Source organism: Hippichthys cyanospilos, chromosome 16 (assembly GCF_059441005.1).
Source record: "Hippichthys cyanospilos isolate Australia breed blue-spotted pipefish chromosome 16, RoL_Hcya_1.0, whole genome shotgun sequence".
Classification (NCBI taxonomy): Eukaryota; Metazoa; Chordata; class Actinopteri; order Syngnathiformes; family Syngnathidae; genus Hippichthys; species Hippichthys cyanospilos.
The window spans coordinates 13902762-14019016 of NC_142384.1; the positions used below are offsets into that span (position 1 = coordinate 13902762).

The 116255-nt window shown below is 40.0% G+C and overlaps 5 protein-coding genes and 1 long non-coding RNA gene across 9 annotated transcripts; 2 read left to right on the top strand and 4 right to left on the bottom strand.

Annotated features, from left to right (window-relative positions):
• Window positions 1-603: 603 nt before the first annotated feature.
• LOC148410746 (protein shisa-8) lies at window positions 604-60410 on the bottom strand. The gene is made up of 5 exons (XM_088436308.1): window positions 59413-60410; window positions 57381-58007; window positions 36477-36592; window positions 10205-10321; window positions 604-7028 (listed from the first exon to the last, which is right to left on the bottom strand). Exons 1-5 carry the CDS (start codon window positions 59418-59420, stop codon window positions 6526-6528), a joined length of 1371 nt encoding a protein of 456 aa, XP_088292434.1. The 5' UTR covers window positions 59421-60410; the 3' UTR covers window positions 604-6525.
• On the top strand, window positions 18789-96197 carry LOC148410747 (uncharacterized). Its single transcript, XR_015868109.1, has 4 exons — window positions 18789-18931; window positions 91234-91387; window positions 94574-94763; window positions 96090-96197. It is a non-coding gene; the product is annotated as an uncharacterized LOC148410747 (long non-coding RNA).
• ccdc97 (coiled-coil domain containing 97) lies at window positions 88472-91101 on the top strand. Its single transcript, XM_088436312.1, is given in 8 exon segments — window positions 88472-88712; window positions 88714-88836; window positions 88949-89122; window positions 89237-89396; window positions 89554-89642; window positions 89815-90007; window positions 90135-90258; window positions 90496-91101. Coding segments are annotated over 8 exon segments (1029 nt in total). The 5' UTR covers window positions 88472-88667; the 3' UTR covers window positions 90617-91101.
• Window positions 90071-93457, bottom strand: LOC148410749 (uncharacterized). The gene is made up of 3 exons (XM_088436309.1): window positions 92881-93457; window positions 92067-92344; window positions 90071-91999 (listed from the first exon to the last, which is right to left on the bottom strand). Exons 1-3 carry the CDS (start codon window positions 93113-93115, stop codon window positions 91220-91222), a joined length of 1293 nt encoding a protein of 430 aa, XP_088292435.1. The 5' UTR covers window positions 93116-93457; the 3' UTR covers window positions 90071-91219.
• On the bottom strand, window positions 93549-100026 carry sp100.1 (SP110 nuclear body protein, tandem duplicate 1). 4 transcript variants are annotated; one of them, XM_088436305.1, is made up of 15 exons: window positions 99500-100023; window positions 98435-98609; window positions 97797-98150; window positions 97591-97707; window positions 97375-97508; window positions 96607-96651; window positions 96485-96527; window positions 96245-96400; window positions 96041-96177; window positions 95844-95912; window positions 95604-95731; window positions 94670-94787; window positions 94523-94597; window positions 94286-94429; window positions 93549-94242 (listed from the first exon to the last, which is right to left on the bottom strand). In XM_088436305.1, the coding sequence occupies exons 1-15, from the start codon at window positions 99632-99634 to the stop codon at window positions 94147-94149; spliced, it is 1926 nt and encodes a 641-aa protein (XP_088292431.1). In that variant the 5' UTR covers window positions 99635-100023; the 3' UTR covers window positions 93549-94146. The 4 variants fall into 4 exon arrangements, with proteins under 4 accessions (XP_088292431.1, XP_088292433.1, XP_088292429.1 ...); XM_088436307.1 differs by having other exon boundaries at window positions 93549-94221; window positions 99500-100017; XM_088436303.1 differs by having other exon boundaries at window positions 94523-94787; window positions 99500-100026.
• A 294-nt stretch (window positions 100027-100320) lies between these two features.
• LOC148410751 (extracellular serine/threonine protein kinase FAM20C-like) lies at window positions 100321-105944 on the bottom strand. The gene is made up of 11 exons (XM_088436311.1): window positions 105626-105944; window positions 104250-104428; window positions 103355-103433; window positions 103193-103285; window positions 102820-102935; window positions 102668-102725; window positions 102545-102595; window positions 101770-101879; window positions 101528-101609; window positions 101268-101327; window positions 100321-101166 (listed from the first exon to the last, which is right to left on the bottom strand). The coding sequence occupies exons 1-11, from the start codon at window positions 105805-105807 to the stop codon at window positions 100923-100925; spliced, it is 1254 nt and encodes a 417-aa protein (XP_088292437.1). The 5' UTR covers window positions 105808-105944; the 3' UTR covers window positions 100321-100922.
• Window positions 105945-116255: the final 10311 nt, after the last annotated feature.

The window sequence follows — 116255 nt, forward strand, 5'->3', positions numbered from 1 at the left end:
AGGGAGAGGGAGAGAGAGAGAGAGGGAGAGAGAGAGAGAGAGAGAGATCGAGAGAGCAGGAAGGAGGCAAAACAAACCTATGGGAGTGCAATGTTTCTGTGTGTTTTATACATTTATTTCAAACCTTCATCCTTAAATTATATCGCTTTCTCTATCTGTTTCTGTGATATATGTCTTTGGTCACTTGACATAAAATTGATGTCAATTCTCAGCAGCTGCCATGACGATATTACCTTGAAGATTAATTGCAGTTTAGTAACCGTGAGCTGGAAGGAAAAGATGTGAATTACTTCCCTGGAAACTTTGGATTTATTGCACTATAGAAATGTTCACCAATTCAGATTTTCTTTTCCAGTTTGATACTAAATGATATTGGTATTGGAGATAACAATCTGATACATATGTCAGTATTCCAAAATAAAAATAGTGTGTTTTAAAACGGCCTCATAAAGATACGAGAAGTCAGAGTATTTTTTTCTTTAACTCAGGAGTGCTATATACTGAATTAGGTTACCTGAATAAATACTTACAGTTCTATTTAAAATGTCAACATCACTGTAAACAATTTTACAATAAAAAAAAAAAAGAGAGCAACAATAAACGTTGGCTGTATTTCACAAAGATTTATTCAAACAGGACACATAGGCTGACGCCATTTTAATCGTCGAAGTATTTTGTATGCATGAAAATTCATTGAATATCCCTTCATCCTTTTAAAAAAAACTCCAAAGAAATTTGACTTGAGTTACAGCGTGTGACATCAAATTACTCAGTCTGCTTTAATATCTATAAAAAGCCCTTATATACTGTAAGCTGAGTACTTAACACATTTCACAGCAGACAAGTGGTACAGCATACAGACTGTATATACACAGTTAGTACATAGCAATCAAAGGCAACCTACTGCTGCCCGGTATAGTTTCTCATGAAATAATGCATGATTTCGTGGTGTTTTTTTCATTTTTTTTTTTCTTTTTTGCAAATACACATCTGAATCCTGCCCCCACTTTTCAACTAATGTGTTGGCAAAGCACTTTGATACAATGCAATATGTTCTCACAATTAAATGAGGACCCGTGGACCATACAATGTTAAAAGATCACAAGCTTGAAACATATGACATCCTCGCTTCAGAAGCAAACGCGAGCATGGGTTGGGGGAGGGATGAAGATCGTGCAGCCATGAGTCTAAAATCTGGAAGCACTTCTAACTTTCATTGGTCAGATGAACATTTATATATATATATTTATATATATTTCTCCTGTTATTATTTCAATTCTTGAAAAAAAAAGCACGATACAAAACCAAACAACAAAAACAGACAGAAATCAAAAAGAAGCTATAGAAACATACACAGTAATCTATATATTGCTAGGGATCATGGAACCCAAGTATGTCTACCAGGTTGCATTCATGAAAACCTGTTGTAGGATACTTGATTTTTTCTTTTTTTTTTCTTTTGGAGAGATTTACAGCCAGTTAGCGCCAAGCTAAGTCAGCGTAGCCATAGTTTGTCAGTTACAGGGAGAAATTACACACTATACTGATGATCCAAAAATGTCTCGGCCTTCACGTTTTGGATGTGGAAGCATCAGTTAGATGTACTCACTTTTCTCCCATTCAAGGCTTTAGGTCCTTTTGGGCGCCACAACATAGAAGATATCATTTGTATTGCACCTCTCTTGAGCAAGTGTTTACTTTGTCTTGTGACTGGCCTTTATAGTGCTTGGCCAGCATTTTTTTTTTTTTTCCAAAGTCCATCCAACATTGAAGAAGAAGAAAAAACATGCTGCGATGCATCCCGGATCCAAGTTGGAAATAGAAAACCTTTTTTTTTTTACCAGCACATCACATTTCCGACGAGTTTTTCCATAGGAGCGCAAGCAAGGATGAAAAACACGTTTGAATCCGCAGTTCATGGCGTCTCCTCTTGACAGCAAAAAATGTCCTCGAGAGCTCGTTCAAATCCTTAGTGGTAAACAGAGGGGCTAATTTCAAATGCCACTTTTTTAGCTCCTGCGTCGCAACTTCAGAGGTCAGTGCTTGCTTGTAAGACCTTGATACAAATGCAAAAAAATGCTCTATGCATTGATGGGTGTTTGAGTAGAGGGAGAGAAGCAGGAAAATCAGCCATGTCGCCTTTCACCAACCAGCTGAACTATATCAGTGTGCGGACAGTCGGGCACTTATTGCTTCCCTGACACATATTGCTTGTTTACTTAATGCCATTGCATGTTTTTTCAAAACCTCTAATGCGCAGGTGTCAAACTCAAGGCCCTGGGGCCAGATCCGGGCCGCCGCATCATTTTATGTGACCCGCAAAATACTGATTTGACTTTTAAGTTTTTGGTGTAAATTGCAAACTTGCAAATTGTCTCCTTCTTTCTCGCCTTACTTCCTACCTTTTTTCTCTCCGTCACTGCTTGCTTCCTTCTCTCCCTTCTTCAATTGTTCTCCCTTTCCTCGCTTCCTTTCTTCCCCTTCCTTCATTCCTTCACATTCCTTTCTCCTTTATTTCTTCCTTCATCCCTCCCCTCTTACTTTGATTTCCACCCTTCCTTTCTTCACATTTCTTTCTTCCTTCTTTCTCTTCTTTTTCTCCTTTCTTGCTTCCTAACGTTTTTTCTCCTTTTCTCTCATACCTTCCTTACCTTCTTCATTCCCTCCCTCCTTTGTTCCTTCACCCCCCCTCTCATTTTCCTTTCCACCCTTCATTCCTTCCTTCATTTCTTTGTTCCATTTTCTTCTTTTTCTACTTCATTCCTTCCTTGCTTCCTTTCTAACCTTTTTTTCTTATTTTCTCTCATACTTTCCTTCACTTCTTCCTAACCCCCCCTTCTTTCTTTCTTTCTTTCTTTCTTTCTTTCTTTCTTTCTTTCTTTCTTTCTTTCTTTCTTTCTTTCTTTCTTTCTTTCCTTCCTTCCTTCCTTCCTTCCTTCCTTCCTTCCTTCCTTCCTTCCTTCCTTCCTTCCAAACTTTTAAAAAATTGGGAGGAAAAAAAACAACAAACCCTTTTTTGTTCCCAATCTCTCATATTTAACCAACGTCTGATCTCAAAACTTAGGTAAGTATGTAAGGGAACCCCCCACCCCTAAAATGTATTTGACTTCATGGTCATAGGCCCTCTGACAGAAACTAGAACTACAATGTCGCCCAGGTCAAAAATGGGTTTGACACCTCTGCTCCAATGCATTCCTGAGGGGCTCAGGACAGACCCCCACAGAATATTTTCCCATAAAGTGACCCACTAAAAGTGGGAATAAGTCAGGGAGAAGGGGAGGTCGCGATAAAGGAACCTGCAGGATGGCGCATTACATCGTGCGCGTCGCTGGCACGAGCGTAAGCGCAAATGTGTTTGATGCGCATCCCATTGATGCTTTTGTATTCATGATCCCCATTCTCAGCTGATCCCTTATTACAAAAGCATGCCAGCAGCACCGAGCGCCACTCCAACAGCTTGCCTAACAGCTTTTTCACATCTTCGAGTGGTACAGTGGAGAAGTCGTCGCTGCTTCGCAAGCGGGGCATTATATTGCTAATTTATTCCCTCGCATTAAAGTTTAACTATGCCACTTCCCTTTTTCCCCACTCACCGGTGAACATTCGCGGCTCCTTAATACAGAGATGCAAATTGGAGAATGCGGGTGACTGATTTTGGTAGCCAAGGATGCACACTAGAAATATGTTGTTGTTCCACAAAATGAGTTCTATTCAATTGACATGATTCATTTCTTTTGAGTCCCATCGTTTTGTTTTACATAGATTGCGTCATATATCTTTTTTTTTTTTTTTGGCCAGCAAGCCAATTGTTTGATCCATGCATATGTCAATCACACTTTTGTCATAGTGATTTATACGATATTTATCCATCAATCCATGATCATGCTCACGTAGTTGACCGCAGATGCCTTCAATGACCATCCACACAGTTCGAGATCTCAAATGTCAATAGGTATAGTCATTCAATGGACTAAACAGAAGCGATGAGTCTGTGAGCACACTGTCAAAGTAGGTAGAAACATTTGAATAATTATTAGATAATCAGAGCAGTATGTCAAGTCAAGATGCAGGGGATACAATTTTGACTACACTGGCACGATACCAGGTCGAAGCAAAAAAAAGTTGGATAGTGAGAGCATTGACTAGTTTAGGACTGTTCAACTGCAACAATGCATCCATTTTAAATTTGGAATAAATGATAGCTTTTCATTTCTCTTAATTTCAATCAATACCATTACCTACTTTCATTTAGGCTTGACACAATTATTGAAGGCAATTACTTACAAATTCTGCGTTAATTGATTTTTTTTTCCAGTGCATTTCAGTGATCCGTTTGTTGTTTTTTTTTTCTTTTAATAATGATCAGCTCCGAAATCCTAATTGTGTAAAGCCCAACATTTACATATGCTGTATGTTAGTTTTCCCCTCATTGCAGTGATTTGCTTCCCTTCTAAACTCTCTGGAGGGAGATTAGCATTAGCTAGGTGCAGGCGACTGCTGCAAGAAGGTTCCGACGGTCTTTGAGAAGGCTGCAAGGCAGCGGAGAGTGAACAGGTGCTAAATTGCGTGTGACCCTGCTAAATGATCCCGTTCGATTAGGTTCCAATGTGAGGTACTAGCATGCGCCAGGAATACGAGATGCTCTGCGGCGTGGTTGTTGTCCTGATGAAAATAAATGAAGGGGAGTTCAATTAATAAGTCAGCCGGTTGTGTGCAGTTCTCTGGGACTGTGGAACAAGAGGCCGAGGACAGCTTTGGTTAAAATAGTTGTACGCCACTAAAGTGCATTTAGGAACAGCCATACTATTAAAGCATGCATCACTGCTCTCTTCCGACATGGACGCTGCGACGCACTCATGATTTTCTCATTAGCGTTGATGAAGAGGCCTCTCCACGTGTGCCTGTTGCCCCCAAACACAATTAGGTGGCTCTTGAAAGATGTGCGTGGTTTATATGCGTGGTGTTATTTAAACGGTGCAATACCTCAGGGTAAGTGATAAATTGAAGGTTATGCGTTTGGGCTTGCTACACATGCATCATAATTGATTATAAGTTTAAAACCCAAATGCACTCTTTTTGTACTCTGTCCTTTTATTTTTTTTCAAAGTGGAAAGAAGTAAATCACATTATGTGATGGATGTGCTTGTTATTGTTCCGTTTTTCCAGCATTGGGCTTCAAATAAACGCTTTTTTTTTAACCCCCGGGGGGAAATTTTGACCCGACTCGGGCTTTTTGATGTGTGATGAAACACCAGGAGGCTAAAATCTTGCATAGATTGACAAAACATGATGATTTTCAATATTCCATGCTGCTGTCCCTTCTAAATGCTTGCAAATGGGAGGTTGGGAGGTACGCTCAATAGGAAAACAAAAATTGAAAATCTTTGTCAATTCGGCCGTGTGTGAATAAGTTAAAAAGCGTTAGACATCAGTAGCCAACTCCTCAGCGTCAAAAAGCACCATAAATACTAAAAAAAAATCAACAACGCTTAATAATTACTTTTGAAAAGTCAGTCATCACCCCTGCATCTATTATATTTGCCGAAACTATCTCGTTATATAGCCTGCGTGTTCGAAGTTCTTTATTAGCAATGCGGTAGTTTGACCGGTTTCCATTTTGCATGCGATTAATGTTTCTCCAATGGAAACAGATAATAAGCGCGCACCACGAAAAATCCTCATGCTGGCGTGAATATTCCAACTGAAATTTTTTCGATGTAAAAGAGGCAAAGGACTTGTAACTTTTTCGCGCTTTTCCGCCGTTGCGCAACATTCCTGGAGCACGATTAGCACTCACGAGAACACAAGGGAGGATGACCCGAATTAGCATCTGCCGCAACAAAGCTTTCTTATTCACGCGCAGTTTCCGAGTCCGTGCGATGAAAGGAGAATATTACGCATTTGTGCCTGCTTTGGGGAGGGAGGCCACCGTGGTCGCTGATGCCCCGTAATTTTCGACAAGCGTGTACTCTGCGCCGCCGTCGTGGTTCACATCCCTCTCATGCTCTTATTTGCCCCTGGAATAAGGCAAATAACCCTCACCCCTCTCTCTGGTATGAATTGCCAGGCTGATCTCTCAACCCCCCCTGGGCTGGAGGGTGGTGGCAACTGACAACTTGATGGCATTGTCTCCGCTGATGGGAAGCTACAGTCTCGGGGGCAAAACACTGCCCCGGCAGATTCTGATAGGACGGAAATGGGTAGACCGCTCGCAGGCCTTCGTGTGGGATTTCGGGTGAGATGGAATCGGTTTGAGCGCAATGCCAACACACTGTGAGTCCGATCGGTTCCCGCCGCCGCCGCCGCAATCTTCTCGGCTCGTCCGCTGTTTCGATCCAGCGATCCCGCGAAGCGCACCCGGCCAGTTATTGTTATTCTTATCAACAATGATACGGAAAAGGCGGTAAAAAAAATTCTTATCATACACGATATTTGCCCGCCCCTCCTAAAGTTAGGCGGTGGATATTAAAGATATCAGAGCACATCTTTGAAAGTGTAATTTTTTTTTTTGGGACGTCGTCGCGTTCACACGGTGACCTCTGTCTTGCTGTTGGTGGGGAGTCCCTTGTGCTTGGGGTGCATGTGCGGCGAGTGGCCGTAGCCCAGCGGCTGGGAGAAGAGCTCGGGCAGCGTCTCGATGCTGAACTGCCGTTTGTTGGAGTAGGCTTGGCGCCGGCTGTTGGGCTGATGGTGCAGCGGTTGGTGATGCTGCTGCTGGACGGTGTGGTGATGCTGCGGGCCCTGAAGGACCATGTGCGACGCGGCCGGGCGCTGGACGTGGCTCTTGCTGGGGTCCCAGACTTTGAAAGCCGAGCCCGACGTGAGCGGGTGGGTGTTGGTTTTGGATATCTTGGGCTTGGGGATCTGGGAGGCGTTGATGGTGATGGCCAACGGTGCGTGGATGTCCGGCGGTGGGAGGAAGGACTTTTCCTTGGGGTGGAAGTTGATCGGCTGGAAAGTCGGAGGAGACTGGCGGTGGGTGTAATCTACCATCGGGTAGCTCTTGTAGTAGTCTCGAGGCGTTGTATCTGGATTGAGGGAAGAAATAAGTCAAGACGGAAACGCTACTTCGGTACAATCGATAAAATCGATAACGGTCAGTTCATTCTCAGCGTTTAAGGCTGTGTTTCAAAATTCGATTTTGCAAATCCACCTTCAATCAAGAGAAATCACTCCAAAAACATGCATAGCAGATGTATTGGACATACTAAATTGTCCTTAAGTTCGGTTTGGTGCGTGAACGTTTGTTGGTTTCTGTGGGCCCTGGAATTGGCTGGCAACCAGTTCAGGGTGTCCCCCACCTACTACGTGAAGCCAGCTGGGATAGGCACCAGCAAGTCTGCGCGACCCTGTGAGGATAAGTGGCTCTAGAAAATGGATGGATGGATGAATGAAAATCTTGAATGTTTATTAGTAATGTAACTGTTTTATAATTAATAGTGATGTTGTGATTTTACCATTTTGGAGAGTAATAGAAAAAAAATGCTAGTAAATTTGCAGTTGCTGTTTTAAAGGTATATAACTATATTCCATTTTTTTATTGGTCCGGCCCACTTGGGAATAGAGTTTTCTCCATAAGACCCGTAAGCTAAAACGAGTTTGACACCTCGGTTCTAAGCAGAAAAAAAACCCCAAGTGCATCAAAGCGCCTGGGGGAAAAAGATGCAAATTCTTATTTATCACAATTACACTTCACAAGGAAAAAACAAATCATTTTCTCTGTGGTCATCCATGTCCCACAAAGAGTGCTATTTGAGAAACAATGGTTTAAGACAAAAATGTTATTCCAAATGCGAGCTTTTCCTATCTAGTGGCTAATTTGTGCAAGCACACGTTTGAGTGTGACATAAACAAGCCGGATTACAACAGGTGTGCTTGTTAGGAAAGGAGTTTGTCACCTGTGTCTGCAGGTTTTGTTTTGTTTGATCTAAGAAAACTTTATTTGTATTAATAATAACTATTACTTTTACTGGAAAGAAATTGCCACCGAGACTCATCGAAAGTCAACTAAAAGTAAGTCATAACATATCTTTTATGTCTTTGGGAGCACCTTGGCATACTGTCCTTAAAGTGTTAAATTTTGATTTTGTTGAGTTTAAGTGTTGGAGAGGAAATCAAGACTGTAATGATGATCATTCTCAACATATAGTTTTTCTGTCATTTGAGCAAATGAAGTCAACACAAAGCCCATGAAAGCAGCATGCTGTTTTTACCCCTGAGAATACGAGTGCTGCATCTCACTCATTTAACCCATTCTGACCATAAATGATTAGGAAAGATATAAACAACTTCACAGTGAAACTGGCAAAAAAAAAAAAAATGATGAGAAGCAAGATGATGAGGGAGTGTTGCACAAAACTGTAGGGAATGAAAGTAGAACGGGTTCAGCGTGTCATGTCGGATTAGCTGGAGCTCCCGGAGAAGAACGCGACTCTGCTGTTCGGTCATCACCACTGCGGCCCTCTCACTCACAACAAACACACACATACACACGCGCACACTAGCCTTGAGACACCATCAACCTTGTTTTCCCCTTTTATGAATAATTTCCTTCCTCAAGAAAAAGAAGCTGTTTTGAAAAGGTATAATATTTCAGGTTCCTTAAAGGGATACTTCTTTTGCTTTGTCAGCTCTTAAAAGTTTATATTTTGTCTATTAATTTGATAACTGTCATCATGGTTTTGAGTTCATTTGTTTAGCCATTTTCAGCAGTAAAATATTGTAATTGTTATATAATTAATTGTGCCTGAATTATTTGTCACTTGCTGTCAATTTAAAATGACATTGTGCTCAAGTAATGACCAATCACAGCTCAGCCTGTGAACATCACATGACCAACAGGTGAGCCCTGATTGGTTGTTACTGGAGGCTTAAGACCAGGTTATGTCGTTTAATGTCGATAGCAAATATGTTTAAGGAGGTATTAATTGGACATGAAAAATAATTGTTAATTACAGTATAGATTTATTTTAACATTTTACTGCTAAAGTGCTAAATAAGTCGACTATCCCTTCAAAAAGTTTTCTTACCAGCTGTCAGAGCTTAGCAAACGATCAATCACAACTCACTTTTTTTCTGGGTTTGGTCATGTGACGTGTGCAAGCCATTGCTCATTTTATAGCCAAATCATGGTTCATCCTACGTATTAAATACCTCCAACAACTTCAAGAATTTTCAGTATTTTCCTCTCACTCTTTTGTAGGAATCAAATGATAGATCTGTAGATTCTGCATGTCTACATATATGACTATGACCACCCATGTTTGCGTTATGCGAACTTTTGGAATATGTTGCGTTAATGTCTGTCAGACAAGCCAGAGGGAGAGTTGCAGGACTTAACATAGCCGCCTCACCCTGCCGCTGTCCAGACTGCTGTTACTCACCATTAGTAGCTCGCTTGGGCATGCATGCATACTTGTGTTGCAGTGACACAAACACTATGTAACCATTTTTTTCTCATCTTTCTATTTTTTTTATAGTATATGGAGTTTGGCATTGCTGTTGCCTTTCTTTCACAGGCTCCCATTTCTATTTAGAGAAAGGTCAGCTGTCAATAACTGTCAGCGTTCTATTGGCTGAGTTCGAGACAGATGAGTAACGCATCCATAAATATGTGCTGATTCCAGTTATAATCAATACTGGACTTCTCCGGTTTCATAATGCTAATGGACTATTAATGCAGTTCAATGTTATGTGTAACCATATTCTAAATTTGAAAAAGGATAACAACTACAGCTGATATAAGAAGTCTGCAACTCCCCATTTAAATGCCAGGATAAAACCAAGCCAAATAGATAAAAATACCGTATCCACCATTAGTATGACCCATATCCTGTACAACTTTGGGTGAAAAGTCATTTTTTCCCCTTCTTTCATGTACAGTATACTGTACCACAGCGGTTTTCAATGCTTTAATTCAAAGGAGTCACTGTAACGCCCATTTAGCAAAAGGTTGCCCCATGTTCCAATTAATTTGCTCTTAGTTTGAAAATATACCGTTTCAGTGTTAAAAAGCCATGAATTAGATTTGTTTATCTTCAGAAAATCTGTTAATCTCACATACCCCTCACGGGTACCCATGGCCCCATTTGAGAACCATTGCAGTACTGTATGTAATGTACATCTGCATTGATACATTTTTCAAATCTCAGCATTTTATGTGTACAAATGTTTTCTCCACAGACGTATTGCGTGGAGTACTTACCTACACCTTTGAGCGAGGAGTACTTATTGAAACCGATTCCCAGGTTGTTATGAGGGTGAGACAAGGCCATGGCTGGACCCAAAGGAGACAGGGCTGCATTATTCAGATGGTTATGATCTAAAAGCAAGAGCAAGGGAGAGAAAAATGTCTGCATTACAATTTTGCACCAAATGGAAAAATAACTACAGGAGGTTAATGTAGCATTGCTTTGAGTTCTGAATCTTGCAGACCTTGTACACCATATTCCGATGCTGCTTGCAGATCTTTTGTCAGCGCGCACCTAATGATCATCTGAGGCTCAATGGCCATTTGTGTAAGCCTCATTGCATATTTCATCTTGAAAGTTTTAAAAAATGCCACCTCAAGATGTGCAAATTACCATGGGCGTATTATAACACATAAGGACAAGTAAAATGCTGTCAGAACCACATTTTTGAAAAGCTATCCTGCAGTGCTACTCACAAAAATATGTGAAATTCACAGAAATAAACATTGACCCCTTGCACTCGTGCATATTATAGTGATTTTATAGGTGATTAATTCTAAGTAACAAAAGGCGGAACTCTTTCTCTTACTGTTGCAATGTAATGAAACATAATGTGACAGTGATATGGGCATGTGCTTTGCATTTTACCCATTCTGGCCTTTTGAACTTTGCTGCTAATGATCACTGTAGCTGTTTCACAGCCACAGCAGGCAGCTGTTCCCGCCAATAAAGCTCTCATAAAGTCCCTGCGTGCTACCTGCACAGCGCCAAACGCTCGGCAAACAAATGTAGGGACTGTTTGGTGAACATTATGGAGCGGATAATAGCCAAAAAGCAATGGAGGGAGACCAGAACTGAACTTAAATGAGCTTAAATGTTGTACATGTGGATGTACTGTGGATATGACAACAACAGACAATCACCATAACCGTGACGTAATGAAATGGTGTAATCATTGGTCAGTTTGAGTGAAAAAGTCGATTCCGAAAGATTGATGCCCGTCTTGACTTAGATCATATTATGGACGTATTTTTTCTTGTCTTTACTGTAACTTGGCAACATCAGAAACAGAACAACACGTGACGTTACACACTGTAAGCTTTTGTGCAGGGGAGATACAAATGAGTGCTCCCGGGCTGAATTTAATTGTCTTTGACTTTGGTGCACTTGAAGGTGATGGCAGCAATTTGTCACAGGATCTACACTTTGAAACTGCAGTTGGTTGCTTGCATATTATTAGCATTTTATTTTTTCTTACTTCAAAAGAACAGTTACTGTGGTTCCTGGATTAAGCTAGCATTGTACATGTTTGATTCGGGGCGGCATGGCTCGATGGTAGAGTGGTGGTCTCCGGGCCGTGGGTTCGATCCCCGACCATCAAGACCATGTTTAAGTGTCCTTGAGCAAGACACCGAACCCCCAGTTGCTCCCGATGCTGCGTCATCAGTAGTTAAATGTCTAATTAGTGTAAAGTGCTTTGAGTACCTAAGGTAGAAAAGCGCTATATAAGCGAAAGTCCATTTACCATTTTGTTTGACTCGACTTCTCCTTTTTTCAAAACTATCCCAAGCTGTTTGGCTCATCCAAACTAAACATCTAGCCCACCCCTGCACAGGTTTAAACCTCCTGCCAAACTTGCACTAACCTAACCTAACGTTTTTAACCCTTAATGTCGCTAATAAATGATTTGTTGAGTCACATGATGTGCTTTCCGGTCGTGCAATGTTCTTGATGGAAGTTCTTCAAGTGTAAACCTGCGTTTTATTCTCCGTGAACATTTTAGTGGCGATCGGAATAGTCCGACCTCAGGGGCAAACAACCTTGGAAGTTCCACTATATTCTCTGCATTTACAGACTCATAAACCTAACACCTGTGACCACCACATTGCATTAGAGTCATATCAGTGGGAATCCAGAGGAAAGGAAATGGGACAGGGCGCGATGTAGGGAGAGTATCACAGACTGAGCGATGTGACACCAACACTGACTGATTGAATTGGAAACACATCTTCACTTCCCCGTGTAATTGATATGCAGTGATGACACGCTGTGTGCGGCGTGCTGAGAGGAGAGGCACAACTGTGTGATGTAATTTTCTCTGTGCGTAGCCGCATGCGGCGACCGCTTGTTGTCTGGCTGGTGCCACCTGCACTTCCAAAATAGACATTTATGACCCAGAAATCAACTACGCCGAAGACACAAAAACAGTCTACGTGTCTGCAATAATCCTTCTTCGGCTGTTTTTTTTTTTTCTTTAATGACCTTGATAGAAGGATGAGCTTCGCTGTCTAAGTGTCCTACATTCTCAAGCATTCTTAGAGTTGAGCCAGTAGTGGAAATAATAGAACAGACAGGGAGAGAAAGATGAACAGAATCAGAGCTAGCCAGAGATAGACTGCGGAGGGGAAAAAAAAAATCAACTAATTGATGGAAAGATCCTTGGCAAGTCTCCAGTTTGACCACAGGGCTGTTCCCGGCCACCAGAGAGCTCCCACAGTGTGGCGCAGCCATGTTCGGGTCCTTTTCACTTTTCTGGCTCTAGTTCCGCCTCTTTTCTCTTTTATTTTTTATACATCTGTTGAATTATTTCACTACAACTAGTTTTGCAGCAGTGCACTTTACTAAAGTCGAGCTAAAAGCTCGAAAGGAGGAGCTAATGATTTGACTCCTATGAGCATATCCAGTGTAAAATCATTTGAGGTATGCATTATGACAAGCTGTTTTTCAAGCATATATCCTTAAACTTTTGATTTTTTTTTTCTGTATGTTCATGAGTTAGAGGGGAAATATAGCATTCATCTGACAATCATCCTATCAAAATCAACAAATGATGTGAAGTTGCAGAAAATATATCTATGGAATTTAGTATGGACTCCTTTATGTTCAAGTACCACTATTTAATCATTTTAAGTGGTAGTCCGCAATGTGATATATCCCACAGCTAACTAGAAACAAAAAAAAAGGCCCACTTTGTATAATAACCATTCTAACTACTGTGATCATAAAATTGTTGAAAAAATGTAATGAAAACCACAATTCAATTGGTTTGAAAGGATTTCTGAGGACCAGGTTGCCACAACACCTCAGTGAGGCTTGGCCAGGGGTGTCATGCAGCCATTTTTTCATTAAATACAATCGAGATAATTTAGATTAATATTTAGATTAATTAAAATGTAAATATAAAGGAAGCTCAAACAGTCGGGTGTCTGGTTTTTTGGCAATTTATCGTCTATAGAAAAAGGGAGATCTAACTTCTTGCCAAACTGAATTTAGTCCTTTACAGTTTCAAGCAAGATAATAGCATTTTATGTTAATTTTCTCAGAATATGACATTTTCAGCCTATTTTACATTTTGTGTGCTTTCATGTGTAGTTCCGGATGCTTCCCTTCTGCTTTGTCAGTGTGGTACCATTTTAGAAATCATGTTGGACGAGAGAAAGCAAGAGAGAGAGAGAGAGAACATGTTTCCTGTGTTTTATATTCTTGCATACATTTCCTCCAATGCCCCATTTTTTTGCTGCGTGTGTGTTTGAGAGTGTGTGCCTTGTTGCTTTGTTTTTGATGTACTGTAGTATTGGGGGTGAGTTGGGGCTCCAAGGAGAAAAACTCATACGTATTCAAATTTATGTCTATTACAAGAGGCAGAGAAGCAAATGAGGACTTAATCAGTGTACACAGAAACAGGGAAAAGAGACCATTTTGGGTCATGCTTGATAGATTTTCATTTTTTTTCCATTTCCATCAGACATTGTGAAAGACTGTCCATCAAGCTACTTCAGGAGGAATTCACACATTTCAAATGCATGCGCTTCAACCCGTGTGTGTGTGTGTGTGTGTGTGTGTGTGTGCGCGTGCGTGTGCAGGCCAGCAGGGCCAAGCATCAAAGTAAAGAACTGTATTCTGAAGAAAGATGCATGCATGTAGGGGTGAACAGCGTGGGTGGCATCAGGATGGAAGGCGCGACCTGCGCTGTTTAATTCATTAGGAATGAAAAAACCAGCCGTGCTCTCCTTGCGATGATAAAAAGATAAGTGACTTTCATTATATAGGTTGAACACATTCAGGTAAGAATTTGGGAATTTTAAGGCACATTTTACGCTGTAGAAACAAAGGAGAATAAACTAAATTGTATACAAAATAGTATTGAGTCATGGCTTAAGTAACTGGTATGCAAGTGTTAAAAGAAGTTAAATACTATTGATAGTAATGTTCCAGCCATAAAGAAGAAAAGAAATCCTACACACTGATGGAAATTTTGCCAATGGATGCGGGCTAACAGATCTGTGAGTAGGAGGGCCGAGCCACGTGGCCTGACAAATGTAATCATTGTCAATCCTTTTCTTTCCTTTTAAATGCGGCGCATTAGTCTTTGCATGATGGAAGCACATCTGGGAGGTTGCGCCCCACAGCTGTTTGTTTGTGTCCCCCCTCATAGCTGTGACGACTAGTAGGATGACTAAAACTAAACAAAAAAAAAACTGTACGGACATGAGAAAGTTAAGCGTGGAGAGTCTCTGTCACAGTGTCTGAAAACTGAATGTTTCGCTCACGTACCCAATCACAGCTAAGTGCAATTTAAAATGTGCAATATGCCTGCCATGCATGTAGGTTTTTGTTGAAAGATCGGATGTACCACGTCGTAGTTGAAACAATTGATTTAATCCAGACAGAGAAGTGGGAAGTACACAAGATCTCAGATCGCAGTAGTGGCCCTGTTTCTCGTTCCACATCCAGTTTTTAATGCAGGTGTGGGATGTTGAATGTTAAAACTGCAGTTTGTGCGCAAAAAACTAAAAGGACTCGAAATACTGCGCAATGTTTGTGACACAGGCTTGCCTTTTGGCAAATGTGCCATTTAAATTAATAAAGCATTAAAGCGAGGATTGTCATAGTGCATAATTTGAGAGTTAATATAACCCCTCGTGGAGCAAACGCATTCCTGTGAGAAGTCCGCAGGCCCTTGTCCTTGCCTGCATCCTCCTTTCCTCTTTCCATATTTTTGCTAATGCCTCACCTTGAATCACCTTCTTCTGTGTCAGCGTTCATGTTGCCGTGTGATGAGACCCTCTTTGGTCTCTTCTTCCTTTCCAGGGCACCTGCTTTTTACTTTACTCTAACTTTATGGATGATGCGGACCATCTGTTGTCTTGTATGAATTAACTTTGGTGCGAGTGCATCCTCACCCATTCTTTGTATTCTTGATCGCTTTTTCTCTGGAAAAAGTCTTTCATTTTCCGATTGAGATTTTGGGGTCTGCATTTTGATTCAATATTCATTTTTAAGAATGATTTTCAATTCAAAATTCAGGAAAACTTGAAATTTCCCATACTGCCCAAAATATCTTTGCATACCCCCATTTGACGTATAGGGTAAGTTAGGCTTAATTGTTGTTAGGGCTTTGAGGGATCCTTGTAAGGTGCTTGTAAAGGATGCTGAGACCTAAAATGTTGAGGAGCCCTAGTAAAGATGCTGACTCATGGCACGCTACTGACTTAATGAGTTTAACTCGTTAGTTACAAAGGTCACCTCACAACAACCAGGCTCCGGGTTTCAACCTCCTGGCCAGTTTCCATGTTCCCAAAACCTTCTGCTTTTATTGCTGGGGTTCCCCATGGATGCTCCGGCTTCCTCCCACAGACATGCACATTAGGTTAATTGGACTTTGTTGCTTGCAGATGTTATCGTGATCCGTGATCTGTCCTGGGTGTACCTCCACCTCTGACCCACTGTCAACTGGGATAGACTGTAGCGCTATGCAACCATGCAGCACAGAAAATGGATGGAAGGAAGGATTAATGGCCTATTTGAATAATGAATCAAGCGCCAAAATGTATGCAAAATGTAATGGAAATGAATATGCACTTCCTTTTCCTGAGAGATTATGAAAGCCTCAGACATGCAATCAAGCCTTTTGGTGGTACCAGATGTAGGCAGATGACAGCCATGAGCTATATCTAAAAATATAAACAAAACAAAAAAGAAACTATCACCAGCACTAAGCAATTTTTGTTTTTAATCCTTGCGACAAGCCACCCAAACTGGTAGCATATCCAGTTTAACAAACTTGTTTTTGCTGTTGTATTTTGTGTAACTTTTTTTTTTTGTCTGAGGAAGTTGACTGAATGTTAGTTAAAAGTTCTTTAGGGGCAAACAAATTAGAGAGTCCTGCTGCGATGCAATATTTCTCCCGTGTTTATGCTCAGGCAACATTGCCTCAAGTGAAAGACGGAGGAACTTGCGTAATTTAAAAGCTGAACTTGGGACCTGTAGAAACCTGAGTTTACCTTTCACAATGATGCATTACTTATTCACCCTGTCTTTTTCTTGCCTTGCTCCTGGATAAGAACTATAATTCCGTTATTATGACTACATCCTCCTATTCATGCTTTTGTCCCATTTGCACAGTTTGAATGCGTCAAATTGAGCTAATAGTCAATTTGGTCTGCCTATTCCAATAGTTTTCCCTCCTTTGCTTCATTCCTTCACTGTGAGCACACAGTATAAAGTAACTGAGGGCTTGAAACCCCATTACAGAGGGCAATAACTTTGGCTTCTTGTCCAGTCAGCAGTTTGCATATTCCAACGGTCCACAATTCAGCTACATAAGGAGTGAAAAGAGGGGCAATCAACTCAAGGCCGCATGGGGTAAGCAGGTGGAACATGGCATAGGCTTTTTGTTAAAGTCTTGTATTGTGTGGCCCAGTGAAAAATGTGAATATGATGGAACATAATCACAGTAAACTGCTTAAAAAAAATAAACTGCTTGCTCTTAATATTTTTTTTCTTTTTTTTGCTTTGGCTATATTTAGGTAGTGACTTATGGATTCACGTTTATTTAAATGTAAATACAGTCGTCTTTCTGGGCATTATTTTAAATATTGGGAAGTTAAGTAAGTTGTGAGTCGATACAGTTGCATAGTGTCATAGATGTGGATTGTTCCAATTTTCACGTTCAGGCAACCTAGAACATTTATTAAACTACACACATAAAGGAAGACAATGGGCTTGGTCTTTTTACTCGCAAGGAGAGTGGACAGAGATGTGTATCCTCACAGATGTCCTACTGGTCTAAATACTCTTCCTGTCTACCCCTCTTTTATTCATTTAGGTTGGCCCTAATTACAAAGCCATTGCGGCCCTGAAGGGTTAGGGGAGACATATGGCAACAACATAACAATCAGTTTGTGATAGTGGAGGATGTAGGTACGAGTCCATGTTGCAATCTTCTTTCCTAGGAACATCAACACCAACCGCATGCTGTTCCACCATTTGGTCAGGTCGCAGCGCCTACTTTTTCAGCTGCAGGAGAAATATCAATTTCTACCAAATATACACGTTGCAAAAAACAAATAACCAAATAACTTATATATATATATATATAATTACTCTAACACCGACACGATTTTATGCAGTGTGTGAATTAATTCTTGATCGTTATTTCCTCTGAGCTTTGAGCGTGACAGGCATCTAAATTCCTTCAAGTCTCTTTCAAATGTATTAGTGTCATTAATTCTCTCAGAATATTTTTTTCTAGATGATCTACCATAATTTGCAATATTTTAAAGCATGTAGATATTCTTGTAATGTTATGCGAGTGTCAGATGTACCGTCTGTGCGAGTGTGTCTGTGCAGCGTTGTATAATCATTTCCAGCTCCCCATAACAGCTGCAGAAATTTGGTGTGGAGGGGGGAGAAAAAACCCGTTATGCAACAAGACTCTATTTAGTTCCAAAATTCATAAGCCTCATTTGCCCCAATTAATTTGTCAGCAAGTACAATGGCTTCAGATTTCTGATTAGCAAGGCATCCGTCACTTCAATCTGCAAAACAATTATGCGTTTTATCTCTAAAATTGCTTACAGATTCACCAATGCCCTTTTTCACCTGAACGGAAATTCTGGGATGAAACATTTCCCCTATAGACACCTGTGTACCCAACTGCCCCTCTACCTTTGGAGCTAATGAATTGATAATAACCAATGATGATGCATCTGTGCTCGAAAGTCACACTATAGCGGCAATTCCCCCAGTGCTGGTGAAGTGATGAATTATTGAGCTAATCTGAGCTTTGAACGTGTCCTTTCATCACAAGGGCCAAGCAGACCCTGGAGCTTTTCACATTACACTCACATATATCAATCCCACTCAATGGCTTCATCCCTTAAGCTTGAGGTTTCCTCAAGTCCAGCTTGTTGAGCATCTACTCTCCTTCAGATGACTTTTTTTTTTTTTTCCTTTTTACTGTGACGAATTTTGGTTCGGATCCACATATTTATAGCATAATGTGATCTATCATATTTTACACTACACTGAGCAGGTTGGAATATTTGCCGTTGATGCATTATAGATGTGCTGACTCTGTGAGTCCGTATAGATTTTAAATGTCTTTTTAAAGTGAACTGGTGGGAATTGGTAGAGCTCTCGATTGTCATCTTCTATTATACATACAGTATACATTGAATGGTATGCAGTGGCACATGAGTAAAATGATCTCCCATTTGATGTGTTAGAAAGCACCGTGTTGCTGGAAAACCAACCAAGGTGACAGAAAACATGGCTAACAATCATGTATGTTTTCTTGCACTTGCAGATGGTAACCTTGCACTGCTGGAGCTGTGCGGAAATCTCCATCTCTGGAAAACAATGGCCAACGTAGGAGTTACCTTTGAGAGGTGAAGGGACCTCATGCAGCTGAGAAGATTCAGGACCAATTTGGAATCGGATACATTTCTACTTGACCAGTAAGTTCATGACAGCTTTTTGAGAATTTTCAATTACAAATAAGTCTTGCTACCAATGTAGCAGCTATAGCTAACCTTGGCTTGTTTATAGTGCCAATGCTAGTTTAGTTTTGCTAACGCTGCTATTTTGTAGAAGCTTGATGTTTTCTTTGAATCATGCTGGTATGTTATTAAAGGAGCATTGCTTAGTGAAGTGCAGCTGAATTAAAATCTGGCCAGCAGTTTTAACACAAGAACATTTCCCTTTTAATAAATGCTTCTTTAATAAAACTGAAACGCTGTGATTAGTCATCCAAGACCAATCAAGTGTTTCATTAGTGAGTTCATTGATGATGACATGGGCAATGTGTAAACTTTTTTTATTGCCACCCATCACGCTTTTTATCGTGGGAAGTCTTTTATATGCATGTCCTTATTTTGGTCACTTAATAACTCACACACACACTTTTTGCAAAATTAAGCAACAAGCAGGGACCTATATATGAATCCCTTCAGACAAGACAAAAGGTTATTTCATTTCCCATAAAAAAATGGCAGAAAGGACCTTTTGATCCAGCCAATGGATTGCAATAAAGAAGCTATTAGGTGAAAAATAGAGCAATGACTAAGGATAAGGGTCACACGGAGACAAAAAGTGAAAAATGTGAATAGATGTGCATGTTATAGGCTTTGACTTACACAATTACCTTTCTTCAGTGTCTGAAGAGTTTTGATGTGGGGGGCAGTCTCGTAGAATGTAATTTGATCTGTAATGCTCAATGACAGCGGCGCAATACAGTGCGTGTGTGTGAGAGAGAGAGAGAGAGTTGTGAAGTGATCTACTATTAGTGGGATGCTCCACGTACACTAGATAGCTTCTTAAGAAGTCAACTAACACACTGAGATACAAACTCACATCAAAGAGCCATTGTGTCACGTTTGGAGTGTCCTCTATTGCGGAGGCGAGGCATTTGTAACTTTCTCAACCACCCAGACTTGCCTTGAGTGTGTGTCTGAGTAGAAATGATCTCATCCATATTCTTGGGATGAACCGCAGTGGCTCAGCTGGCTGACTTTACGAAGGCCCATAAACCCCACCGCGGTCTCCCATAACAACACTTGGCACCACTGAGCGTGAATATTAAATGCGGGCGTCGTCGGGGAAAATACCCATTCACGCTCTGGAAATTAAACATTAGACAATTAATAATAGTAATGGCTGTTTTTTTTTTTATCAGCCTGTTACTGCTAAATCAGGTGAAATGCTGTTTACTTGTAAACATTTGCAATGGGACTTGTAACGGGATGAAAAAAAACCGTGTTGCAGGATGAAGGTTGACCTTCAATTTTCTGACAGAAATTGAATGTCACGTTTGCCAAAACAATCGGATATGACTCATTAGTAGCGCGGAATTATATGGCCCCACCGATTTTTTTATTCTTTGGCAGATAACAATTTTTGACAGAAAAAATATACAGATTACCATTGTTCTCTCAAGCTTTTTTCATTTCTGATATGATAACAATGTTACAGCCTATGTGCTGCCTTATTACTTACAATGACATTCAAACAAAAAAAAACAATAGTCAAACACAGTGCTTAGTGTCAAATTATATGATCACACGATCACACCAATATCAATATTGGATCGGGACATCCTGATTACCAATGAATCGGCTGATTAATTTTCATAAATTGGAAAAAATAGTGTTTTTTTTTTTTCCTCCGACTGCATTTTCATTTTATAGGTGTCAATGATATGCTGATTTTTTTATTATTGTGCTAAACACTTGGTCACCACACAAGAATCAGTCATTCACAAAAACACCCACTCATCCTCTTTACCTCTGTCCCCTTTTTTGGATCAAGAGCTCCGCTTCATGTTTTCAAGTATAAATCTCCTGCCGGCGTGCCCACCCACCATGTCTAACAGAGATTTATGCTTGACACACACACACTGTGTGGGCGAGATATGTTTGACCTTCAAATCATCTCCCAGCCCCTGCTACCACCTTCCAGCCCCCATATTTGTGCTTCCGTCTTGTGACGGATACCTTATTAACACGCTCGTCTGTTTTAGTGCCGCAAAGGCCATCTAGGAATTTGGACTTAGCGCTTGGATGCGTTACCTCGGATTTCACATTGACTGCGGCGTAGCTCGAGAGGGAATGGGCAAAAGGGAGGAAGCTCAAAAAGGAGATGGCGGGAGGTTTTTGAGAGGAATGGTGCCGAAATAACAATAACGTGAAAGGCAGCAGATGGCTTAGAAAGAAGAATGTGACAGGAGGGTGAGAGAAATTGACAAAATATTGTGAACGTTTCAGCTGCTGCCTTAGAAGCACCTGCTCTCTTTGTCATGTTTGCCCTCGTCACTTTTTCCTTCAGCTCTCGTTAAAACAACTCACATCATGTAGCATCTTGTTGTCTAATACGCTACCTATAAATAAATGTCCACATGCATATATATGTTGATGCCAATCGATTTTTCGTCCTCTATTATCCTTTTCTCCCTCCTACCGGAAGGTGGTCTGCGAATTCTGTCACAATGCGGCCCTTACAAAACAGAGAAGGATGAAAATGAGATGACGTCTGGCAAGATAATTACATGTCCCCTGTCTTCATTCACTATCATTTTTCCAAAAATAATTCAGCTATCTAAAATATGTATTACTCTCATTTTGAAGAATTCAAACAGCAGTTCATACCTTGCTAATAATATTACACTGTATTAACCCTTTTCTTTGGAATGTGGAGTTCAACCTAATTTATGTTGAATTCTGTTTATATTGTTCCTTAAAACGAGAGTGGAATTTTTCTTTTACACCCCCAGTAAGAAAAAAAAACACTTTGCGCTCACCCAGCTTTTAATCAAGCTATAAATGGTATCATTTTTCTATAAAATCTGAAAATACGGACTACATATCTGTATACGATTGCAGAAATAAGCATCTCCAAACAAAGACTACCGTTACTATCATTGATTTGTACTCTTTAGCAGAATATATCAAATTTGCCCAATATAAAAAGAAAAATAAATGAGCGCCACTGCTACCTACTGTAATTGATGTGCAATTACACTTAATACGGCAAGCATGTTGCATTAAACTCACCCCATATGGACTCATATATTAATTCGATGATATTTTTAAAACATTTTAAAGTGGTATTCAACCAAAAAAAAAAAAAAAAAAAAATCTTTACCACTGTATATGTTCAATGACTCCTCACAATTCTAACATGGCATTCTCTTTAGAATTGTATTTGTGCCACATGAATTAACTCACTATGTTTCCACAATTCAGCAGTATAATGTATAAAAAGTGCAATTGTAATCAATCGGGAATAGTCATTTACTAAATTTCCTTTAAAGAAAATAAGGAAATGATTTGTATTGCTATCCCAACAACTCAATTTGTCTTGGGACAAATAACTCATTGTGAGGTCATTCGATAATATGAAGCGTTACCTTAGGAGTACAAATTGTAAAATGTAATCATCATAAAAGATAGCCCTTGTGTAATTATTCACATTTATGATGGCAGCTTTCTCTAGCGACTTTGAACATTAGGAACAAGAAGGACTGGCGCGCTTGCTAATAAATCACTGAATGACACTTGCAGCTTTGGGGGACGCATAAAGAGAGAGATGAGCCATTATTTAAGGGATCAGCTGCACCTGTGCCGCTCCTTATTTAACATGTCAAAATTTCCTGTCCAACACCAGGGCGCCAATACTTAGACTTGTAGATGAGGCATTATTGGAAACCTGCAATTTGTCAACCTTTAAACTCGGTTCCAAACAATGTTGCCATTGTTTTCCAGCACGTATCTTTTTGAAACCCCATTTTCTGTACGTTTCTTTTGTAGTGTAGTTTTTTTTCCCTTTTCATACTAATTTGTCATCTGAAAAAATGAAACTCACAACTCCGTTTTTGACCATAAACAAACAAGATGGCGGATGACGGAAGTACATGCTTGCCATGTGAGGAGTAAGCCGTGAAATGTTAAGTCATTTCCAGTCAGCAGCAAGTGGCAAAATGGCCGTCACTGAGATGAAATCATTATTATTAAAAATATCATGTTCAGTGGGGCGGCACAGAACGTACTGCAAAGTATTATTGTAAACACATTTTTTACTTGACCTCCCCTTCAAACTTTCGTCAAATACAACCTGAATCATGTCTCACTTCAACATTTTGCAACCTTTATAGGCAATCTTTTACAGTACCTTTTTTGTGCCTGCCTCGAGATTCACAAGAAAATGACCTCGTGACACGCACGCAAGCAATGTACGCATGCACACTGTGTGAAAGACGTCAGCGCTTTCTCCATGCTTGACATTTCTGTAGCTCTGCAGCCAGCACATGGAAGCTGTCCAGTGACATTTCGCTCTCTCTCTCTCTCTCTCTCTCTCTCTCTCTCTCTCTCTCTCTCTCTCTCTCTCTCTCTCTCTCTTTCTTGCTCTGTGTCTGTCTGTCTCTCTCTCGCTGTTAAACCAATTAAACAAATTTCTCTCCCGACAGACGTCTTCCATGCAGTGTGCCCGTGTCATCCTTCTCACTTTCACTTTCGTGTTTCACTTCATTTCCCACAAAGCTTCTCACCTCATTGTCACCCCCTTGCCTCCATCTGTCTTACTCACACACCTTACATGCCCAAACATATGCCTGTAAGTGCATAATCATGCACACTTCACACATCTAACTCCTTATTTTTAGCATTCCAATTCTCATTCTTTTCCCCTATCCCTTCCACGGCTTCGTTTCTGCCCATCTTTTGTTCCTTCACGCATCCACCTGTGTCCTCAGAGATGGAGCCACCACAGCTAGTGACTGGCTGTGATTGAAAATCTTGTTTAGCAAGTGTTTCATTGGGCGCCTCTGTTAGTCCTTGTCCCATTTTTTTCTTGCCTCCCTTCTTACTCTATTCTCTCGGGCATCAAGTTCCTGCGCGTTGGCCGATGCTGGCCTCTCTTTGATCCCCCATAATGCATTGTGATGGCTGTGTCAGCACTCGCACTGATCTCGCAGAAACTCTCCAAGAAACAAGCAAAGATCAATAGAGCGGTGTCACCAGAGAAAAGGGCTCCACTCTCTGCTCTGTCTGTGTGATTATTGCCTTCTTTTAGCATTTATCTTTTCTCTTGTCATCTCATTCTTAAGAATCACACCCTTGTTCCCGTTACGTTTTCAAAGCCCTCCATGCCTCAGAGTGCTGCCTTATCCTCTGCACATTATTTTCTTTACTATTTACATTCACTAGCTGCTACTACAGAAGTCCCCGATGCACATAAAACATGGTCCTATTATATAAGGGAACATATTAAACTTGACATTTTAATTGCATGGATACAAATATTTGGGTCTCTGTGCGTCCCCAGCTTTCAGGTGTGAAATTAAACAACCAAGTGCTGTAAATCTTTAGTGAGCTACTTTTCTTTTTAATATATATATTTATGATCTTCCTGGGCATAGAAAATGTAACTAGCCTCCTTTAGAGTGGAATTCACCACCTAAAACTACTATAGAGACTATCATAGAAAGTAATCACAGCATTATCCTTGAAAAGATTGTATTAGATTCTATACATTTATCAGATGCTTGACACAGGAAGCAGTCATGTGGCTCAGACCATCAAAATTCATATTTTTCTGTCCATAAAAGAAAATGTCAAGTTCTCTGTGTGATTTTTGTTTTACCATGGCAACAGCGTTGGATGGGTAACTTTGTAATTGAGCTACTAACTCTTTCAGTGCCATGGACGAGAATTCTTGTCTTATAGTAACATAGTGATTACAACAATACAGAAATCAGTCTCATCAGCATACATAAGGACCTCACAGCCTAGGCACACAGACATTAAGTCATTTAAATAAAAACTAAACAGAATTAGACCTAGGATTGAACCCTGTGGAATACCTGTGACAATACCTGTCACGAACTCTAAATTCAATGTACAACAGCTACTGTATTCACATTTACGGCCTTGAGTTTGATTTTTATTTTACACGCTTGATCATCTCAAGCTCGCGCGACAGCGGAACACATGATATTCTCCCAAGAGCTTTCAAACGGCAAATCTGATTGGATCCAGGGGGTCTGCATCCCACTGCGCTTACGATTTACTACTATGGAAATGAAAGACAATTAGTCACTCTGTCTGCCTCAAAGTCTTGGCTCCCCGCGCCGACCCACATCCCAGTCCCCGCCGTGCGTAGGTCTTGCATTTTGCGTACAGTTCAACGCGGGTGTATTAAAAAGCAGCCTGGCGGTCGGTGCTCTCGAAAGCCCGTGGCTGTCACACAGCACATCGGCTGTCATAACAGACCTGACTCCCCCATCTGAGGTTCACGCATGGCCGAGTGTGATTAGGTTAAACACGCTCGCTGAGATGATTTGATGTGATGTCGCGTTGGACGTGTGCCTGACAGATACGGAATCGAGAGGGAGCGGTTGTAGGTTTGCGTCACGTGCGTCCATACGGTGCGTACGTGCGTGAGGATTGTGGTTTCTTGTTCCACAACCACAAAATGAGGTTCACCTGCAAAGGAATATTTAAGCCTGCAAATATTTTCTCAACCATATCATCAACTAGCAAGTGGTTTATTCTCGATCCTTGCGCTTAAACGCTTTCTCAATGTTTAGGGCAATTGAGATGTTTCTTCATAAGCCAGCCTGAAATCATATTTCAGTTTACATTTAATGTTTTGAGAGGCGAAGACCGGGGAACGTTGCCTGTAAGAGCCCGAATGAGGCCAGACATGATTAATTTTTAGAAGTTGAGTTTACATACAGTTCATGTTTAGAAGACAACAAAAATACAGACAGTCAAATGTGATGGTTCCATACTGAGGTTGCCGACGTCAGTGCTGAGCATATCAGTTTCAGATTGCCTTTCCCAAACACAAGGAGACAAGGTTATTAAAGGCATATGGTGGCGTGTTGTGTTATTGGCATTTCTAGTGAGCTCATTTAATCATGAGCTGGGAAAAGCTGGCACCGTTGTTGTTCCTAATACCATTTACTCACCAGTAAGTGGTCGATGCTTCACGGCACCTCGACTAAGCCAAATAATATATGACTGAAAACAAATTGAAATGTCATTCACTGATATGAGGATAAAATTCAAGTGTTTTTTTGTTCTAGTGTACCTATAAAGACTTTTTTAAAAAGCTGCCTATTCTTGCCATATTCTTTTCTTTTTTTTTTTCTAACCCTTTACCAATAAATGGTCAGAAATATTGACACAAAATTTAGGGCCAACACTATAATACCGAAAACATATTTTTCAAACATAGAAGAAAACAATGAAATCACTTTTCGGACTCCTCCATAATTTAAAATACTTTGCCATTAGCGTGTTTTTTCTCCGTTCATTTTAGCCTAGGGAAATGGAGGCACAGTATAATCCTTAAGCTATTTTTTCTTTACTTGTAAAAGCACTTTTTATTGGAATTCCCCTTAATGTGCTTGTCTTCCCTCTTCATCATCCCGCTTTCCTGCAAGTCAGCAAATGCGCCACCCTTGGTCTGACGCATTAAGCAGAAAGTCGTTGAGTCTTCAATGAGCGGGGTTATGGCTCATTATGGCTTGATAATGATGCCAAAATGGAGAACGATCCCGCCCTTGCCTTCCCTAACATTCCCACTATCAGTAGGCCTACAGCAGCTGAGGATAATCCTGGCATTTTAATGTATCGCCACATGCTGCACCACTCGGCAGCTCATATCGGTGTCCGCACAATACTCCCCCCTTTAAATGCTGTCTCGGCCTTGACACGGATCACCTGCCTGCACTTGCAGCATGGCAGGGACATCATTCAGGATTACCTACTACTGAAATGCTCTCACATACTCTCCCAAAATGCTCTCTCACCTACAACTAAAATCTTCTTACACGTTATGCTTGTTTAATATCCTGAAATGGGCTCTTTCAGTAGTGTGCACAAGAACATTTGTAATGAATATGAGAGTGTTTCAGTAAGATCTTTTACGTGTACTGAAGAACTGTACAGAAGTGTGCATTAGAGCCTTTCAGTGGTGCTTGAATTAAAATATTTTAGTAATATGAGAGACTATTAATATTATTATTTTAGTGCTTCAGTTGCATTTATGAGACTGAGAGTATTTCATTTGTGAATAGGACAGTGTTTCACTAGCGTATTTGAGAGTGATTCAGTAGACTATGTGAGAGAATTTCATTAGTGTGTCCGAGCAAAATTTCCAAAATTTCTATTGGATGACAGCATTACAGTAGAAAGGGTAAGTTTTTAAATAATGTGCATGAGCCTTTTAGTAGTTAGTAAAACAGCATTTCAGTAGTGTGCAAGTAGAACCCATTTGAAATAAGCCCCTTTTTTTAACAGACATGAAATCACTGAACACGAAGAATATTCTGAGTCATTCTGTGCCTCCCTGAATGAACTGTGAGGCCAAATCCATTGCAGTGCAAAACCAAGTGCGACTACTGCACTAGACAATGTAAAGCCTTTGTGTGTATAAGTGATTAAGTAGATTGTCTAATAGTGTGTCAATAGTGTGTCCAAGCATTTCAGTATAGTGTGAGTGGGTGAAACAATAGCAGTGTATGTATCTTAAAGCCTTTCTGTATATGTATGAGAGGATTGTCCAAGTGTTTGAGATAATCTTGAATCTGTGTCTCCCTTGCAACCTTTCACACTGGAGCTAAGCGCTGCTGCATGCATGTCACTCATTCATCAAGGTCAAACGTGCAGGAATATATAAATCTTCATATGATGGTGGACCTCAGGACTGACACTAGTGTAGGAGGTGAGATACACCAAATTCTCCTATAGCACGCGCAGTATAAGACGAGGCGCAGACAAACACGATATATGAGGACAGCTGATGGCAAATGTGTCCCCTATGCTGTCATTTGTCTTTATTGAGCTTCAATTGTCCACTTTATATCATGGCTGTTAGAGGGGGTACGTGTGCAGGAGGCGGGAGACGGCTCTGTCTATGATGGATGATGGGTGGGGTGGTAGATTGGGGTTCTGGTGTCCTTGACATGAGTGAGGAAAATAGTTAATCCGTGCTCTAACATTCACACACACACACACTACAACGTATTTTCACTCCACATCCAACACGTCGAACACTGCGGATTTTTAAACTGCAACGCTGCAGGTAACATTCATTTTTATTTCACTGTTTGTCTTATCTGTTACCCTCTGACAAAACCCAAATTTAGAATTTGTTTGTATGTGGCAACATGAGCGTTGCTCGTTTGATCCACCCACCATCCAACTTGCAAACTTTATCTCATATACGTAAAGAATATAAATGAGACTAATGAATGGAAAATGGTGACAGAAATGACAGCGTGCCTTTGCTTGCGTCTCATTGTGTTCTCATGAGATTTCAAAAGTAGATCATACAAAAAGTTAATCACGACAGGGAAATGTAATTCTTGTAAAAGCGGGGTAAATTGGACTTATCTCAATTTTTGTGACTGGTTCAAGTCTGGTATAAATCTGTGTCGATAATTTTGCAGTGTTCAAGCCAGAACATTTGTCCAAAAGGGTGGTTTGCGCATTTGTGGGTGTGGAAAATAACTGACTTAATTCATCTGCAATCATAGTCTCCCCTCAATCTCTTTAAATGAGGTTGACAATCTTGCGCACAAATGAAAATCCGGATAGGACGCTGCATTTCCACATGCCTGGTCTACAAAAATAGAATCCATTGTCTTTTGGCTTTACTGCTGTACGCCATGAGGTTATTGCTTGGAGGTGCTGTCCCAATAACTATAGAAGTTGTCTTTGAAGTCCCTTTCACTCGGAGCGAGTCATCAGATCCATTCATTGTAGCTGTGTGATCATTTCTGGCTTACCTAAGTGTTCGGTCAGAGTGGGGGGATCAGACAGCTCGGTCTCCGTCAGATGATTAACGAAAGAGGAAAGGAGAGTTCGGAGCGACGAGGACATAGCCATGCCAGAAAAAGAGCAGACCATGCCCGCGAGGAAGAAACTAAAGTACAGGAATGATGAAGGCCTGTTAATGAGAGGGAGTCGAGAGGGCAAAGAAAATAAAGCCAGTGATGCAGTGGGGATCACAATTGTCATTTACTCCTTATTTAGCCATTATTATATCCCCATTGGATTATGTGCTACACAGCTATCGCAACTCATCTCACATTAAGCTGTTGCAAAAAACAAAACAAAAAACAAACAAACAAAAAAAGGCCAGGAAAGCCATTGTTGAGACTTAGGTCACACGTTGTGACCAATAAATTCATGAATCTAGGTAATTCCAACTCAATAAACTAAATAAATACAAAATGGGAGTAATTTCTTTCTGCAGCTACTGGGTAAGGCTAGCTTGCGCCACAACAGCACAGACTTCACGCACAGTGTCATATTTAAGTCCGTGAGCAGCAAACTCAACAAGCTAGTGCGGATTGTCTCCTCCACGCTGACAAATGATTGATTCGTACACTAAACGTTGATTTGAAAAATAAAAATAATGAATTAATCGCTATATCTGTCAGGCAAATGACAATATTTTTTCTAAAAATTGTTCAGCCCCAGTAGTGAGCGTTTACATGTAAATATCCTGCAGGTATTCACAATTCTACATGGCCTTTTGTGTCTTCCACAATGCTGCTCGGTATACTACGTTGCAGCAGAGCTTGTCAGATCGAAAATCATTCCTATCTGTAACTTTCTCCATCACTTTAATAGCTCTGGCTCCGCTGTTTATCCTCAGCACATGCAAATGATCCCCTCGATCTGCAGTGCGCTACTTAAAAATGCATGCAAACGCGTGGAAGTTGCAGATTTCTACATTTCTGTGCCATTAACACCGAAGCACCCTTAAGCTGTCAGCATTGGCCAAAACACACTTTCACGGTGGCTTCTAGTTGTTTATAGTCACATAAATGGTAGTAACACCCTCTCATTCTCTGTTTCTAAATAAAAGCATTGTAAGAAGCCATCAAGCTAAATTGCCGACCCGGTGCAAGATCACACCGGCTTTCGTGCTTGATTGGACTTCACGCTCGCAAACATACGTACAGAAATCATTCCCGACATATCCGAGCTGGGTTTGACTGTCATCCCTCTGTGACTCAAGCTGTCTCTGCGGTGGGGTGTCATTGACAAGCTCACAGAGGATATAATTGGCACTGGCCCCATGTGGCACTCTGATGACACTCCATGGTATTCAAGGGCGCACAGATGTAAACAAACACACTGATGCTTTAACACACAACAGCCCCCTACGTCTTTTCACTTAACGGCAGCGCTGCGGGATCCCATGATACACATTTTCTGTTCACGCTCATTGCTGGCTCACTCCTGGTCCATTGACGGAGATGCATGCTCATCTGCTTCTTTGCTCATGGTCCATCTTTAACCTTTTAACTTCCTCTCATATCTGGGATTGCATGCAAATTGTGCTCACGCAAATCATGCATGACCGCTGAAACGACAACGGCAAGTGCGCGATCTACATTTTACAGTGGGACTTTTGTCTCCTTAAAACCCCGGTGTGTAATGTTTTTATCGTTATTAGGAAAAAAAAAACACTGGAGATTTCAATAAGATGTTCATAAATGTGTTGGATGACATCAAGAATTTTTAAACATAATTACATTACATGGGGAGCCCCACTCAGATGGAGGCCGTTGGGTTTCTTTTTGCTACGGAAAGCAAAGGAGTAGAACTTCGTAATTCCTTCATAAGTGGTGGTTGGGGGGGTAAACACCTCTTTTCCGTTGTCCAAGACTCAATTCATTCACGAATGTCAAATCGCTATAAAATTCCCATTATTTCTTTGATTTGTTATTAAAGAAAAAAAAATGTTGTTTAATTGGTAAATCATAGTTCAGCAGTCATCCCTGCTCAAATACAATTTTCTCTTTTTGCAAAGAACGTAAATACCTCACTGTCACTCACATAAGATTTGAAACTTTGTGAAATTTAACAGTTCAGTCCAAGACTGACACTTCTCTGATTTCAATATGATTTTTTGTTTGTTTGTTTGTTTTCTCTTCCGCTTTTGCATAATTGCCGTACACCCAGGGGGTAGATCACTCAAATGCAACTGTGCTGCAATGAGCACTTTGTAAACTCAGCGCTCTGCAAAAATCACCACAGGGGTGTTCAAACCCGAGCTAAAAATGAACCCAAATTAGTTTATTCTCATTTTTCATGGATAGCATTTTTTAATAGTTACATAAATTGGCAATGGATTTTGTCATTTAGCAGCGTTTAATCCATTTTACAGTGTTGTTTAATTATGGTAAAGCTGTAGCTGTGTACTGCATTTTCACAAGTTCGCTGTCCATGGTGCTGAAATCATTACATTTTTCACTTACAATTTGCTCATAAAATGTATTTCCTGAAATATGTGCTCAGCCATGAGAGTTAGTACTTTTTTTAACTTCCAATTGCTTCTTTGTCATTTAAGTAATCTCACCTTCTCACTTCCACTTACTCCGACTCACTTTACTATTCTACCCGTACTTTGTAGCAACTTTTTCTCCAATTTTCCCTGCCCTAACAATCATTTGATGCAAAGGCACTCTTTGACCTCTCGCAAAGGTTGTTTTTCATCAGTAAAAGAAGTGCGTGCGCTTTTTAACATCCGACTGTGATGTGTTCAGGTGATGCAAGCTTAGGTGCGGTTTGTTTGTAAGTATGCATGCGACCATCTGCCAATGGACTGTGAGTATGGGGCAGCGTAAAAATGTGAGAGCAGGTGTGTGTGTGCGTGTGTGTGGAAGAGGGTGGCTATCCCGGGGGCAGCTCTCCCCACTCGAGGAGAGTGGGGCAGCAGCTGACCAGCTGTCCCCCTTGCAGCTAGCAGCATGTCGGCTCTTCCATCTACTCTCTCTTTGCTTGTCTCTCTTCACCTCTCCTGCTTGACCCTCCTCTTTAAAACTCATTTTGCTAGCTTCATCATCCCCGTCTTGTTTCCCCAACTGTAACATCACATGACCTATTTCTTTCCCTACTTTAGTCCCCCCCCCCCCCCCCCCCCCCGCTCCGTTCTCTCGCACAAACATTCCTCAAATTTTACATCCTGCAGGTTTCATCCCTTCCTTCATCTTTTAAGCAGTATCAAAAATATCTCAGCCTCAAAATGAGCTCGGGAGAGAGAGGGGAAATGGATGCTTAGAGGATTTGGGTCCGGTCTTAAAACTTGAGGAAATAAAACATGTTTGTCTGTGTTCATCGGTGTCCTGTGAGCATGAAAGCACCTTAAAAGATATTTTCTGCGTCAAGGCTGATTGCGATGAGGATGACTTAATACATTTTTATCTAATTTATTTAATTTTATTTTTAACTACGCTTGACTTGGCACAACAGTTTATACTGCGAAGTGCTACCAGTGACCCAGCATACCAGTTTTTTGAGATTTAAGATTGATCCAATTTGGCCTTTTATGCAACAGTAATTTCTACACAAATGGAGAAGCAACAAAGATAGACAGGTAATATGACTATCCAAATCCTTTTTGATAACAACCCATGTAGCATCCACGCAGGACTGGTATGAAAAATGACCCCCATGCATACAGTATGTATGTCCGCATTTAATACTCAAAAAACAGTTGGGTTAAATATAAACCATTTATGGTTCTTAAAAGGAGAAGCACATGGTTAAAATTGTTTCCTTGCATTCAGTAAATCTCAGAACTGTATATTTACACAGTCAAATATTATAGGGCTCTTATCATTTTAAAAACAACAAAAATAGGGGTGTACGGCACTGGTATCGCTTGATAGCATTTCTATTCATTTCAATGGGGTAAGATGGTTTGTGATGTGATTGTTTTCAATAATGTTCATGGTCAATATATTCGGACCCAAAATGTTTTGCTTTGAGGTATGCTCAAATTATGAAAGACAGTATCAGTGATGGAAGAAGTAACTGCTGGTTGCTGTAAATTAAATTTTATTGCTCAAACTACGCCCATATCTGACCACAAGTGTATCATTTCATCTCTAATTTACAATATTCCTATTTCACAGTTCATGGAGAAATACCAGTCTTTTATCTTCGGGTAAATTGGTAATCATAATGATAATAACAAAACATTTTACTTAATGGTGCCTTTCTTCACACTCAAGGTCAAAAAGACGGGCACATTTAAATCAGGTGGAATAAATGCTTTGAAATAATTGTGTTTTCAATCCAGATTTGAAGAGGAGGAAATAATAGTCACCTATCTCAAATGCTGGCCTCCAACATAAAAACGGACTGTTTGGTCCCTCTCTATCCTTCTCATCCCCCACCTCTTTAGCCTGGAGGATTTAAATTAGTTTAATTAAGAGGTAATTATGCATAGACAGCTGACACAGCATGATCTTGAAGACTTCATCTCCCTCCCCTCGCTGTCATCGCTGTGTACTTTCACTGCTGCTGCCAACAAGCTTCCATTCGAAACAGTTAGAAAAAACATTAAAAAAGTAGAACATATAGAGCTCTTAACTAACCTACTTTGAAGTTTGTGAGGAGGAGAGAAGTAATGCTTAAAATTTGCAAGCAGAAAGAGGTTCATAAATCCTGAAACGATAAACACAATCTGTGCAATATGAGTGTTTCTAGTGGTATAATTATCCGCGTACATCTTCTTGACCCTTTGAATAAACAAACAAAACAATACTCCAGCTATGCTGTTCTAATTGGAAAATGCACAGTGCTAAACTTTTTTTTTTTCCCCACCAGATAATGATGTTATGGAAGTAAAGTACTCCAACAAATTGGTGTGAGAAGGCAGGGCTGACTAAAGAGGGTAGAATTTAATAGCAAGGAAAGAAAGAAAGGAGGCGCAAGATAGAAGAGTGCTAATAAGCACAGCATGGGGTGAAAATGAGGCCAAAATGTGTTTATAGCCATGGTGAAAAGATGAAAGTGAACTTAGTCTTTTTTTCCTATTATCTGCGTGCAAGAGTCAACATTGCATGTGTGCTCCTGATCATGTGAAGAAGGAAAATAAAAGGGCAATAAATCATAGATGAACAAACGTATACAGGTTCTGTGTGAATCATTTTCTGTGCATCGATATTTGATTACGTAACTATCTTTTATGCGATGACGCACTAGCTTTGGGTTTGTAGCGCATTTTGTAGCATTACTTGCCTTTGGGTTTGTAGCGCATTTTGTAGCGTTACTTGCCTGCCGAGCAACAAATAATTCATATTCTAATTCGTTTGATATGAGGGCAGATGTGACGCAGCGGGGACCTTTTGTCCTTTAAATAAACATGCCACCAGACATCCCAAATGCGTCCCCAGGAAATAATACTTCATTTCGGTGTCTGCGTGCGTATTATCAAAGAGGAAAAAACAGATGGGTCACCCAGCATTCACTCTGTGGGTTGGGAGCTAAGATGCGGCTAATTACTTCTTGATTAAATACAACCTGTCTTGTGAGAGTGGAATGACGAATCAAACGGAAACTACACACAGGGATGACACCTGTTGGCGCCTCGTGTCAAAATAATGCGGGAAGTTTAACGTCAAAAAGTAGGTGGCTCGGTCGACATAACGTGCATGTATTAGTGGTGACTTCAATGCTTGGTGGCCACCAAGCCACGTGGCCGCGTTTCAAGAATCTGCCGTCAGGCAATGCTGGTTAATGATGAAAATGATAAATCTCCGACTCAGGCATCTTGGTTGGAGGAAGATTTTATTTTATGCTTTCATACTGCTGATATTAACGCAGGCTCGCTCACGAGGTCAAGATGGCGAGAGACCACACGGCTCCTTGTTCTTGTCTGAAAAACCTCCTTTACTACTCAAATTACATGTCTTAGTCCACCTCCAAAAAGTTTTCTTTTCAATCAGAGAATTCCCTGATTGTTCTCAACTCTCAGCATTGTCCCGGCCCCAGCAGATAAATAGGGCCTGCAGGAGGCATGAAGATGTCAGAGTGCCTGTGAAAAGTTTTAACTACCCTGATTGGGGCCCTTTTAACACAATTTTTTGGCTTAAAGGGAGAAAAGGTTTAGTTTCGCCGTTTAATTTCTGAATTTTTGAGTTTTTAAAGGTCAAGTCTAGTCATTTTTCTTTGCAATATGTTCTATGCTGTCCCATTAGTTTAAAGACGGCATTCTGATTAACCGCCATTGATTGATAAAGACGTCATTGATTTGTGGATTTTACTGTTTAATTCATATTCCACAAAATGAATGCTAAATTGCTGAATGCTGAGTTCCTTAGATTACTGGGGGTGCCCAAAACATATTGTTAAGAAAATTTACATTTGACTTCCTCTTTTATAACTCATGTCATTAAAGACAATATACACTGTCATTGCAGTACTAATCCTAATAATTTGGTCAATGAGATGGCAATTGGGTTGTAATCATACTTTTAGCTTTTATTCTGGCCAACAGGCAATTCCATCAATGTCCATCTTTGTTCTTTTGACTCAGATCCTTTTGACAGTATATGGCTCAGTGCACACAGGCTGAGCATTACGCTCTTTACTGCAGCGATTGATTTTTAACAACTATCAAGCCTTCTCAAAGGTGTCTTGTTACTATTTTCACTCGTTATTGAACCGCCCACCAAAAAAAAAAAAACATCCAGAGGTTTAAATATGGATGAAAACTGCAGGCTTTCTTTCACAGAATGAGGTACGAGGCGGATTTTCACATTTCTCACATTTGAGTGTTCACAATCATTTAAAGTAGCGGTTCTCACCCTTGTTGGAGGTACTAAACCTCATCATTTTCTTATGCGCATTCGCCAACCTTTTTTTTTTTTTTCAAATTCAAGTCATGTCATTTAGATGTCATTCTACTGGTACACAAAATGTGCTAGACGGAAGGGCCAAGCAATGTAGCGTGATTATCTGCAGTCAAGCCAAGTGTTGGATGAGTCTTGAGCTATGGGATGGAGGCTTCGCCGAACCCCCGAGACGGACTCACCGAACCCCTAGGGTGTGATCACACCCACTTTAAGAACTCCAGGTTTACAGATTTTGTGTTTTTTGCTACTTTCACACCTTTGACTCAGTTCATATTGCATGAAAATAACAGTGGGAACAAATAGTTGCTGCTTTCTCCCTAAATGTGGACATGCTTAAAATAGCCAGAAAACAAGCCTAAAACCACTACTGAATCTTTTGAGGGAATATTTTTTTAGTGCACTCAAGGAGTCCAATCAGCACACGTACTTTTTTACAAGACTTTTCACACAAGTCCCTGTACTTAAGTAGAGCGTTTGAGTGCTTTTCCCACCACTTTTTTTCTGGCACCTCTCCAGGTAGTAAGTCTTTCGGCTTTCCCATCCACTTTGCGTCATAACAGCAAACAAATGGAGATTGTACACTGTCCTTAACTTGATAATAGATGACACAAGCATTACTGCTTTGTCTGCTCATTTCCCATCACTTCCAGTTCTCTCATTCTGCTCTTCTACGCCCTTGTTATTTTTTATTAGGAGTCACCCAAAAAGTCACACAAACTAAAGGAATGTTAATCTTATGTCATTACATTGCTCTGTGTCATTCTCCTCATTTTTGACACCAAACTAAATAGTAAGTCTGTCTTGTCAGTTTGAGGGTGAGCGTTAGTGTGAGGACTGACCGTTGTTGGAGCGTAACGCCCTGGCCGAGATTCCATTTGTCCCTATAGGGTGGTGAATTCCGGTTCCATCCACAACTCCTGCCTCGCCTGGCTGCTTCAGCAGCTCTGTCAAAGTCCTAAGGAAGAAAAGAGCAGCAACATTACATAAAGCAAACAGGAAAACAACAGGAAGTGACAATCAGTGTAAATGCTAAAAATCCTAGCACAGAGAGCCCGAGGCTAAAAGGCAGGATACATAGTAGACATCATTAGGAAATTTTCTATATCATCTGCCCAGCGTTCATCTCCATAAAACCTACAGACTCTCACAGAACTCTCTTTTGAGTTATCGTCAAAAAGCTGAACTCAAAGATAAAAGGGAATTTGTCTCTGGATGTTTGCCAACGGGAGTGTTGAAACAGAGAGTTTCCCTCGCCGTCTTTAGTTGTTAGAGCCTTTGAACAAGTTCAGATGCGGATGCCTCAAAAGTAAAACATTTGGTAAGAAAACTCTCTAACCTGCACCAGCAGATAAAAGCTGTTTTGTAACAGGCAGCTCTATTGTAATGAATGTGAATGTTTCATTTGTTATGCCCTCTATCTTGCAGTAGTGTTTTCTAAATAATCAGAACTTAATTCACCTGCGTACTGAGTTTTGATCTATAGCCTTCAAAACTAAAATTAAACGATATTACATTTGCAATGCATTAGCAGGAAACAGTTTGTAATATAAAAAATGCAGACTGCTTAAAAAAATAGCAATACTGCCTGGTGAGTGTGTTGTTAGAATAATTGCCTATATGTTATCCCATATTTGTCATGCAATCAGTATGTTTTGGAATCTAAACTGCATTCCTCAGGATCATAAACCAATTGTTTACATTGTTGCCAAATGTCTCCCCCAACCCTTCAGGGGAGCACAAAAGCTGAAGGTTCCCATCCACTCTCCTCGTGAGAAAACGTTTGTTGTCTTCCCTCTGCTTTGTTGCTTATTAAATGTTCTGGGTTGCCTGAACCTAACACGTTACCTTTTAATCGTGTGCTCACTTGCTGGTGTTTTAGGCTCACACCATTCAGTCATCAATACTGTAGTTTTATCCATCCATCCATCCATCCATCATTACTGTAGTTTTATCTATCCATCCATCCATCCATCCATCCATTATCCAGTTATTTTGCTCTTTTACTGTACAGTATTAGAATGCATACAGTCTGAAGATTTTAATTTAGGCCAGCAAAAGCCCCAAATCTCCTTAGCTCACTTAGATTTTGCACAACCTTGTTAAAATCCAACATAAAAAAGTTCATTCCCTGAAAGGATGCCTGTAGTTAGAGCACTAAACATAAAGCATGAGTAACCGCGGCAGCTAAATGCTGTCATAACGGTGCGACCTCTAATAGGTAGACTCTCTCTCACGCCATGATGCCATATCTGCATGTTATGCCCCACACGCACACCTGCGGCTTGCAATGCCTACTTGTGCAGAGCATTGCAAAAGCAGGGTCCAGTAAATACAACTTTTATCCCTAACTTTTCTCAAACACATACACTATTGTAACTAGTGCTATAACATGCCAACATAGACTGATTATCCGTCACAAAATGCAATTACATATGAAATCATTTCATTCAAGTGCATGATCAATACACTTTTAATGATATTTCCCTCTTGACATTAAAACATGCAGGGGCCTACACAGGCTTGTGTCATAGGTTATATTTTCTTGTCAGTAGTGTCTCTTTGCTACATCGTAGTTTACTTTGAAGCTGCATGATACTATCTCAGGTTTTTCATTTGTGATCATAATTTAATCTACAGCAATTTAACCTTGCTTATTGGGCGATATTTCTTGTTATTTTTCCGGTCAAGAAATATACTCTGCACCGCTTCACTCAGACTTTTCTGAAACTCAAAAAGTGCCGTTCGGTTATTCAGAGTGCTCAATTTTGAATGAATGATATTCTTACTGGTTTCCAGATTATGTTCAGGAAAACACAATCCACAGTTGGACAGAAAAAAACATATGCCTAACATATTTTAGTTGTTCACATCCAAACAAATGTGTATAATTCAAACATTCTAAAGTTACTATACTATACTAAGTTACAGTCCAATATATGTATCCAAAAAGTGCAACAGAGGAAGTACAAACCTTTTTTTTGAAATTACTTTCACACACTTTTCCCAAATCAATAATCAACACAGCTTTTGCAAGCACACCATTTTTTGTATAGATACTGCCACTAGGTTAAAAATGACTTGCTATTAGGCTAGCAAAATGTATGATAATTAAATCAAAAAGATCCGTGGCTACTCCGGGTCTGTACACAACAACCGGCTATAATTTGTGACCCTCGCGACAGATTAATGTTTTTGTGTTTGGATAGTGAATATGAGCAAACTACCATGTTTGTTGTTGTTGTATTTCTTCGTTGTAAATGAGGGTAGTGAGTGACAACTCCTACAAGGACAAATGGCGAGATTGAAGAGAGCAGCCATGAAGAACATAATGTAGCCGTGCTCCGGCTGTCATCTCGCTTGCCCTTACATTAACTCGTCGCTAGCCAATTCTCTTTCGTCTCGTTAATATCTGTCCACTTCCATTGTGTTCCTTCATCTGTCTTCCACTCTTTCCCTCAGCTCTCATTTTCCATGGTAATAAAGGGAGTTATATGCTACTCCCCCCCCCCCCTCCCATTCCCTGCGTTTGAAGCCCCTTCAGGATGCTTAAAAATGCTTGTTGTTCTCTATCTATGTCCCAAGGAAGATATTCTCTTTCCTCCCCTAATCTCGTCTGTCTTATTGTCTCAGCGTCCCATTTCCAAAAACTGCCTCCCCCACCACCCACCCCACCCTTTCGTCTTGTTGTTGCCCATGCTTCATTTTCATTGCCGGTGCATCACTCCCACACCGTTCCAGACTTTATTTTATTTTTTTTTTTTATCTTTTCATCTGATTCTGACATTCTCAACTGTCCCAGCAGTGTCTGGACTGTCACTCAGTTTTTTTCAGGAATGTTTTTTAGTCATGTTCTTCCTGCCTCTTCGATGTTTTAAATACATTTCTCTTGACTGTTCTTATATGTAATTTATGTCATTATTTGGGTGTGCAAAAGTTCATTAGCTTAGACCACTTGCTTTAATCACCAATGTTGTGAACCAGGTAGGCCCTAAGAACCATATGAGTGTGTACATTCTGCAGGCCTACATACAGTTCTATATATATTTACATATTAAATACTATTTACATATTTACTGGAGCTTCTAATTATTGAAAGAAAAACAAAAACATTCTTGCTGTCCACATAAATGGATATATTGTTAATTAACCTATAACATGAACTTTTTGAAGTCGACAAAAAAACAAAGAAAAATAAAAGTAAATGGAAATCAAACAATTACTTTATTATACACCCTAAACATGGCTAAGTGGTTAAAACTGTACTTTGGGTATGTTTTCCTCTTGCTGCAAATTTGTATGCCAAATGTTACTTGCGTTATAGCAGGTTAGAGGTCATTGTCACCTCATATCCTTGAGATGGATGGATATTGGCAATTTAAATGATGTGCAGTATTTTAAACACAAGTGTTTTTGACACTTTGTCATAATTCATTTGATTGATTGTCTCTTGCTGCGGCTACTACCACTCAGTCTTTCTGTCCATAATGCGCTATATTGAACAATCTTCTATGGCTGCTGCTGAGTTTTCTTCATGATTGCAATGACCTATTTTTTTCTTCTTCATAACTGACAAAGAAAAAGCATTCATGGTGGCCCTATTCAGAATAAAACATGGACCAAAGAGCCTTGGTTATTTCAACACTTTAAATCCAAGAAGGACACCAGAACCCAAACTGCACTGCTACTACAGTTGATATGATAGTAAGTTGCACTTGAATGAGTCTAACATGATAAACCAAAACAATTGAATTAAATGTCAGAGCACCAAACAACACATCACCCACAATATTTGTGTGCCATACTTCCCGAGGGCAGTGTAGTGGCCCAACTAAACACTTAACGTGCTTGTTGGTGTTATGACGTGACCAAAAAACGTGCATGATTTATTCAGTCCCCCTCATTGCCCTCTCTGTTTTGAGAGTGGAAGGCAAACACACTTTAGCTTGTAAATCGCAAATCAGGGTGGGTGAAGGAGTCAAGCGCTGTGAAAACAAACAGCTGCAGTGGCGCAAGTTGCGCATGATCACAAGATTGTGATGCCTCGGTGCTTGTTGTGTAACTAAATATGCTCCCCTCTTCCGCGGACGATGATAAAAATAAAGTGAGAAAACCACCCCCAAGTCATTGAATAAGGCATTCACTATTATACAAAACACACACATCAGTTCCTGGGGGGCGTATAATATAATGCAGTATTTTGGAGCTGAATCACTCCTCGCTGTCACAGCAGGTTAGCGTGGCGTAAACACCACCCACAGATCATTCCAAGGGCCGCTAACCCAAAATGGACGGAAACATGGAGGCAGATCCACCGTTATGTCGGTTATATACACATCAGTGGACACCAAGGTCCAACACAGTCTGTTGCAAGGAAAAAAAAATACTAGTACTACATGCAATGAAACCAAAATACTATCAGTCACTCATAATGATCATACAAACATAAAAAAAGTGAATCAGTTTATTTCAAAGCACATTTAAAACCAAATGCAATATTTTCATACAAGAATGAAATGCTTTAATTTGTCTCATGTGTAGATTGGCTGTGAAGAACTCGACTAAGACGAGTTAGAATAGATGGACGTTTACTCAGAATATTTGGAAGCATTAGATGAGGAAGCATGAAGTCACTGGCACATTACGCTACACTTGATTCTGACTATGCATTAGTTGAAAAAATTAGTCTAAAGCCATAATTTAAAGCCACATTTTTCTGATTTGATTTTTGTAAAGTAAAAATCTGGACCTTCTAAAAACATACTCTTGTGCTCCACCATAACACATGAAAACAAATGAAAAAAAAAAAAATTCCCGTCTCATAAAATATGTAATTTTTTATTTTTAAAAATACATTACCAGCTTTTTTTTTTTTTTTTTGCACCATTGCAACATTTTAAGTATACCATGACTTTACATCTACAAGGGCCATTATGATGGGGAATATTATGGTATTCATACTGTCCCAATTCTGCCATTTTCTTATCAAGTTGTGTATTATAGACTCTTATTTTCTCCCTTGGTCAATCAAAACCTCCAGTTTTCTTTTAATTGCCATAATTTTGAGTCAATAGAGTATTCAGTGTGTGTTTCTTTGCGATATGAATGAGTGTATTCTCGCGTCACCAAAGCTGCTTGGAAAATCTATAATGCGTTTAATGTGGATTTCTGTCTGTTAAGCTTTCTTTTTCAAGCATTACATCGTGAATCAATTGGAGCTGCTGTTCATATTTGCAAACACTATGCAACCTTTATAATATAGACCAAGGCACCTGTTTAGTCATGTGATCAGAAGGAAACCCACAATCACATGTTTATTCAAGCAAAAACTGCAGACACAAGGTCCATTTGCCAAAAGTAGGTGAAAGGAGCACTCATCGTTTCAGAGAGTGTAACACTGGTCCGTGAGGGCAAACGACCATTTTTACACACACAGCAGACACAGTTGTGCCATGGCTGCCAGATAGTGCTCCCTTGTAGGCTTGGTACAGAGCCTGGATCTGTCTCCCACCCTGCTGTATTCCTATTAGAGCTGACAGCTGCCAAATAATGTCCCTTGGCATGGCTGAGTGGCCGCCATGCCAGGGCCTGTTTGTGCTCATGCGCTGTCTTTGAGCCACTTTCATGACACACTACAAGAGATTCCAAAACATCGCCTCCCTTTGGGAATCCAGCGTTGACCTGAAATTCAATGCAAACCTTCACCTGATAATAGTTGGACACGCATTGACAAAAAAAAAAAAAAAAAATGTCAATTAAATGTTAGTCAAATTTATTGTGGTGATCTTATACAGTAATTATATTAAAGGTAACCTACATCCTAATCCAATTTATTGCTATCAACACTGCACATTTATGAATTAATAAATCTGACTTTTCTGTTGAATTTAACCCATTTTTTCTTTCTATGGTTGTGGAAAAAATGACAAAGAGAAGCCAGCATGCTGCAGGCCCAGTCAACCAGTTTGCTGGCAGGCTTTCAGTGCTGAGAAGGCAGTGTTGGTAAAGATGATGTCACAGAAAATACCATATGTCACATTCTGAGTCACTGCCCCAACTCATTATTTTTAGGACTCGGTACTATTTTAGAAGCAACAAAAAGCACTCGCAAGATTCATTTTGCTCAAGGGATTTGTTCTCAAACATGCAGCGGCGTGACGCACAAGCAGCCCACGCATGAATTTGCCTGCATGTACACACAAACGCAACTAGACACGCCACACACACGTAGACATTTGACGACAAGAAATCAATCGTATTCCTAGGTATATGGCGTTATTCGTGATTAGCATTAAGACTCGAAATCCATCCATCCATCCATCCATTTTCTAGAGCCGCTTATCCTCACAAGGGTCGTAGGCTTGCTGGTGCCTATCCCAGCTGGCTTCGGGCAGTAGGCGGAACTGAACTGTTTGCCAGCCAAACACAGGCCACACAAAGACAAACAACCATTCACACTCACAATCACACCTAAGGATAATTTAGAGCATCCAATAAATCTGCCATGCATGTTTTTGAAGATGTGGGAGGAAACCGGAGCGCCGCGAGGAAACCCGCACGGCACGGGGAGAACATGCAAACTCCACACAGGAAGGCAGGATGACAAAAGTAACTGTACAATGACCTTGTATGTTATTTGTCTTCAATCTGAGTCGCTACATTAGCATCTTTGTTGTTATCGTTAGCTGTGGCTGCTGTTGCAGCTGGATGCTTTGGATTTATTTGGTAGGCTAAACTTTTTGTTACTGCGATTGTACTTTGTACTGCCCTATCGTAATTGTGCCCTCAATCGTTCAGGTGTCCAAACAAAACGCGTGACTTCAAGTTGAACTTTCGATCTTAAACATCCATATAGCTCGTGCCTTTAAAATGTCAAAACATGTTTATGTGCACCGATCAATCATCTTTTTCAGTCATGACATTTAACAACTATAACGTTTGGAAACAAATCCTCACCTTGCAAAGAAGGGGGGAAAAAAAAGACCACTTACCACCCGTGAGGTCAACGTCTCAACCATCCATCGTTCTGACATTGACTTTTGAAAAGCTCAATTCTCCCTTTCATTCAGTTTATGAACGCGCACGCTTGGCCCTCATACACAGGCTGTACATGCCATGTAAAATGTGTCAAAGTCAGGGCCGCGGTGATGAATTTTAGCCCTGCATCACCCTTCCATTGGCTCAGCGTGGTAGTCGCTGGATCATGAAATGCCCAGTTAAGTGACCTTGGATGACAACCCCAGGCACGGATGCGTGAGACCCGCATGAGTTATTCACCCGAGGCATACTTTTTAAATAAAGGTGAGACGCAGAGAAAAGGATGCACGTGACATCGGAGCATTATTATTCTGTTGATTTTCGTCCGCTTGAAAAAAGACGCGTGGCAGTCTCCCAGACGCCTTCTATTTGCGGTTGAGGGGACGCTGCCGGTTAGCCAGCAACGTGAACTAAAAATGAACTTACAAGCAGCTTAGCTTGTATTCCCTGTTCGATTCCTGCTTTGAAACAATATATGTCACTTTTTTGGCATCGGCATCTTCAACAAATCCCGTATTGCTCATACCGCCCTGTCGTCGCAGTAAAAAAAAGACATCAGATGCAATGTGGTGAAACTGAGAGTAACCTCGCAAAGCAGAGCAGTCAAAATGACTCAGCAGCCAACCTGCGTTTAACTCGTAGCACACATTCACACGTGCGCACATATTGCCTTCACGCTGTATTTATCTCAAAGTTCTGCAAAGGTGTGAGCCAGATAACGATAAATAGAAATTTGTCGCAGGGTATGCGCGCGCACTCGCACTGCAAGGAGTATCAAGTGCGGTGTAATATAGTAATGGATCAACAGGCCTTGCCAAAGTCTGAAAAATAAATGAACACATCACTCACTTGCACCCCCACATGTACACTAACTCTTGTCCACCACCGCTCACATGACTAAGTGAGTAGTAGTGATCTATCAAGCTGTCCATTCAGGTGCACCCAACCGCATGCATTTTTTGCTTTTCTTCCATCTCTTCTCTTGGACCGACGTTTTAACTTCCACGCTTGAGCTCGTATTGCAATGTATAATTTGCAGTGCGACTCCTTCATTCTTTGTTTGAGGAATTCAGTTTTTAGGTCAGGGAAAGCCGACTCGCAAATTGTTTTTGGTTTTCTGTCAGGATCAGGGCTCACAATGGTCCAATCGTTTGGAGACACTCTTGGATATTTTTACTGAGCATTTTGGGTCGCGTATTTTCCGCACTATAAGGCGCACCTAAAAGCCTTAATTTTTTGAAAAAGCTGATGGTGTGCCCTATAATCAGGTGCGCCTTATATATGGATCAATATTGAGATTGGTAGAATGAAGTGATAAAGTAAGCTTTACCTGTTTCTTTTGCGTGCTTACAGTTGAACAAGATTTGTCATATTGACTGAGTTATCATGCTCTTGAGAGTTTAGAGTTATTGAGTTATTATTTTTATTACTTTGAGTGTTACTATATTGTGATTGAAAACGTTTTAAAATTTCATTAATTGAGGGTGAGCCTTATAGTGTAGAAAATACGGTAATTTTCCTGTTAGTTGGACACATGACACGCAACTGAGAGATTTCTCACGCTGGAACACTTTGCGCTCCAGAATGCCTCAAAATTTGGAAAACACCTTCAAATTGAAATGGTCTCAAACAGGCCAGAGTAAGTAATCACGACAGTTGCTGGAAATCCTGCTGGGCTCTTTGTAGCCTACTTTTGTCATTTTTATTATTATTGTTTGCATTTAATTTCAATAAGAGCGAACTTCTTTTGCCTTTTTGGTCATCTGAGTCTTGAGTTATAGTTTACCTCAAAAGGACCTGACTTGAGTACTTAAATATTGTCATCGCTTTAAAAGTCAATTACAGTATCACCACTATGTCTTCCCCCTCGATTGTGACTGAATAGAGTTTTGTAAAAACATATTTTTTTAATAATGAGGCTTCAGGATAAAGTTCTTTCAGAAATATGTTTAATATTTAGCTGGGCACATATCAGAGCAAGCGCTAATCGAGTAGAAGTGGAAAAAGGGTGGGGACTTTGTTAGATTAATGAAGTGAAAGAATAAAAGTGCACCCGCTGAGTTCTCTTCTTTGATTAAATGCCAATTTTAAACAATCTTTTTTTCCCCGTCCGTTTATCTCGTTCCCTTTATTTCAACACATTTCTGCCTCGCGCTTCTTTCCATCTCACCACTGCTGTCCGCCTTGTTCTCTTTTTAATTGTGCTCCAACTCTGATCTCGCCATTCCTCATTTTCACACAGACTTTGTCCCTCTCTCCCTCCTCTCTGATGGTCTCACTTCTTTGTGTCTTGTTTTCTCCTCCTCGTGGCTCTCTCTCCTCTTTGTGTGTCGCTATCGCCGGCTCCCCCGTTACGTGTGCTGTTTAGCTGCGCTTAGCTTCACCTGTCAGCTCGGATCAGAGCTGTGGAGCAGCGGCATGACAAACTGCCCTCTGATTCACTCAAATATACACACACTTGTAGCATCTTCACCCCATCCTGGGTGTGTGACTTTGGAAGCATAGATGTACTTTTACCATGAACTTTAATATGGCGCGCACAATCAAAAATAGTTCATACTTTGAGTGGTGTTGGCGCAGCCATCTTGGGAGTCCAGCGTGGCATATTAAAGTGAATTAAAGGACTTTGATTAGCCATGATTGAAGTGAGCTGTGATCACTCCCACCGCGGCGCATCCCTCCAACTCGCAGATCCAATGGCTTGTGGTCTTTTTACACTGGTCTTGAAAGTAGAGCTCCCTATATTGAAGTTAAAAAAAAACAAAACAAAAACGAAGGCCCCAAAATGCCCCCTAATCAAAAAACCTGACCAGAGTTCATCTTTTACCCAGAAATGTCATCCTTGTTTTGTTTTGTTTTTCCCCACATGATAACTTTGACCTCCACATTGTGTGAACTTTGTCATAATTGAATTTGGAAGTTCAACTGTATGGTTTTTCAAAACAAAAATGAAGATTTTAACAAGGTTTTCATATTTTCTTTCTTTGCATCCCACATATCAGTATTAGCCCACTCATTATGGCTATATAAATCTTTGATGACTATAGATGGCAATTTTTTTTTCTCTGCAGGCAGTATATGAGTTAACACTTAACTAATTAAAACACCATCTTTTAATCGGCCATCTTTTCTCATCCACTTTCCTCATTATCTTCCATTGTCTCTCATGTGTTGTTTGATGTCAATTACACAGGCCTATGATCTCTGCTTTTATGCCATCTTTGAAGAAATGTGAGCCTCAAGTGCCAGTGTGTAATTTTAAAGCTTCTCACTTGACTGTCGCACTTCACTTTGGCCAAATTCACGTTCCTTATTGGTCAAATGGCATTTGCGTAAATTGGGCGCGCTAATGTTGTCCATTTCAGAGCCGACTGAAATGACGCATTGCTTTTGGCCTGCTCTTTAAACATCTTTCACGTGCTGCTGACGTAAACAAAGCTTTCCCATCCCTCGCTGGAAAAATAAGACGGACATGCATCAAGACAACGAAATAGGATCCAAGCAATGTTCCTATGGCTGTCAGCGAGGGGAAAACCCCATAAATCCATTTAATGGCTGCAGCTTGGCTGGATGGAAGCTCGTCACGTAAAGGGACACTGGGAGCTGGGGGTAACTAGTGAGAGACAGATGGTGGCACAAAGAGATTTAGAGGCAACGTGAACAGTAAACCACAGCACATGATGCACAGAGTGCTCTTGCGAATGTCTAAATAATGCTGTAACATGTTCCGTGTGAGCAGAGATGTAAAACGTACGCATGCGCGCACACAAGACTGACTCAATCGGGTAAGTACTTGAATGAATCTTACTTGAATTCCATCGGCAGAGATATGTATCTTAAGAAGTGCACTAGTATTTCAAAATCAACAGGAAGTGAACAGGAAGTTCCCCAAATATCAACAGGAAGTGACTTGAAAGTGCCCCAAAATGAACAGGAAGTGCCGCTGAAATGCCCCAAGTCATCACTAGTGTACTTTAATATCGCGTTGTAGTGAAGTGCAGTTTTATCAAGTTTGAGTCACGAAAGTCCAAAACCAGGTAAAGCCACATCATATCCAGATGATATGAGAGTAAACATCCGGACAGAAAAATACTATTTCTACTAGTTTGACGTGGTGTCTTATGTATCCACATTTTTCTTCTTGTAGAATCTGCAGTTTCTCCCTGTTTTTTTCATTCACTTTTTTCGTCCACAAAATCTTTCATAACACAAAGTCACATTTTTGGTTATCATAGAGCCCAAGTGCGGAGCTACAAGGCGGTCATGGCTGCTCCTTGTCCTTCTACGACCACACTTTTAGCCATAGCTCCGCAAAGCAGATATTTTTAATGCTATTTTTCTGCCATTTTTACATGCATTCAGTATTCCTCAACCACTTGATACATACCATATATATTAACTCCATATTTACTTTCACCCTTTCGTTTTCTTCGCCCCTCATCCTCACTAGCGCCTTGAGCGTGCTGGACTCCATCCCAGCTGTCTTCGGGCACAAGGCAGGGCATACATAGACTCACCAACATTCCTACACCCGGTAACCCATCACTGATGTTGGGACACCCTGGCTCCCCCCATTAAAACATTTGTGACCGCCCCCATCCAGAAACAGTGCAGTCTCATTCTTCAGTTCATCAGTATTGTTCATGGGTTCAGAAGGCGGTATTAAAAGGTTGTGCTGCCCCCCCCCCCAACCACCACACACACACAAATACACACAACTCCTAATTGAAAGCAGTTAACATCTGTTAGAACATCCACTGCCTTTGAGCCACAAATGTGTGTTCAGCATATAGAGAGGGCGGCGGAAGATTTATCACGCTCATTTGTGCAAAGAGAGGCAGGAGCAGTAGTATGTGGTTAGAATGTAAATGAAAAGGATTGAACAAACAGGTGAACGGACAACAGAGGAATGCCACTCAGGGGATTGCGGACCTCCATCAAGGTTAATGTAAGGGGAGAAAAGTGTAGTATCTTTGTGCAGATGCAGTATCTGGGGTGCAGATGACCCCAGTGAAAATTATTTGTTTTTGGCATGTGAAATGTCATAAAATAAGGATTGGCTTTCTTTTTTTTAAATTTCAGGCACTTTGATGCACTTGTTTTTTTCTGCTTTAGACTAAGCTGTAACCTGTATACAGTAAATGCTGCAAAAAAGTAGTTAGCAGTCGTTGAAAGTTGGTTTTATATAGCTTTTCCTTTTGTCAGTGTTTAAAAGAATACAGTTTTTATAAATAATAATCTTATTTATGGATGGCGCGACAAGTTGGGGGGTGCACAATATTTTCTTTTTTCTTGGGGGGGGCTTTGCAAAATATAATTGAGAAGCATTGAGCTAGAGTTTCTCTCAACTCCCCAGTTTCTCCTTTTCACCCTTGCTTTGCTGCCGTTTTCTTTCACAATTATAGCTCATCAAAAGGTTTGATTTACTGGCACAAGCCACCTGTCTATACGTAAAAAAAAAAAAATACACCTTTAACAATGTGGATGTCAATGCCTTGAATTCTTGGCGCCCTGTATTTTCAGAGTCCCCATATGTTGTCCCTATTCCCTTGTTTTTCATGGCGCCTTTCTATGAGCGTTTTCGTCTCCGGTTCTTTTTCAAGCCAGCTGTCTGGCCTATTTCCTTCCATCTATCTTTTAACAGCCGAGTCGGATTGAAAAGGCTGGATTTATTGGTTATGGCGGGGACTGGTAGTTTGCTTGTTCTTGAAGTTGACATGGATTAATTTATACAAGTGGCTTTTTTTCCTTTCACGTGAATTATTAATTTAATAATTATTGGATTCATTCATTCAGGAAAACTGCAATTCTTATATGGCATGTCTCAGACCGGTGAAGCAGCTGTCTGGGTGAAGAATGAGGGCGTGAAAATGGGAAGCAAGGTGATGGATTGCAAAAGAGATGGGTGGCGAGAAGGAGGCGTGGATAGACAAGCAAAGTTGAATTTTGACCATCATGGCTGCCTTGAAATGGGGACTCTCGCTTGTCCTGTCCTTTTTCTATTGTCGCCGTGTTATTTCACGGTAGCCCACGGGGGAAAGTCATCGTTCTCATTCTATCTCAAGGCCTAGCCATCTGAATCTCTTTGCCGCTCTCATTATTCAGTTTGTCTTTTTCTTGCCTTGCTTCTTTTTTCTTTCTGCCAGTTTGAGACTTGACATTGAAGTATTGACTTCATTAGAATGCAAAAAACAGACTATTGCTCCACATTTGGAGTTTTTCCTTGGTTCATAGACTAGCATTGCAGTCTTAAAACTGTTTTGGATATTACCTTTGTAAAGAAAAAACAGACATTTGGATTAAATATGGTGGCCATGCTGCTTTGCCTGTGCAATATTGTATAAATTGTCATTGATCTTCAGCTACACCAACTTTGACAAATACTGCGTATTACCTCAGTTGCTCTTGCCAGTAAATCTGAATTTGGCAGCAAACATGCTGTAGCTGCCACTGTCATCTGCAAAAACTAAGTAGGGAGAAGAAAATGGGACAAAGTCGCAGCGAGAGTGCAGAAATGATCAAAAAGGCAACTAGGGTGGAATGAGAGCAATGGTTGCACATGAAGGAGGATAAGAAAAAAAAGAGAACAATGTAAGTTTCCTACGCTCTTTTATTTTCACTCTGTTACGGCAAAATAATTTGAGCTTGCACTTAAGTTTTTTTCAAATTTTGGCGCAAAGGAACAAGTACACAATTAACAGGAAATGAAGGATGCAAATAGACAAATGTCAAAGATGAATTGTTTCATTTGGTTAAGTGTTAATACAGGAAAAAATAACTTTTTTTTTAGGTCGCTCCAAAAAAATCAAATGTAAAGGGTATGGAAAAACTGATTAGGATTGAACCAGAGCCAATTAAGAAAAGCACTAATAATACCGCAATGTGGTTTTCAACTCAAAACACACTTAAAATAACGATGAGTAAGAACCTTGACATTTAGCGAGACGAAATCGCTCATTTTTCTCATTACAGGAGGCTGTTGTCATCAGGGTATGTGTCATCATTCAGCGTTTTTGAAGCTCAGTTTAAAAAAAAAAATGGCAAGGAAAGTTGTTTTGTTGTTAAGCTTTTTTAACTCTGCCAACTTGATAGCAATCACGATTAGCATTAGCATCCTAGTAATGACCATGTTCTACAAACACTATCATTTAGTTCACTCATATATATTGTTAAATGTACTGTACATTACACATAGTGTGCTTAAAATGACTCACAGATGATGCTTAAAGAATATTCCAAGAATAAACTTTTAGCTATTATTTGGTTAATAATTTCCTTTTCTTCTAGATTGGATGTAGTGACAGATTGTATTTGTTGATTTTGGGATGCTCCGTGTGCTAATATTGTCGTAATGAAAGCTCGCTAACTACTGAATTAGAAAGTGATTTTAAGCACACACATATCACCTAGTGACTAGGTGGTGCACTAAGACAAGCTATGGAGCCGTATGTCAAGACGATCTTTGCATACGTGCTTCTTTTGTTTTGTATCCCTTTTATCTATTGCCACCATTGTAACTCTGTGTACATCTGCAAAACGTTTTCTATAGGACTGTTGTAAATGAAATATACGACAATATGTATTCGTTTTTTAATGATCGTTTTCAACATTCTTCGACACCAGTGGAGCACTCCACTCTCCACTTATGAGGTTACTATAAAATCTAGTGTTTGGTTTCCAGTTAGATGCATTGATAGACTGGAAGCTATATGGCACATAGGCGGTCATAATGCTTGCCACTGTGCATGCTCCAGCAAGCAGCTCCATGTAAGCCGTTGATTTTCTGTCAGTGTGACTTGTAGCCAGTGTCAATCTCTTCAGGAACAAGACCATTATCAGGATCACTGGAGTGCAAATGGAACCCACGTGAGATGCCCCGTTCCTAAAGTTGACCCGGACACGTATCGTACGTCCAAGTCGTCCTTGTTTACTCGTAAACCTCTCGCAGACTTGCACTGTTTGTGAACGTTGAAAAACAAAACGGGCAATACAATGCTAACATGTGAACAGCAGATCGATTTCCCTAGGAAGATATTTTTCACATATATTGTGGTGGCAATAGAGCATATAAATCCAGATTCAATTTCAGCAGTTTTACACATGCTGCTTTGCATTTTTATTTAACTTGAAGTAAGGGAGCTGCACGCCGTAACGCTAGATGTCATTGCTGCAGTCCATAAAAGCAACACATTTACGCTTTATAATTTAGTTTTCACAATGCACATGAGTAATATGACCACGTGGACCATATAAATACTGTACTATCCTTTTGTAGTGCTATATGAGCATATGACCATCTGTCATGAACACGGAGCCAAAGGTTGGAAACATGCAATGCTTTTCACATGAGACCTTACTGCAGTGCTTCTCAAATAGTGCTGTGAGGTAATGATACGTGAGATGATGCCCGGGGGGGGGGGGGGGGGGTTGTTTTTGTCATGTGATGTGTGATTGCAATTAAAAAAAATAATAATTTTCATCCTTTTTTTCCAGACACTTTGATGCACTTGGTTATTTTTTTCAGTTTTAGACTAAGCTGCATCCCGTTTAAGCAGTTGTTGAAATTTATATTGCTTCTTTCTATTGTTTATGTTAAAAAAGATACAGGTTTAGATACTCTTATACAATTTTTATAGATAACAATCTTTATAGTTAGTGCGTTGAGTGGAGGGACGAAAAGTTTTCTCTTTCTTGTGGGGGCTTGACAAAACATAATGGAGAAATATAAAAGGAGACAAGGACTAAATGATGATTGTGACAAAATGCAAGTGGGGTTTGACTGAGTTACTGATATAATGAGGAAGAGGAGATAATAAAAGAAATACTCATTCTTTCTTTTTTTAAGTTAGCCCGCCATGTTTATTGTCCTCTGTTTTGCTTCTACTTTTCCCATTTGAGTGGCAGTTAAGGGAACCGATGTGACATGTTTTTTTATGCTGCTCTTTTTAAGAAGAAAATTACAATGGGAATTGTATTTTATTATTTTTTTAGAAGTGTGCTTTCATCATTTACGAAACATCTGGGAAAATGGAATGAAATTTTAATCCAGAAATTTTTATAAACTAATTATTCAATGAAAGCATCGCTCAGACTGATTTAGTCAGCACATCCTGACAATAGTTTGTCCCTGGCGTGGATGTGTTTTGAAGATAGCGAGGAAGTAAGGGGACTAAAGAACATAACACAATGAAAATAATCATTGTTATCATCCGCTCCCAAATCCCTGCAGGAGGATGAAATTATTATGAAACCTTCATTATATTAAGACTGTTCAAATCTATTTTCTCAACTGTTGCACCATCAAAGAATCTTTTGGAACTCAGAGACTTTTGCACACAGGGAAATTAATTGAACAAGTTGTTTTTCTGCAATAACACCAACTTGTTTTGATCCGTTGATTGTCTTTTTATTTTACACGCTCGCTTTCACTGCCTCCTTACATATTTAAGATCGGAAATCATTGCACGTTAAAAGTATTTCAGAATCCCATCTAGTTCCACGAACTTTGAAAAACAAACATGTTTTCAAGCAGTACTGCTCGGCCTGCGCTCTGAGACTGGAGCTGCGGCTGTAACCGTTTGAGAAAAGCGGCGCTGTGCGAGCGCTCATCGCTTTTCTGTAAACACCTGTCACAGGCGATGATGAAAAGTGCCACTGCGGCTGAACAATAAAGGAAATAGAAAGCAGTGAGGATGAAATACAATACGGTAAAGCAATAGAATGGCCCATGGAAATGGCGCTTTGGATCCCCCTGCGACTCATTCAATTGGTTGTGCCCTTGAACGCAAAGCTCTTCTGGGGACTAACTTATGATGAGATGAGTAATGCTATTAAAAAGAAGGAGAGGGACGTTACGCTACTGCTTGTGTTTGTGTGTGAGCCAATGTGCAGAAAATACCAAGAGATTCAACATCGGTCACAAACAAAGAACAATAGCACGGCTGTTTATAAATAATGACCTGTGCAATTATTATTATGATGCATGGACAGGAATTCATCTGGTAGTTGTTAGGAGTGACAGATTAACAAGTGAATTGCGATCAATTAATTAGAGTGATTGTTAAATTGTTAGGTTTTTTTAATCGTAGTAATAAGTTTATCTTTTTTTTATGCTAATTAGATGCATTTCCAAGCTTGGAGCTTCTTGTGATTGAATTGTTGTGGGTTGGAAAACAGTCGCACCCTGAGGTGGACACTGATTGGCTGTCATTGTTTTGGTATAACCTGATAGGCTCTTGAGAACACCTTTTGATAAACACTCTGTCTCAAATTAAGTTTTAGGATTTTATTTCTGAGAAAAAATAGCTTATAAAATGTGCAATAGTAAGGGGTTATCATTTCATCTGCCTTGAGAAGGATAAAGGTCTGCAAAATGTCAAAAAACGGTCTAAAAAATATAATCCTAGCACATATCCCACCAAGTGGCGAACGTTGCCGTTGAAGGTAAGCAGTTGTTTATCTCAACAGTGTGTTCGAGGTCGCCAACATTTGCCAAAATGTCGCCAAAGGTTGACAGATGTTCCTCTGTACTATTCTAATCACAAGAAAAATTTGAACACATGCTATCCAACTATAAACGCTGGCGAGTGTCAGTGAAGATAGGAGCTCCAGTGTTCACCAAAAATGTCAGCAGAGATTGCTATTAAGTTGCCAAACATCTGCAGACTATTTTTTTCTGCTCTTGTCCCAAGGCGATTTTGAATTGTCTTCAAAATGTTATAAGAAAAGTACAGGCAAATGTCTGGTGACAATTTGTCGAACGCTGGCGACCTTGAATGTACCCTTGAGATCAAAAGAGCTGCCATATTTGCAGACACTTGCCGACCTTCGCCTCTCAGTGGGATAGCGGCTTTAGTTGGAAAACATGTCATTGCTCTTTTTCCCCTATTTCCATTCAAGGATGTGGAATTTTAAACGACAAAAGCGCACATAAAATTAAACACAAACGTGCTTCTCTTGAGTAGCAAGTGATGTGGAGCCCATCAGTCAAATTATTGTTTTTTTTTGTTTGTTTGTTTTTTCTATGGCAAAGTGTTTGACTCCCAATTATTCAAACAAGTATTTCAAGAGTTTTTAGTTAACTAGGTGAAATATATTCGGTATATTACTTCCCTCAGCTGAATCATGTATCAAAGAATTCAATTTATTTTTAATGCTGCTTTGCAGCAGTGTCAGGCATGCCAAGAGACACGACGATGAGCAAAACAAAAACAACCTCTTGGGAGATGAGCATTGGCGCATTGGAGGGGGCACACTGGGAGTGATGCACAGCTGTAATGATAAGTTTGTGTGCATGCGCATACAATATGTGTGTGTGTGTGTGTTTGTGTTGTGATGTACCTCAGTGTTTTGAGCTGTACATCATTGCACCACTGGCTGTTGTGATTGCCTGACCCAAGGTTTCAGCCGCATTACCACCTTAACAGCTTTGTGGCTGGATTTATTTTGTCTACTGCATGCACGTGGTGCACACACACACATTTTTGTACAATGCAACACACTTCTGGAACTCAACTGGAGGGGGTGCGTAACAATCAATGGTAGAGAGTGAGTTTGGACATGTGATTGGCAGGCAAAAATGAGGTAATCTTTTATACCGGGTGACATTGGATGTCAAGTCTAACATTTACAAGGGTTGTGAGGGTGAATCTGGACCTGGACCTGAGACTGAGTTCTGCTAGGGTACTCCCAAAAAATGCTAGTGTCTAGTACAGAAAACGAGTCGATTTTGCTTTTTAATTCATAGTCCACAAGCGCAATATTAATCAGAATGCCCTGTTTAGACTACTGGAGATGCATATGACGTTATTGTGACGTCATTTTTTGTGCTGATTTCCCCATTCATTTTCACAAATCTTAACCATGGCTTTTCAGGTGTGCCTTATGTATGGATGGTAGCATTTCTATTGGTCATCTTTAAATCAATTTCTTGTTATTTACTCTCACGTGTTCTGAAAATATGGTAGTTTACAGCTGACATAGCAGAAATATAATCTTAGTAGGTCTAAATCTAGGAATGAAATTTCACTTTATAACCCAATGCATCAGATCTAGGATTACATATTATCAGAAATACAATCATGATAGGTCTAAATCTAGGATTGAAATTTTGCCTTATAACCCAATACACCTAATGTGGAGACCTCCAAAAATAGACCTGCTCATTGAGACTGCACCTGCACCTTATGGTCCCAGACATACAGTAATTTTCCTATATCTAAGTGCAGTGTTATTTATCAAACTCTGCTTAGTATTACAGTCCTATACCCTAAAGTCGAATACTGTTAATCTTTGAGGAATAAAACTTCTGTTGTAATTAATGAGCTCTTAGGACTACTGCGCTACTGTTTTTTAACGTTGGTCATAATGGTTGTAGATGGTGTGCAAAATAATTTTTGCGTGGTCCTTAGTGTGAAAAATCGGCACCGCTGATTGAGTACGTCCAGCAAATGAATATGATTTTTAATTCAAGTTTTACATTCAAAATGGAGCTGTGTTGCACGCGCTTTTACAAACTATTCCCTTAACGTGCAAATTACAGATTTGATTATTTTCAGGATGACTTTCATCAATGTAGTGCAATTGGGGATTATGGCGTTAACTGCGGAGGTGGAGTTTATTTTGACAGGATACTGAAATTAAGAATAATCATCTGAGTAATTGCTTCATTTAAGAAGTTCACATATCCGAGGATAGCATGTGCCAAGAGCTGCCAGCTTTCATCAAGTTATGGGTGTCACAAAGCCGGATTAATGAGCGCTGGTGTCCAGTAGCGCTCTCTCTCCATTAGAACCCACACCACCGTCTTACTCATCCACAGAGAAGCCTGAGAAATCTGCTCATGACGACATTTTAAAGGCACCCCCATGGTGCAATTCTTAACAGCCAATCGGATGGCTGGTCACACCCAACACACTGACACACACTCTGTGTCTCTCCCTTGTCCTCGCTGTTCTGTGCGCTAGAATTAACCGTTGGCTTCTTTCCAGTCACATCCAGTCAATATTCCAGCCATCCAAAAACCACCCGCTCTCTTCGGATCGTTCACTGGAGGCCAAACATTGGCAGAGTCACAGTTGTGTCACAGCAATCGATCCGGCATCAATGTGAAATAGCTATACCGCTAGTTTGCAAGCAAAACAGAAAACACAACACGACTCCATATGCGCGTATTGTCAAATTACCAACGAAGACAAAGAAGGGTAATGATGCAACTTAAAATCAGTGCTTATGCAACACTGTGGTGTAGCATAGAGGCAATTCGTAGAAGCAGAGGATTGGGGGGGGTTGCTTAGCTCTCAGCAGGGCAAGATGAATTTAACAGTCTTGTGCATTTCGACGATATTTCACTCGCCCATTTTTGAGAACCATCATTTTTCAATTTTTGGTTAAGGGCACCCAATAAGATAGGTTTACAATAGCACCTTAGCTTTAATAAAAATTCTGTAAACACCTCACATATTTCCTAGCTGGGAAACAAGCATCAGCCAACTCCAACCTAACATAAACAATGTGCTACCATTAAATCCCGAAACAATTGGACTTGTAATGATAATAGTGCTGGTGAGGTTTTATTTTATTATTCTTTATTAACGTGTTGTCTGAAGCCGTCTTCTAAAAAGTCAGTCGCCTAACGTTGCACGTCACTAAATGAATATTATTGCGATGTAGGGATTATCAGAGTACCGGTCTCCTTTTCTGGGTCCTACCTGGAATTGGTCATGTCCGTTTGTCCACCTCGACTCTTCTCCAGACCCAACTTGGTGAAAATCCCGATGAGCACCATGATGGCCACCACACCACAGATAATATACACAATCATGTGGGTTTGATCGCGGTCTGGTTCCTGGTGGCCCTCTGTGACGGGCGCCGCCGGTCGCCCCGTGTTCGCCCAGACGGGCGTGTCATAGTTCGAACAGGAAGTCTGATCCAAACTTTGGATTTTGAATTGGCAGCAGAAGCGGTAGAAGCAGGAGCCACAACAAAAGCTATAGATCCCGGCGTTGCAATTGAACGGTGGGTCCCACTGTCCCATGACGTCGTAGTAGCCCCAGCAACGATTCGCGCCGCCTGGCGTTTTATCTTCTGTGCCCGCGCTCGGCGTTGCCAGGGCAGCCTCCGGGACCACTGAGGGCTCAGTTGTGAGGTTAATCGGAGGAGCCTGGGCTGAAACCAGACCCGAAGGCTGATGGTTTAGCCCGCCAAGAGAGGTCAAACCTAGAAGAATGGCTGCTGAGAAGCTGACCAGCATTGGTTGCAAGTAGGCAGACATCTTCGGTCCTTGGTCTTGATGCCTCAGCGATGATGTGTCATTGATAGACCCAACATAAAAGAACCTTTGGAAAAACAAATACGTTGTTAAAAATCCATCACACAATCATCTTTGTCACTGTACGACGGGGTACGGTTAGCACGTTGAATCAAAAACGTTCTTTATAGATTGGCCCGCACGCATCGCTTTTTTTGATACTCACAGGAGACTAATTGACACCAAGTGAGTGAAAGAAATCAATTTCCCATCTTTGTGTGCTCTTGCGTAGGGTCAATGAGTCCCTTGCGAATATGCATTCTAATGCTCAAAATTTATCGTTTACGCCTGAACTTATGGGTCTTACACCTCGAGTGTGATGCTTCCATCGATGCATTCTCGTAAGAGCGCTCCTATTTCAAAAGGTATAGGATATTGACATTTTTAAAACATCTGTCCGACCATACATTTTATTGACTTGGTACGTTTCCTGCTTTAACATGTAACTATTAAAAGTGTATTTAATAGTATTTAAAGTGAGATGTGTTCCAATTCAATTAAATTCAGTGTTTTATTTTTACACTTGTCAGTCATCAGTGTTTTAATGTTGAATTAAACATTTGCTGCCAATTTAGTAAAAGTTTGATGTCAATTCACCCTAGGACGAATTACCAAATATTATTTTACCTACAAGGCATAATTAAAATTCTTCAGATTCAGTCTGTCTTTCAACCAAGTGCGCCTTATGTCTAAATGCTGGCTTTTGGGTTCATATTTGTTTCAAATTCCTTCCAGTTTGGGTTCACAGTCTGGTCTGAAAATATTGTACTGTACATCTGTGTACAAATTATTAAAAAAACTCTAAAAAGGGCTTAATTAAAGCTAGAACTGTAATTGAATGTTTGACTTATTTTCTCTACTGCTTTGTTTGGTTTTTAACGTGCAATAATAAGCCTTCCAAAAGTGGAAATACAGCCATCTAGATCATATATGTCACATGTATCGGAGGATTTTGTTAGGTGTAAAATGCAGGTACTTAAAAAAATCCACACAGTTTGCACTACAGGCCAACTTCAAAATAAAAACAGCAAATAACATAAGGACACCAATACAATAGCCTTATTAGGCTTTTATTTTGAAGTTGTTCCAAGCATCAGCTTTTGCACAGCAATTTAGGTTGACCAGTCCTCACGACTGCTTTATCCCAAATTACTACCGTGTTAGATAGCTACCACAATCAACACACCACCAGGAAAAAAAAAAGAAGCTAAAATTCCAAGAAACCCCCCATCGGTTATGCTGTCATTGTACGACAAGTGATAAGGCGCAAGCCTTTGCTAGCTGCTAACGTGAGGAGACACACGGTGTGTTCAATGGCAGTTGTACACTTCCAAACTCAGACAAAAAAAAAATCCTTGTTTGGTCTAGGGAGGATAAATCTAGGTCTCTGTCCCTGAAATATAACAAGGTTAAACTGTAGCCGCCTTACTTACATGCACATGTATGTTTGTAGGTGATTGGTCCAAAACAGCGGAAATGCCACCTTTCACAAAGCCATTTGGTAAGCAGAAGTTGGAAATAAATCCAAATCGGATGTCTCGTAGTGGATCCAGTTTAGAAATGTTCGTTGGCCGCAAATAAACAAGATCGTAGCATTTCCTTGAATCACTTTGCCACTTTGTTCAGTCAAATAACAATCTGTCAAAGTGTCAGAAGAAGAAATGGGGGATTCTTCTAAGGCTCACAAACAGTCCCAAGCTCCCATCTTGGAGGAGTTCTCAATCCTGAGACATGACGGTATTCCTGAGTGGGTAACACATCTGATGAGCGGCGCCAAATCACTTTTGATGTCCCAGGGAACTCAGCGGAGTGTGTCGTTTCCCACAGGAGTTGTCGGACTCCTCCGATCCCCTCGCTTAACTTGTGCCTTTCATTTTTCCGCCGTCGATGTCGGCGCACAAAGGTTGCGCTTCGATTTTAGAGCCTGGCATCTTTCCCCCGTTTTCAATTGTCGTCCTGTTCTCAGTCAATGAGCCAACAGGTAAACGCAGCTGTTCTTTAAAAGAAAACTCTGGGCACTCATCCAGTTGTAATCCTCGGATGGCGAATGTCCAGAAGCGCCGCTCCTTTTGCACGTGCAGTGTCTTTTCCTCTCACGCATCCACACACACACTTACGCGGATACACACACTCACCCACAGCTCCAATTCCCTTGCTGCTCTCTTTTTGTCAGCAGCTTGCAGTCAGCACACAGGGAGTCCAGTGGCTTTTTACACCCAGTTCTCTGTTACTTGACCCCTCACCCCTCCGCCCACCCCGAAAGCCCTCGATCTGTAACAGAGTCTGGGCACCAGCTGGGTATTGTCTATTTAGCCTTGTCCTACTTGAGGAGCGAAGGGCGGCGAGGGGCGGGGGGGAGAATCGGGATGGTGTTGTGATGTTGGATCTCAACGTCTTAGTGATGCTGCACGAGAAGCTGGATTTATGGAAGAATCCCACATCGTGGATTATTGTTTGTAAATTCTTCTCGCAACCCTTAATTCGAAGCGCTCGCTCCTGTCCCACGCCCGCAAAATCTACCTGATCGGTTTCCGAGCCGGACTTTTGTTGTGGAGGACTAAACTAGCATGAGGTCGAGAGACTTGATCTCTTTGCACTTTAAGGTTATCACTTGTTCAGGTTTGGCCAAAATCAATTTGCTCAGTTTGTTTTTGGAGGCGAGTGGAGATGCGACAGCCCAAATAGCGACAGCAGCAGCAGCGTGCCACCATCGGCACATCAAAACATGTCCTGTTTTCAAAGGAAGCCTCTTGGACTGCAGCAGATGCTCTTTTGTTCTTGTTGGGGATGGTTCAGGTGCAAGTTGCTCAAATTTTCCATTCACATTATGAACAACTGAGCACCAAAAAAAAAAAAAAAAAGACCCGACAGAACCTCAAGCCATCAATATGCAACAGTTTGGGGAAAAATGTTGCATATGAGATTGTTGCTCAATTTTCTCCTTGTCCAGTTGCAGCTTCTTTGAAAACAGGCATAATTTGATATATATGTATAGGAATTTTATATATATATCATATGTATGTGTTTTCACTGTGGAATGCTCCAAACAAAAGTGGGAAGAGACATGAAAGCCCGGAAGCAACAAAATGATTTCTCTTTTTCTGTCACTCCGTTTCCCTTTGCAGATCTGCGTCGATGTATATTCCTTTTTTTAACCCCGCGTCGTTCCCGTCTCGCCGCTGCGTCCCGTCCGTATCCCGTAACTTGCCGATACATCCGCTGCCGTTCTCTTCTGTTCTCTGACAGGACTGGATGACAATATCTCAAACACCCCTCCCTCTTCCGTTCACTCCTCCCTCTCCCGCTCAAATCCTCCCTCACCCACTTGCTTTCTCTCTTTCTCTCTCTCTCTCTTACACACACGCGCATACTTTTGCTAGCAAATGAGCGCAAGGTCTTTCTTGCTGACTCTCCTCCTCTGCTTCCTGCTATGTATCACTACTACATTTGCCTCAAGATTGCCCCACATTTTTTGGGCTATCAAAATACCTTGTCCTCGTTTGCTCTCATTCCTTCTTTTTACTCTAATGTCCCCTCCCTTTTCCGAGGCGCCTTCAGAAATATGAATGAGTGGCCCAGGGTGCACTTAAAATCTTGGGGTGGTACAGCTAAACTAGCCATAATTTCAGGACATCATTATACCGTTGTACTAAAATGGCCAGTAGAAATGTATCAGAAAGACTCAGAGGGACAATGTGTAATATTTCGGCATTTATTCATTTTAAAACCCACTACAAATTTCAATAATGTATAAATGTGTTCTTTCAAATCTACATTTTTTTTTATATACATAATCGTAGGTATTGTAATCACTATTTAGATTACATGGGGAGCGCCGCTCAGATGGTTGCCATCATGTTTTGTTTTTTGTTTTTTTCGCTACGGGAAGCGAAGGAGGAAAACTTTATGAAGGTAATTCAAATCACAAGCTAATCTATGACCTCTGTGCTGTGTGGCGAATGCGCTAACCAGTCTTTGAGCTTGCTCCCCCTCTGTAACAATAGAAACACAAAATCAACAATATAATTCTCCTAAAGTGCCAGAATACTTACGTTTAATGTGAACAAAACAACTACTGGGGAAAAGTACTAAAATCTACACCAGCCATCGGGCGGCCAATTGGGTGGCTGGAAAATTTATAGGGGTTGCCATGGCCACCCCTCGGTGGCGCCCCTGATGTGTTTCAACAGTGTCAATGTGCACATTTCTCTTCGGCTCCTTGCTTACCACAACATCATCATCATCTCTGAACAACTATGAAGGCTTAATCATTGTATTATCTTAACTTGTGCCACTTTCACAAAACACTGGCACATGCATGCGTGATGCACGCTTGATATGCACGTTTGCGTGTGCTTAATTACTGTTCTATAATACCTTAGCACACCCATCCCTCCATATGTGTGGCGCACGTGTTTTGCTGCAGTCTATCGGGAATGATTTAGGGAGCGAGATTACAAGGATGGAAGGCGGGGGGGGGGAAGAAGGCAGGCTGAGGAGGATGGCAGCGCGCCTGCCAAAGGGAGTGCGAGAGAAGGCGGAAGAGGTAAAGAAGTGAGGAATTATCGCCAGGGAGGGAGGAGGGATTAGAAACATGGGAATAGGAAGTGACAGAGGGAGAGTGGGAAGGATGTGGCGAGTGATATATGGGGAGGGCGTGAGGGCAGGTTGTGGAAAAAAAGAGAAAAGGTCTCTCAAGGGAACGTGACATATGTGGCCTATAGAGAAAGAGAGACAAATAGTCAGCATATAGTGTATTTCCCTGGACGTTCTCGAAGGGAGGAAGATGGGAAAAGATGAAAAGGCGGATGACATTTAAATAAAGGAATCCACCAGATTTCCTCAAAACGAGTATATTGCTATGACCTTGACTGTAAGAAGAATATGAATTAAAATACTGTTTTAGTAATGAATGCTTAAAAGATTCTTGTCGAAACAAAAGGCATTCCACGACCCTCGTTCCTTTACGGAAACCATATAATAGGCAGGATACTCTTTCCGAAGTAAAAAATAAAGGCTGCACTGATCAAAGGAAATATTTGTTAGTTGATTGATTATTTTTTTGTATACATATTCCTTTGCATTGGTTTGACATGTTAAAATAGGTCATTTATATGAGTGATGGTGAATAAAAATAAGACGACTCTGCACTTAAATACATATCAGAATTAGTAATTGATTTGAATCCATTGCAAAATTGTTTTTGAGTTGTCTTTTATAAAAGTGATTTTCAACCTTTTTTCAGGGATGCACCCCCTGTGAAATATGTTTTCAGCCAAGTACCCCTTAATCAGAACAAAGCAATTTTTGGTTAAAAATTTGCCATCAATGTCTGATTTATTATAATATAGAACCTTTTAAACTTCATTTATACAGTATTGGTCCACAAAAAATAATCAACATAAAGTGTTCCCTTTTGGATCATAGAAGAGATCTGTTATCAAAATGAAATAACTTATGTATTAACATTTATCCACAAAAATATCAATATAAAGTGTCCTCAAAAATAAATAAATGAAAATAAATATTTTTCCACAGACAAAAACATTTAACTTAAAACGTCCTTTTTGGGGATCATAGACAAGATCTGTTCACAAAAATAAATAATTAAAATAAATTTAAAGTAATGAAATTGAATAACTTACTGGACATACAATGTGTTTTAGGAACCTATATTTTCCTGAGAATTTTAATAAATTTACTAATTATTTTCAAAGCATTTTTGCATGTTTGTTTGTTTTATTTAAAATCTCGCATGCCCCTAGAGTTCCCCCAGGGATAGCCCTACCCCCATTTGAGAACAACTGTTTATACGATTATCACTAATTCACCATAAGTGTCCCCCAGCTGACAAAGGCCAGTGAAAAATCATTTGCGGTGTTCAACTTGTGAAGATACACTGTGCTTATCTTTTTAACCCTCTGACACGAATGCATTTGTGCTGCTCTCCCAAGTACTCCCAGTTTGTTTGTGCTTGCTGGGCGCGCTTTAATTCCAGGCTTCTCAGCCTAAACTGCTTTCAAATCTTCTCGCAACGTGAGTCTGGAGTCATGTCTTAAAATAAGCACGTTACAAATGTGCAGCTTCACACAAATGCAAATGCGAACACTCATGACGCCACACTGTGCGATGCGCCGCAAATCAGCTAATCCGTTTCCGCCATGCAGCCAATTTGAGCATGACATTAAAGTGCCCTCTGTTAAAATTTGAGGCATGTCATTCCTTTAGGATCAAATTTGCTGATAGAGGATTGGCCCGCTATCAAATACTCCATCATCTGTACAGGACAATGCGTGCGAGTTTTATAACGGGAACGGTTGAGGGTGAAAGGTGCTGAAGGAGAGCCTAATGGGGAGGAAGGAGGGATGAAGTGGGTGAAGAGGCGGATGGATGGAAAGACCGTCCCGGGGGGAGGAGGGATGAACAGTAGCGAGACCCAACGGAATATGTGTCTGCATGCCTGTGGTGCAACACACGCTACATTCCAAATCCCTCTTGCTGTCCTTTCCTTTTCATTCACTCACCCCTGCAAGGTAATTTACTGCTCAGATTGATTTCCATGTATACGCACACCAAGCACTTCATTAGATATACTGCGCAAGCTAATGAGATTCAATACGAGAGTCGTATCAAAAATTCTGCTGTTCCAATCATAATTTTTACTTGAATTCAACCTTTATATAACCAGAGGTCTTATTGCAGATCTTTTGAAAGGGACAACTAGCCAATTAGAAGCATGAAACACTGGGTGTGTGAAATTTAAACCTTGGAGGCATGATCCGGCCCGCCGCATCATTTTGGGTGGCCTGTACATACCTCAATTAAAAACTACCGTATTTTTTGGACTATAAGCCGCGACTTTTTCATCATGATTTGAGCCCTGCGGCTTATACACAGAGTGCGGCTTAACTGCCGGTCAAGCAAATGTGTGTTCAGGGAGTCAGTTTATGGAACAATTAGTCAATCAATCAATTTTTATTTGTATAGCCCTGAATCACGAAAGTCTCAAAGGCCTTCAAAGATGAAAAGAGGTCATGTCGGGAATTCTTTCGAGACATCTTTTCAGTGTAAGGTACACGACAGCATCCGCTGTCAAAGCTCCCAAAACACAATCTAGATTTCAGAATATATTTCTTGGTTAAATTTGGACCGTAACCATGCATTTAACCAACACAACCCAGTTTTCAACAACTTTTTCCGGACTAAATCAAGTCTAAGACAAAGGGACCAGAAACAACCCAAAATCCAGTTTGCAGTAGAGATGCGGTGCTCGGTGGGAAGTTGCCAATCTCGCCTCTTCAACGTGTCATCCTCCCACCTTGCGTTGCTGTGTGGCAGTCAAAGGGGAATTTTATCAAAAAGTAATACCACTGTATGGTTAACACTATACACTTTATAATAATATAGTTAACACTATAAAACGACCAAATCGATTGACCTCCTTTCATCAAAGTTGTATTTTTTTTTTTTGCTGCAGTAGCGGACATGTTTGTCCAGGAATTCTCAACTTCAGCGTAGGTGCTTCCAGGTGCACATCAGTCACACCACATCACTCACTAACTCCAATATTTCCCTGGAAGCCAAACTTTCTCATCATCTCTGCTTCCTCTTCAAAGCCCTTCTCCTCTTTATACCTTGACTTGATTCTTTGCCCAGTCCCCCAATTTCTCAACTCATTTCCCCATCCGCTCATATAAATGTCGGCTAAATTTGAGTGTTTGCCACACCACCCCGCGACACGCCTGTCACCCCCGCTCTGTTTTCACTCGAGGGAGCCCAAGCATTTCCTTGCTCCGTGTCACTCCCTTTTGCTCGCTTAGTTGCTCATCATTCCTGTACTCTCTGACTGTCACTCACAGTAGATTAGTTCATGGTAAAGACGAGTACGGGGAGGAGAGGATGGAGTCGGGGATCTCACATAAGGCCACAAGAGGACATTTGGTACAAGGGGAAAGTCTCATCGCGGGCAAGTGATGCAGACGAACGTACATCAAAAGAATGAAGGAAAACGCAGCCGAGAAAGAAATGGGAATACTTCAAAGTGGCATAAAGGTTGGATGACATCTGCACATGTGTCTGAGTCCTTTTTTTTTTTTTTACTCTTACATTATAACAATGACTTTGTCCTTGTCAGCGGAGACTTAACATTTAATGGGGGGGTCAGTCACAATCCAATAATAAACCCTTCAGACTTTCACTTTGATCCTTGTTGCATTTTCCTACGATTCTCGCCAGGAATGTTTTGTTGAACGGGGACTACTTGGTACCTGTTTTTATGGACTGTTGTGCAACTTGTTTTTATAAAAAAAATGTAGCTGCAATTGTCAGAAAAGCTGCAGTTTAGTGGAATGCCATGTCTGCCGCACACATGGGTTTTAGATTGGAAATTCCACCAGATAGGGGGTCCTTACTTGTGAAATTTTATTGTATTATTCTGAGTTTAATCCACAACTTGTTTTTACTTGGACAATACACCAAAGAGTTCAGTTTCCTGTCCTTGCCATATTTCAATTTGAGTAGCTTATTAAAATTACAGGCATTGTTCAAAACGCCTCCTTGTATGATTTCCATTATGAGCAAATCAATCATAATCACTATTTTGATATTTTCGCAGTTGTTCCTTTTAACTGTTTTAGCGCCAAGCATTATCGGAAAAAGCAGCCTATAGAGGGCCAGTACATTCAGCATTTTCACTCATCTTTCAAGGCCGACAGAATATTGTGTGCTATGTCTATGTAAACATGGGTGGAATCATAAGAAAGACTGATTTCCATTCCTTACATTACAAGTATGTAATGTATGTGTCGTATGTATAGCAACACTGCCATCCAATGGTCACAGTTATCACTACACTATCACTAGATACACACTAGTCAAGGGTGTCAGCTACCCTCCATTAAAAAGTTTCTTTCAAGTAATTATTTTTATTACTATTTTAAGAGACGAGAATTTTCGTCCATAGCATTGAAAAAGGTGGCACCAGTTTGGCAGGCCAACAGATACCTAATAGGAGCAAATAACAATCAATGATTCATTCTTTTACTCTAAAGGGTTTGTTGCAAATTGTCAAAGTTGCTCATTAATATGCTTGAGCCCCGCACTTTCAAATGTTTAGAAGGCGACACCTGCAAAATTCCAACGTGCTTTGAGGCTGTTATTTTATACTACATTTATTATATTTTGTTCAACATTTCCAGCACAGGCAAACGTTCGTTATCCAGAACGAACCACGACAAGATCAAAAGAGACGCTACGTTGGCCCACACTTGCCAAGGTTCGCCTCTCAGTGCGATAGTGACTTTAGATGAGAACAAAACAAACATCAAGGGTAATACACATGGATGATATGAGACGGTTTCGGTTAGTGTACATCTTTTTTGATGACAAAATATTTTTTAATAGCTTGTCAGCATACTTATGCTAAATCTTCCGTGGCTGTATTCTTTCCTCCGCATTAGCATTGTGAAAAATGGTTTTCAGAAAAAAGATGGTTGACTGTTTTACCAGTTTGTGCAATTTTAACCTCACCTCATCTCAGAGCATAACACTTTCTGACTAAGATATCTTACATATTCCGGAGGTACTTTAAAACCTAATATGGCACGCTATTCAGAAAAATGCAGAGATATGAGAACATCTGTTGAATCTGATTCTCTCATTTAGTCATTCTCACCGTGCTTTGGAAATTCAGTACCGAGTATCTTAACAAGTCCAACTAGTCATGCTTTCCATTAGACGCCAATCGAGGATAATCCTCCCGCTACTAGTTGGGAGCTCTATGTCGTTATTAGCTGTCTGGCTCTGTTTCATCCTCGTGCGCTGTCAGCCCCCGACCTCCCCTCCCTCGCTAAGCCTTCATGGTGTGTATGCTCTGTGCCTCTGTGTGTTTTTGTGTGTGTGTGTGTGTGTGACAGCGAGCTGGCGCAACCGCAGTAACTCAATCAGCCGGTCCGAGATGGCTCCTGTCCTCACTTGAGCCAAGGAAAACAGGCCGAGTGCAGAACAGAGAGATGCTGGCGAGAGCAGATAGACAAGAAGGTCATCTAAAGGTGAAGGAGGAAAAGGTGCTTTGAGTGAAACGGTAGAACAAAGGAAGTGATGAAGAGCCAAAAGGAATGGCTGGGTCCTTCGCACACTGAGATTGAAATGTGGAGAAAACGAGCCGCGTTGATGCGGAGGCCCGCTCCGACATGCTCTCGGCACCTCTTGCTCTCTATCCGCTCAACTTTTTGACACAAAGCCGATTTGTCAAATCCTGTACAAAGCAACGGCAGCATGCCCATACTCACACACATGTGGCAAGTCATATTTTCGGGTTACTTGCTTCAGATGATCAGCACATTCGCTTGCTTGCAACGATGTTAGAATTTGAATTAATGGATTTCAATGGATTAGCCTAGTTTCCACCTGAAATTTTCATCTGCAAAGTTCTAAAACCGGTGGGTGAGTCATTATTCGCCGGTGACGTCACACTGCGTTTCAAAGCGCGTCTCCCCGCAGCTATTTATCCACTTCTATATTTATCAACTTCTTGCACTTAGAGGAACACATTTGAAGTGGGGCAGGAGATTACCTGCTTGCCGAGGAGAATCTGTTGATCCTGGAAAGGTCCAAGACCTCAATGAATCCCACATATATATATATATATATATATATATATATATATATATATATTTTTTTTTTTTTTTTTTTTTTTTTGCCTTAGCAAGGGTGTTTTATCTGATATGATGGCATCAAAGTCGAAGCTTCCTCTGATTTGGTGCTGAAAGGCATTCAAGTCAAGGAAGCTTATAGCAATGTAAATGTTACTGAATCTTCTATTTTGCTAGTAAAATTGCAAGAACTTGCAAGAAAAGAGTGAAACAGTTACAAATATAAAAAGCTTATTGAACACACATAATCAACAGGATATCCTAACCACTGTTGAAGTCATAAAAACAAAAGGAATCTCCTAAAAATTCTCAGCGTTTGAAAGATGGTAGAAAATGGCAAATGTTAGGTTCTGCCTCGGTAGCGTCTTCTACACTTTGACGTTCTACACAGCTATTATTTTCTTTTGTTATTTTGTCAACGCATTGTGTACATATTTCCACATTTTTTTAAACGAAAAATCACTTATTGAAACACACTTTTTGAAGTATTTTTTTTTGGCTTTTCCCTCACTTTCAATCATGAATGTTAATATATAATGCAAAATAAGATGATTTGGCTATTGTAAATTCACTTTGTTGTTATGGTAATTATAAACCTTTAAACGGAAAGTTAATCGCTCAACCTTCACTAGTTTAAATTTTTGCTGTTTTTGGAAATATGACTTCAGCACTAAAGTACACATTCCGAAGACATCCCGGAAGCTCAAGGCTCAGGTCACAACCAATCATGGCTCAGCTTACAAAGACCACATGATCAATTTCAAAAAACAGTTTTGTATGTCCAAATGTCAAAAACGTACATGTAGATGCTCAGTGAGCTGAAATTTTGTATCAAATACTCAGCAATTGAAATTCTTATATTAAATGTACATGTACATTTTTATATTACAAACAGTCCAACTCTTTGCACTATAACTTGGAGAATTAATCGTCTTTCTTTGTGACTATAGTGACCTTTTTTTTTTTTTACATTCTGAATTGCGGGCAAGGTCAAGTGCTTGCACATTGCATGTTGATGCCAGCTTTCACTCATGCATTCATAAATGGCTGCATCAACAATTAACTAGTGAGCTGCAGATTCTGGAGCACGTCTGTTTTAATACGGCACTGAAATGATACTAGACCCTATTGCCATTAGCGCTTATGAAAGTGCCGTGAGGGCTATACAATTCTACTTCCAGCCCAGCAAATTCAGTTAGGCCATAAAGGGCCATTCACCCCAAATACTCTCAAAGATAAACCCTGGGTTGTGGCCAGTTAGGTGCATTAGGGATTTACTGGCACCACAAGTGATTTTTGTGGTACCTCAAAAATCCCTGATGTTGACAACAAGCATTTTTTTTTTTCTTGCCGCAGCTCTAAACTTCGCATGAAGTCTCCTTGAAAGTACTGCAGACCAAATAAAACTCCACCTTCATATTCTAAACGTGTATTTTGCACTGATGTTGATGAGGCATTATCTCCTTCACAAAAGTCAAGTTAAAAGTTTATCCATTTTTAAGCTTCAAATAAATTTATATGGGAATAAAAACTTTGAAAGTTGAATGTTGTGAATTATGTTTTTCTACTTCAGCAGATGAAGTTACAGCACTTATGAACATGCCGTTTATCATTGAGAAGTAATTGGCACTTGCATGTCAGCCCATTTTTATTGCTGCGGGTCCTTTTTTTAAATCCTACAAGCATCCTTGGTTAGAATCAGCCGCTAGTTAACCATTAATAACTCCTGGAACATTTTTGTCATAACTAGAAAGACCATTTCGAATCCCACGCATTCACGTTCTCTTGTAAGAGGACCCGACATTTTGCAGACCCACCAAAGGTTTATCTCGGATGTAATCAATATGGTATGACATTCATTAGCTTTGCAGATTCCATTACGATCATGTTATAGCCGTGGAGAAGTATAGAGTTATCTTTTAACGCTATTATCTCTGGTCTAACGGCTGTTATTGATGACGATGGAAGGGATGTAGTACAGAAGAGCAAGAAGCGCAGCAAAGCGTAAGTACGTACTCAATCTGAGGCATTGGATTCAATAAAATTTCAGCATTTTTACTGCTGGGATGTTTTCACCCATTCAAGTATTTTCTCGATAAAAATCTAAAGTTTTTCTTGTAACACTGGCTCTCTGTTGTACATTTCTATTTTCTTCTAGCAAGGCAATATTTTTGTTGTTGTGGTTGATATTATTTCAGTGCGGGCCTTCAACTCATTTAGTCCGACTCCTGCTGTTTTTAATCAGCACTTCAACCTGTTATTGTGAAATTAAAGACTTGAGGTATTACCGAAGTGTGTTGCGTTGCTCGTATGACAAATTCATTTCCAAAGGACCCCGTTAAAAACGCTTCAGGAAAGCTGTTGAGGAAATGGACATGACAGAGATGGATTAATGACTGCATGTGTTAAAAGCCTAAAGCAGCACGAGTAATAGTTGTTTAAATAGCAGGCGTATGTATCATTATATAGACGAAATTCTTGTAAAATGAAGTAAAATAAAGTGATATGATAAAAGTGAGCGCAATGATCGCCTAGGATGCTTGTTCATGTGTGATTTCACATGAGTTCATTTCAGACTGATAAATGTTGGAGGCGGGGGCTTAGCTAAATAAATGATACATTTGCATGACAATTCAATTGCAGTGCAGTTCTTCAGAAGTATCCCACAGCACATCATGGTAAAACGGCTTTATTTCACCCTTTCTGTGAGCCCGATTGAAAGAATAGGAACAATCAAAGACTATTGGTGTTATCCGCTAGTACATTTATAAGAGCTGCAGCGATCAGGTTGAAATTTATCGGCAGCGCTGGCTTCTTGACTGTGATTGTATTTGACGTCCTGTTAACAATCCTCCATTTAAAAGGTACAAACAGCAAGATGCTCGTCATTTAGCTGGGGGCGTATCACACAACACAATAATAGCATCAGCGGCAGCGAGCCGTGAAGCCACTGGGTCGAGCTGTTGAATCAAGGGAGGCCGAAACCCAAAGATAGAAAAGCAGAAGGCGAGGGATGAAGGTGCATTTCGTTTAATTAGTGAAAGGGAATTCATTAGCGGCAGGATGTGAATTAATTAACGTACTGAGGGCACTGCCATAAGGTCCCATAAGACTTTACACTTGGTTGCAACCTACGTTATAGCCTATTAATTGGCAATCAAATGCTTCTTGAATCTCATATCAATTTTGCCTTCCTTTTCATCCAACCGCTTGCGCCGTTTATGACCAATTACGACCACGAGGCAAAAAGTTACCTCCCACTTTTCCCTTCATTAACACGGTATATGATGGAGACTCTCACTCCGAGCATCATCGTGTCTCCAGTTGTGGACGACAACAATCGGGAGCGCAGGTGTCAAATTCGTGGCCCGAGGGCCGGATTCATTCTGCCACATCATCTAATGTGGCTTGCTAAATCAAATCATATGCCTACTTCATGTTTCTTGCTAAAATTTTGTACCTTATTGTAAATAGACTTCACTTTCATACTTTACCATATTATGCTCCTGATTTGTTTGCATTTTTTTTTGTGCAGCTGGTTTAATGTCACTGTTCTTGCACTTATTTTTTTATTGCTTCCGTTTGTCATGTTTTTCTGAGTTTTCATAATTTGTTTGCCCCCCGCTCAGAAAAAACACTGACAGACCATGAATGCCCATTAGCGACAACAAAACATGTGTGTAGCCCTTAGTCAAATTCAACGTGGACTTCCGCCATGTTATTTTAGCATCAGCTGGGGTTTACCATTGATTTGTCTTGCTCACTGTGTAGAGTCATCTATGGTGCTCAACCTCACAGGGACACCGCCCAGTCATTGATTACGAGCATACCTAATCAATGCTAATATCACAGCTGCACAACTTTTTGCACAACTTTCACATGTTGCTTACCAAGCATTGGCGCTATTGACAACTATCGACTATAGATGCTGTTGATTCTCAAACGTCGAAAAGGAAATGACAGAAATTCCTCAAAATGGCCCGTGCACTTAAGATGAGTTCAATTCCACATGCAAAAATGTTTCTGAATACATGCTGAGTTGATGTGTTGTGTCATAAAAGCTATCTGACGCTTTGACATGCAGATGCATGCAATGCATAAAAATAGAAGCGGAAATTAAAGAAATAAAGTGGAAATGAATTTGAAATATATTCCAATAGTTCATTTCAAAAATGAAATTATATGTTGTCGATTTAAGCTAGAAAGACCCCAAAAATACCTTCTCAATAAAAAGAAAGAAAAAATTAACATGTTCCTCATAAAACACAGAATCTGGATGATGATTTTGTCTCCATTCCTTGCTAGGGAATAATTTTGATGGTTATGTTCCAAAAGGTGACACAAAGTCCTCTGTCCCTCAGCATTGTCCAGCACTGCAGCGTGTTTGTCAAGAGAAAATGTTTTGATGAAAAATTGATGGAAATCTTAAATATGAATGAATCTGCGCATGGAGGATATGATAGTGCGCAAACATGCTTTTCAAATATGCATTTAACCGTGTACTGTATGTATATGTCTTCCAGTCACCATACAAAAAAGTCTGCCCTTATGTGAAAGTGTAATATGATAATGAGGCTGCCGTAGAGCAAGCGACAAATCACACTCTGATAAGGTCAGTGTCAGAATAATGATCATAATGTGGTCATAATGATGGCAGAGTGAGCCAATGAGACATTTTTTCAGTGAACTAATACTGTGAAGAGTTGGTGTATGTGCTTGTGTGGTAGATGCAGATTATTTGTTTAAAAAGAGATTGTGCGCTCTGGATATATCAAACCATTGAATTTCCTCCACTTTCAGGGATAAATCATAATGATTGGTTTATTCACTATCCCTGCATTTCACTCAATTGATCTTCAAGTAGCTTGACAATAAATTTCTATTGCAGACACATTGGTGGCTCCAAGTGTTACAAACCTCAACAAAATAATTGTCAATATCCCCCCAAAAACTAACTTTAAATTCTATCAAAAATGCCCTGGTATCGGTACTTCCTCCTGTTTATTATTTTTACACAGTTTTAAATTGTTTAGAATAGCATAAGTACAATTTAAAGGCAAATCTACTACAAAGTTAAATTTGCGTCCAAATTAAAATCCCTTGATCATTTTCAAAACACATCATGCGTGGCTTTAGACTTTTATAAAAGAACTCAGGAACATGTAAGATGTCAGAGTGATACCCTTTTTTTTCCTGTTGGGAGATCCGCACAACTGCGGACTTGCTAAGCATCATTGGCGTAGTTAGTTTTAGCTAGTTAAATTCATGGCGGTGTGTTGATTTTGGTGTTTAAATATATAAGACCCAATACAGAGTAGAACAACTACAATAATGTCATGTTTGGAATCTTAGAATGCTGTTTTTGTGATTTCCTGAAAAAATATTATCCCCCTTGACAGCTTAACTGCGTACTGTGTAATGTTCCATATTTGTCTCTTTATGTTAGTCAAGGACCAGCAATAAAAGTCGTTTAATCAGCATAAAGCAATGTTGTTATTGTTCGCATGTATTCCACACATTTTGAAGGGGGAAATTAAAGAGTAACGCATGTAAACGCTAATTAGCTCTGATAGCGGTCCGCGGGGTCAGACGGGCAAATGTATGATACATCAGATATAATTATTCTGTAGAGGATAATTTTGCGTTGGTGTTTTTTATAAATTCATGTGGAGTCCTCACCCTTTCTATATTAGTAGGCAGTTCTCAACTGTGCGTTGTTTCAGCATGAGAAATGGAGGTGAGGAAAGATCAGGTTCACCGGAGTTAATCTGTGCTCTGATAAGCTTGTGTGTCCCAATTAACTTCTGTCTCTTCCAGTTTAAATCAAAGCTTAATTATAGCACAAAAGAAATCGTTGTTCCCATTCAGCCGCATATTGCTTGAGTGGACTATTTCAAGAGAAGACAAAGGAAAGTAAAAGATTGTTCGGTTGAACATGAAAAACAACAAATCGAATTCACTTCCAGAGCAGTTAAAATGTTTTTTTAACTTGTATAGTTGTCAATGATGTAGTTAATTTTACAAGGATTCTTTAAATCTACGTCTTAAGATGAGTTCCGCTGACAAAAAGTCAGAACAGTCTTATCACACCAACATATTGTTGTTATTTGTTCCTTTTAATATTTCAACATATTTCGCTTGGCCAGGCTAAAACTTGCAAATGCAACTTGACTGCGCAAACAGCGGTTCATTCCTTTGCTTTGCTGACAGATCCGTTTTATTCATCTAGCTTCATTCCTTTGCTAGTAGGCACAAACCTCCCCAACTAATTTAGAACATGACAGCAGCAGTTTTCCGGGCAGTTTCTGCGATATTCTGACGCTGTGGTGGTAATCAAGATAACAAGCAGGGAGAAGAGAGTGCGCACGGAGAGAGAGAGAGAGAGAAAGGAAGGAAAAATAAGGCGAAACTCTTGGTTACTTAACACGGCAAATCGCCCCGGAGCAAAGCGTGACATCTGCGATGATGAAGTTATCATTCTTAATTTTGTTTATGTACAAATTCATATTCCAGTGCCCATTTTTTGGAAGTGATATAATTTCCTAAACCCCAGGCAAATAATCTAGCACATTTGATGTCTTATTTAGTTTGTAGAACTTTAGATGTTGCGCAAAGTCATGTCTTGGTCATAAATCATAAATTATCATTTACCTATCATATACTGTGTTCATCTTCAGTTAACATGAGTTTAAAATTACGTGTTTTATGTGTTTTATTATATCATGTTTTATCAGATCCTTTTAATGTTACTAATGGTGTAAGGTAAGAGTGAATACTTCAATTTTATTTAATTCCTACATAGATGACCTATCAATTCAAACGAATGGGTGTAATACAGGTTGTCCTACAGGTATTACAGTAATAAATCATTTTATGTATGCTGATGGCCTTTTCGCCCATGCTGCTTTGCAACAGATGCTAAGAATGTGCTCTTACTAAGGCATAAATCTTAACATTATACATAATTCCAAAAAAAAGTCAAGTAATCACAGTTAAAAGCACTGAATATAAAGAAATGAAGCTTCGTCCTGAATTATGAGTAGAAACTAAATATCTAGGGCATTTCATCTCTTTGAGGGTTGTGGGGGGGTGATTAAGATATCTTACGACAGCACTGTAAAATCTATTCTCAGGCTAATTTGCTGGTTAGAAAATGTTCTATGTGATCTGATTATGTTAAATGCTGATTGTTCAGAGCTTGTATTACACCACTGTATACTGCTCAGTTGTGGTCCAACTATAAGAAGTCAAGTTTACCAAGGCTTAAATTTGTCTTTCATTCTTCGTTGATGTCTAAACAAGTGCTAACATTTGATGCACAACTAACACAGATGATTTTTAGCTCTATTTAATGACAAAAAGAATCGCATAGTAAAGGTCAGCCCAGTGAAAAGTTATTATGGATATAGGCTGCATTGGTGCAATACTTATTATTATAAATGTTATATTTTATTTTTATTAATACATCTTTGGATGTTTTATCTTAAGTTGTATTTTTTGGTGACTGTTATGTTTGATATGATATGTATGGAGTTGTCTGCAATAAAGAACTGATTAATTAATATAGTGCCAGCCATTTTTAGAATTTTTGTTTGTTTGTTTCTTTTAGCAGAAACGCTGAAATATGTCTAAATAAGCACTCGTGATTGAATGCCAGGACATGTAAAAATCATAAAAATATGTCTCTGGGATTGAAAGAATCAATTGCATACAGCCAGAGTTATTAAAAGCAAGTATGCATTGTGCAAAGTAATTTGTTCACTGATGATAATGAAAATAAGGTCCATGTGAAATACACACAGACAGATTTCGCCACAAAAATACAGTTGCGTGCAGCTATACCCTCTTTCAATTTATATGCTTTGGCACAAAGGTAGAAGACCTGACAGCTTCTTTGTGGTCAAATAGCATGCGGGCCATTCTGCTGACGCGTATAACGGAAATCAATTATGCGCAGACAAACTATACAGGCGGTAGCGTGGTGGTGTTTTTTATTGTGCCTTATTGTGCTAATGACTTAAGTGACATCTGAGTTAAATTGCCTGGCCTCCATTGTTTGTTTTTTTCCAGCCATATTAGAAAACCTTGAGAATGCCTTGTAGGATCCATTGTGGTCATTACTCGTTTCCAGTCTGCAACTTGAACTTCAGTGGGCTCATTTGCACCGTGATAGATTTAGAGCTGATGCAGACTAACGAGAGCGAGCACATCCAATATCTTTTGGAGTTGTGAGGCAGTGACTTTGATAGCTACCTTCAAGTGTATAAAAAAAAAATGCTTTGATTAATTGGATTATTTGTATTCGCAATTGAACAAGATCTCACCTTGAAGTGTCTTATTTTTTCGCTCCTGTTTGCATCACCTTTCCCTCTCCAGTGTGATCTGCACCTTCGCATTTCCTTGTTTTACACCTGCAGTCAACATCCTATCGGTAATGAGCACAGAACCCTAACGCCTCCGCTTCAAAGCGTTTGGATACAACTGGCGTAGTTGTCGCAGTCGTTCGGGAAGTTGGAAAAGAAATCTTGTGAGTTAAGACAAAGACAACCTTAGTAGCATTCGTCTAGCACAGCACATCTAATCTTAGCAGCATCTGCGGGAACTGTGTGAAAACAGGTTTAAAAATGGCATAGCATGCGTGAGTGGAAAGTAAGTGTTTCGAAAAAGAACTAATGAGAGGCAATGAGGAAATGTGCAGCTTCTGCATTTGGTAAGGAAGGGGAAAACAAAACCTTTAGCCTTGAATGTTGTCCTTGAGCGGTGTCACTCGGATTTACATCTCGCACAGATTGCAATTGAGCTAAATAATCTGAATACTAATGACCCTAATGAATATATCATTAGAATAAAACGTCATTAGAATTCACTCGTCGTGGGAAATATCCGCCTTTTGTGAGATGGATTCACTTACGCATCCTTTGAGATTTTCACTATTGTCTGCTCTCACGCCAGACTCAAGCAGACAAAAATAAAGAGTATATTGATGACACCAGAGGCTTTGCAGACAATGTGCACACTAAGGCTTAATCCGATACTATTATCTTCGTCCTGGAGATTAGCCGTTGTGTTCATTTGCTCTGTAGCAACTACTGAATGAGTTTGCATGAAGGGTTTATCCATGTATGGAAGATTTATTGATATACTTATTCCCTTGAACGGTTTATTCTGGCTTTGCTGCGTGCAAAGTATTTCCTAAAATCACCACTTTCAACTTTTATGACTGAGATGTGCAATATGTGTGTGTAGTCTTCTCTGTTTACTTTTGGGTGTGTTTCTTATTTAAACAGTGAGGTGTGTGTATGCGTGCGTGCGTGTGTGTCACATATACAGTCCAGGTATGAATGCCTCTTGGGGTACACGAAGACACTTCAGGGTTTTTTGTTTGTTTTTTTTCACTGGGTTTCTGCAAATATCGTCAAATGTAATGCTTTCTAATGCCGTGCCAGGAACTACCTTTTTCTTTTCAAATGTAAAGAAAATCAATTGGAACTTGCTGTAGTTACCACTTTACAAAAAGTTGAATGCCTTTATTTTAAGGTTAAGTTCAAAATGGATGCATATTGTCAGTATTACAGCATTTTTCTGAAGGGCTGAGTTGCTCAATAATATACAGCTAGCGCTGCCACTACTTATTTAGTTTAGTTTATATCCCACATGGATGGCACAACATGGATTATCCCCCCCCCCCATCCAAACATGCTTTGGATATTTTTGAGTGGGTACATCTTTGAAATAACGTTGAAAACCACTGATATATTGGACCCAATGTCGCATGACAAACCATTTTCTTTCTCAGCGTAAACAAAAACACTGCATAAGGTCCAGTGCTATGCCTCATCTTAAGTGTGCAGCAGTTTGCTCTAAAACATTTTACACACAGCTCGAAGCTCAGTAACAGGCCAAAAGAGGGCACTCTCATGTCTTGATGTGTGGGAATGGGTTTCCTTTGTGCAAGTTAATGAGGATGTGAGGAATTAATTGTTGGACATAAAAGCAGGCAGATGGGCAGACACACTCATGAGATCAAACATATAAAGGTGACCGATATCCTGACAAGAAAGACCGCACGTCATTATTAACAGATGGGAACTTTGCAGAGGGCAGACACTATGTGTGTGTGTCGGTGTAGTCTCTCATACATGCAGGGCTTCAGTGCTTTAGTTGAGCATAGGGAGGATGTGTGTAGACTGTCAAAGGCCATATGATGCTGCCTCTGCAGTTTAAACAAAGACATGGAGGACAAGGACACGCGCGCTCACGGACCTTTATATCACAGCTGTGTACGCCACAATAAGTGAAGGCATTACATGGAAATGTGTGACTGTGTATAGTTTGAATTAAATAATTTTTTAAAGTCCCTTTTGGGTGGGATCATGACAACAGATTTTTTTTATTATTTAATTTTTAATTTGTTTTCATTTTTATTTTTATTTTTTAACATTTTTTTTCTTTTATTTAATGTAGTTTTATCAATTTCCTGTCATTATTATTATATTAATTTTTCATTTTTATTTTTTTTATTTTTTAATCATTTTTGTTCATTATTTAATGTAGTTTTCTCCATTTACTATGTCATTATTATCATTAATACGTTTTTTTTTAACAAATAAAACACCAGTAACAATTTGTGTGCAGTCAAAAATTTGGCAAATTTCACAAATGAAAGTCAACAAGCGGTTCAGAAAATGGATGGATGGATGGATGGATTTTATGCTTGCATTCATTTTTAATCATCAGGCACCGCTAAGTAAAGGTTTTTGCTAAAGACGCAACTCTGACAACCCGCGAGTCCAACGTCCCATCGTTTGATTTTTGCACGATACGCATTAATGAAGGCTTGCGGTGGTGGTCTTGCTGCTGTTAGTGTATAATCCCCTGGTAGCCCTCGGTTTCAGCATAAATCTAATAACTGTCAGGGACTTAGTTTGCAGTATACGCCAGCCTGACCTACATCAGCTGCTCACATAATGCTTAAGTCACACTTGGCGCATTCTCCTGCAAAATGTCTGCTTTCCAGGCCACGTGGGCTTATATGTCTCTGGCACACACATGCACATACAGAGCAATACTCAACAGTTTAAAAAGGATGCTGCTGTCACATTAAGGCAAGGATCGGTTTCTCCGTAAGATTTTGACACCGGGGTGCCTCACTGCAGGTGGTTAACAGGAGAACCGTAATCTGCACGTACGCTGCATCATCACAAACATTCACGTAGGCAGGGACACAAACACAGACTCAAGAGTCAGTTTTATGGATTGAAATGGGTACCATTTAACAGTGAAGGCTCCTTTTATAAAAAAAAAAAATGATTTACTTATTTGTTTTAGCTAGTTCAGATTTTAAAGCACTAAGCTAAGACTAAACTAAGATCTTTAAAATGGCAAAAAGTGAAGTCAGTAAAGAGGTTTAAACCCACTGAAGGCCGAATGTTGGCAAGTGTTGACTGCTTTTAGCGGCTTTTGTTTTTGTCATGTTTTGATCAAGGACACTATTCTTCTGAAGACGTTCTAACAACATTCTGATATTGTCTTATTTTTCCACACATAGTTTCTCTGTGTGCTATTTTCAGCGACAAGGTGGCAGTAATTAGTGGTGAGACAGCCAGACGTGTACCTGTGGACCGTGATAATGGGCCACCTCTATTTTGGTTCTGCACTCTTTGGCTCAAAACATTTTCATCTCATCCACTCATATTTTGCTGCAGTCAAAGATCTGGTCCTTTTAAATTGCCTTATTGCATCTCTGATTTCTTTGGCGGCGTGCCATGCATGTTCGATTGGACTGATGTGCCATATAATCAGAATTAGTTCAGTCTTATTAAACAGATCTGGCCTCATCTATTTCAATTTGCATTGTCAATTCCTCACACAAGTCGTTCTTTATAATTACATTTTGTGGCTGTCTTTTTTTTTATGTTACATGGAAGTGATGGATCACCCACTTTTTCCTGTTCAAACCGTATTATCCGTCTAGTCAATAAATTTAGGACAATTGTTTACATCCATATTTATACTGGGGTGAGATCTGTTTGGGAAGGGATTTTTGCAAATTTGATCCGCAAGCAAATGATTTTTGGGTCATTTACCGAACAAAATCTTCAAAGTACCCATAAGGATACTTTAAGACATTTTGTTTGGGAAATGAGATTTTAAAAGGCTTTTTCCATATATCAGCAAATCAAATGATTTGATTTAATGCGGTGAACAAGACACTTTTCTTTCTATGTTAACATAGATTAATTTGACGCATGAACCTACACAGTGCTGAATTCAGTTGCTTTTTTTTTTCATACCAAAAATGCTTTGTGAGGGTGAGCGGGATTCTTGGCTGCAAAAAATATTTCACATGAAGTACATCATTGAAAAACAGTTGTGAACCACTGTGCTAGGAGAGAGTTTGTTGGACAGGCCCGGTTTTGACCTCATAAATATTCTAATAAATGTACAAATGTTTTGCTTGGAAACTTTTATAGCTAATTCATTCTTACCCGTCTCTATCAACTATTTCTTACACATACACAAACTTATTCACTTATGCAGAAGAGTTTGGCAAATTATATAACGATGTACTTAATCATCATTTTAAAAATAGTTATTTATAGTTGACCTGGTATGATCATAAAACTTGGAAGCGCCCTCAATTTTGCCTCAATCACATTAAGAACCCAATCTCTTCAGTTTTGCAGAATGAGTATAATTCTTATTGATCAATTAAACAACATCAGAATGCAAATCCCAACCATAGACAATACAGTACTTCATAATTATCTTACCAGCATATTTCATTTTTTCTGTGTGCCTGTTTGTTTGCTTCAATGAGCACACTTTAGACCACAAAATGATTTCTGCACCAAAAATAAACATTTTTAAAAAGCTTTGTGTGTATTTCTGTGATGGCTCTCACGATTGCAATGCAAGACCCAATCAATCCCTTCAGCGTTGAAGTTGCAACACAATTTGCTCACACAATTAGAAAAAGAAACTGCCATAAAGTTGGCAGCATTGGGATGGTGTTAATTATGCGACATCGCAGGGCATCTTGTCTGAAAACAACACCTCAAAAGTAACTCCGGTGGGATGCCCGTGCTGTTTTTGTGTAGTTTTATTTATTGGTCAGCTTTAAAATCCAATATGTCTAAGAAGGCACTTACATCCAAATCAATCCATATGATCTCCAAACTCAATAAGGTAATGAATTTGTCTAACCAATAATCTGTCAGCAAACAAAATAAAGGTCAGAATGCTTGAAGGTTCAATATTCCGTGTGGAATTGTCCCGCAGTTGAGAAGCTGCATTAAAAATATGCAGAGAAGTCACAAGTGGGATTTTTTTTTTTTTTAGGCCCTGGCAGGTCTTTTTCTTCTTTCGTTTTTCGCTTCCATATGCCCAAACCAATACGACACTGCATAGATGGCCATCCATAATGCAGTATCTATGCATGTATCTAAAGTAGATGAGGGATGGTCAATCAATAGAACAATTGGCCCCGCCCTATGTGGTTTCTGCTATGTATTCCATTGCAGAAAAACAAAAACAAAAAACTTGATTGTGTGCTGTGCAGGGATGCAACATATCTCGTTCGAATCTCGCAAGATCTCGTCATACAAGATCTCGTCTCATGCCTAGAGAGTAACATATTGTTTGTTGAGATACTTAGCAAGCATTTTTAGTACTGTACTGAATGTCAACAAAAGGCCAACTCTGAGTGGTCATTACTTATTCGCAATGCAAGATGGCGGTAGTCTTTTGGAACATCAGGTTACACTGTCAAACAGAGCAACTCTCCTGCTGAGGTTGCTTTAAAGATACCTGAACTTATCCATTGTGTACCTTTTAATTCATTAGACAGAGAGGGGAAAGCGCGTCATGAATAATAAATCAGACTGGATCATTACACTTAATAGGCATCTTATTGCATCGGCGCTGACAATAGAGCGCTCATTTGCTTTTTTCATCAAAGGATTTCGAGGCTGATTGGAGGCAGACTTTATCCATGTGTGCATTTTCAATATACCAGATGACATAATAGCCATGATGTAACTTTAACCTTTTACATCACATTTTTAACACTATTTACTAGGACACTAATTTACATTTATTTGATGATCTTCAATTAAAAGAAACACGGGCAACAAACACCCTGTTTACGTGAACGAATAGCCGCTACTCACCATTTCAGATTGATCATCTCACACAAATAAATAAATAGACTATGTTAGCAAATTGTATGCATTTAATTTTTTTTTTGTTTCATATACTTGGACAGTATTTTGTATAAACTCTATTTCAGTGATTCTGTTTTTTCCAACTTTATAGATAATTTACTGACATCAAACCATTTTTTCTGTGCAAAGTAGACACAACATGTAATATGAATCTGTAGCAATACATTCAATTCAGTTTAAGAACCAATTAAGGGATATTGGGTTTTAAACACAAGAATAGCTGAGGCAGCGGTTTGTGATAGGAACAAATAGTCCACGTCAGTGGCTGGCATCAGTTAAGGAAGCGTGACTGCAACTGTTCTAGCGTCAGCATCAACTCTAAGGGATTAAGAGAGATAATTGGGTCAGACAGTTCAAGTTCATACATTATCTATATTGTTGATGTTTTTTTTAACTTTCGCTTGAGGATGAACAATCACAATATGGGGGCGATGGCACTTAGGCTCTGCTTTCAGACACCAGCTCACTGATACCCCCTGCTGTTATCTCAGCTTCCAATTCTGAATCCTATTTCACCACGTACGTATTATCACACCGTATTTTAAACTTTTTTTCCCCCCAATTTTGTTTATGAGTGAACATTTTGGCTGAATATTTGCATTCTATTATGTCAGTCAATGCAGCTGGGATATTTTGGGGTTGTAATTTGGTATAATAATGGAACAAGTACACTCACAAAAAAGTTAATGATATTCAGCTACACGTTTAAACTGTAGCATCCACATTTATATTTAAGTTGGTCTTTACGAGACATTTGAAGGCAAACGTTCAACTTTTCACCATTTTAGTTCAAATTGCACACCTTGCTTTTTTGAGCAATCAAACAAAACAAAACATAAAATCCCAGCAGGTGTTTGATCCATGGATGGGCCAATGTCATTGTAATAGTTCAAACCGAATGTTGTCAAAAATAGACTGAAAGAGTCAGAGGCTTCGAAAAGCCTTGGAAAAGGATCGGTGGACTCATCAAACACCTGTTGAGAATTTTGTCACTCTGTGAGTGAATCTCTCTCGATCGTTTGTTTGACATTTGAAGCACAACGTAATTTTGGTTGAATTCCAAACGGTACGTAACCTAAATTTACCACAGTAAATTTTGAGTGTCTCTGCATTGCGCACTCTCGGCCCTGCTATTGTACAAAACTTCCGGTAATATTCCCTCATGGATTTCACACCATCATTTCAATATCACGCACGTGTTTGATCTGTACAGGGATTTAGAGAATGAATCCATCTGCTGGACTGAAGATTGCATTTTGCTGCTCATTTAATTACCCAATCCGTATGATCTATATGGACTGGTGGCTTCACTGCTGTGCAGGAAGTGGGCCATGATGAAAAGACAACATGGGGCTGATGTGATACTATGTGATTCAATCATGTGGTGTACTTTCCTCCTGCTAGTGTACGTCTGTGCTTTCCTGCACTTTGTACTGTATTCCCAATGGCAGTAATGCAATAGTCTTTTATTATATCTTGATGACAGAGATGGATAATTCTCTCCTGACATGCCTTATTGACTATCACAGCTTTTCCCATCAACACATCCATCAAACAACTGGTCCGGCACTGTCTGATATCATCTCATCATATTAGACAGCAGTGACAAGGAACTAGGGTGAAACAATCACTGTTTTCTCTAAGAACCCATTCATCTCATCTTAAATATAATGATGTGGAGAACAAGTTTGTTGGGTGTGTACACTATAGAAATTATGAAGTAATTACTACAATCAAATGAAAAGGTAAATGGTAAAGGTAATTACCATTCTCAACCCACTCTGGGATGCTAATAGAAAGTCAACCCCTCTAATCCAGAACTGTGAGATTTTATCACCTGTGTACAGGCAAACAATTGGCTTTTAATTAGTCCAGGCAACCTATTGCAAATTAAGATAATATGGCGAATACGGGAAAACAAATTTCTGTTTCTTTTCTGATGGACACTTCAAGTAGTTAACGTGAAAAAAGAAGAACAGTATTACATTATTATTCATGTAGTTACACCTAAATCACCTGATTTCTAAGACTACAGTATTCCCCTAAATCCACATTATAGAACCACCTAATGGAGGATCTCTGTTATTAAACATAGTGAAATGCATTATGGGTGGTTTCAAATTAATATTCGCGTCTGAATGACAGTGTGTTTCAAATGGAAGCAAGTGCAGTCATTGTTTTGAGAGAAAAACAAAAAGTCTTAAGGCTTGACTGTGCAACAAATCTTAGCTGTTACTAGTCATGAGTTCTAAATTAGCATAGGACAAAGATTTCCAAGATTTTTTTTTGAAATTTTAAACAAAACCAGCAAACTAATGACATGTTTTGATTTTTTTTTTTTAAATCATAAATGCTTTGCACTGGTTAAGGGGTACTTGGCTGAAAACATATTCTCTGAAAAAAGGTTGAGAACCTCTGTGCCGGAACATATACCTTCGAGAATGTCAGTGTTTCACCAGAGGACCAATTTTGACCCCCAAAGCCGATTCCCAGCTGACTGTGGTACTTGAGCGCAGTGTGTGCGTGTGTGTTAATGGAGGGCAGCTGAACTGCTCACAGCTACAAGGATAAAGAGAGCAAAAGAGTGGGGCGCACTCAAGTGCTATGTGGAGGGGAGTAGTCAATATAGCAGTGTGTGGATTCATGCTAATGAGAGGAAATTGACTTTGACTCTCCTTCTGTGACATCTAAATTGGATTGACGCGAAATGTTTAAGTCGAATCTTTTTCTTTTTTGTCGTTTGCCGCGACATTGTTCAAACGCCCTTGGTGAAAGGCACAAAATCTCGGTCTAAGTCATTAAGGAAACTGAGGCATTCCGCAGGCGATTATTCACAAATGATTGGAGATGGAACATTGGAGCCCTATAATTATGTAAAAACAGAGCAGGGAGTAAAATGTTTGATGGAAATGATACTTCGTCTCATAAACATCCTCAAAGATTAAGCAAACCTGATGGTCTATATAAACATAATTAGGGACATTTAAACTCATATAATTCTAAATTCTTTTGGTCTTCTTTTGGTTCTTTTGGTATCTTTATTAAAAAAAAAAATGCTGCTACACGAATCTACATGTGAAGGTTTCATTGTGTGTGTTAGTCTTATTGTTTCACCAAATTCTGTCCAATCAGAACTTCTGTCTCTTAACATCAATGGCGTCAGCATCTTTGGTGGTAAACATGCCTTGGACTTACCATAGTTATGCGCCATTCTTTACTTGAGCACAGGCTGCTACCACATGGACAATGGTTACAACCAGCACAGTTTTAATGGGCATCCATTTTGATTCTCTAACACAAGTTCCGCATATGACGTCAAAGCATTGTTTGTTGATGAGTGGATCGGAATTTAGCAAGTCTACAATATGGTCATTGAATAACTAACCTATTTGCTGTTTTTGTATATCTCTCCTTGCTTAAGAGATCAGCTGAGATTATTTTTTTAAATGTCCTTGTAGAATGTGTCCTTTAGTCAACCATCCTTATACAACATGACTGCGTAGTAGACATCCACGTCACTTGTGAGTGGATTAGCAGCCCTGGAGCAAGACTGATGGTACCTGCTCAAGCCTCAGTTCACGTCACTGAGCACTTTCAGACCGTTGGTACACTGGCTCATGCACCCCCAAGGGATGTCAACCCTCTCAGACCCGTTACCCACTCAAAGAAGAGGGTTATTTGGCCCTTTGGGGTTTGGTACCTCAATGTGGATGTGGATGGATGGATGGATGGATGGATGGATGGATGGATGGATGGATGGATGGGGAAAGGTGGCTAGAAATGAAGGGTGATAAGGATCGAAATCAATAGGAAGAAGATGAAGACTCAGAAAAATGAAGGGAGGATTCGATAGTAGATGAATGAGGAGTGGCGGGTCAAAGAAAAATGGAAAAACAAAAACCATGGATATGGATGACATCAGAAAGGGCAGACTTACGGGAAGAATCCAATTTGTGCATGATCATAAAGTCTGCATGTAACAAGATTATTTGACCATGAGGTGAATTAAATAGTCCGCTGACCAGAGGAATTTAGAAAACGCTGTATACCATTTTAATTCAACAAGTGAAATCCAATTATGAATTTGTGCATGAACTTGTGTAGATCAGCACTTTCTATTTGGGTCATCAGCATTATGCATCAGGCCTATCCATCTCCAAATTTAGCTCAAATCTTTTTCCTATGAATCATTAAATTTTCATTCACCTGTTGGTGATGGGGCCTCCCCGCCCCCAGAAATGCAAATGCGGCCTATGTTAATGTCTTCTCTAAGTTTGTGAAGGCAAGCCCCAAGTGCCAGAAAGTTGAAATCCCATTAAATTGTTCATGCCAAGAATGCAGCGAGTGCATATTTGCCTCTCTTATGCCCCCATCATAAACTGTTCCTGAACTCTGCGTCTAAGTCTTCCGTCCTCAGATGTTGTCCCACACTGTGGCTTCTTTTCTCGTATTCTGTTTAAGCCTGCACTCTCATTCATTTGGGGCCCCTATTCATTCTCAGGAAAAGATCTTACATTCAATGTATAAAATATAACATTTTGGGCGTAACATATCACTCACTAATTTCTCAGGGTAATTGTGCCAGTGTATTGTCTATTTTTTTCATTCTATATGCTGCTATTTCAAAAAATGCTTTCCTTTCTTCAAAGTGAATAATGTCTGTCTGCCCCCTACATTGGATCAAGCGTCTGTTGCCCTCATTGACTGTTCCGTTCATCTCCATTACGTGGCTCCATCATTTGTGACACTGGATAATATGATATCATATTTTGAAGCGAGAGAGAGCTAAAAAAAAATAAGTCTTTTTTTTTAACATGTCACTGTGCATTACAACCAACTTAAGGTGCTTGTTTACATTGTATTGACTTGACAATAAAATTGGCCCATTGTTGGCAACAGAATGGTCAGGAGACACAATATAATGTTTTTCAGCACTGAGACACAAAAATTGTGGCGTATGTAATTGTGCACATTAGGAAGATGTGTTTTCTCAACAAGATTGAGGTGGTGTCCTTAGGCAAACAACTTGAAAGTCTAACCAAGAGAAGGGGAACAAATCAGGACCTTAATTCACCATTACTTGTGATAAGGCCACTACCACAGAGCTGCCATGGATTATATCCGTTTTCTGTTGTGTGTTTGTGTGTATAGATGAGCAAGTATGTTGATGCATGTGTGACAATACTTTCAAGTCTGATGTGTGATCAGATTTATGTAAATGTCACTGTAATGCATCTGAAATTGGATGTGTATCTAAATCAGTGAAAATCTAAAAATGTGCATGTGCATACATGAGCATCTCCTGAAAATACATTTAAACAGGAATGTCGATCTCAAAGGAAAAAAAAAACGAGCAAGTAATTTAAGGGGCCCCGATATGTGACTCTTTCCCGTCAATACCTTGTGTATTCGTTATAATTTGTAAAATTTTGCATTTAATAAAACATGTATAACCCCGATTAAAATGTATATACGAAAGATAAGTGGGATTCAAGACAAAATTTGTGGTTAGGGGAAGTATAAAGTGCCGTTTTATAATGTTTCTAGAAATGTGCAATTATACAAGAGACCAGTAGAGGGCAGATGTCTGTCAGTGACTTCCGGTGGAACGAAAATAGGGGCGGAACAATATGGCGGCCCACCATAACAGCGACTTGTGTGCACTTTTAGATAAAACTACCGTAGTACTTACGTGTGATCGTTTTAAATATGTACGTTAACCTTTGTTATGAGCGTCAGTGATAATACATCAGAACATCGACAAGCAACGTGCTTTCGTGAACTTCGGGCAGCTCCAACGGAACTTGAGCAATGTGGGGTGAAATTACTGAACCTCCTGTTAGTAATAGAATAAAAAAACACGCCGTCCGATGAACGTATTGAAGATGATGTTGACGACCAGTTCACAAAACCTGAAAACGTGATGATCCTACCCCGTGTTCCTCGCGACGACCATCCAAAACTACTGCAAGATACCCAGGTGAGTCAAAAAACATGAACTTTCTACAGATTTCCCACCAATAATTTTGTAAAATAAGCTCTCGCTCATATTCAACAAATTCTGCTGTATTGACTTTTGATGTGACCCCAAGGTTTCTCAAGATGTCCCCGCTGAAGTCCACGTCTTGTTGGAGGCTGTAGTTTCAAGTGGAAGCCAGGTGAAAAGTCAACAAATAGGAGACGCTGAACTCACAACAGAGGAGTGTAGACAGGAGCTGTTGTATCAGTACAGAAGCAAACCACTGGTCTTCCTGGAGCGCTATCATGTATGTGCATGCTCCTCTGTCTGCATCATCAATACATATCACTCGAGGTGGATAGTGCTCAGCATCTGTACTTGCATAGAAGTCGTATTTCAACCTCACGTCATTTGTTTCCAGAGATGCTTGAAGCCCGAGCATCTGCCTGCGTTCTCCCACGTCAGCACCGATCCACGGGCTCAGCACTACAGCGGAGTGATCCAAAGGCAAGCAGCAGGAAATGCCAACAAGACGCAAGTTCGAAACCAGCGCTACGCTGCCCTCAGGGCCCTGCAGAAAGGTAAATGATCTTCTCTAAAATATAATAACTGCGCATGTGTCCTCGGATGTACTGGAATTGAAGTTAGTTCATAGATTCACAAATATATTAACTTCTTGATGGATATTTTTGTTGTTCAAGCAAGTAATGTTTGATTTTTCTTTTTCACTTTTCTTAGAGGGTCTGTATTTTAGTGAAGAACAAATGCGAACAAGGCAGCCTCTGCTTTACGAACAATATATTGGACAATACCTAACTGATGATGAGGTAATTTATGATTTCATTATTATTCATTTGTCATTGTCTTGTGATTACGCTGGTTTGTATGAATTAATGTAAGAGAAAAAAAATAATTGAATTTATTCCTGCAAGATTACTTGTTCACTTGCCCAAATGATATTTGTCTAACTATACAAATTATTTGTATTTGACTATGTAGGTGATAGAGCGCTCCCAAGAGGCCATGTCGTGTGGTGCACAGCAAGGAACAACGACATCACAGGGAGCCACAGGAGGGCTATCGGACCTCCTCCTCAACTCCTACCAGGAGCGTCTCATCCAAAGTCGACTGCAGGAGGAGCAAGACAGGGAGGAGGGTGCACGGGAGGAGGAGGAAGAGGAGGAAGATGAAGGCAAGAGAAGCTTGAGCTTTAATTATTAAGGAAGACATGCATACAGCAGGGAAACTGTTATAATTAGTTTTTGCCGAAGTGAGTTTATTTTTTCGTCTTTATCTGTGTTTGGACATTCCCACTGAAGGAGACAGAGACCAGGAAAAGACTTGGGAGCCGACTTCTGAAGAGAAAGCCCTTCTTCGGGACGAGTTCATCAGTCAGATGCACCGACGCTTCCTCGACGGCAAAGACACAGACTTCAATTACAGGTCTGTGTGCATGCAAAATACTTGGGCTGAGAGGAAAAAGTCGACCAAGTCAGGTTTGTCGACTAAAAATGTCGGGCTCAAGCTCAGTCAGAACCATGTTTGTACCTCCGGTTTCTAAGTAAAGGAGAAAGACTCTCCCAAAAAAAACGGAATATCAAAAGTTTGGGAACATTTGTAATTCAAGAAAGGAAAAAAATACCAACATTTCAATTGTGTTCTTGTGTGTCTCCGCGATAGCGAAGTGGACGAGAACCCTGACTATGACAACCTTGACATCGTCAGCAGAGATGCAGAGGAAAAGTACTTTGATGAAGACGATGAGGAAGAAGAAGATGAAGAGGAAACCATGACAGAATAGTTACCACAGGGACAATAGAGCTTTGTTTTTGTCATCTTCTTGTGTTAAGTTGCGTACAAATCCTTTAATTTGTAATAAATATTGTTTTTCTGTAATCTATCGATTATGACTTTTCTCATTTAAAAAAAACTCTTTTGAGAAGAATAAACTAGTAAATGGCAAAGGTATTTTCACTATTACACATATGCAATGTGAGATTTGATACAAGAGCTTTATAGTTTAAGAAATTGCATTCACACACTGTAAAATATTAACTTAAAGCCCTTTAAATCACAGACTGCTGGTGTGTCTTCATAACAACAAAAGTAGTATATTAGTGAACATGGCTATGACTAGCCAGAACAGGATCTTATGTAGGTGTCCCTCCGTAGTGTGGTGTTGAGCTCAGTTTTGTGTGTTTGTATACAAATATAAAATGGGCAGATGTGTACACTCCCCTCTTCAGTTACCAGATTTTTGTGAAATAATAAAACACAATTTAGCGATTCATGTTCCAATTAACCTGCTCTTAATTTGAAAAGTGTACAACATTTAAAAGCATTAAATGAGATTTTCTAATGCCCACATCCAGCCAAGCCCTGCGTTTCATTCTTGAATATTTCTTCACTTTCTATCAGCCAGCCTTTGTAGTAGAGCGATGACGGTGTCCTGTTTGGAGGAGAGCAGTTCCAGGGCCGTAGCAATCCTGCACAGGGACTTCCCCATCCGCACCTCCCTCTTCTCACGCCGCCTTTCTCTGGCTTCCATCCGGATGCGAGCAACGCCATCCAGGTGAGTCTGCGCCTCGCTTCGCTTTAATATCTCCTGGTAGAAGGAGGAACCGCTTTGCGCCTCATTTCCCTTGTGGCCTTCGGGTCCAGAAATGGCCGAGGTGCAAACAGAAGACGAAAGAGTGGAGTAGGTCGAGGGGAAATTGGAGGCTAGGTTGTGGTTATTGCTACGGCGGAAGCATACGACGTCATCTTTGCGGAACGCGTTTGGGTCTGTGTTGACGGCGGTCACGAGAGATGGGGAGACTGCTTGTGTGAAACAAGGTGCGGAGATAAATGATTGCGGAGGATCGCCGGTGGACAGATGAAGGTTGGCTGTCACAACGTCACTGTTGAGAACAATCAGCGGTTTGAGGTCCGGACTTTCTGTTTGACGTACGGCCGACTTTGACGCGATAGCGCCAGGGGCGGCAGCCTGACCCTTGACCCCTGTTTCCACTTGAACAGATGTGGGGAAGTTCCCGTTAGGGCGGACGACTGTCGTGGGCGGCGGGATGTGTAGTCTCGGCGCGACCTTTGCCGAGGCTTGTGCGGCGATGGCTCCGCCTGCTTTTCCGCGTTTGTTGCCGCTGATGTAAGAACCTACGGTGTCGCACAGCGTGGCGTCCATCAGCTGCAACACATTGACAACTTTGATTGACAGGAAACGGAAAAGCTCTCTTCGGAACCATAATACTCACGTCAAAAAACTCCCACGATGTCTTAGCGTGTCCCGTCTCCCGACTGCGATCCTTGACCCTTTTGTACGTGACGATCAGGTTGTTCCATTTGCGGCGGATCCTTTCAACGGGAAGGAAGTGCCCTTTGGCGGCCAACTCCTCTTGGACGCTCTGGAAGAGCTGCGAGCGCTCCCGGGTCTCATAGAGACCCCAACGGCGGCCCACCGCATCAATCAGACACAAAACAGCCTTGGAGGAGAAATCGGAACCGGGGGGAGGAACTGATGGCATCACTGAAGCTGCGTGAAAAATGAAGCAGAAATGAAAGCTGATTGATTCTTGGACTGTTCCAGAAAACGCTACTTGGCACAACCATTCATTAACTTTTTTTCGCTAGGTTATTTTCAACATAAATTGCATTCTAAAACAGTTAACAACAATGCAATAATGAATCAACAATGCAACCCTCCTATTTCCGACGTGATTTGCAGGTTTACAGTATATTTGATTAGGTGATTTAGTAATATGATTTTCAGTCATAACATCTCTGAAGGAAATCAAAAAAACTCTTACAATGGTAACTCAAAATTCAAACAAATAAGCATATTTGAATATATGTGCATGTACATATGTAGAATTAAATAATGTACGTTTTTCTTTAGAAAATAATAAAACAACAGTACAGAGCAGGTCATTTCCCGACGATATTGTAAGTAAAGCAGTGTCATCTAGTGGAAGACTGCCGTTTTGTCCCTAATTTTTACTCGAATGCGCGGTGTAAATAAGAGTAAATTAAACAATACGCTGAAATAAAAGAGTAGAAGAGAGCACTCACCCAGTTGTGCGTCAGTTGTCGTGGTGGTCGCTGCGCGGAGCACCGCCGGTCCCCTCAGCCCCTCCGCAGCGTGTTCCAGCCCTCCTCTTCCACCTCCGCATGCAGGATCGCTGCAAAGCGCAGGCGAGCCCCGGCTGCCCAAAACCAGCGCAGATCGCTTTTCATCTCCCTCTTCCCTTTTCACGTGCACTGTTGCCGCGTCGCAGCTGCTTCGTTGTAAACTACTGGCCTCCATTGCGGACTCACGTGCACGCCGGATTGACGTGCATGAAGAATCACACCAACCTGGAGAGGGAGGTGTCTGCGCAGGCGTTCAATTCGGACAAAGTTTAGAGATGGCGGATTTCGGCAGAATCCAGATGCGTTTTCTTTGTAGCGATTATTACTCCACGTTGCGCGTGTGTGATGGACACACACCACCTCTGCGAGTGTGTGAGCGAGAGGGAGAAAGTGTGTGCCAGGGGGGTACAGAAATGGCTGCGCTGCGGATGCGACCTGACGGATATGCAGAGCGGCTGCGCAGTCAACCCGGCCTCGCTGCGAGTCGTGACGTCACCAACAGTCGCGTTAACGCATAATTCCTATCACGCTGGTTAACTTGGCACCGATTGTGAGGGCAGGGATCTCACGGCAAGGCCTTCTGAGTTAAAAACTCCCAGACGCAGAAATACAGTTTACATTAAATCATTATTTATTTACAACAGTCCATGACCAAAGCAAAAACAGCTGAGTGGTGATGATTGGACCGTACCTGAGATCTCTCGACTATGATGTCTTTTTCAGTCCACCGCAATTAGTAGCGAAATGGCTGCCCCCACTTCCAGATGCATAATGCACCAGTGGTTTTTACCGCTTATTTTTACATCCCACAAACAAGATTAAAACACACATACATGTACACACAGTGAATAGCATTTTTGCACACTTAAAAACATGAGTTAAAAAAAGAGCTCAAAAACATGAATAGCTGAGTGTTTCAGAGAATAACAGATAAGTTAAGAAAATGAAGACATGCGTAATTAGATGAATTTGGGAGTGTTACCACAAAAATGCAGGGGTTCACTTATACTGACACTGTACTTAATGTTGGACAGTAAACCTTATTATTCTTTTGCTGGGGTTAAGGTTGAAGGCCATAGTGTGTAATTGAAGCTCAAACCTAAAAAAATATACATTTATATAAAATTACTTATTAAAATTAAAAAAAGACAAAAAAAACATTTGATGGTATTGGTCAAATATTAATTTTAAAAATGTCTTGAGTGTTTAGAAGGCCTTCTTAAATTCTTCATCAAATAACTTTTTCAGTCTGGAGCCCATGCTGAGGAAACACGGGTTATTCTGCAACAAGAAGAAAATAATCTTGTAATAAAAATTAAGCAACAGTCTTCATTCAACTTCTCACCTTGTTATACAAAGCGCAGTTGGAGAAAATGAGCTGGACGTCGGTGACAAATTCGGCAACGTAGAGGTAGTTGTTGCTCTTGATCTTATCTGCAATTTTGCATAGCCACATTGGATTCTTGACTTCATCCGAGTAGTCCTTCAGCTGTGAATGTCAAGCGTGAACAGGTGATCATTTTTTTAGGATTATTCCGACATTCCGAAATTTGGGCAAGGGAAGAGCACATCTACATCTTACATAGTTACGTGGATCAGTTGCAAAAAATTGTTCATCGTCTGCACTGAACAGGAGGAGCAGGAGATACTGGCACTCCTGAAAGGGAAGGAGAGGGACGCTTGTCCACCCACCGAAGCGTGACCTTATGACGAGCTGCATCGTGCTCACCAGCATGTGTTTGGATATTTGTTCGGACAGGATGACATCGCTTTCCAGCTGGTCGGAGTAGCGCCACTCTTGAGCCGTTGAGAAGATGCAAAAGGTACACATCCACGTTCTCTTATCGCTGTGTAAACAAAAGCACATGGATGATGGTCTTGTCCGGTTGCCATACCTGCACAGGCCATATATAGTCATGATATAATTCGATACACTGATTGTTCATTTTTTTTCTGGCACCTCTGCAAGAACAGTTTGACTCATATCAACGCACAGCTGTGTAAAATAACACCATACATTATTTTGCAAAAAAACTCACTGTTGCTTAATGTTCCAATCAATTTGCTCTTAATTGGAAAAGATGTACTTTTCCTGTCACAGCATTACATTAGATTTGCTGATGCCTACCGAATACCTGTTAAAATTTTAAGGACCACTTTGTAAAAGAAATCATACATTAAGTTGTTTGTTATCATTATGTGTTTATTTCCTGTCTGGAACAGCATGAACCGCAATCCACTCACGCAGTTCTCGTCCCTCTCACTCCATTCCTTAGAAACGAGCTGTAGAGCAGCTGCGTCCGCATATCTGCGGTTGGGCTATTGTTATGTCTTGTACAATGCTTTGCTGAACTCAATAAAAAGCAATCGGGGGCAGCGGCTCACTGACAGTTGTGAGGGGCAAACACGGAAGTGTGAGCTCAGCTGTCCCTCGCGAGCAAAAAAATCAATCTTGGCTGGTCCGAGTTTACTGTTTTACAGCCTACCATTTGGGCTAGACTTCTTTACAGATTGCCCTGACACATTTTAAGTGAGGTAGGACCCTTGTTTGACAAGCAAAGTCTTCTACAGCCAACAGTCAGTTTGTTATTTAAATCTTAATGACAAATGCACAATTATTTATTTTCTTGGAATAAATAATGTGAGTATATCCAGCAGATCACCTCAAAATGTTGCTGTCAATGTGAGGCAGGTGACACGCTGGATGGAAAGAACGCGGGCAGTTGTCACACATAACTAGGTCTCCCTCGCTTTTGCACACGCAACACTCGTCGTCGGTTTTCTGCTCCTCCTGTTGAGGCGTGGAACGGTTACGGTTTCAAACACAAATTACAGCGTATCTTTGCCGCAGCACTGACTAAACAGGCTAAAACTAAAGTGGGTTTTGATTAGAACAGTCTTACCAGATCGCTATCAGTTGGTCTGCACAGTTTGCAATTACACAGCAGCGAGTGGATACTCAAGAGGTTTTCCTGAAATAGACCATAATTAGCACCGTCTTTTTCTTACGCGTGTCTATCACCGCGGCAACAATCGTGTATTTTTACATGTTTTAATATCGTACTTGATAAGTTTAAGAACAGAAAGAGTAGACTTTTACATGAACAACTCCAAGTGGCTGGCCTTCACACAGAATGTCTTTCTTCCAGGAGCCATCTTTGTTCCCCATTGCCTCCTTCACAAAGTCCGCCGGGGTCATCCAACAGGTGTCGCCGCGAATGCTCAGACCACATGTCCCTGTTGATGAGAGTTCTCTGTGAGGTCAATCGTCTTCGAACCTAGTCAAGATTTCACCTTTTGTTACCTGATGCGAATCGTTTTATGTGTAATTTGCCAGCGAGCTCTCCGCACGTCACGTTGAGCACCGATTTTTTGGTGTTTGCGTCATGGCTGCTGCTGGGCATCTCCTGAGGCTGCACATTGCTGTCTTGGTTTTCTGAGCAGTACTCATGGTTGGAATCTGATGGACATACAGTAAGTGCTTGTTTTCTTTACATTTACGTGGGGTTCTTCAGCAGCTGTCAAGGTGCAATAAATAACCAACCTGTATTAGAACTCTTATCACTGGTGAAGAGTAATTTCTTGGCCTGGCCAGAAGGAAAATAAGTGATTAATTTATTAAAAATAAATACGTAAAAAGACAAACTTATTTGGCGTGGTTCTTACCTTTTTACTCCTCTGTCTAAAGACCACCTTTTGCAGATGTCCTGTCTACATTCCAGAGAAAACAACCAAAGATTATGTTTCAACACCACCAAACAAAACATTGAGCTCTGCAGCATTAGTAACCTCAGTAAAAAGTTATAGAATTAATTTCAATCCAATTTCAGGTGCAGGCTCAGTTTAAAGGGGCATTAAACTTATTTAACAATATACAGCGGTAAAAAAGTTTTGATTTAGTCTATAATCAATTTATGAAAATGACATCATGTGCATTCAGTGCTCCTCAGATAATGACCAATCAGTTTGCAGGCAATGCGCAAAACATTTTTTCAATTTTATTTTCACTTTTTTTTTTTATGTGTTTTGGTTTTCAAACAAGCGTTTATCAAGTTCAGCTTTTTATTTCTGTGCATCCCTACATTTACTCCTGGAAATGTCTTTTTTATTATAATTATTATTCCTTTTATTCTACCACATGCACCTAAAGCTCAAACAACAAAAACACACAATTTTGGCCAATTTTTTTTTTCTTTCACCAAGTGCAATTATAGGTCATTTCACACATTGGTTACTGTATATTGTTTTTTATTTTATTTTTTTTGTTTTTAAGCTCACCTACTAAAAATAACTATTTTTACAGCGTTATAATCAGCAGAATTCACACGGCCAAAATATATAGTTTGTAAACACAATGTAATGAATAGGATCAAAGGTTCACACTTCAGTAATACAGTAAAGGACAGCAAAAGAAATGAATCCATATTCTCAGACCTCAAAAAGTTTTGCAAGGGGTGTGTCCATACAGCGGATGCTTAACTTCCAGTTCTTGTAACTGCGCTTGCCCCCTAGACATTCAAATTCAAGGGGAGTCAGCCACTTTTTGTTGACCAAAATGCATGGCTGCCCTTAAATAAATAAAAAAAAGAGGAACAGGGTTGAGCAAGTTAGTTTGAAGTATGAATTTTGCAACCAGTTTGCCTGTGTAACCTTTTGAAAATCGATCTCTGTTTAGGGTCCCTTTCTCATTTCCACATGTCACAGGAAGGTCGGACTTGTAGATGGGCCATGTCCATATATCATTCCTAGATCCCTTAGGTGGAGAGTCTACAAAAAGCATTTTTTACAAAAAGAAAATTCAGCAATGAAATGACTATGCAATGAGACGAAAGATTCTCAGCATTTGAAGTACTCACAGTAGGCTATTTTCTTCTTCTTTGGTACAGAAGATGATTGCGAGGGCTGGTCCTGGTCGCTACACAAGTGCTTGGTTTTATTTTTCCTCTTCTTTGACACCGGGATTTCTTGCCCGGTTTCTCCATTCTCAACCGATGGCTCCTTACGTCTCCCAACGTTGGCCTCCTCCTGTTTCTCGCTGTTCAGACGGCTTCTCTTTTGCCATTGAGACGATTGCGTCGGCCGCTCCTCGTCACTGCACAAGTTGTTGTTTTTCCTTTTCTTTTTTGAAACTGGGATTTCTTGCATGTTCCCTACAGTGGTCTCGTCTTGCGGCTTGCTGTTGAGCGGTTGCGCATCCAACCGAAATGAGCCTGGTGGAGTCCGCGGATAAGATTCAATAGCCAATACAAATGAGGGACATCTTGTGACATCTTTTTTTTCGTTGTAATTGCTAACATGTATTTTTAGCATCAAAATCAAACCAAACTTAAAAAAAACTGTCAATATATTATTAGGGGACATATAAAACACATGGACACCCCACTCATGTTCACCACTGGCGTGTGAGACGGACCTGCAAAACTCTATACATGATAATAGGATTCCCATTTCGCTTTCAATGTTATAGTCTGACAACAATATAAATGAGCCATACCATCTCTGAGGCTGTTGCGCAACCCTAGCAGGGTGGGATATTGGTTGACAATGGTTTCCTTGAAGACACAAGTCCAAAACCTCTTGATGGACTGTGATCGTTCTCGCTCAAACCAGTCCAGAATCTCATAGAGGCCTCTCTTCAAGGACTCTTTGCTTTTTGTCCGGTTTATTTTCTGCACAGGCAAAACATATATTGATAGCAATTTGGCATTGAAGATTGAAAACATGGTTTGAAACGCAGAGCTAGATTTCCATGGAAACGCTGCTTTGACGCTTGCTTCAAATCACATATAACTTGCGAAGCAACAACTTTTTCGTTTCCAAAATGAGCCACCCAACGTGTTTCACCGGCCAATCGGGTGATTCACTGACTCTGTCACTGAGACGATTTGAATTAGAATTTTCTCATAACTACCAGAGCGAACAAATGCACAAATGTGGGTTGTTGTCGTCATGTGCTCTTGCTGTTGAGAAGTTAGTTGATTGTTTTATTTTCATCATCTGTTTCTTGAGAGAGAATATTTTCTAAATGTGAAGAAAAAAAGGGACTCAGTCCAACAAGTGTCCAAATTACATATTTAAAAAAAAAATGTTCCCATTCCACATAATGGCCATAGTTGCACATCAGCAACACAATACATACACTCATGAATCTTTCTTTGTAATGTATTACTCTTTATTTGATTATAGGATTCAAAGTCAGCTTTCATATGTGTAGCGAGTGTTTTTTCAAGGGAAATATACAGTGTTCCCTCGCTATATCGCGGTTCCCTTTTTGTGGTTTTACTCTATCACGGATTTTCATTTATGACCATAACTTTCTCTTGCAGGTTTACCTCGCTATTTTAGTCGGATCAGTCAAAATAAATATGATTTTACGTATTTGTTTATGTAGTTGTTTGTTTGTTTTAACCAAGATAAACAAATATTTCAAAAGGAAATCGGTTACTGAGGTTATTATTAGGAACATAACATCAAATGCAGTATTTGTTTTTGTCAGTAGAGGGCCATATGGGCGTAATGTTGAGAAAGAGGAGGGAGGGTCTGACGTTTCCCAGTTTACCTTGTAGAATTGCTCCGGAATCAGATCGTAATCTCTGAGCTGCCGTATAAACGTATGCGGGTTTTCCATGCACGACATTGCAGTCTTGGAGCAGTGGAAAAATCCGAGCAGTTCTTCGTCTCCCGGCAAATCCATCAAGCTACAAAACACAAATCAACGTCCACAGAAGCGCTACGAGTCCAAACGGCAAGGTTATTATTCAAGCAGATCACTCATACTTCATGTGGGGAAGTGGAAGGAGAGCAATCGATTTTCGCGGTTCGGGACTTTGAAAGCTTAAAATGGCGCTGAGGGTAGGTCCTCACACATAGGAAAAAGGCCACTGCCCACTGGGTCAGTGACGTTTCGAAAGTGAAAGAATGTTTTTTTCCCCCCGCAAAAAAGGGAGCGTCTGCATGTGTTCATATCGCTCACGTGTTTGGATGGCGTCTTAGTTAAAAATAAAATAAAATCTGAAGTTGATGGGAGAACCTTTACAACTTTTATGTACTTCACACTGGACATGAGATGGGGTTACAACCTACCCGTATTTGCACACGCCTTGTCTGGATAAAATTAGGATTGCACGACCTTTTTTTTTTTTTTTAAATAAATGCTGGCCGGGCCCTAGTGTTGGAGTCCTTTAGTCTTCTTTTAGGAAGCAATATTAACGCCAGGTAACGCTTACAATAACAACTTTATTCAGTTGTCAAAAGAAGCAGTTTAAATACTACGTTAATTAACGTTACATTTAACGACTGATTAATTCTGAACAATGCGGGTCCCATTTATAGTATTATTTTAGTCCCCCCCCCCCCCCTTAAAGGATAAAAACAAATCACTGTAATCTCCTCTCAAACCATCTTTCATTTTATTATTATTTTTTATATTGTTAAACCAGTCAGAGGAGAGCCAAAAGTTCTCGTCCAAGGGTGGTGCTGCAGGGTGGCCATGGCGAAGCCCACTTTAGCCACTTCACGTCTCAGGTAAAATTTGATTACTTTAACACTCGTGACTTTCCTGCAATATTTAAATGGAGGATAAAGTATTTTTGGATCCTTAGATACTCTAAAGGTTTTGCAAGTTGCTAAATGACATCTTCAGGCATAACTGACGTTGATAAATAGCCATTTATCACATGTATTTTTATCTCTCATGTATATTTCACCTTTTGAGTAAACTTGAACAGACCAGTGGGTCTGTTTTCAAACCACGAGCTGTTCTGAGCCATTCATAAAATACCTTGCAGCCGTTTTGAATGTTTTTTTTCTCTTTCTCATTTTGAAACCTAATGATATGACTGACTTTTCATTTCCAGTTATAGGCTAATGTATATGTGCACATTTATTGCTAGTCCTCAGTGAAAAGTTGTCAACCTGGCCAACCCCACTGAAAAATATCTGGTTCTTAGCCAAGTCCCAATATTGTTTTTGACTTCTTGATGTTAATGTCCTCCTTCATATTTCCCCAAGTCATTGAAAATGACATCAGCATGGTGTTTTTCACAGGTCTCCAGCACCTGCATGACAGTCGCTAGGCGTCGATCCAAAGCAGCCAGGTGTGGCTCGGACAGGAGTGGAGAAAGAGCTCCAAGAGGATCCTGGGCCAGCGACTGCCGCATGACATCACTCAGGCGGAAGTCGGAATTTGACAAGAGGCGTAAGCGAAGGAGGGTGGAGCGACGGATCCTTCACAGGTAAGAAGAAAAGACTTTTTGTCAGTATAAAGTTGCGGGTACCCCACTGCATTTCCCCATTTTTCACTCCAATGTACGTAAACTGAGATTTACCTGCAGCACTGCTGCAACGGCGCCAATATTGATAACTCATCTTGAGAGTGACGTCCAAACCTGCAAAATGTTGTAACAATAGTGTGAATGGACATTTGTAGCTTGTAGTTTTTGCCAAGAATTTTTACTTTTATTCAGGGAAAGCTTTGTAATATTTGCTGAACGGCCATGAATTGACTGAATAGTATTTGAATTGCCTTAGTAACAGGGATAAATGTATTTCAAAAGCAATGAAGGACTCGTCATGGTACTGTACTCACGCTCGTCCGTTATCCAGATGAAGCAGGAAAGTTTCATTTCCAAATTTCTCAAACGTCTCATAGTGATGTCTATCCATGTTGCCTTAAAAAAAAATCAATGTCCCCATCACACTTTTATGTGAACATTTAATAAATGCAATGTCAACACTTTTAAATATGAAATCACATTTATTTGTTATGTAATATTTACACTACTGTATATCTTAAAAGCGTTTGACTGAATTCAGAAAGCCGAGACTGACTCATGAGGAAGTCCAAGATTGCCATGTCTATAACATCCACCAGTCTGGTGCTGTGGTTGTAGGGAGGCGTTTGTTTGACAATGTCACAGTAGGCGGGGTCTTTTTCCCACCTGGCAAAAAAGAGCAGTCGTCATTAGACTAAAACGGTCAATTGCAGTCATGAAAACCTTTGAGCTGTCCTTGACTGTGCATACTGAAATATTTTATATAATATAAAAAGCAATGAAATAATGTAATACGTTGGCTGTGATGAAGTTTATTCTCTGCCTAATCAGTTATTTTCATTATGGTTGTTGAATGTTTGATCCTGAGCTATGGTTTGAATTAGAATAGGTAACCTTTTTTTAAGTGTCTCCATTTGCATCAAGACCATCTGTGTTAGTGTGTTGTGGTCAGCTTCAGATGAGACTTCAAACGTGAGTAGAACAAAGGCAGATTGGGGATTTTCCTTTGGGGGGTGTATTCCCTGGGGATGGACCAGAGGTCGAGACAGTAGTAGTACTATGGACCCCCTATTGTGATTACCCTGGGGAACACACCTCTGGCAGACTGGAGCTAGGGGGTGTCTCACTGGCAGCAAAAAGTGACAAGTAATTTGAATATAGTGTGTGCACACGTGTGAAGGTAATGACAGGGAGTTGAGTCAAGCAGATGTTCATTTCAGTCACTGCCGGGCAGTTCAAATGCATAAATATTCGTAAAAACAAACAAAAAAAGGAAATAAAGAACGCAAGGTAACAACGTTCTACTCATCTGACGCAGGCAGAGTACCCACTGGGCCAATTTGGTGCGGCTGTAAGATCGTCTCCATGGTGACCTCCACGACCTGCGAGGAGCAAGGCTGAGGTCGGGTAACATGGCCGCCAAGGATACCTCCAGTGAGTGTGGTTGCCCGCACAGTGGATGCTCCGTTGAGCAGTAGTAGTCACATTGACCGTAGAAGCACACATTCCCCGCTAGGGGGCAATAAAGAACCACATTTTACTGGAAGGGCATCAAAATGGCTTTAGTCGGCGTGAAGAGTGGCAAAATCCCGCAGCGGTCGCCTACCAGGGGAAGTGAAGAAGGTGCGAGCCAGTTTGCGGTCAGTTGTAATCTCTCTGATCTCACTGGTGACATTGATGAGACGACCGACCACTGGGGGGATTCTGTTGAAGCCTAGTAATCTGAGACACAGAACAACGCAGGGATCACAGACCTCCATTGAGGAAGGACGCTTCGGTCCTCTAGGTGGCGCCAAGGTCTACTGTCAATTGGTTCACATCAACATTTTCTTCCATGGTCAAGCCACAAAAAGCCGACAGAGATACATACAAGTGTATGGAATCATCTTTAATTGGAGAGATGCACACTCCAATAGATGTTTTTTTTCTTCCACTTCACATTATAGTTGAAGCTTCACAGAGACATTTTCGCTTGATACCTGTCAAGGTGAAAAGCCGAGATCTCCGCGTTGTGTCTTTCAAAGTCAGAGAAGTAAAAGAGGTTCACGTCTGTCTCTGCGTCTCTGGATTGTCTAGATGAGAAAACTCTCACACTGAGCTGAATGTGGGATAGCATTAACATGAGAACAAAGTGTTCTTACTTCATAGGTTTGAGCAGAGCTTGTCCGTAGTTTGGGAAAGATATCAGCAGTTTTAGTTGAGTGCCTCCTGACTTTTGAACTAAAAAAAAACAAAAAAAAAAAACAACACTTGTATTAATTGTGCAAAATAGCTTAATAATATATGCCATTCATATGGTGAAAAAAACGGAAGTTTTTGCATCTGCTAACTTGAAGCAACGATTTTACTGAGCATTGATGATTTAACCTTATTAAAATTATGAGTTATTGTTATTTCCACCTATTTCTAGTCAATAATTAAACAATATTTACAATTCAAATTGTGTTAAGTGACACAAAGCGAACGTAATTTCATTTTGTGCACTTGTCATAAGGGTCAGACTTGATTGTGCAACTTTGTGTGTGTATGTGTGTATCTTTTTTGTTGTTGTTGTTCCGAAAAATCTCAAAAGTGTTCCCTGCTCTGAATGTAAACTTTGGCACAGTTAACTGTCTTCAATAAGTTAAAAAAAAAAAAAAAAAAAAGTATGATGTCCTTGTCTTGCCTAGGGCTCTCTCACAGACTAGACTCATTTCTATGAAGGCATATGAGTAAGAATGAAATAAGGCACATGGTGGGGACGTTGTTTTTCTGTTTAACTTAGAAGAAACGGAATTATCATAATTAGATGAGAACGAAGCACTACTGGGACCATTATGGTTAACAGCTAGGTCAACTTCTATATTTATTCTTTCCTTGATGAGCAATCCGGCTTTCTCAAGTCAGCTTCAGAATGTTCTCTGTCTTCATTTAACCAAAAAGACGATCAAATTGTCGATACTTAATTTTGATAATGGCTAAAACGTAGCAAATATTTACTGAATCTGTTGTGATGTTTTTTCAAACATAATTCTACACTTAGGGCATTTTCCTCACCTGCTCCAAGGATGCGTTGCGTAGCCAAGTAACGAGTAAGCTCCGACACAGTGACGTCCTTTCTGTTGTACAGTTCTCGCCGATTAATGCCCAAGTGGAATCGCAACCAGGGAGGGTGCGACTCAGCGTCGCTGGTCCAGGAGACTTTGTCATAGCCTTCTTCTTGGCTTTCACTCTGCCTTTAAGAGAGACACTGGAGAGTGAGACTTTGGCCAATAGAAACGACTTGTGGACAACTTATGACATTTGCAAGCCTTTCAATGACTTCGGTAATTGGCTTGGCCTGACTCCCATAATGCAAAGTTTTATTTCATGCAACGCATAACATTACATCTGCATATTCCTGTCTGTGAAATTTGCAGCATTTAATCGCTATTAGCGCCCTTTTTTCTCGCAAAATGAAAATTCTACAAAACAGCCTTGGGATGTATATATGTAAATTATATATGTATGGATAGGGCTGACGCCACTGAACATTTTGAGGGGTAAAGTAAAAATATACTTAAATTTGACGATGTTATGACCCTTTCAAAGTCTGCCCAAGTTGGGTGATAATAAGGCCAAGTTTTTGAAAAATCCCCAGACACCCAGGGGTTAACTACACTCGTGTGTGTGTGTGTGTGTGTGTGTGTTTTTTTCTTTTTTTTTTTTTAAGCTTAGTCAGCCAATTTTTGTGGGGTCATTTGTGTTACTCACATAATTGTCATACTGATTCAGATAATAAAGCAATTAAAAAGGAATTTTAACTGTTTAGCATTCACTTTTGCAGCCTGCTAGAATAATAACTTTCCTGCTTTTGTGTCTTAAATCGTGGCCCAGTGACCCACTTAGGCATCTGGCATGAATCGCCCCTCCCCTACTATCGAAGAACTCCAGAGTCTTGTTTATATCTTTATATCTTTTGTATGTCAATTGTGAGTTACTTTAAGTTAAACTGTATTTACTTGGCTCATTTCTAGCTCTACACTGAGGATTTACCAAACTAGCTACACCAAATGTAGCTTATTTGTTTTTGTGTTATACTTATATAGTATATCTTACATGGACAGCGTTTTAGCGTTAGCTGATGGCTAGCGCTTCTCGTCAAAGGTGGGACCGCACATCAAATTTATGGGATGTACTCTATTCCAGCCGGTGTATGCTTTTTGTCAGCATGTTTGTCAGTTGACGGTTTATAGTTGAGCTTTGTGTGGTTTTCAGCACGTTCATTGGACACGCCCACAACGTTTGAGAGCAGGGAGAAATGCCTGATTTTTCATTGTAGGCCACCAACCACTCGAGTTGGTTATGTAACGGCAAAACTACAGAAGTGTGCTTTTCTGTATCCCAATTACTCATCGTTCATTTCAGGTGAACATTTTCGGTGTAGCGCTTACCACTGACTGTCACTCCTGATGCCTTCCTCCTTATCTTCACCCACGTCCTCATTTTTCTTCACCGTCAGCAGCCAGTCATCCTCCAGCAGCTGTTCTTCTGGCAGGTTGTACAGCGGGTGCTTGAAAAGCGCCTCCAGCTTGGAGACCTCAGCGACTTGATTTACTTTTTCAGCGCCAATCATTTTCTTCTCTGGGCCAATGTCATCAAGCAATCTGGTCGCATTTGATTTGCGGGGTTTGCCATTTTCTGAACTCGTTGATAGTTTAAGCGAAGGTGAGATCGGTTGATGCTTCTGGGTTTCTGTGGTTGGTGTGGAGAAGGAGGGAGATGAGTTGGGAAGGACGCAGGCTGTCTGGAGGACAGTGAGACAAAAGAACGCTAAAATGACGTGCAAAGCAAGCGACACAGAGGCCAGGCAGAAGTAGATGGAACGAGTGGATGGGCCAGGGTTCCGTTTCACCATGCTGGAATACAGAGGAAAAACAGGAGAGAGACTTGAAAAACCCAACCCACTTCAAACCTAATCACAATGAAATATTTTCTTGTTTTCTTTCATCTCGGTGTCCGATTGAACCGTTTTCCACTTTCCACTTTTTCCTTTGTAAAATGAAAGCGCCACGTGGAATTGATCTGTTCCACAACAGCACATTTCATTTTCACCCACAGCGCTTAAAGAAACAGTACACGGTAGCTTGACCTTAAACCGCTTCTGATAGCGGGAATAGTATCTCTTGTTGCCATGACGACTCATCTATCCTGTGGTTTAGAGGAGTGGTTCTCAACCTTTTTCAATGATGTACCCCCTGTGGAATATGTTTTCAACAAAGTACCTCCCAACCAGCGCATATTAGCTTCGGATGAAGAAAAAAAGACTTAAAACAGAATACGGCGCCATCCGTGTCCGATTTGTTAAACTTTAAAACTACATTTTTAGTGGTAACTCGGTATTTTTCATTTAGCAACTCCATTTGAGAGATCGTGTAACATCATCTGTTAAATTTCTGACTTGTCAGCTGTGAAGATTGTGTCACAAATATGAACCCATAGCAAACGTAACAAAATAAAGACATAGATTTTACAAAGGAGGCACTATGACGCAATTTAGCAATAACTGGCTTCATGTTCCAATTAATTTAGTCTTAATTTGAAAAGAAAACTGTACTGTTCAAGATTCAAGAGGGTTATTGTCATATGCATAGTAATACCACATGATGACATTCTTATTCTGTTCACTTCCCCAAGCAGACTACATTCCATAACTGAGTAAATAATAAGGTAGGCAATATAAACAAAAAAAAATTCCTGTCACAGCATTAAAAATCATTAAATTAGACTTCCTGATTCTTGATGAACCCATGTTAAAACCTCACATACACCTTGAAGTGCCTTCTCGCAACCCTATTTGAAAACCACTGTTTTTAAAAATGGACCTGGCCAGATATAATAATGTATGCTAATGTAAGTTTTTTAGTTATTACCTCTGTGTTCTGTCGATAAGATCATGTACATAACTACACATTCAGAAGAATATGAACTACGTTGCATGCAGAGAGGACTTCTAAATCTACTAGTTTAGCCTTACAGGATTATAGATAAGAAACCCGGGCATTAAATTGATAAAAATAAAAAAATCACTAAATCATTTACAAGAGATACAGAAAAGCTCACTGAGGAAAATCAATAAATTATTGAACCTACTGCTCCCAAATTCCCCTGGGTACCAAATGCAGAAGGAATTACTTACATCTCTTTCCCTTCAAGATCTTTCTGTCTTCTCCCACTTTGTTCAACTACCTTCTCAGCTAATGAGACACATATCTGATTTTTCTGAAAATTCTACCGCGGGGAGAACTCGTGTGTTTGTTTGTTATGGCACTCTTCAATTCAAACAGAAGCGCGGCATGTTGTGGTGACCTATGTCATTGTGACCTGGATACAAATGATCTTTAAGCCTCTCTGTCAGTGAGTGGACTCATAAATACGAGTCTCAGTGGAGTGATGAACACAGCGCTGAGCTGCAAAATGAACAGCCTGAAAAAGAAAAAAAAACATATATATATATATATATATATATATATATATATATATATATATATATATATGGCACAAGAATACAAGAACACAAAACATGTTTGTTACAACTTAAAAAAATAGTAATCTTTGGCCCCAACTTGTGCTTCTTATTTAATCCAAGAAACCACCACGTCCAAGGAAAAATAATCACAATGCATCTTGCAAAGTGTCAGCTATCTTATTTGTAAAGGAGTGTTGTAATATTACTAAACGTTATCATGTTTGAATTGTGTTTTTGTTGAAATAGTCCATATCTCATGAACAGCAAATTTAGTGTAATGAGGGTAATGATTAAAACGTAGTAGGATTTGCTGCCCAAAAACCTAAATGTATAAATGCTACTATGTCTCAGAATCCACTTATACATCCATTTAATGTATTTATACATGATAATCCATTCTAATGTATAAAAAGTGTGTTAGGAACAATTTACTGTCGTCACTTTCTGCTTTTCTAGCTCATACAGATTAAAAAGGGGTCAGTGTATTTAATGCTGCCACCTAACTACGGTAATGACTATATGTTTCCGTTAATTAGCTAACTGCTTTGGGTCTGAATTTATAATGAGTGTTGTGGCGGGTCCCGGAAGAATAGGCCGGTGCTCAAATCTGCAGCAAATGATATGGTATGAGTGCACAGTCATTAATAAATTATTTTTGTCAATATGTGCTGTACCATTTTACTAAAGTATTTGTCATGTCTGAATGTTACAAAATATAAATGAATTTTCAATGTTTTTCTCAAAACAAGGGATTTCAACATAGCAACATTCAAATTGCATTATGTGTCTCATTTTAAAGGGAATTAAGTGTAATATCTATTAATATCTCAATTTTCTTTTTTTGAGGAACAATCCTGGTTTTGTGAAAACACATCGCATATTTTAATACACTGAAACTCATTAATTACTGCAGTTTTCACCAAAGCTATACTATCAATCAAACATCGTTTTGAATTTGTAATTGTTTTGTTTTCCCAACAAAAAGCTTATACTTGGAATAGTAAACGGAAATCAGTCAAAGGCCTACTTCTTACACAACTGCTACAATTGAATGTACTGTAGGTTGCTTGGAAACAACCCAGAATGCAACACCTAATTGGAGCGTGCACATTCTTTATCCACCAAGCAGGCAGGCAGCCACAACAAAATGCAAACCAAGGATAATAAAATAATCTCAATCTAGAATCACATCTGGTATGTTGGAGGAAAATGTGCAGCGGAGGACCTTTTTAACTAATGTGTGCGTTAATTGTTTTCTGTCATTCGGCTTACATGTTGTCATGTAGAGAAGTGTCTCTCAAATAGGAGTACTGCAAGGAGTATGTGAGCAAATCTAGTTAAGCAGCTTTTTGAAGCTGTGAAATAAAAAGTCCTTTTTGAAATAAGAGCAAAATAATTGGGATGCAAAGCAATATATTGGTAAGAACTCTGCATGCCTTAATGAGAGAGAGGAAGAGAGAGAATTGGAATTTTTTTTTATGTTGTTGCACTTGTTTTTTTTTGTATGTTTGCTTCTACTTCATTTTTCCGATTGCATTTTTTGCAGTTTTTTTTTTTAATGTGTTTGCAGTTGTTTATTTGTTTGCCTCATTCCTGTGGTTGTAGCTTTCTTCCGGTTCAGTGGGTTTGCCCCCGTTGGCCACCATAGCATGGTAGATGAGCCAGAAATAAAAGATGTCACATGATCAATCGTCTGGGGTCATTAAATATAATAAGGCCAGAGATACGAATGTACTACTGGAGTTTTTTAAATCAGACATAGATGGAATCTTTGCTGTATATGGGTGCACTTGAGTGAAAAGATATTTCATTGGTAGTACGTTATCAAAAAAAAAGTTTGCATTGATGTCAAGTATTAGAGTGTGTTATATAGTACATATATATATATATATATATATATATATATATATATATATAGTATCATTGCTGTGAAATGACGGCCGAGATTTATTTTCATGCATTGCACTTGAACTTGCATTTAAACGCATCACGAAGGCAACAATATTGTTTGTCTGCTGCAAAATGAATAATACATCATCTCCATGTGTTACTTTGAAGGGTAACCAGGAGACTTTGAATGATAAGAATTCTTGGCGCAGGGGTTTGTTGAATATTTATTTTACGCTTATTTTCAAAGTGCCTTACAGTTGGCTGTTGACCATAGTGTACCCATCCTCTTGCTATTATTTTTCAGTTCATGCCCTACTGAAGGATATCAAATAAGTATGCCAAATAGACCAAAATCCACCTTTTGACATTTCAAACACCAAAATCGAATCTAAGTTGCTGGAAATGGGGGTTATGTGTGCATATTTGCCTTTCGTCAACACCTCAACGGCTCTTTTTATTTATCACTTCTTTTCCTTCCTGCCTCACATCCTTACCACCTTCTTTCTTTAATTCCTCTCAAAGCTCAAAGGCCTGATCTTAGTGAATGTATTGACTCTTCTGGGTGCTATACTTGCAGTATGGATGGCCATGAAAATTTCATGGGAATAGACGGCAGAGAGGTGCGAGGTTGAGGCAAAAGACAGCATAGTGCGAGAGTAAACCAGATAAGAGCAACAGGAATAAGTGGTGTAAAGTACACACGAAGCTAATAGAGAAGGAAAGAAAAGAGAAGAGTAGTGGGGAGAGGGATGGAGGAGGTGTTAAGACAGAGAGTACGAGGAAGATGACATGGAATACTAAGTAGCGTTCGACTGTTCGGCAGCCATTGTGTTCAGCTTGCCAGTAATACACCGACCGCTTTTGTAAACATTCAACCAATTGTAATCTAGCAGTCCTTGTTTTTCCCTTGTGATTTTTTTTCCACATTACTTCCACCAATCCTCGTTGCCCTTCATCATCTTCAACTCATTTTTTTTACAAGGTGACAGCATGCAAAACCAAATCATCTCTCTGCATGAGATCCCTGTTATGATCTGAAAATGAAGGTAGTTGTTGTAGCAGGTAGCATCTCATTTGCAGGAAGGAAAAATAATCAGGCGGTGGGAATTAGAAGGGAGAGACCACATGCAGTTATTATTATTATTTTAAATGAACAGGTTCAGCAAATGCGAGAAAGTGAGGCTTTGCAAGTGATCTTTATTCAGTGTTTTTGGTAGAAAACGGCCAGTTCAAAAGCACATGTTTGATCTGATACAAGAATATAAAAATTAAATTCCACTGCAAATTCACTGCATTAAATGCTTTTGTGTTTCTAATACTGGCAGTTCGGTGGTGAGTGGTTAGAACGTTCAGAGACCTCAATTCAAATCCAGCTCACTTTGGCCTTTCTATGTGGAGTTTGCACGTTCTCCCCGAGCCCATGTGAGTGCATGAATGGTTTTTCGTTACGGTGAGTCTTGCAATTGGCTGCCAACCAGTGCAGGCTGTCCCCCGCCGACTGCTTGAAGTTAAAAATAATGGGCAAATATCATTCACTTGGCTGATTATTTTTGGGGGATGTTTAAAGGGCCAAAGTCGGCTGATTTAATCAGTCGGGCCCTGGTATAAATGGATGACGGATTTTAAGAGCAGACTCCAGCAATCCTTTGAGCAAGGCATCTTTACACACCTTCCCAGAGTTTTTAGACTGTTTGTCCTTTAGTATGAGTGATGTAACAAGAAGAAAGTATGACCTTCAAGCTTAGTTTGTGACAATAGTTTCTCAAGATGAATGGAAATGTAATTTCAGTAGATGGCAAAGAAAACACTTTGAGGATATGAGTGTATGCGTGCTGAACTATTTGAAGGACAAACCACAGACAAATCCATTTTAAATGACACAATGAAAGCCAGATGATGATGAATATGTTTATATTAGGTTAGAGCAATGAAAGATATACTACACTTAATATTTTTTTCTATACAAGGGTATTTATATTGGAGCTAGTTTTCTTTTGAAAAGCGTGTATCTCTTGGAGAGTAAACACAAATATGTGCACAAAAGTCTTGATAAACAGTTCTATTCTTCCAGGTCTGTTTTTCTTTCCGGATTATAATGGCAACTCTATATTTTCTTCCATGTCTTGTAGAATGGGTGTCCTCAGAATTTTGTCCCTGAGGTGTAAATGTGAAGTTTGGCAGCTCTCTTGTCGTGTGGTCCTTTCTGCATTTCTCACCCTCCTTCATCATCCTGCATTCAGACAGCCCACTCATCCCACTCCCTCCCCGTTCCCATATTTGCACACTCATTTGTCTTCACAGCTCATTTTTTTTATTACATAATGTTCCCTTAGTTTCAAATGTCAAAAGAATTTAATGAAAATATCAAGATTACTGGATTTTCTTGGTGGATTTTGAACCATACAGATTCAAAAATGTTATCCAGGAACAAATCCTTGACAGCTTCTTGCCTGGAGATGCGAAATGTAGTACCGTATAACAAAGTATATTTTTAAAAAGCTGCTCGTGCAGGGCTGAAGTTAAACTACTGCTTCAAAATATGACACGCGCAATGAATTATTCATCATTGTTAAATGCGATTCCTTTTAATGAAGACAGTAAAACAAAAATTAGTCATTCTGACAGGCCCCACTAAAAGGCTTCTGAGTACTTTTCACTTTTATGATACTGAAAAATGATCATGCATCACAGGAAGGGCCAAAAGCTTCAAAAGGAAGAGATGTTAGATGGATTTTTCGTAGATGTGTGTAAATAAGGGTAAATATTGAAGTAAATCTCAAAAACGATTGTATCGAAATACCATCGCAAATAGAATACAATTGTGACATGCAACTAGCTAGATAGATGTGCCTACGCCTGGAAAATGCATTTCTTTTCATAGTCTGCCGGCCAAGCATCTTGTCAGCAGTGAGTATGCACACGTCATGGAGGGAGAGGGGGAGTGAGGAGTTTGACTTGATAGCCAGTGTGTGGATAGGGACTTCATGCTGGCGTAGTTGCTTGAAAGCGCTTCCTCACGATGTGAAAAGGCCCAAAAGACCCGATGGGATACGGTATATACTGTTGAATAGTGACAGGACAACGAGGCTGGCAAAAGCCCTCCAGACTCGGAACACAAGACTCGAGATTGGGTAAAACCGGATAAAAAGGGATGTCAGGTCATGCTGTAGTTAAAAAAACACATTTTTCATACAGATCTTATTATGGCCCTTGTAAGATTATGCAGGTTCGTCTAGTGCAGTTCAATCTGCAGCACCTGGACACGCTAAATACTATAATGTTGCACCGTCTCTGATGTTGCATGATGGTCGGCCATGTTCAAATGAATGTTGAGTTAAAACGAGGTGTGTGTTGGAGGAGGATGAGACAAAGATGGAGGAAGATGGTGTTCCTGTCCAGATGGAGTCTCTGTGGGAATTTTGGTGAGTGTGTGTTTTTGCATGGGTGCATGTGTGAAAAACGTGTTCTATTCCGGTAGGCAGTCGTTTGGAGGCTGAGTAGGTGGATTACAAAGAAAACGATGAATAGTTAAATTTGAGGTTTGGAAAGGATCGATACTGTCATAGTTCCACCATTTCAGCACTTAAGATGTCAAAAAAACGTCATCCTGCGATATTATTTGTTCTTACTATATTGTACGTTGGCAGATGACAGAAATTCATTAATTCCTCTTCAAAGTTTTACTGTCTCCTTTTCTCCTACAGGAGAATTTTCCAATATTGGGCGAGTCCAGTCAATATTTACGACAGCTTGAAATATGAAAATCCCAGTTGGGCATTAGTTTACTTTCTGACACTTCCTCGAGTTGCAGTATCTGACAGTAAAGGAAAACACTGCCTGAAGGTTCAATAATAAGCACCTGTGAATTTAAACCTCAGATGAGTCCGTTAGGAAAAGCAGATTTGCCTCATACTATCGAAGTAAACATTTTATAACACCCAAATTTATTAATTTAAATCCAGCAGGTGCTAGTATCCTTCCTACTATTCCATTTTATGCATTTGTTTTTGGTCTGTATAGTTGGACTCATTTGACCTACGCCACTAAGTCCTTGCGTGCTCGGTAGAGGACATCTCATGTGTTTAGGTGGGATATTACTGACTTTGCTGTCTTGCTGAGACACTGGACAACACTGGAGACAACTAAATAGGCTGAGTCTCTGGAGAATAAAAGAAGCAACAAAGTAACACAGCAAAATAAATTCTAAAGATACCGTAATTTTTTGTTCTCATTTTTATCTGATCCCAACCTGGGATAAACCAGGATAAATCAAAATGTTGCAAACTGTTGGGCCATCCGTTGCATGGATTATATGGGATTACTATACTGTCCATTCCTAGATGGAACATTATGGATTAGAGCTGGACTTGTAATCCGGCAGGGAATATCATCTTTTGCTTGTAGATATCCACTGCTAAAGATGCTCAAAATGGGTTGCCCAGATGTTTCTGTTTTTTTATTATTATTATTATTACTACACCCAAATTTACAAATTTAAATCCATGCAGTTGCTAGCATCCATCCAACTTTTCAGTGCACATGCGCACTGCTGTGATGGCTCAGATTCTTCAAATTCACTCAGAGGCAGATCACAAATGTGTAATGCTCTGAGGAAATATAGGCAAAACTTGGGAAATAACGCAGATCAATCATTCTTTTCATGACCACTGAGGAATAACAAATGCTGATGAGGAAATTTCCACAGTGTAAGATTGATTATATTCGTTTTTGGAAGCTGAAGCAACACGAATAGTGAGACGCACGGAACTGGCACATTCACTTCCTCTTCATCAGTGTGTGTGTGTAAGGAGGTTCTCACACACAGCAGATTACACATGACAGGTTAATAGGGCTCAGAATCTGTTTAAATCTTAGTTGTGTGACTCGCAGTAGAAGTCTGGCACGAGCCCCTGACCTCGTGATGGATTTAAGATCTCAGGCCATTAGCATGAAGGAAGATTGCATCAACATACAGTGCTCAGACCTCTAGCGTCTAAAGTCAAGTCTCATGGTAATTATGGATTTATCAAACACCTGCTCCCTTGACCTAAAACATTATTGATCTATTGTCGGACGTGTGCAATCCTAGGTGATAAGATCCACTTATTTGTAGAGCCCTCGAGATGATAATACATATAACAATGAAAAAAATAACAAATGAATAATGTTCTTTTCTTATTCAAATATATAACATGAGCACTGTTCAAGTTCTCATTCATTCTAAAGGAGGTCCAGGTTTATATTCCTCTTCTTGCATCGTCTGCATTGCAATGTGAATTTGAATTGAGTACGGCAGTTTAAGTTTTACATGAGCTATACTGAAGACATTTTCTTGGTTGAATAAGAAAACTTCAGAAATTTCACCTTATAAAAGGAGAGGAGGATGAAGCTGAAGAAGACAGTGCTCGGAGGAATAAGAAGGTGGGAGGGATTAGATTATTGATGGTGGAGAGTGACCCAAATGAAAATAGAAGGCTGGTAGAGAATTTAAAAATCAGTTAATTGTATTTAAAAAAAAAAAAGTCACTTTTCTGAAATTGAAGAAATGCAGCCTACTTTTCTTTGATGGCTTTTAGTGGAATGAATTAAAACCGTGACTTTTAACACCTAACGAAAATATCTACCTGTCTAGCGGTTATTTACTGTTAACTCTCTTTCAAAACTTTTAGAATAGTGAGAACAATCCTGTTAATATTGCTATGGACACTGCTATGCAAATGTATTTGGGTTCGACATGATGCGACAAATTGAGATATGAGATAGTTTGTGATGCGTATTCATGTGTGCATTAATTCAAATGTGAAATAATTAATATGTCATTTACAAGGCATAACATTATTTTATATACTTCTACAGTATATAGTATGCATCTGTTTGCACAGAACATCACACTTTCATCAAGCCCCACCACTGTTCTCCAATTTCGGAATGACCCATATACAGGTTGTATAACACCATTTGTTTTGAGTTGTTGTTATTAGCCCAGATCTAATAACTGGAAAAGTATTATCCAATACCCTTACATGTTGGACTCCATAATTTCGCCAGGGTGACTCAGCCCTCAAGCGCTTAGATTTTACCAGCTCCCATAACACATTTTGATGTTTTACTGCATAAAGTTTTTCTCATGATCATTTCTAGCAAACACATTTGTGGTAGATGTGTTCTATCAGTTGTTAAAAAAAATCACGGCATTGTATTTTTGAATATATTATAAATAAAATATATTTTCAATAATAAAAACACAACAGCAATGTGCTGTATTTGGTATGATCGTTCATCTCGTAGCTTTAAATTTGTTAAACGATCCTGTCGACGATTCTTTAAGTCTCCACACATCAAATATATAGATTATAAAACAACGTTGTCAAAAATTGATCCATGATATCATTTATAAACACTTTGTACAAGATACTTTAATACAATAAAATAAAACTAAGTTTTGCCAAAATAATAGATTCATCCTGATCAAGTAATTACATTCATAATGAAAGCATTGGTTTTAATCTCACTTTTAATCTCTAATTTCCTGCTCTCTGTTTTCTGATTAGATCTGTTTCCATGTATTGAACTACTTGTGCCTGACTTTGTGGGGGTTGGAAAACAAAGGTCATTCACACCCTGAAGTAGACACTGTTATACAGTGTAGCTTGGTGTTACAAGGA

What these genes read in the sequence shown, in the direction of transcription:
- LOC148410746 (XM_088436308.1), bottom strand. An exon ending in GGCGTTACGCTCCAACAACG is followed by an intron (nt 10,322 to 36,476) that starts GTCAGTCCTCAC and finishes TCTTGCTTTTAG; the next exon opens with ATCATAACCATCTGAATAAT. An exon ending in CTCCTCGCTCAAAGGTGTAG is followed by an intron (nt 7,029 to 10,204) that starts GTAAGTACTCCA and finishes CCCTCAATCCAG; the next exon opens with ATACAACGCCTCGAGACTAC.
- LOC148410749 (XM_088436309.1), bottom strand. Translation starts at nt 93,115, where the DNA reads ATGGAGGCCAGTAGTTTACAACGAAGCAGCTGCGACGCGGCAACAGTG. An exon ending in GACAACTGACGCACAACTGG is followed by an intron (nt 92,345 to 92,880) that starts GTGAGTGCTCTC and finishes TTTTTCACGCAG; the next exon opens with CTTCAGTGATGCCATCAGTT. An exon ending in CATCGTGGGAGTTTTTTGAC is followed by an intron (nt 92,000 to 92,066) that starts GTGAGTATTATG and finishes AATGTGTTGCAG; the next exon opens with CTGATGGACGCCACGCTGTG.
- LOC148410751 (XM_088436311.1), bottom strand. Translation starts at nt 105,807, where the DNA reads ATGATTGGCGCTGAAAAAGTAAATCAAGTCGCTGAGGTCTCCAAGCTG. An exon ending in GCAACGCATCCTTGGAGCAG is followed by an intron (nt 103,434 to 104,249) that starts GTGAGGAAAATG and finishes GTTTTTTTTTAG; the next exon opens with TTCAAAAGTCAGGAGGCACT. An exon ending in GCTCTGCTCAAACCTATGAA is followed by an intron (nt 103,286 to 103,354) that starts GTAAGAACACTT and finishes TTTCTCATCTAG; the next exon opens with ACAATCCAGAGACGCAGAGA.
- sp100.1 (XM_088436303.1), bottom strand. Translation starts at nt 99,634, where the DNA reads ATGGATTTGCCGGGAGACGAAGAACTGCTCGGATTTTTCCACTGCTCC. An exon ending in GCGCAACAGCCTCAGAGATG is followed by an intron (nt 98,151 to 98,434) that starts GTATGGCTCATT and finishes GGACTCCACCAG; the next exon opens with GCTCATTTCGGTTGGATGCG. An exon ending in CAACTGATCCACGTAACTAT is followed by an intron (nt 94,430 to 94,522) that starts GTAAGATGTAGA and finishes TGACATTCACAG; the next exon opens with CTGAAGGACTACTCGGATGA.